Genomic DNA, 142,490 nt, shown 5'->3' on the forward strand with positions numbered 1-142,490 from the left:
ATGCTCAGCGGTGTGGCTGGAGGGAAGGGTTGAATCATAACAGTGCTGACTCGACCAGTGGCTGAGTCACAATTTGATGGAAGTTTTGGGAAGCAATAGAAACTGGGAGGTGGAGTCCAGTTGGCCAGTAAAGTAACCTAGACAACTGGTACCCTATCCCACACTGCAGAGACGTCATCTACAAAGTCAGTGGGAGGCGAATAATCCATGCTCGAGAGTGTAACTTGCTCTTTTGTTTATGTGTATGTGCAAGTGTCTGTGCGTGCACTTGTGCACACATGTATGCCAGAAGAGGATGTCAGGTTCCTTGGAGCTGAAGTTACAGGCATCTGTAAGCCTTTCAGTGTGAGTGACTGGAGAGCTGGCTGAGTGACTAAGAGCAAGAAGTGCTCTTACAGAGGACCTGAGTTCAGTTCCCAGCACCAGTGTCAGGCAGTTCACAACCACCTATACTACCATTTCAGGGGAATCTAATACCTCTGGCCTCTGAGGGCGTCTGCACTCACATGCACATATCCACACACAGATACACAGAGAGATGCGTCATTAAAGACTGATTTAAAAAAATCTTAAAAAGAGGCTGGGTGTGGTAGCACACACCTTTAATTCCAGCATTTGGGAGGCAGAGACAGGTGGATCTCTGCGAGTTCAAGGCCAGCCTGGTCTACAAAGCCAGTTCCAGGACAGCCAGGGTTGTTACACAGATGAAACCCTGTCTCGAAAAACAAAACAAAACAAGAACAACAAAATATTAAAAAGAAAGTTTGAGATGACAGACAGGTTCAACATCACAGACACCCAAACAAACAGTCCTTACACTCAAATATTGAATTGTTTATTTTCGTATGGCTTAGAACTCATCAGGTAGGCTAGGGTGGCTAGCCAGCAGAGTCCTGGGATATGCCTGTTTCTACTACCTCATGGAGTCAGGCCCTCCTGCTTGCAGGACAAGCCCTTTACCAACTGTGATAAGTAATTTAATTGTCAACTCGACACAGTCTAAAATCACCAAGACAGACAGTGTCAATGAGGGATTGCCTAGATCAGATTGACTTATGTGCATATTTATGAGGAATCTTCTTGAGTATATTAGTTGATACAAGGAAACCCAGTCCACTGTGGGTGGCACCATTCCCTAGGGAAAGTAGGGTCTCAAACTGTAAGAGTAGAGAAATGGAGCTGAGCACAAGCAAATAAGCAAGCAGGTGACATACATGTAATCATTTCTCTCTACTCTTGACTGGATGTGTTATGGCTAGCTGTTTTAAGTTCTATTACCTTGACATCCATAAAATGATGGACTGTAACTTGGAAATGTGGGCCTCAATGAACCCTTCCTACCCTTGAGTTGATTTCTGTCAGGCATTTTATCAGAGCAGCGGAAGTGAAACTAGAGCATGTGGCAATGTCTGTCGGGTGGAATTTCAGAGCTGCTGTGGACCAGTGACTGTTCTGCCCTCCCACACCTCTTCCTCCTCTTCTAACGAGCATGTTTGTTGTGATTATTCCAGCCTCACCACTGTGGGGGGGACTGTGTGGAGGGCGGAGGGAGGAGGTGGACAACTTGTCTTTTTCGTTCACAGATCTTGGAACCCAGTTGAACCACATCTAGACATTCTGTGGATCAAGAGAACCCAGACATTGAGCTTCCCAAGGCTTTTGAGTCTGAGACTTTCAAGAGTCCTGGGATTGGGGGATACGCTTCACAGGGGTATGAGAAAAGTGATCCCTATTTCGGAATAAGAGTGCTAGGACTCAGAGGGCCAATGTGACCTTAACCAAAGCATCAGCCCAGAGAAAATGCAGACCAGCATGCTGATTTGGTGTAGAACTATTAGGTTTTTACATCCCTAATTGCATTTCTCTGCCCCCTGAATCTCTCATTAGCCGAGTTCTTCAAGAAGGTACAATCTTCCCAAGGTGAAGTGTTGACCCCTCCCCAGCTTCCCCTTTCTATTGATTCAAGATGGGAAGCCTTATCTAATGGATATTTTGGGACTCAAGATTCCCTCCTTTTCTGATATGTGGGCTCAGTCACATAGCAGACTGCCTGTGACTTTTAAACCCTAGTATAAACTGAAAGTGCCTAGACAAGCAGGCACAAGAGGCCAGCTGGAGAAGCCAGGGGCTTGGCGCCTTCTCCTTACCTGTGATGTTCTGATGCACTCTAAGTGTAGCTTGAGTTTTCCTGCCTGGCCCACAGTCAGGACAAATCCACCCGCCAGTCCCACAGCCACTCAGACCCAACCAAGTAAACACAGAGACTTATATTTGCTTATAAACTGTATGGCCGTGGCAGGCTTCTTACTAACTGTTCTTACAGCTTAAATTAATCCATTTCCATTAATCTATACCTTGCCACATGGCTCGTGGCTTACCGGCATCTTTACATGCTGTTTGTCATCGTGGCGGCTGGCAGTGTCTCTCTGACTCAGCCTTCCACTTCCCAGCTTTATTCTCCTCCTTGTCCCGCCTACACTTCCTGCCTAGCCAATGGCCAATCAGTGTTTTATTTATTGACTAATCAGCAACACATTTGACATACAGACCATCCCACAGCACTTCCCTCCCCCATTTTTTTTTTCAAAAAGGAAGGTTTTAACCTTAACAAAGTAAAATTACATATAATTTGGAAATTTGGGCGTAGCTTCTCTTACTACTTCCTGCTGGAGGGGGGCGCTGTATCTCATGGGGACACAAAGAAAATTTTAGGATCATGGAGTAGTCCGTGAGGCTGTATCGTCTGAGCCAGTTGCCTTGAAACCATTCTGGATGTTGGATCATCTGGGCCTTGGTGTCACCTTTCAGGGGGTCTTGGCTGGTCAAACCTGATGTATCTTAATCTGGAACAAATCCATAGCCTCTGGCTTTCTGTGGAAACAAAAGCAGAGCCTCCTTTCCAAAGCAACATATCCTTACATCCAAATTTTGAAGTCAAGGTACCTTTAAAATATACATTTTGGCATAACTCAACAGCTTTTGTAATCAAATGTTTTTCTTTAGTTACGAATATCAAAGAGAACATAATCCAGATTCTTTGTGTGGTAGCCATCTTTACGTGGCTTATTTTTTTATATTAGCTTGAGCCTATTGCTTTGAACTGCAGCCTTCTAAGCCTGAAATGGTGCTGGCACTGCTGGCTCCGCCCACTTCAGCTTCCCAACATGGCGGTGATACATTTTCCGCCAGCTCTGGGAGCCATCAACTCTCAGAAATAGTGGGTCTATGCTTCTATCAAAGCAGCGTGTAGCCCAGAAACCTTTTTTTTGTTTTTGTTTTGTTTTGTTTTGTTTTGTACTAGCAAAGGCTAAATCCACCACACAGCTTAATGTGCCACTTGCAGAGGCCTCATTCCCACCATACTGCAGGTCGAGCATGCCAGTAGCTCAAACCGGCAGGCTGCCGCTAACTTGAAAGAGACAACTAGGAACTGTTTTTAGCTCCGTTTTAGAATCTTTTTTCTCAGGTTTTAGGTGGAAACTCTTGCCACCACGTTGGACGCCATCTAAGTGCACCTCATACTGAAAATAGGCCTTAATGACATGCTTCGTACATGGAGGAGGAACTCACACAGATATAACATGGAAGCTTAGGGTGAACTGATTGATTGTTCTCAATATGTCCCGACACATCCTTGTGTCCATGCCTGTTGTGACAGGACTATGTCCTTTCTCCCTTTAAAAGTGGAATGTGGGCCGGGCGGTGGTGGCGCACGCCTTTAATCCCAGCACTCGGGAGGCAGAGCCAGGCGGATCTCTGTGAGTTCGAGGCCAGCCTGGGCTACCAAGTGAGTTCCAGGAGAGGCGCAAAGCTACACAGAGAAACCCTGTCTCGAAAAACCAAAAAAAAAAAAAAAAAAAAAAGTGGAATGTGAGCCAGTCGTTAGTGGTGCACACCTTTAATCTCAGCACTCAGGAGGCAGAGGCAGATGGAGCTCTGTGAGTTTGATGTCAGCTTGGACTACAGAGAGAGTTCCTGGAGAGCCAGAGCTACACAGAGAAACCCTGTCTTGAAAAAAAAACAACAACAAAAGTAGAATACGTTTCCCCACCCTTTGACTTTAGACTTATCTTGGCTTGAATTGGACACTAAAATATTAGCAAAGAAAACTCATGAGGAGAGCAGCTCCTAGACAGTCGCTGTCCCTTTAGCCTGGGTCTGCCTGAATGAGTTCATTTGGAGTGGACCTGTCTCACCTGCAGAGAGAAGCTGGGCTCAGATGGACACAGCTCAAGATGTGTGTGCATGTGTGTGTGTGTGTGTGTGTGTGTGTGTGTGTATTCATATACATATATAACTAGCTGGGTTACAACCACATATATGATATATGATAAATATATATAACCACATATATATGTGCATATATATGGTTGTAACTCAGCTAGTAGTGTGCTTGCCTGACATGCATGAGGGTTCAATCCTTAGCACTACATAGACTGGACATGATGATGCATGTCTATACATGATGATGTCTATAATCCCAGAACTCAGGGTGCAGAGGCAAGAGAATCAGAAGTTCAAGGTCATTTTCCTCTATATAGAAAGTCTGAAGCCAGCCTGGGCTACTTAAGATCTTATCCACAAGCCAGGCAGTGGTGGTGCACACCTTTAATCCCAGCACTCGGGAGGCAGAGCCAGGTGGATCTCTGTGAGTTTGAGGCCAGACTGGTCTACAGAGCGAGATCCAGGACAGGCACCAAAACTACACAGAGAAACCCTGTCTCGAAAAACCAAAAAAAAAAAAAAAGAAAGAAAGAAAGAAAGAAAGAAAAAAGGGAAAAAAGTGAAAAGAAAGAAAGAAAGAAAAAAAGACCTTGTCCACAAATCAGTGAACACATTATTATAGTCATCCACCACATTGGGGTTGCTTAATAATAGCTACCTGATAGACCTGCTTTTTGCCTCTGGATCCCTTTATGCTGAAACTACTCCAGGCTGATCCTTGCTGACCAAAGACACATTGAGGTTCTTAGCTAAACAGAATAGACTTCCTAAAGTTTAATACACTGTTGGAACACACTACAAATCGCCTTAGAAGATGGTCAAAATTTTAAATCACATTCTTTAATATTGATGTTTGGAAAGGTTTATCAGTTGGAAATACATTTGGCTACAAGCAAACATTAGACATATTGGGTGGATAGAGGGATCTGTCAACTTAAATGGCCTTTAAAAATGAAACTAACCTGCCGGGCAGTTGTGGCACACACCTTTAATCCCAGCACTTGGGAGGCAGAGGCAGGTAGAGCTTTGAGTTCCAGGCCAGCCTGGTCTACAGGGCAAGTTCCAGGACAGCCAGGGCTACACAGAGAATAAAAAAAAAAACAAAAAACAAAAAACAAATAAACACTAACTTAAGGGGATGAACACAGCTCGGTGGTTAAAAGAGTTTATTGATCTTTCAGAGGACCCAGGGTCAGTTTCCTAATGGGATTAATCCACGGAGTCTATTTGATGGTCAAAGGAATTTATTTGGGTGTTAACTCACAACCCGAATAAAGGAGTTAGTTACAGAATCCTGGAGTAGTGGGGCACGGTCCAACGCAGTTCTCAGGAGAGCTCTGCCTTGATCCGCACCAGCATCCAAGACCACGAGGTAGGAAGAGAAGAGAGCACCCCAGGTTTAAGGGTCCCTGGTGGCCACGCCCAAGGGGCAGGTACCTAACTGCTCCCTGCTGCCTCACTGGGGCGGTGCTTCAGGGCATGGCACAAACAACCACCCACTACAGTTCCCAGCACCAAATGTTGGAGGTACAGGATCAAAACTGCCTGTAACTCCAGCTCTAGGGTGATCAAATGCCCTCTTCTGGCAACCACAGGCACCTACACACAATTTTAACACTGTCAGGTATACTTTGGGAATCAATTCTTTGAAGATAACAACTTCAAAATTCACCAAAGTCCCATATATGATCATTGTGAGACAATAAAGTGAGAATCCCCCATGCTCTTGGTATGTCTTATTTTTTTTCCCAAGTGCCTCTCTGTCTCTCTCAAAGTCTGTCTTTTAAATATCTTTAATAAACTACTCTGGGGCCAGTGAAATGACTTAGGTAAAGTCACCAAACCTGATGACCTGAATTCAGTCCCTGGGACCCACATAGCAGAAGGAGAGAATCAGTTCTCATTCAGTTGTCCTCTGACCTCCACCCCCACACCATGACACATGCATTCATACACATGCAATAAATTAAGTAATGTTAAACAAAAAACACCTTTTTATTCGGGTTCAAGGATAAGTGTTCCACCGCCTCCAAGAATTCCCACAGGGAATATTAGGTCAAACAAATACTTTGTTTAGGTAGCAGGTGTGGTTTCTTGAACTTGGTGAAGGTAGACTGTCCTCTTCTGGAAGAGATGACTCAGACTTGACCCAAATCATCTTGGTCATCTTGTGATTAGCTGGTGGTACTGCATCAGGCACAGACATGTGACCAACTTCTTGCCACAAGTAAACAGAGGTAAATAGAAGTGAAAAAACACATAGCGGTTACTGCAGGAGAATGCAGGGAAAGTGTCTTTTAGTGTCTAATTGGATAGACTCCTCAAGTGATTCGCCACTTTAATTTTCTTCCCAGCTCCAAGCATACCTCAAGCTGGGAAGTTCAGGCATCATTAAACACTTACAAAATGACAAGGACCAAGGCAGGCAAAGTAAGGAGTCTGGCTTTTATATGACACCGAGTGACTGTCCCAATTCCTGACTGCTTGACTGTCAGATGTGTTGGGGTTTTATTTTGTTTTGCTTTTTGAGACAAGGTCTCACTGTGTAGTTCAGGTTGACCCAGAACTACCTACACAATCCAAGTTGGTTTTGTAAATAAGCTTATCCTGAGTCATCTCTCCAGCCCCAATTTTTTTGTATGCATGTGTATTTGTATGAGTGTTCGTGTATGTGCGGGTATACAGACGTATGGGTGGTTATGGAGGTCAAAGGAATACAGACATATGGGTGGTTAAGGAGGTCAAAGGACAACCTGAGTGTCATTCTCAGGAATGGCATCCATTTCTTTCTTCCTTTCTTTCTTTCCTTTTTTTTTTTTTTTAACCTCTTGGTTTTTCAGACAGGGTTTCTCTGTGTGCCCTGACTGTCCTGGAACTATTGCTGTAGACCAGGCTGGCCTTGAACTCAGAGATCCACCTGCCTCCCAAGGGCTGGGACTAAAGGCGTGCACCACACTGTCTGCCCACCATCCACCCCTTTTAGGTAAATTCTCTCCCTGTTCTGAAACTCACCGATCCCTTCCTCCACAGCACAGGGACTGAAATCCTGCCACCACACCTACTATTTTTACATGTTTCTGGGGACTGAACTCTGCTCCTCAGGTTTGCAACGCTTTGCAAACATTTTACCCACTCAGCCGTTCCCTCAACTCCCACATCTTTCCCCCCAGCAAGATGTTCTGCACCTGTTCGCAGTTCTGTGCTTCAGTATTTGTTTTCTTTGGTTTTGTTTCTCAGAATTTCTTTTGAAAATTGTTTTGTTTGTATTGTGTTTTGCCTGCATACATGTCTGTGTACTATTTGCCTGCCTGGTGCCAGTGGATGCCAGAAGAGGGCGACAGAAACCCTGGAACTGAAGTTACTGAGCCTGTAAGTCACCGTGTGTGCTGGGAATTGAACCCAGGTCCTCAGGAAGAGCAGCTAGTGCTCTTAAGCGCTGAGTCATCTCCCCAGCCCTCCCCAGAATTTTTTTGTATAATTCTCTTGGAAAGTCCCAGCCTCCTTTCTGAATACTCTTATCTTCCAGAGCCCAAGAAGTAGGCGCACAGCTGGGAAACTGGAAGTTCGCATCTAAAACATAGACAGTAACATCTGGTCCAACAAGAGTCTGCACCCTACACCAGCTGTGGGGACACATCCTTGCAATCTCCATACTCAGGAGGTGCAGGCAGGAGTAAATTTGAGACCAACTCGAGCTATAGTGAGTTCAAAGCCAGCCTGAATTTTTATTACTTTTTTTTTAGTAGGGGTGAGCTCTCACTTGCCATTATAGGGTAAAAGGGCTAGCCAAAGAAACACACCCTGGCCCTGAAACCAGAGCCAAAGAAACACACTCTGGCCCTGACCAACTCAGTACAAAAACCAACCGATCCCTGAGCACAAAATCCAGCCAATCTCTGGGCTTGTCCAAGCTCAGGGATTGAAATCCGACTAATTGCCACCCTGAAAATCTCCACCCTGGGAAAACCCCTCCCTTTAAGAAGCCTTATATAAACTCTGTGCCTGTTCAGTTCATGGCTGCCTTTTTCCACCATGGCAGAGGCAGCTACCCTCCCCGATTCTTCCCACCTAATCTCTTGAACAAGGTTTGGGTGACAGCGTCCTTTCGTGGGAACGGAGCGGGAGCAGAGCTGAGCAGGACTTGCTCTTGTTTGTTACACTCCGGGGGACCTGAGCCGAACTGTAAGAGCCGGCAGAGCTGTTCCACCGGGGAAACCTTTCTCTGGAGCAGGGCTGTAAGCTGCTGCGCGTACAGTGACTTGTGGTACTCGGGCTCCTGGCTGCCAGCATCCCTTTCCATCTGAGCGGTAATGCTTACAGCCAGTGTGCCTGTGGAGGTTAGCGCACCACTCGCGAGAGTCAGTTCTTCCACCGTGTGTGTTCCAAGGACAGAACCCAGGCGGCAAGCGCCTTTACCCGCTGAAGTAGCTCGCAGTTCCAGAGTTTCGAACTCGAAATTAGATAACTCTCCTAGACCTGGGACTGTGTCCCTACACGTGACCTGCGCTAGATCTTATTGCGCAGGCGCTGGCCGCCTCAGCGTGCTCTCCTGAAGACCCGCCCCAAAGGAGCTCCTAGAGCAGGCGCACACCACAGCGTCGCCGATGCGCCTCCGGAAGTACTGGCAGTTTCGGGGGCGGGACCGGGAAGCGTTTCCGGGGGGCGGGAGGCTCCGGCGGAAGCTGTCCCCGCGGTGGCGGCGGAGAATAAGGCCTTGGTGCGGGCTGCTTGGACGCTCCGGTGGGCTGGAGCTGCGAGCGCGGAGCCGTCGGCAGGTACGGCGGGGTAGGGAGGCTGGCGGCCGCGCGGGAGGTCACGGTCGGGGTCACGAGTGTCCGGGACGCCGGTGTTCACCGCGGGCTCTCCCCGGCGGCCGCGACGCGGGACTGCGCGAGCGACTCCGCCGCCCCGGGCGCCCGGCTCGGAGTCCGGAGGCCTCCAGGGCCAGCCAAGCGACTTCCTGTCCAAGGTCACCCCGCGGCAGGTGCACGGCGGGACGGAGCGCTCGGAGGATCCGCCCGCGGGGCGACCTCAGGGTCGAGCCACCCACGCGCGAGCGGACGCCGCGAGGGAGGACCTCGCCGCTCTGAGTTTCGCCTCTTTGGCACTCCGTTGTCACCTGTTTTTGTTCCCCAGCCTGGCCTCTTGTCAGCTGGAGTTTCTCTCCACTTTGTGTCTCTGGAGCTGACAGTCTCTGGACCTTGTCTTTATCTCTGTCTTCACCTTGCTTCAGTGTTTCTTGACCCTGCTTCTGCTCCTCAGGCCGTTCTCTGGTTCAGGACCCGGATGTCACACTGGCTTCTTGACCATTCGTGTGTTTTTCTGTCTCTGCCAATGTTATGTTCTTTTTTTCTCTCCCTCCCAACTGGGTTTGTTTAGGCAGGGCGGGTCCTGCTTGGACCTCTGAGCCATGGAAGGTGACTCATGACCCCGTGAAACTCGCCCGCCCGGGTGACATTTTCAGTGGCCCGACCACAGTCTGGCTTCAGTTCTGACAGGTGTCACCCAACCTAACAAAGTGTCGGGAGCTCCTGGCCCTCAGACTGAAGGCCCATCTCAGGGGTTAGGCAGCTAGTGAATCCTGAACCTCTCTTCCATGTGGTCTGCACAGCTCTGTACAGTCGTTTGCTCTTTCCAGGAACCCCAGATGGCCTCCAGGACTGTGAGAAACAGCCCCGTTTAACCAGGCCACCGTGTCTACAGGCTTAGGAAGAACCAGGTTGAGATCTGCTTTTGAGACCCATAGCACGGTGGCAGAATTTCTAAGGGGCAGCTAAGGGAAGACTGTAAAAACCTAACAGGAATTCGTTCCCTGCTTGTTTCCAGATTACTACCAGAGAGAAGTAAGCGAGACATGGGGACAAACATCGTTTAAAACTTTTGAGTGGAGTTCTGGAATAGACAGGACCAGAAACAACAATTTATCAAATGCTAGAGTCAGGTGGCGGGTTGTTGAGTGTGCACGGAGTTTCAGGAGGTAATAAGAATATTCTAGAAAGGATTGTGCACAACAGTGTGAATGATATAGTGTCAACAGTACACAAAGTAGTTACAGTGGTAAGTTTTGTGCTGTTTATACTATATACACACCGCAAAAGGTACTCTGGAGACCTCCACAATGCCGTTCAGAAACTTGGTTTGGAACATTCAGTTGAATCCCTTGTGTCGATGCAGCAGGTTCAGCTAAAGGCTTAGAAAAGGAGTCCCGGCCCTGGGTTGCTTTAAATCTGGTGGCAGCAGTTTCCCACCTACGTCCCCTCCTTTCCCCTTTGGAATCAGTGCAAAAATTTTCGCTAGAAGCAACTTGAGAAACACATTCCTTTGACATGCAGAGAACTTGTGAGGCTGGAAAAATAATTCCTTTATTAGAGAAGAAAATGGTCTGTTATTTCTTCATAAGCTATGCTTTTGGTTTTTTGCTTTGTTTTGTTTTTGTTTTGTAAATCTTGCCCACCTTTAAGTTCATTTTTCAAGTTTTTGTTTTTGGGGCTTTTGTTGTTGTTTTGGTTTTTTGTTGGTTTTTGTTTTGTTGGTTTTTTGAGACAGGGTTTCCTGGCTGTCCTGGAACTCAGAGATCTACCTGCCTCTGTCTCCCAAGTGCTGTGATCAAGCCACCGCCTGGCTTGACTTAAGAGTTTGGATTTTTTTTAATTGTTTATTTTTGTTTTGTGTGCATTGGTGTTTCACCTGCATGTGTGTCTGTGTGAAGGTGTCAGATCCCAGAGGAGAGAGATGGCCCAGCAGTTCAGAGCACTGACTGATGTTCCAGAGGAACCTGGTTCATCTGGAGTCTGATTATGCCAGGATAAAAAAATAAATAAGATGTCAGGTCCCGCCGGGCGGTGGTGGTGCACGCCTTTAATCCCAGCACTTGGGAGGCAGAGGCAGGCGGATCTTTGTGAGTTCGAGGCCAGCCTGGTCTAGAGAGCGAGATCCAGGAAAGGCGCAAAGCTGCACAGAGAAACCCTGTCTCGAAAAACCTAAAAAAAAAAAAAAAAAAAGATGTCAGGTCCCCTGGAACTGGAGTTACAGACAGTTGTGAGCTACCATGTGGGTGCTGGAAATTGAACCTGGGTCCCCTAGAAGAACAGCTAGTGCTCTTAACCACTGAGCCATCTCTCCAGCCCCAACTTAAGAGTTTTAAAGAATAAAATCAATACACACTCTTTTTTTTTTTTTGGTTTTTCGAGACAGGGTTTCTCTGTGTAGCTTTGCGCCTGTCCTGGAACTCACTCTGTAGACCAAGCTGGCCTCGAACTCACAGAGATCCACCTGCCTCTGCCTCCCGAGTGCTGGGATTAAAGACGTGCGCTACCATCGCCCGGCGCACACTCTTATACAAGGAAAAACATAAGCAAATATATATATCAGTTAAAGTACCCAGTTGTTACAACAATGGGTGGTAGTAGCACACACCTTTAATCCCAGCAGAGACAGGTGGATCTCTGTGAGTTTGAGGTCAGCCTGGTCTACAGAGTGAGTTCCACCACAGCCAGGGCTACACAGAGAAACCCTGTCTTGAAAAACCAAAACAACAACAACTTGTTAACAACATTCGGAGTCCCACTCATCTAAGTACTGTCTACCTTAGAATTGCATCCATGGTTCTTCCATATGGAATCATTCTTTGTGTCACCAGAAACATTAATCTTCTCAGGAGTGCCTTAGCCATTACCTCAGTAGCCACTGCTGTTAAAACTTCAATATATGAGCTAGGTGGTGGCCCATGCCTTTAATCCATCACTTGGGAGGCGCAGAGGCTTATGGATCTCTCTGAGTTTGAGGACAGCAAGGCCTATATAGAGTACATAAAGAAACTCTGTCTCAAAAAAAAAAAAAAGCAACATATATACTGTCTATTGTAGCCTGAAACTCCCAGTGAGATGACCTTGAACTCCTGATCCTCCTACTTCCACCGCCCAGGAGTTAGATTTCCTGTGTGGGCTGCCACACCCAGCTGAAGTTCCAAACTTTAAAGAAATGGGTGCTTCTGTTGGGCTGCTTATCTGACCCAATTAGCTCGCTAAAACCCTCCAAATGGGTCTCAAGATCTTGCAGACTTAGACAGCATGCTGCCTCAGTTTTCTTTCCTAGCAGAACTTCCTTCCAGAGTTGTGACACTCACAGTAAAATGAGGAAAGCAAGTGTCCGTAACTCACCGGCTGCTTTAAAGGCAATAGAGCCTGACCCAAGCCCAGGGACCACTCTGACCCGGTATTGGGGTTTTCTGGGAAAAGGGCAACACATGGATGTAGCTCCCAGAAAACCAGAAAAATCCCTCAGTGGAAAGGAGTGGAGGCCAGAGTTAGATGGAGAGAAAGCAGTAACAAGGGTAGAGGGGTCCCAGAGAGCAACCATTTCACTGGAGCCTTCTCTAGGGTTTCCACACCATTATAAAAGGTTTGAAGATCAAGGGGTACACTGAGGCAGATTATTCTTTGGGGTAAGAGATGTTCTAGAAGAGAGATTTAATACCATAGCTAAGTCATCAGCATGGCAGGGGCTGATGAGAGCTTGGGCCCATGTAGCAGAATGGGGGTTCCTTATGTGTTTTAGAGGAAAGGAGAAGGGAAGTAGATTGAGACAGTTCTCTCTGGCTCTGCAGCTGGTGATTGCTGCTGGTATCGGATGAGTAGTCAGTTAACTAAGACTGTTAGGTGACCAGTAAGCATCTCTCCTGCAGGCCATTCCTGGACAGGAAGGCAAGAATCGATAGAAACACATGGCTTTAGTTCAGGAGACAAAATTAAAGTTGTTAGAGGAGTTAGAGGAGTTGTCACAGTTCAGCCAAGGTGGAGGAGCTGTACAAAATGGTCTGACCCTGCCTAACATTGCCAAGTTTGACAACCTGGATTTGATCCCAGCACCCATGTGGTAGAAGGAGAAGCCTGACTCCAGCAAATTGTCTTCTGACCTCCGTGTGCTGTGTGCTTTTGCACGACACAGGAAAACAACTTAAAATGTAATAAAATTTTATTTTAAAATAGCATAGAAGCAGCCAAGCCAAGAGCTTCTAGAATGAAAGTTCATAATTAAACTGGTTTTGATGGAGTCTTGCTGTGTAGCTCAGGCTGACCCTTAACTCACTATGAAGCCTCCTGTTGGAGCCCTTCAATTCTGGGATTACAGGTGGGCACTACATCGACTGGACAGCAGCAGTCTTAATGAGCTTTTTGCCTGCTCCTCAGTGTTCATCAGGGAAACACATGTGTAAGACTGGCACAGGCATCCTAAAGTCTTTCTTTTTTATAATATTTATTTTTATTTGCATGTGTGTGCGCCAGTGCCATGTGTATCAGGTACCTGTAGAGGCCAGAAGAAAGAACTGGGTCCCTTGAAGCTGGAGTCATAGGCAGTTGTGAGTCACCTGACATGAGTGCCTCTGCAAGAGCAGCAGGAACTCTTAACCACTGAACAGTCTTAAACCCAGCATCTTAAATTTTCAATGTACCTTTTCCTTTTAGAAATCAGTGATTTAGCCGGGTGGTGGCGGTGCACGCCCTTAATCCCAGCACTCGGGAGGCAGAGGCAGGCAGATCTTTGTGAGTTCGAGGCCAGCCTGGTCTACAGAGACAGATCAGGAAAGGCACAAAGGTACACAGAGAAACCCTGTCTCGAAAAACCAAAAAAAAAAAGAAAAAGAAAAAGAAAAAAGAAATCAGTGATTTAATTTAAAGCAAAATTGAGAAATGCATTCTGTTTTTCTATTCATTCAGACTGCTCTTTGATGGCCATGGCATAAGGAACATCACCAGGAATACAGCTTTGCACTGAGTAAGCTACAAATGTACTAATAATGTAATTTTTAAGACTTTATTGTAATAATTTCCTATCAACAAAAACAATGTAGTTTGTCAAGTTTTGTTTTTTTTTTTTTTTTTTTTTCGGTTTTTCGAGACAGGGTTTCTCTGTGTAGCTTTGTGCCTTTCCTGGAACTCACTTGGTAGCCCAGGCTGGCCTCGAACTCACAGAGATCCGCCTGGCTCTGCCTCCCGAGTGCTGGGATTAAAGGCGTGCGCCACCACCGCCCGGCTTAAGTTTTGTTTTTTAATTTAAAAATTTATTTAGGGGCTGGAGAGGTGGCTCAGAGGTTAAGAGCACTGCTTGCTCTTCCAAAGGTCCTGAGTTCAATTCCCAGCAACCACATGGTGGCTTACGACCATCTGTAATGAGATCTGGTGCCCTCTTCTGGCCTGCAGAGATACGTGCAGACAGAGCACTGTATACATAATAAATAAATAAATCTTTAAAAAAAAATTATTTATATATGTGGGTGGATGTTTTGTTTTCATGTGTGTCTAGTGCTCACAGAGGTCAGAAGAGGGCATCAAATTCCCTGTGGACTGGAGATGGCTTTGAATTGCCATACAGGTGCTGGGAATCAAACCTGGGTCCTCTGAAGAGCGGCCAGTGCTCTCTCTAACATCTTGTCACGGTTATTAATGGGCTAGATCAGATTCCTCTGAAGAAGAAATACTGCACATTTTAGGGCTAGTCACCATGGTACTTTCTGTTAATAAGGCCCTCAATTTTAGAGAGAAATTTCTGCCAAATGATCACTTTTTACTTAGAAATGTATTAGAGTTGGAGTTACACTTCTGATGCCCACCACCTGCTGAACTGTGTGGCCAGAGGAGGTCTTGTCATGTGAGCCAGTGAGCCTGTGAGCCTGTGAGCTTCCCTTTACTCTCAGAACTGAGTAAGCTGTGAAGGACTCTGCAGGGCTCATGATTTATAGACTGTGTTTTGTGGATGCAAAGCATTTGACTAAGAGAATTTGGTAGGCAAGGGGTGTTGGTATTTTTCTACATTTGTGCCAGACTTTAAATTTCCTAAAGCAACATTTACTGTGCTTAAATGTGCCTTCTACAGTGAGCATGCAAATTAACATATGCTCTGATTAAGACATCCCTGGAGGGCTTCAGTATAGGCGATGGTAGGTCTGCCTCCCTGTCTCCTCGCTGTCTCTGTGCTTTTAGGGTGTTTAGTCCCTGTTAAAATGGTGTCTAAGATTTGATATACAATTTTCTCAGCTGAAGAATAAACCGTGGCTACTGCTCAGCTTATCAGCATGGGAGGGAAGTTAGAGGCAGTCTATTTCAGGGAGTCTTCAATGGAAGGCCCTTTGCCTTCTGCTTTATTTTGATTTTATTTTTAATTTTTATTACTTTTTTATTTACTTTGTATGTGTGTGGGGGCCTATACCTGCAACATGTGGAGGTCAGAGAACAACTTGGGAAAGCCAGTTCTCTCCGTCCACCATGTGGATACTAGGAATTGAACTCAGGTCTTAGGCTTGGCAGCAGGCCCCATTACCCACTGAGCCCTATCACCAGCCCTTTTCTTCTGCTTTAAAAAACCATTAAACAGGTGAGTGATGGTGGCACATGCCTTTAAAATCAGCAACCCAGAGGCAGGAGGATCTCTTGAGTTCCAGGCCAGCCTGGTCTACAGAATGAGTTCCAGGACAGCTAAGGCTATACAGAGAAACCCTGTCTCAAAAAAACAAAACAAAAAGCTATACATGTAGCTTCCATGAATGATGAAGGGAATGAGCTGGGATTGGTGTAATTATTTTAGAAAAACCATTGCTATTGGAGTTTTACAATTATGTGCAAGATGACATATAAAATTGCTGGTTTAAGTCTTAAGTTGGCAAATGCTCTGGAGTTTATTAATGAATTGCTCATAATCTAAATTATGGATTACTTAGAGCTAGTGTGGTAGTGCACGCCTTTAATCCCAGCACTTGGGAGGCAGAGCCAGGCGGATCTGTGTTGAGTTCGAGGCCAGCCTGGTCTACAGAGCACGATCCAGGACAGGCACCAAAACAACACAGAGAAACCCTGTCTCGAAAAAAAACAAACAAACAAAGAAAGAGGCTGAAGCAGGAGGATTGCCCCAAGTTTGAAGCTAGTCTGAGCAATATAATGAAGCCTTGTTTCAAAACAAGGATTATTTAGGTTATTTGTGAAACTTGCTCGTGTTTACCTCCCTTCCTAACCTACTGCACCCCACCCCTCAGACGCTGATTGGCCTGAATATGTGCTTTGGGCTTAAATCTCACCACTCCCCAGTAGACAACCTTGGGCAACTAGGTTGTCCTCTGGGTCTTGTCACAATAACTACCAAGTGTTGTAAGCAGGACCAAATGAGGTAGAGAATGTGAAGTGCTGTGTGCAGAGTCTCTGTGTCTCTGGAGTCTGCATCCAAGGAGTCAACCCTTCACAGATGGGAAATATTTAGGAAGGGCTGGATAGATGGCTCAGTCATTAAGACAAATACTTCTCTTGCAGAGAAGAGTTCAGTCCCCAGCACCCACATTGGGTAGCTCCCAGCTGCCTGTTACTCCAGCTCCTGGGGTCAAGTATCAGTTTCTGGCCTCCAAGAGCACCTGTACTCACATGCACAAACTCACACACATAGACCCATGTAGCTAGAGTTTTCCTGCCTGGCCCACAGTCAGGACAAATCTCTCTCACCCGCCAGTCCCAAGCCGCTCAAACCCGATCAAGTAAACACAGACACTTATATTGGTTTCAAACTGTATGGCCGTGGCAGGCTTCTTGCTAACTGTTCTTACAGCTTAAATTAATCCATTTCTATTAATCTATACCTTGCCACGTGGCTCGTGGCTTACCGGCATCTTCACATGCGGCTTGTCATCATGGCAGCTGGCAGTGTCTCCCTGACTCAGCTTCCTGTTCTCTCTATTTTCCTCTCTGTTAGTCCCGCCTATACTTCCTGCCTGGCCACTGCCAATCAGTGATTTATTCATTGACCAATCAGCAACACATTTGACATACAGACCATCCCACAGCAGACCCACACATACATATAGTTAAAAATATAGTAAATCGCCAGTCAGTGGTGGTACATACCTTTAATCCCAAGCACTGGGAGGCAGAGGCAAGTGGATCTCTGAGTTCAAGGCCAACCAGGGCTACATAGAGAAACCCTGTCTCGAAAAACTAAAAATAAGTAAATAAATAAATAAATAGAGTAAATCTTTTAAAAAAGAATGCAACTGTATTGCTCGTGTGTTCTTGCCCTCTCCTAAGCAGTGCAGTCTGACACTTGTCCACACACCATGTCAGGGATTAGGAGTGGTCTTAAGATCTTAAAGTACTCTTGAAGACATGAGTAGGTGGCATTGTAAATATTCAAGCATTTTCTTCAGATGATTTGAGCATCTCAGAGTTTTGATGTTTGAGGGGTAGTCCTAGGACCAACCCCCACAGATACTATGAGACAGTTGTGTTTGTGTACATCCTTATATATGTATTTGTGTATACATTAATAAGCAGCTACTGTTCTGTTAATGATGACATTTTCCTAGTTACCCTGTGTTGCATTAACTTTTCCTAGGGAGATGCGAACAAATGTTTATTCATCCCAGATAGGGCACCAAGGACAGAGCAAAGTACGATACCACCAAAGTACAACTTGGAGTTCATTGAGCTTGCTTATAGAGTGTGGGTGAGGGGCTACTTACAGGACCATGGGTGAGCTCCATCCCAGCATGGATAATGACCTCAAGGAAGCAGCATTATGGAGTCCCCTTTCAGTTGACCTCTCACCTCGTTCACTTGTGGGGCATGAGGGAGTAATAGCTAGAATCCCCAGTGATGATTTTGGACCCTCTCTCATTCATGTGCTGGGGAATATCACTGTGTGGTTTTGCTTATTGGTTATTTCTTACTCCAAAATGGCATTATGTCCTGCCTGGAGGTAAAACACCACAAACCTTCACAGTTGGCATTGGCAGTTGGACATGATGGCATACACCTGTGATGCCAGCACTCCGGATGCCGAAGTAGGAGAATGGAGACTAGAGTCTTCCTAGGCTGCATAGCTAGACCCTGTCTCAAAAAAAAAACAAACTGACATTGGTACCTTGTTTTCCCTTGTATTATAATTTATATTATACAAATTGTAATCTGTAAAATAATTTAAGAAAAACCGTTCATGGGCTGGAGATGAAGCCCTAAAGATGCTTGCCTAGCATGTGTGAAGCATATAACCTTCACAACTGAATTGCAGAATTTCTGACCTCCATAAAAAAATTCCCAATTGCTTTTTCTTTGTTTTGTTTTATGTTTAAGGTTTTTTTAAGACAGAGTTTCTCTGTGTTGCTCTGTCCTGTCCTCTGTGTTGGCTGTCCTGGAATTTGCTTTTGTACTGGTTTGGCCTCAAATTCACAGATCCACCTGCCTCTGCTGGGATTAAGGATGTGTGCCACCACGCCCAACAAAATACCCAATTGTTAATCACTCCCTGTCTTTCTCTATCTCTAGTTTCTGGCAGTCACTAATCCACTTTCTAAATTTGTTTTGAATGTGTCTTTTGTAATGGAATGATGGAAATGTGGTCCTTTGTGTCCACTCTCCTCCTGCCCTCTCCCTCTTTCTCTTTGCATATTCTGCCTCTCCCATTAATCTCTTCCTCCTCCTTTCTCTTGCTCTTTATGATGCTGAGTATAACCCCAGCAATTCCCAGCCCTGCTTCCTTTCTATCATCCTGTCTCCAGGCCGGGCCCTCCCTGGTTGACACCTTGTTCTTTCTTACTGCCTTAGTAAGATCTCTTAGATGGATGTGCTATGTTTTATGTAGTCATTGATTGATACACGCTTTTATTGTTTAATAGTGCTGCTATGGACAGTCATGCATGAGCTTTGGTATGGACATCATGTGTTCTCTTCTGTTCAGCATATGTTCAAAAGTAGAATGGTTGGGCTACATCTGTTTAGCCATTTGAGAAGCTCCCAACCCCCTTTCTGCAGCTTTTAAACCATTTCCATGCCTGCCAGCAAGTGTGTATAATGGTTCTTGTCTCCATGGGACACTACTGAACAGTTGTTAATGCCTCTTACTTTTCATGCCATCTTAGTGAGTGAGGAAAGGGTTCCTTGTAGTTTTGATTGTTTTAGGGATGGGGAAAGGTGTGGTGCTAGGCCTGAAACCAGGTACCTTGCACATGGCAGACAGGCATTCTCCCGAGCTAGCTGCATTCCAGCCCACATGGTGCTGAGCATTGTTCATCGGGGTCTTGCTCTTTGGAGAAATGCCTTTTGGAATCTTTTGTCCATTCTTTTCTATTGGGTTGTTTACTACTGGCTGTAGGCTTTGTATGCACTCGTACAAGTTATTCATAGTACTATGCAAATAGTCTCCCATTCTGTGTGTGGTCTCTTTATTTTCTTGATGGTAGCACGTAAGGCTCACAGTACTGGAGCTTCCTGCCCCCCAATTCTGTAAATCCCATCATTGTCTCCCTCTGTTTTCTAGACGACACACTATTTTTATTACTCAAGTGTAGACTACATTTAATGAAGCCTTGCAGTTAGTCCCAAATTCAGACTTCCTCCTGCATTAGTCCGAGACCTCACAACGTCTTACTCTGACACACTTGGTGCTGCCTCGGTCCTCATGTTTGATGGTGAAACTCAGTGTTGTAGCTTCATTCTGTTGCTGTGATAAAACTGTCTAAATGCAACTTGGGAGGAAAGGGTTTATTCAGCTTACACTACCAGGTCACACTCCAATCAGGAAGGGAAATCAGGGCAGGAACTCAAAGCAGGAACCATGGAAAACTGCTTACTGGTTCACTCTGGCTCAAGACTTATGCTCTTCTAGTTGCTTATACAACCCAAGGCTTCCTTCCCAGTGCCACCTACAATAGGCTGGGCCCTCCTACAGCAGTTGATAGTCAAGGCCAATCTGATTCAGGTCTTTCCTCAGTCAAGGCTTTTCGCTCAGATGGCTCTAGGCTGCGTAGACACCCAGACTCCCGGGCATTCTTGTTCTCTGGAGCTTGGTGCTATTGTCTGGACTGCCTGGAGCAGGAAGTGCAGTTGCTGGTCAGGGCAGCATCTGTCTCTTCACCCAGGTTCCATCTTCAGTAGCTCTGATTTCTTCAAGCCTGTGACTCACAACTCACACCATTCTCTAAGATCTTGGAGTTCAGCTCATTTTTCATATCACTTGTATTACTTCCATAAAAACATGTTATGTGAGAAGAATGAGAGCCTGTCTCCAAGTCTGGTGGCTCCAAACTTCATAGTGATAGGACCTTGTGACCATAATCTACCCCACCCTGGGTTCTTCTCATGGTGGTTTCAGGCTTTGCTTGAATGACATGCTGGGTATGTTTGTCCTCTGACAGATTATAAACCCCATAAGAATGGTAATGTTTCAGCTAGGTGGCAGTGGTGGTGGTGGTGGTGCACCCCTTTAAGGCAGGTAGATTTCTGTGAGTTCCAGGACAGCCAGGGCTACACAGAAACCCTGTCTCAGAAAACAAACAAACAAACAAACAAACAAGAATGGTGATGTTTAAGCTGAGCGGCGGCGGCGGCGGCGGCGGCGGTGGTGGTGGTGGTGCTGCACGCCTTTAAGGCAGGCAGATCTCTGTGAGTTCGAGGACAGCCAAAGCTACACAGAGAAACCCTATCTCAGAAAAACAAAACAAAACAAAAAAACAAGAGGTAGTAACTTGTCCTTAATGGCTCAACTAAGCCCTGACACCTCCTCCCTCCTCCCTTTCATATGGCATTTGAATCCTTAGGAAGGGGGCAGCTGTGATTCTTCCCTGTCTCAAAGTCCTCGTGTTATCAGGGCAATGGGAGATGGGAGTCCAGAGCTGATCTGGACGTGCGTCTGTCCTCAAGCAGCAATTCCCCATTCACACACAGCTGCTGTTGTAATACTCCACTCCTGATTTCTAGTCTAGCACTGTTCTCCCCTTTGCAAACCAAAATCTGTTGTGGGCAGAAATACCTAGACCCTCTCCGCCCAGATGACCTCAGCCCAGACTGCGCTCCGAATTGACATCGACACGGACACCTGTCAGCCATGCAAATACATGGTCTGCATTTCCTTTACAAACTAGAACACCTGTGGGGACGGAGTAGGGGGGGTGTGGGGTGTGGATCTCTGTGAGTTCGAGACCAGCCTGGTCTACAGAACAAGTTCCAGAACAGTCAGGGCCACACAGAGAAACACTGTACAAAAAGCACTGTCTTATCTAAAGACTATTAATGACTGATCCAGCATTCTGGTCTCATTGGAGGAGACAGGGTGACGTGAAAAGCCTATGGGAAAAAAAGCCATAGGCTTTGGAGTTAACACTGACCTGGATTCATCTCTCTATTAGAACAAGCTTTTAACTTCAGGGAAGTCGCTTAAAATAACTGAACTTAAGAACACCAAGCCCTGCGTTTGCCACACAGTGGAGGGCTGACCTGGAGCTCAGTGACAGCCCGCTCACCTAGCACAAAGCCAGCCTGGGAGAAGAGGAAGAGCCAGGTGTGGTGGTGCACACCTTTAGTCCTGGCAGTCAAGAGGTAGAGGTAGGCAGGTCTCTGAGTTTGAGGCTAGCCTGCTCTACATAGTTCCGGGTCAGCCAGGGTTACAGAGAGAGAGAGAGAGAGAGAGAGAGAGAGAGAGAGAGAGAGAGAGAGAGAGAGAGAGACCTTTGTCTCAAAACAACAACAACAAAGCAAAACTTCATGGAAAATAGTGTACCGCATTTGACACAGAGCAACTATATTTTTATTTGTTTTTGCTTTTTAGACAGGGTTTCTTTGTATAACAGTTTTAGCTGTCCTGGATCTCGTTCTGTAGACCAGGCTGGCCTCAACTCACAGAGATCTGGCTCTGCCTCCCGAGTGCTGGGATTAAAGGTGTACACCACCACCGCCCGGCTAAACAGAGTGATTCTTAAGAACACCTCAGTTTCTTCACTTGTCCTCTCCTGTCACTCAAGAATGACTTCTGAGGAATCGAAGCATGACACAAGGGTTGTTAGGAAGATTTTTAAGAACTGCTTAAGAGATGGCTCAGCAAACGCGTTCAACCCCAGCACTGGGAAGAAGATAGGTGGATTGTTGGGGTTGGGGTGGCCAGCCCGGAGTAACGTCAACCTCTGCTCTTCCGTCCACATTGGCACATAAGTCGTCATTGTGTCCTCCGCCTTATTTCTCGGACGGGGTCTCACTGAATCTGGAGCTGATTGGCTAGACTGGCTGGCCCAAGAGCTGAGGTGGGGTCATTCTCCTGTCTTCACCCTGCAGTGTTAGGAGTTACAGCCGTCAGCTGCCAGACCCTTCTTTTTACTTGGGTCCAGGGGAACCAAACACTTGTCCTCATGCTTATGGGACTGTGACCCGGTTCATTTCTGTCTGAAGAAATGCATAGGTGTTTCCATCTTCCACAATTCAGTTCTTCACTTTTTTCTTTTCTTTTGGAGTGTACATGGAGATGGAACCCAGAGACATACATGCTAAGCAGACATTCTCCCCCCACCCCCACCCCAGTTCTTTTTCTGTTGTTCCTCTTTTTTTTCTTTAGTAAATGTGAGGAGTCTGAGGATTACAATTAAGCTATTTTGATAAGAATCATGTTTGTTTTTATTAGAAATAGTTGCTTTGTTTTGCTTAGGGGATTTATATGCTCACAGATATATTCACTGTGGATTCTGCTTCCTCACCCACAGATGGGACAGAATGAAGAGCTGCTGGGGGGGAGGGTGGCTCTTCCTTTTGGCACTCTTGAACCTCCAGGCCTCTCTGGGGATTGACTCCTGTGGATGAGTGCCCAGAGGCTAGAGGACTTGATGGACTGGACTTGTCTTGGTGAGCTGGGCCATGGGGTAGACAGGGCTTCCTTGAGGCTGGAGTTCACGCTGACTCTTCTTTCTCTTGCAGCACTAAACAAGATTGGTGATGAAATGGAGCCTGGAACGAACTCTTTTCGAGTAGAGTTTCCAGATTTTTCCAGCACCATTCTGCAGAAACTGAACCAGCAGCGCCAACAAGGACAGCTATGTGACGTCTCCATTGTTGTCCAAGGCCACATTTTCCGGGCACACAAAGCTGTGCTTGCTGCCAGTTCACCCTACTTCTGTGACCAAGTCCTCCTGAAAAACAGCAGGAGGATTGTCCTGCCTGATGTGATGAACCCGAGAGTGTTTGAGAACATTCTACTCTCCAGCTACACAGGACGCCTTGTGATGCCTGCTCCAGAGATCGTCAGTTACTTGACAGCAGCCAGCTTCCTCCAGATGTGGCATGTGGTAGACAAGTGCACTGAGGTTCTGGAGGGGAACCCCACCGTCCTGTGTCAGAAGCTAAATCACGGCAATGACCACCAGTCTCCCAGTAGCAGTAACTACAATGGCCTGGTAGAGAGCTTTGAGTTGGGCTCCGGGGGCCATGCTGATTTCCCCAAAGCACAGGAACTAAGGGATGGTGAGAATGAAGAGGAGAGTACCAAAGATGAGCTGTCATCTCAGCTCACTGAGCAAGAGTACTTGCCCAGTAACTCCTCCACAGAGCATGACCGACTGAGCACCGAGATGGCCAGCCAGGATGGGGAGGAAGGGGCCAGTGACAGCGCTGAGTTCCACTACACCCGGCCCCTGTACAGCAAGCCCAGCATAATGGCTCACAAACGCTGGATCCACGTGAAGCCTGAACGCCTGGAACAGGCCTGTGAGGGCATGGATGTGCACGCGGCCTATGACGAACACCAGGTCACTGAGTCCGTCAACACCATGCAGACGGAGCACTTGGTCCAGCCTTCGGGAGTAGAGGAGGACTTCCAGATTGTGGAGAAGAAAGTGGAGGCAGAATTTGATGAGCAAGCAGAGGAGAGCAACTATGACGAACAGGTGGACTTTTATGGCTCCTCCATGGAAGAGTTTTCCGGAGAAAGGTTGGATGGGAATCTAATTGGGCACAGACAGGAGGCTGCCCTCGCAGCAGGCTACAGTGAGAATATTGAAATGGTGACGGGGATAAAAGAAGAGGCGTCCCACTTAGGATTCTCAGCCACTGACAAGCTGTATCCTTGTCAGTGTGGGAAAAGTTTCACACACAAGAGTCAGCGAGATCGACACATGAGCATGCACCTCGGTCTTCGCCCTTATGGCTGTGGTGTCTGTGGTAAGAAATTCAAAATGAAGCACCATCTCGTGGGCCACATGAAAATTCATACAGGCATAAAGCCCTATGAGTGTAATATCTGTGCAAAGAGATTTATGTGGAGGGACAGTTTCCACAGGCATGTGACTTCTTGTACCAAGTCCTATGAAGCTGCAAAGGCTGAGCAGAATACAACTGAGGCTAACTAAAAATAGGGTCTGGCCCTTGAGTGGCATGCACAAAAATAAACTATGGTAATTAATGCAAATCTGGGCACAGATGATGCGTGCCACTTGCTATTATGAGAGAAGCTTAAAAAGAAAAAAAGGAAGATATTTCTGAAAGACCAGCTCTAAGTAGGCCAATTAAAAAATTTAATTCCTCAAATTTATATGTTCTGGTCCTGGCCTAGAATGGATGATGGGGATAAGTTCACCCAGTGCCCAGCTGGCAAGCAGCCTTTCCAGGCAACGTGACTGAGGCGGTGGACTTGGTGGCACACTGACCCACCAGTTCACTCAGGTGGCAGCAGTTTTCCTCACTCAGTGCCCTGAGGTCACGTTGCAGTTTATTTTCTCCTGGTGGCTACAGGGATTCTGGGGCTTTACTTAGGTAGTGCATCACTGGATGCTACTTCCCTCGAGGCTACAGCAGCCTGACTCCTGGGCTAGATGTGAACAGAGCTCTTTCAAGTCTAGTTTCTAAAGTTCTAGCTGAAACTGGCGATGTTAGATAGACCCGAGTCCAGGACAGGTGACATGGTTCATGTCATAGTGCTGCAGACTTGACAAACCACGGTTTGTGTTTAGTTCTGATTGGGTTTGAACCATTGGGTCTCCTTCTAAGTCTCTGGGTGCCAGACATAGGTGTTTCTAGTTGCCCCCCTCATTTAATGGTGGCATCTGGGCTAGATGTCCAGCCTGAAGTTGACTCTTTACATACAGCAGTGTCCTGTCCCCCCAGCCCCCCCAGATCATGGTGCTTCCCAACAAGGGTCAACCAGGGACCACAGCTCATGGGACCTAGCCAGACTGAGTGGCTAAGAGCGGGACACCCCCATACTCAGTGAGTGAGAGTCGACAGAGGCAGCAACTTAGAAAAGTCTCAAAACTACACAGGTGTGGGGTGTGCTGTTTAGAGGGTGCACTGAGCAACACCGTCAGCTCTTTCTGGGACCCGGAGTGTGAGTTCAGAGCGGGAAAGGAGTCCTCCATCAAGTAATATCATCCCCAGATCATGTTCCCTAGTCGAAGAGAAAGGTGCACACATTTACACCCACTAAGGGAAGGAAGGCCGCCCGCCCTTCAAGGCCTGTTCTGCCTGGAGTCGGGTGTTTTAGGGTGGAAAGAAGTCTGGTGTTCAGAAGGCTTTTAAGCGTGTGATAGGCCTGCAGCTCTTGCTGGGTATGTGTCTAGACTGCTTTTCGCTACTGGGAATGTGTTAACATTCTGACCAAAAGCAGCTGGGGGAGAAAGGGTTTATGTCAGCTTACACTACTGTGCCACAGTCATCCCTGAGGGAAGTCACAACAGGAACTTGAATACTGACAGTCAAGACCATCAGCTACAGAGGCGCCACAGGCCACTCTGATTTGGGTCCCGCGGTTGAGACTCCCTTCCCAGATGACGCTAGGCTGTGTCAAATTGTCCCCTAGCTAGACAGTAGGACAGGTGTTGCTCCCGTGTCGTCTTTCCATAAACTTACTGGTCTATTACTGCTAAGTAGAAACTTTTTTTTCCTTAAAATAAAAATTATTTTTCTTGGATTTGGGGTGAAATTTTGTTTTTAAAGTTTGTCTTTCTCTAACGTGACAGACATTTCTGGCAAGGGCTTCTGATCATAAGGCTTCTGACACCAGGGGTTCACCTTTGACCTTTGTTTGGAAAGGGGAAAGAAAATAGGGACTCGCCAGTAAATGCTTATGATCAAGATTGTGAAGCAGGGATCTATTTACGAACACTGTATCAATCTTGGCATATAAAAGCACTTTGTATTTAAGACTTTATTCTAAGTATAGATGTAGATTTTTTTTTTTAAACCTAGAAACTAGATATTACCTCCTAGTGGTTTGGTACATTCAGATGCTCTCCCAGTGTTGGAAGTCTGTCTGTCTGCAGAGTCCTCTCTATGTACCTTGGAAGCACATAGAGGGGATTGTATGGCCACACTCATATGCCTCCTAGTCTTCTCACGGGAGAGGCCAGAGGGTTTAGGGATGACCCTTAGATGTGTGAGGATGAAGTATTTTCAGCTTCTAGTAACTTCTACCCTGAGGCAGTTAAAGCGCTCTGTTGTCAGAAGCTGCTCTGCACCCTGCCCACCCTCGTATTCACAGAATGCCTTCTGCCTGTTGAGCTGTCGTCCATTGAAGTCTCTTCATGTGAGAGCTAGGACCCTTGTGGAGACGAATCTGAGGGGAAAGGAGTACCCTGGCAACATCCGGGTCCTTGGGTTGTGCTGAACCAGTGCCCTTGTCATGCATGGTGACAAAGCTTTTGTGAATAGGTGGGGTGTCCTCGGTCCAGGAGGCAGAGGAGTAACCATGGTCTAGGCATTAGAGCCGAGGCTTCTGACCTGCCTTTCCCAGTAGAGGGCCTTCCCGGCACCCCTTCCCTGCTGTAGTACTGGTCTCCACCACTGCCTTAGGAAAGCCTCACCCTTCCAGACAAGCTTGAATAGTTGTGGACAGCACTGTACATTTTTGTACAAAGTCCAGTGTTCAGGGACTTCATCAGTGGCCCACCAGCAGGGTGTTTGTTCTCTACTTTGAGCCTTGACTGGTTTTTCTCCAGTCCTTATAGGAAAGGGTTCCAGGCCCCGCTGGTTGCATTTCATAGTCTGCATGCACCATGCCTTCAATCTTGGATGCACACTTCAGTGAGCTGCATGGTCTGGCTCCTTGTGTGCCCTTGTTCTGAGCCCTGACCCATGGCCCTTGGATTTCTATAGCTCACCTTCTCTGGCCAGGTCCGTAGAGCCTGCCCTAAAGCGTTCCCTCCATTGCAGGGGGTATTTACTGAACTAGCTGACCCTGGACAGGCTTGTAGCTGTCGGGAAAGCTGCATGCTGCAGAGGATGGCACACCCTGACTGGTGTGGAAGGGAGGGTGAGAAACAGGCACCTGTGCTGCAGCAGGGTCCCCAAGGCCGGGGTGAAGCTTATGAGGTGGTTGCTCGCTGACCTCTGATCCTTTGGGAATGCTGGGCACCAAGGGCTGCCCTCGGCCTCCTGTGATTTAGGTTGCTTTGACTGGTGACTAACTTTATCCAATGAATCCAGGGTTGCTTTGGTTTTTCTTCTGTTGTTGTTTTTTTTCTTCTGCTATTTACATATTTAAAGGTACTAGTTTCTAATTGCCAATCTCTACTGATAGTACCCTGTGGGAACATGCTGGAACACCTCTGCAAATGTGATTTTTTTTTCTTTTTAAATGTTGCTTGGAGCCTGTGTCCTGTCAGTTGCTGCTGCCTTTCTTTTTATGAGGTTCCTAATGTTTCTTCCAGAAAACTTATTTATGCAAGTCAGGTGACTCTTAGGCCACAGAACCATGGGAGGATAAACAGATTGTCATTAGGTGCATATCATGGCTACTTTGTGGACCGCCTGTGTTGCAGAAGTTAAATAGTTCTTTCTGAAATGGCTGTCTTCGGTGTACAGCGTGGTTTTAACTGAATGTTACTGTTTAATATTTTCTTCTTATAGAAGAGACCATGCCCTTTTGTATGACACGTTTTAATAAATGTTACCTGTCCATTTTGTACAAAGTTGTGTTCCGTTTTTCACTCGTGTTTTGGTTCTGGCTTTTGTAGCCTGGGATTAAGGCTGTGCCACATAGGCTGGTCACAAGAGCAGTGAGCGGCCCGTCTCAGTAACAAACCCACCTGCAAGGAGGGTCAGGTATTCTGAGTGCTCCCTGGTTCCCTCCTCCCCCTGGGAAGAGGCTGACTGGCCTCTGGGTTCTGCCTTGGCTTCTGGTCAGGAGCCATTGGAGATGCTGGGCTGGGAGGGCTGCTGGGGAGGTTGAGGGACTCACACCTGGCTGCCTCCTCTAGGTGCAGGCTGGCAATGGCCAAGCTCCTCTTGCTCCAGACCACTGAAGCTTGGCGCCACACCCTCTCCTTGTCCCCAAACTCAGAAGTGGTCCTATCCCCCTGCCTTTTTCCGGCCTTCAGGAGCTTCACCACCCTGTGTTTCTCACCAGGACCCTTGCTGAATCCTCGGATGCCCTCATTTCACAGGACAGCTGTTGAACAGCACAGTTGAGTGATGCCAAGATTCCAGAGCAGGCCAGTGTGGCCGCCACACGCACTGCCAGGCTTCTCTGCTCTGTGCCGTCCCCACGTGCCTCAGTCAGGTCCTCGCTTCACCTTGCTTTGCCCTCCTGCATCCCTTCTCCCCAAAAAGCCCAGCCCTGGAGAGGCCGCAGCCTTCTTCAGAGGCCCCACGTGCTTCCTAACCACAGCTCATTACCACAGACACTGCTTGTTTTAGACCAAACTCAACCATCTTCCCACACAAACCTTCTGTTACCACTGTTTGTTGTGAGATGCCCCCACACCCCCGGTTACTGATTTTGAAGCCAGCTCCAGATTGCCTAGACTCGCTTAGCGTTCTCTAGGTGGGGAGAACCCTCCAGAAGACCTTGCCTAGCCTCTTTTTTGAGGTGAGCCCTGTCCATTCTGATCATGAGTGACCAGCACTGTGTCTGTAGCATGGTGAGCCCCTCAGATCCCCCTGCCACCCCTTCCTTGAGATCCTGGTAGACAGTGCAGCAGGAGCCACGTAAGAAGCAGTCACATAGCACATAACCTCCCCAGGGTGGAGGCCACGGGGCTAGAGACAGCAGCACGTGAGCACAAGGAGATGGGGGGAGGGGGACAAATGGGAACAGAAGGAGGTGGGATGTGACGGGTGCTACCCAGATGGAGCTTACAGCACCTGTGCGGGTTTATTTAGCTTCCTTCCTAGTCGGCTTAGGGACTGCTTCCCACCAAGCCACGAAGAAGCATTCCTCGAGACAGTCCTGGTGGCTGGAAGGTCCGCACAGCCCCGTGGACCCAGGGGCCAGTCAGCAGCCAGAAATGGGGTAAGTCAAACCTGCTGTACCCAGAGTGATCATGTGGTAAATGGCTTTAAATACGTTCTTTCTCAGTGTAGCTAAAGGAAGGAAAAAGCCGCTCACGTGTTCTTTTTTTTTTTTTTTTTGGTTTTTTGAGACAGGGTTTCTCTGTGTAGCTTTGCTCCTTTCCTGGAACTCTGTAGCCCAGGCTGGCCTCGAACTCACAGAGATCCACCTGGCTCTGCCTTCCAAGTGCTGGGATTAAAGGCATGCGCCACCACCGCCCGGCACATGTTCTTTTTTTTTTTTTTTTTTTTTTTTTTTTTTTTTGGTTTTTTGAGACAGGGTTTCTCTGTGTAGCTTTACGCCTTTTCCTGGATCTCGCTCTGTAGACCAGGCTGGCCTCGAACTCACAAAGATCCACCTGCCTCTGCCTCCCGAGTGCTGGGATTAAAGGCGTGCACCACCACCGCCCAGCTGGGCACATGTTCTTAACTGCTGGGCATGTTCTCAATGGTGGAGCGCTTGCTTAGCATGACAGGTCTGGGTTCCATGCTCAGCACTGCAGAACTAAACAAAAGCCTGTTTGAAGTTGAGTGAATGAAAGTGGGCATGTTGACCCTTTCCTGAGAAACCACAGAGGTCAGTACAGGGTAGGAGAAGTCTCTGGGCTTTCTTTGAACTAGTAGGTCTAGTTTGAGTCAAAAGGGAATAATTTGATTGGTGTAGTTTGAGTTAAAGTAGAAGAATTTGAGTTTCAACTCTTGAACCACCTTTAATTTCTTCCAAGCAGATGATGGGCCAGCTGAGCCTTGCACATAGCAGCAGAGGTAAGGTTGTCCTGTACGTTCACAAGCAATACCGTAGGTAAATGTACAGTTTTAAAATAGTCACTTTTCACTTAGGCTCAAGTGATTATGAGTTCTATTTTTTTCTTCCTTAATACTCCAAAATAAGAAGCCAGTACCAAAGCTATTAAATGTATTTATAACCTAATAAGATAGTAGTTAGTCCCCAGAGGATCCTGGCCTGCCAAATATTGCAGCTAACCTTGATGTATGGAAGCTAAAAGCTCCCTCCAGAACTGCCCATCCTGTTAATTTGGGGTCAGCAATGCTGTGATAAAATTTCACTTATTAGGGTTCACAAAAAAGACCCTCAACCGCTGGTACTCCAGCCATGATGGATGGATGCTGGGTCTTTAAACAGGCTGGTGGTCCCTCAGGATTGAGGCTGGCTTTGAATTCTCAAAGCCACTTGCTCCCAAGTGCTGACTTTACAGATATGTGCCACCATGCCTGGCTCTTGGGGGTTTTTGTTTTGTTTTTTTATGGCTACTGAACACTATCGCTACTTTGGCCCAAGAGCATTGAGGTTGCTGAATACAGTCAGCTCCAAGCCCTTACTATAGCATTTGGATTATGAGGTAGAAATGCCTTCCAGGCCAGCACAGGGAGCAGCAGAGGATAACTGAGACGCTGTTGGGGAGGGGCTGTCTCCCTCACGGAAGCAGCTTTCCATTAAGCCTTTTTCTTGCACGTAGGGACGATTCAGTGGTAGATCACTTGCCTAGCCAGCACCAAAATGAAGCATAAAAAAGGTCAGATTTGTAAAGGTGATTCATGCTTAGCAGAGTACAGAAGCCAGGCCCAGCACGGCAGTGTGGCCTACGCTGAATTATCCCCTGGTGCTGAGGTAGTGAGTGGCAATGGGTCCTCCTTAAATTGCTGAACTCTGCCATCCAAGAAGTAAGACTTCAGACATCAGCAGCTCATTCCTTTCAGCTTCCTTTCCAGGACTCAGTCACCACTAGCTCACTCCTTTTGCCAGGACCAACAATGACCCACTCTGTCCTAAAGACCCTGCATGGACTGGGTCTCCACCCTTGTGCCAGCCTCGCAAGGCAGGACACTAACTTGGAGAAAATAAGAAAACAGCTTAGTACCCTGGCCCTGGGCTGGGAAGGCATCCAAGTCAGTGAAGTGCTTTCTTCGCAAACATGAGGCGGGTTTGACCCAGAACCTAAGGGAAAAGGCTGGGCGTGGTGGCGAGTCTGTAATCAAGCACTGAAATGCAGAGGCAGGAACTCGGGGCTTGCTGACCAGCCAGCCTAGAAGTCTATGCAAAGTCCAGTGACAGGGCCTGCCTCAAGGAGATGGTAGAGCCAGAGGGACATGGCTCAGTTGATAAAGGCACTTGCCACCAAATCTCAGGACTTGAGTTCAAGCCTCATGGTGGAAGGAGAGACCTAACCAATTCCTACAAGTTGTCAATTGTCCTCTGACCTGTATGCAGTGACACCACACACACACACACACACACACACACACACACACAAATGTAAAGAAAGAAAACAAGGGGCTGGAGAGATCTCTCAGTGGTTAAGAGCACTGGCTGCTCTTCCAAGGGACCCAGGTTCAATTCCCAGCACCCACATGGCAGCTCATAACTGTCTGTAACTCCAGCTCCTGGGATCTGATGTCCTCATACAGACATACAGGCAGGCAAAACACCAATGCAAATGAAATAAAAATAAATATTAAAAAAAAAAAAGGGCAGGCATGGTGGCGCATGCCTTTAGGCAGATCTCTGAGTTCGAGGCCAGCCTGGTCTACAAAGCAAGTTCCAGGACAGCCAGGGCTGTTACACAAAGAAACCTTGTCTTGAAAAACTTAAAAAAAAAAAAAAGAAAGAAAGAAAAGAAGGTGTACAGCTCCTGAAGAACAACATTGACCGCTGGCTTCTGCAGGTGCACGAATGTATGCACACACAAGCCCAATTGCAACCCAAGGCAGGCAGCCGGTGGCATGTGTCCATCCCACTGGCCTGTATGAGACACCTACCATCCAGTGACTTCCTGCCAAGGGCTCAGAGTGTCCATAGTAAACCCACTGCCTGCTGGTGTAAAGAGGGGTTCAAAGGTGGCGGTAGTTCTTGACTCTTTTGAGGGACCCGCCACCCAGCTCCCAAATAAACCACACATGGAGGAAGCTTATTCTTAATTACAAATGCTCATACTTAGCTTGGCTTGTTTCTAGCCAGCTTTCCTTAACTTTAAATTAACCCAGGTGTCTTTTGCCTCTGGGTTTTTCCTGTTCTCTTACTTCTGTAAATCTTGCTCTTCTTCTGTGGCTTGCTGGGTGGCTGGGTGGCTGGGTGGCTGGGTGGCTGGGTGGCTGGCCCCTGAAGTCCTCCTCCTTCTCTGGCTACTTCTCTCTCTCTTTCCTCCCAGATTTCTCCTTCTATTTATCCTCTCTGCCTGCCAGCCCCACCTACCCTTTCTCCTGCCTCGCTATTGGCCATTCAGTTCTTGGGGTTTTTTTTTTTTGTTTTGTTTTGTTTTCAGAGCTGAGGACCGAACCCAGGGCCTTGCACTTGCTAGGCAAGCGCTCTACCACTGAGCTAAATCCCCAACCCTCTCCATTCAGCTCTTTATTAGACCATCAGGTGTTTTACACAGGCACAGTAACACAGCTTCACAGAGTTAAACAAATGCAGCATAAACAAAAGTAACACAGCTTAAAATAATATTCTACAACACAAAGGTCACAGGCTTATCTAGCAGTGTGGACCACTGCAGAGTGTCTTCCTAGCTGTGCTGATCCTGTCCCTTCCCCAGCTGACACCCTAGCTCCTGCTGACTCCAGTCAGGCCACTTGACTGACCTTTGTTGGTCCCTTCGGCTTTTCTTGTCCTTGTGAGGGTGGTTTGCCCTGCTCCTCCTCTTTCCCATCACCCTGCCTAGGCTTTGTCCTTCCAGAAGGTTCTTTACTATCATCTGAGGCTCTGTAAAAATAACTGACACTCCAGAGCCTCCAAAATCCACACCACTTTTAGCGATCCCATTCCACTATGATGTCCCTCTGTGGTGGCGCTTGCCACTGTGCTGCGATTTTGTGGACGCCATCCTCCGTGGCCCTCACACACAGGGGCCAACCTTGTTTGTTTGTTGTTTGGCTCTGGGGCTCAAAACCAGGGCCCTCATGCTAGAAAAGCACTCTGCCAAAGAGCGTCCCCAGACCTTTTACATTTTGAAACAGGATCTCACCACGTTGCCCAGACTGGCCTTGAACTTCTTCAATCCTGCCTCAGTGTCCCAAGTAGCTCGGGTGTGCCATCTCACCTGAGGAGCCACACTGTAGTCGCCTCTGAGTGACTGTCCCTGGCACAGTCCTGATTCACAGCCAATAAATGCTGCTTGATTTCTTTTTATTTATCTTTTCTAAATGCAGATGAGCTATTTAGTATTTATCCACCAGTTACTACCATAAACTGTTTCTTTTGTTTTTCGAAATACAGTTTCTCTGTGTGGCCCTGGCTCTCCTGTATACCAAGCTGGCTTTGAACTCAGAGATCCTCCTGCCTCTGCCTCCTGAGTGCTGGGATTAAAGAAGAGCAAAGCATCATCACACCTGGCTACCATAAACTTTTTTAAATTAAAAGAAAATTTGACATACTACTAGGGAAGTACACATGCCACAGTGTGTGCATGTGGAAGTCACAAGACAACTTGTAAGAGTCAGTTCTTTCACTGTGTGAGTTCTGGGAATCAAAATAGAATTGACAGCAAGCACCATTATTCACTGGACCATCTTACCATCCCCCACCAAAACCCACCTCCACCTCCCCCTGCCTCCTCCTGCCTCCCCCTGCCATAGACTCTGTTTCAAAAAACCTTGCATGAGGAAGGGTTGAGGCTGTGATTTCGTGGCAGAACACCTGAGTTCCCAGTACTACAGCAAAACACCTTTCTTAGAAAATTCAGCATCCAATAAATTTAGGAAGTCTTCGAATTCCTGCTGGCTGAGAATTCCGAGGTAAATGTGAGTTCCCTTCTAAACACAAATGAAAGATTTCGTATCAGAACAGGTGACTTCCTGCAGGCCCGGGGAGATGCCCAGTCAGTAAAATGCTGCTGTACAAGCGTGAGGACCTGAGTTTGATCCCCGGAACATGGGGGGAAAGCCAGGCATGGGTGAAAAAATGCCCAGCACTGGGGAAGTAGAGACAGGTGGGTCCCCAGAGTTCCCTGGAAAGCTGGCCTAGCCCAGTTGGCAAGTTCTAGGCCAGTGAGAGACCTTGTCTTGAAAGCAAGGTTGATGGCTCCTGAGGATCTGGTTTAAGAACAATCAGGCAGAAGAGCACAGTGGGGGCATCAAGAAAAGGTTTGCAGCCCGGCGGTGGTGGTGGCGCACATCTCCAGTCCCAGCGCTCGGGAGGCAGAGGCAGGCAGATCTCGTGAGTTCAAGACCATCCTGGTCTACAAAGTGAGTTCCAGGACAGCCAGGGCTACCCAGAGAAACTGTCTCAGAAAAAAAAGAAAGAAAGAGAGAGAGAGAGGGAGGGAGGGAGGGAGGAAAGGAAGGAAGGAAGAAAGAAAGAAAGAAAGAAAGAAAGAAAGAAAGAAAGAAAGAAAGAAAGAAAGAAAGAAAGAAAGAAAGAAGGAAAGGAAGAAAAGGGTTTCCATGGAGTCGGGTGTGGTGGTGCAGGCCTATAGTCCAGAGAGAGGAAGAGAGAGGGGTGTTTCTGGTTGGGAAAAGCACTAGCTTGGTTGGTAGGTCAAACTCCATGTTCCCCACACCCCCACACTCCTTATTCTTATACCACCCTATGGTTTAAAAAAAAAAGTCACTAACTGTTCATTTCTGCTGGAAATTTGACCAGAAAGGCATACTCCAGTGAAGCTGGCGCTCTCTGAAGCAGGTGTTTACCTATTATTTGGTTCTTCACCTAGCCCTAAAACTTGTGGCAATTGATCAAGAACCAAGAGTTAGTTTGGGATCCCTTTGGATTTGTGATTTTTTTTTTTTTAAATCAATCTGGGCTTGAGCAATGAAAGAATGTTTATACTGGAAAGTACAGAATCTGGGCCAGATGATGGGGTGAGGGATGACATATGTAATAAAAACTGCATTACTTGTGAATTGGCTCTGGAGGGGGCACGGCACGGGCTTTTTCTGACTGCCTGGAATTAGAAAGGGCAACTGTGAAGAGTTTGACTCACTCTGGAGCCCTGCCAAGGAAGCATTGTGCAGTTCCTCTGGGGGTGGCTGGGGAAATGTCGGGACAATTGTTCCAATCTTCCCATGCAGAGGTACCAATCCAGATGTTAGGACATTTCACGAAGTCTCCTCTCCCACCACACTGTGATAGACTGAGTCAAAAAATTTACTATCAGGGCTGGGGAGGATAGATTATCCAGTCAGTTAAAATGCTTGCCATACAAGTTTGGTCCTGAGTCCATGAAAAAGAAAAGAAAAAGAAAAAGCCAGCCCTGGGGGGTAGAGACAGGCACTCACTACCTGCCGGACAGCCTTGCCTGATTGGCAAGCTCTAGGCCCTGCCAAAAAAACTAGGCAGCTGGAAGGTGCTGGTGCACACCTTTAATCCCAGCACTCAGGACACAGAGGCAGGCAGATCTGTGAGTTTGAGGCCAGCCTGGTCTACACAGTGAGTTCCAGGACAGCCAGGGCTGCACAGAGAAACCCTGTCTCAGACAGGAAAAAAAAAAAAGTCTCCTTTCTGGGCAAAAGCAGGCAGTCAATTTGATAAGTTATTTGATAAGCTAGGGATGCCTATAATCCCATCTACTTGGTAGGCTGAGGCAGGAGGGCCACTTTAACACAGAAAGTTATGGTTGGCCAGGCAACTTCCAGAAGTCTTGGGTTCAATTCCCAGCACCTACATGGTGACTCACAACAATCTATAGTGAGATCTGGTGCCCTCTTCTGGCATGTAGGCATACATGCAGGCAGAACACTGTATACATAATAAAGAAATATTTAAAAAGGAAAAAAAAATATCTAGGTGAATAGTACCTAAGGAATGACATCCAAGATTGACCTCTGGCCTCACCCACATATGTATGTGCACCTGCACACACACACAATTTAAAATGTCAAAACATTGCTATGAATTCAGCAATGATAAAATACATTTTAAAAGCATACCATTGACTAGTAGCATCACAGAGGAAACTTCAAAGCCTCTGTGATATGTATCACCATATCCAGTGTCCATTCTGAGGTTTAATCATTCACTCATTTATCATTTTACTTACTGCTGATTTTGTTCTTTAAGACAGGGTCTCTTGCAGCCCAGTCTTCCCTCAAACTTACTGTGTAGCAGGTGACTGGGAACTCCTGATCCTTTTGCCTTTACCTACATAGCGCTTTCAATTACAGATGTGCACTACAGCGCCTGGTTTATTTGCTGCTAGGAATCAAACCCAAGGCCTGTGTGACTGCCAGAGAAGCACTCTACCGATTGGACCACATCCCTTTTGAGACAAGTTCTCACTATGTTGCCTGGCCAACCATCACTTTCTGTGTTAAAGTGGCCCTCCTGCCTCAGCCTCCCAAGTAGATGGGATTATAGGCATCCCTAGCTTATCAAGTATTTATTGACTGCCTGCTTTTGCCCAGGCATGGGCCAATAGATGATATCTTCAGGGGTTATAAAAATCATTCCAAACCATCGGTGGTGCGCATGCCTTTAATCCCAGCACTTTTAACCCAGGCAGAGGCAGGCAGATCTCTGTGAGTCTGAGGCCAGCCTGGTCTACAGAGCGAGTTCCAGGACAGCCAGGGTGTCACAGTGGAACCCTATCTCCAAAAACAAAAAAATCATTTCAGTAGACCAAGAAATGGACATTTCCTGGTCGGCCCTTTGCTCTGTGTATGTTCCTCAGTTGGCTAAACTTTTCAAATCCAGACCTACAAGTAGCTTTAACCATCAACTGGAGAGAAGGATTCTCAAGCCAAGCTGACTGTAGATGACAGCTGGCCTCCCTTTAGCTGTGGATGTGCCTCAACCACTGAGCTTCACTGTCCTGAAAAGACCCCAGTTACAGCACTTCCTGTAGTAGCTACCCTCAAGCTTGTCTGCTTAAAAAACAATTCTTCTATTTTATTTTTAGTTAGCCCATCATTTACTGTCATAGGAAGGATGAAACTTTCACATGGCAATTCCTGTTTCTGCCTCTCAGAATTTTCCCTCCCCTCCCCCTTAATTTATTTTATGTGTATGTGTGTCTGCCTGAGTGTGTGAATGTACACCAAGTACATGCAGATGTCCTCAGAGGCCGTCAGGTCATCCCCTGGAGCTAGATTTATCTTAGTTATGAGTGACCCAATGATGTGGGTGCTAGGACCCACACCCCGGTCTCCTGCAAGGGCATCGGGCGCTCTTAACGGCTGAGCCATTGCTCCAGCCCCTACCCCCACCACCTTTTCTTTTCTTAAAAACAATGTATTTATTTTTATTTTCATTGGTGTTTGGTCTGCATGTATGTCTGTGTAAGAATGCTGGATTCCCCTGGAACTGAAGTTACAGACAGTTGTGAGCTGCCATGTGGGTGCTGGGAATTGAAGCCTTGTCTCTGGAAGAGCAGTCAGTGCTCTTAAGCCCTGAGCCATCTCTTCAGCCTCTCCTCACCCGCTTTTTTCAAATGAGGCAAAGACTCGTGTAGCCCAGGACGTCCATGAGCTTTTGTGAAGCTAAGGCTGGCCTTTTCTGTTCTTCACCTAAAATACCTCAGGAGACCTTTACTCCAGCTCAGCTTGAAAGCAAGGGGAAACTGAGGCTCTTAAGTAACCTGAGTTCAAGATACTCCCACCCTGAAGTTGTGCAAGGCCATGACCTGCAGCAGATCGCAGGCTGAAGGTGGAGGAGTGGATTTAGTGAGTGATGATTGAGCTGTCAGGAGGGTGAACCTGGCGGAATGTTGTGACCTTGGACACGGTGTTTATACCACATTCCTTACATGGGTCAAGTGACTAATCACAGATCTGTTAATGTAGTCTCTGGGTGCGGGACAGGTGTCTGTGAGGAGAGGCTCCAGGAGCCCAGGTGTCCTGTGGCCTGCTGGGGCGGCTGTCCTTAACCTCCAGCCATTGGAGAGCAGGACTACAGAAGCACTGCTAAACTTGCCTTTCCTTCAGGAGATTTGTTTACTGTTGTTTGGTTGGTTTTTGTGGGGTTTGTGGTTTGGTTTTTATTTTGTTTTTGAGACTGGATATGACCCTTAGCCCAGGCTGCCTTGGAGCTCATGGCAAACTTGGTGCCTCCACCTCCCAAGTGTCAGGAATACAGGCGTGAGGCACCATACCCAGTTTTCTCGATGATCTTGAGGGGAAGGGCGCTAACAGAGAATGTCGTGAACCCCACCCCTCCCACACACTTCATCAAGTCTGACTCTTCATCTTGGAAGGCAGCTGCCGCCACCCTGTCCTCACTCTCTGTCACCTAGCTTGTTGCGCACCAGCCCGGCCTCCTCCATTTCACCCTATACTCTCCCCCGGGCCTCCCTGTTCCCTCCCACCATCAGGCCACTCAGCTCAGAAACCTTCGTGGGGCCCCCAGTTTCTATACGCCACACCCCAAACTCTCCAGTCTGTGATCTTAGACTTCCTGGTTGGTTTCTCCCCGCCTCTCCGCCAGCCTCCTAGTCCTCTCCTTGGTCTTTGCCTCAGCTTCCCTATACGCATGAGCACTGCTGAGACAGGCCCCTGTGTCGGGGTACACTTTGTCCTTCCCTCCCGCCACAAAGGTCAAGGCCACTACTAAGACCACCCTCTCTGAGAGAGACACCTTCCAGCCCTGCAGCTCCGGTCCCTCCGTAACTCCCTGGGGAGCTTGGACTGGGTCGTCCCCAGGCGTCATTTGCATACGTGAAGGCGCAAAGATCCACTGGATCCCCTGTTCTCTGCAGTTCAGGCAGAGCACCCTGTGCATGCTTGTTCACTTGAAGTTAAGAGTATCTGTCTCCTCTGGTCTTGAGGCAAGCGTGGGTGTGGCACCCACAAGGTGAGAGACAGGAGCCTAAAATACTCCCCAAAGATAGAGAGACATCAAATTCTTCTGGAGAAAGCTAAAAATGTGCAAACTGTACCGTTACGCTTGTGTTCCCTCTTGAGAGTCCAGGCATCCAGCAGATTCATAGCCACCTCCAAGGCTTCAGCAATGACTGAGTGATGAAGTGATGAGGTTGGCTTTGCCACATTGCAGTTTCTTCCCTGAAACATCCTATCCCATTGAGTGCCCTTGCTGCCTCCCACCTCATGAGACCAGCTATCACAGCCCAGCGACTCGGATTGGCACCCTCATGCCCATGACTGAGCTCTTTTTGCTGCATCAGGTCCCTTCACCCTCAGGCTCTGTTTTGTTTTTGAATTTAGAAAACTGACTGGCTGGGCTCTGTTTTCAAGGACATACTTGTCCTTGTCCTTTGAGTAGTCTTTCATGGTCCCCCAACTCAGTAGCCTCACTGAGTCACAGATTACTTTCAGAAGTCTAGACCCCAAAGAGTCCCCCCCAGCCCCACCCCTGGCCTAGGTCAGGGTGAAAGTCAACTTGTTACTCCACAGAAAGCCTGGAAGGCAGGGTGTCCTGTGATCAGAGTGGCACTTGGTGGGTTTCTGGGGGGTTGCAAGGGCAACCTCGAAATCTGAGGCTGGGAGCCCCCCTCCCTACGTGTGACCCTGAGCTGCTCCAGGCAAGATGCTTACATGCTTTTAAAGACCCGGGCAGCAGCTGCACGGTTGCAGGGATTGACCTCTTGACCTCCCTTGAGGCTGATAACATAGGACTTGTTCAGACAGTAACCTGAGGAATAGGCCCTGAGGGACAGTCTCTCCCCTAGTTCACAGAAGAGGACCACTGTCTCCTGGGAGTGTTTATAGCCCTGTGGACACAGGAGAGCGGGCTGAGCACTCCCTGCGGCTCTGCCACTCAAACATAAGCAACACATGCCCACGCTGGCTTCATCTTTGCCAGTCCCTCCAGGACCTCAGGGTCTCCTGCCAGCCACAGAAGAGCCCCTGGATCTTCCTAAAGGTCCCCCCGGAAAGAGGAATGAGGGGAAGTTTGATCTCCGTGACTTCAGTCTGGGGGATTCCGTTCCTTCCAGCTTTGCTGATCTTCATAGATACCAGATCACAGACCAGACATGACATTCTGGCTGCTTTCGTGCTGTGCCGCGTTCCTCAGCTCTGGCCAGGCTACACATTATAGTTCCTCCTTCTTGTCTTTAATGCATTGCTCTTTAAATTGGGTGGTCCCATCATGGCATCTCTACCTCCATTAGAGTACCTTAATCAATGGCTGACAGTTTCAGATCTGGGATCATCAGACCTGATCCTCACCCCCTACAAACAGCCTTGTACCTACATCTGATGCCCACCTGTAACTACAGGTATTTGGAGAGATTCGTACTCCAAACAAAAGACAGGGCTGTGCTCAAACTTGTGCCTACTTTTTCCACTCTGAGTTCCTGGGTCTCTAGAGAGAGAGATGTGAATCTAGGCCCTTAGAGTTCAAAAAGGCTTCCTGCCTTTCTGTTTAACCCATGGAGGAATGCAGAGGGAGCGTGTCAGTACAACATGGAATGTGCCATGCATTTCATCAGGAGTTCCCCAACCCCCGCATGGGTTCTCTGGAACGTATTGTTGGCTCAAAATTGTTGGACTAGAGTGATTGCTCTGTGGGTAGGAGTGTTGGCTGTGTAACCATGAGAACATGAGTTCAAATTCCCAAAACCCAGGTTAAAGAAGAGCTGGGCCTGGCCACTGGCATCTGTAACCCCAGCTAGCTATCACTGGGGAGATACGGGAGGCAGAGACAGGAGGATCTCTGGCGCTTGCTGAACACCAGTCCAGCTCCAGGTTCTTAGAGAGACTCTACTCTGTCTTAGAGGAATTAGGTGGAGAGTGACAGAGCAGGACACCTGCATCCTTTTCTGACCTCTGCACATACACACATGTGTACATACATCACACACACACACACACACACACACACACACACACTCGGAAACACACCTACATTTGTCAATGGAGGCCATTGCAGGTACTGTTGACTTTGCCACTGTGAGAGAGAGCAAGGTCAGTTACAGAAAGCCCTTAGCTCCTGGGTCTCTGCTGTTGACCAGGTCTTAAAATTAAACCACCAGCAGGGCTAGAGAGACACTCAGTGGTTAGGAGCACTGGCTGTTCTTCCAGAGGACCCAAGTTCAATTCCCAGCACCCACATGGGGACTCACAACTATTTGTAACTCCAGTTCCAAGAGATTCAATGCCCTCTTCTGGCCTTAGGCACCAGGAGGGCACCTAGTGCACAGACAGACATGCAGACAAAGCACTCATACACATAAAGTAATAAACTGAAAAAAAAATAAACCACCAGTTTTCAGCTCTATGGAAAGGCAGGATGGCCAGAAGCTCTGAGTAGACAAGAGGATGAAAATGGTACGGAGCAGGTTTAGGGGGATGTTGGCCTATTGGAACGTTGCTTTCCCAGGAGGGCCCTCTGAATCCACGCCCTCCAGATGTGAGCCATCTCATCTTAGTGGGAGCCTACCAACTTCTGACTTTCCCATGGTCCTTGTTTGAAAACTTGCTTACTAGCTTGCCTTGTGCCCAGCTCGGCACTGGATGTGATACAGGACATGGTGAGACACAGGACCCAGGCCCTGGCAACAATGCCTTCTTGGATCTTTTAAGAACTGTGGGAGAGCAAGACAGACCCCAAGTGCTTATGACTGAAAGATGAACCAGCACATATCCTGATGGTGCAGTGGGATGGGTCCCAGGTAGCTTGGATATAAGGTGGACACGATGAGCTTGATTGAGCACAACCCAAAGTGGAAACAAGATTCATTGCTCACTGCACAGTGATCAAACCCCTGGCACTTTGCAAAGCACCTGACAGTCACCAAGTCATTATACTATTCCTGAAGACGTTTTGGCATTAAAAAAAAAAAGTTTCCTTTGACGTGTGAAAAATCAAAGCAGTGAGTTTTGGGGTCCATAACTTACTGCTTTATCAGAAGTTGAGCAGCCCTAATGAGACTTTAGATCTGAAATTTCTGTGGGAGAGTACAGTGACCCACATGTCTGAATGTCCAGGAAGCACAGGAGGCAGGTATTAGGGCAAGGCTTTCCCTGTCGTGTGTCATCCGTCATTTCCCAGACTTCCATGCTGGGAAAAAAAGTGGGGCTCTGGTTCCAGCAGAAGCAGGACTGATCACAGAGGGGCTGACACATTCTGTTCAGAGGAGTCCCCTGGATGAACTGACCTCCCAACTTCTCTGACACCAAGTGCTAAGGCTTGTGGGAGTTCCAAAAGGCTGCTTGTTCTCTGAGAGCACAAAACAGTGTCTTTGAAAGCCAGGCATTACCGAACTCAGCCTTCTCTAGTCTTGACTGACAAGTGAGGCATCCTTCTCTTTGAACAGGCTGCTTTTTAGGGGGTGAAGTTGATGAGACTAGGAACAGGAGAGAGAGAGGACAGATCAGTCAGAGAATTTTCTCATTAAGTGGCCAGAGGCAAAGATTCCAAGGAGTTAAGCTCTATGATGAAAGGGAGCAGAGAGGGACAGCTTGTCAGGGTTGGGGGTAGGGGCTGACAAAGAGCATGGAAGAGACAACAGAGTGCACCCCCCAGGGGGATGCTACCCTCACTGCTGCCCTCAGCTCAGGCCCTCACAAGCCCACTGTGCCTACTGACTCTGCGCCCACAAGGCTCTGCTAGCCACTTCTGTTACACCATAGCCATTTGAGGCAGGCACATTGCCAGACCCATTTTATAGATCAGAAAACTGAGGATTGAAGGGTCTGATTCACTTTCACAGGGTTAAGTAGTTCCCATTACAGGTGCCCAGCCTCAGAGATACCATGAAGGAAGTTCGAGTGTCTAGTACTGGTGGAGGCACTGAATTAGAGAAAGTGCTGGGCCAGCACTGAGTGGCAGGGCTACATGACTGAGACCAGGGCACACGGGACACAGAGGCTGGTGAGGAACTGACTCTGCAAGAAGCCCAGGAGAAGAAAGCAGAGCAGAGCACAGCTGGTTCCCAGGGCTCAGGGAGGACTCTGTAATGCACGGGAGGCAGGCCATCAGTTAGACAGTTCATTGCTTCTCAGCCTTTTGGCTAAGGTCAAACGTAGGAATACAGGGCCTGCCAAGAGTGCTGCCCCCGGGCATCCGTGGGCTTCCTGTTTGCACAGAGGGACAAGATTAAAAGGAAGAGTAGAACTCCGGCCAGTGTTCAACCACTCTTCTCCCTTTCCGGTTTATCTTTCCCATGGCTCTTCTCACCCTCTGTGACATGGGTCCATATTTATGTCTCTTTCCCATGAAAGCATGGCAGTGTGTAAGCATCTTCGTGGCTTGGATTTTTCCTACTACTCTATCCACTTCCGGATCCCAGCATCTTCCCCCATTCGTGGTACTTAGTGACTGTTCAATAAACATTTGTTGAATGAATGAACATGTGACATGATCTTCACCATAAGGGCTCCAGGCGCTGTAGGGCTCCACACCAGTTGATTCTACCTGCATCATGGCAGCCTTGCCTTTCCTACTAGGACTCCGCAGTTACTTGTCCTGCAGCCTGAGCAAACTGTGTGAGCATGTGTGAGGACCCCAGGAGGCAGGCTCAAAGTCAGAAGCCAAGCACTCTGCTTACATATGAAGAACAAGCGAAAGAAGCAGAAATCCCAACAGTGACCAGTGTGGACATTGGTCAACCTCTTCCTTTATTAAAGCTGATTAAAAGAAAATGCAGACAAAAGGCAGAGGGGCACTCCTCCCCCTCCTACAGTGCCTGTGAGTCCCACAGGGCCTGGGGACTCTATTCTGACTCTAAGGAGGGGGATTACAGCTCCCCCCACGCTCCTGTCTGAAACTTAGTGAGCCCTCCAAGCAATCACATGTCATGACTTTTATTCTTAAGGAGCTTTCAACTCTGAAGAGAGTGCTCACATCAAGTCTAAGGTTAGCTATTTGCTCTGGGGAGATCTGCCCGGAGCAAAGAGAAGTTCCCCTCTTCCAGGGTGTCTTTAAAGTGCCTTGGTCATCAAAGCTGTCTGGCAAAGCCCTGTGACTTCTGAAGGCCAGCAGCACTTCTGGGCTGATATTTGATGGACAGGAGGTTGGCTTTACATTAAACACGTGACTTCAGGAATGCTTATGCGCAGCTTGCCCTCACTGTTTTCTAGTCCAAGGTGTGCCCAGCGGGTTTCTGCCTGCTCATAACACTGGGACCCACAGGGTCACCTTCTTAAACCAGGCTAGCTCCTTGCAGATGTCTCCTCTTTCCTGACTGCCTGTGACAAAGTATATGAGTCACAATAGTCCACTTTAAGAAGTCCTGGTCAACAATGTCATTAATCCCTGCATTCATGACTGCATTTGGCCAAAAAAACAAAAAAAAAAAAAAAAACAACAAAAAACAAACAACAAAAACAAAACAGATGAAACACAGGATATCTTTAAATTTTAGTAAGGAATTTTTAAATTTTAGTAAAGAATAGATTCTTAGCCAGGCGGTGGTGGCACAAGCCTTTAATCCCAGCACTCGGGAGGCAGAGGCAGGCGGATCTCTGTGAGTTCCAGGCCAGCCTGGTCTCCTAAGCGAGTTCCAGGAAAGGCACAAAACTACACAGAGAAACCCTGTCTCAAAAAAAGAATAAATTCTTTAATAAAAGAAAATTGAGCTAGGTAAACGACTCAGTGGGTGAACAGTGGCTGTGCAAACTTGAGGACCTGAGTTCAAATCCCCAGAAGGTACAGAAAACCAGAAGTAGGTGTATGCTTCTGTAGTCTCACATTCCTGTGGTGAGATGGCGGATGGAGATAGGAAACTCACTGGAGGCTCTTGGCCCAGCTAACCTGGCTACACAGCTGTGAACAACAAAACACCCTGTCACAGATGAGATAGAAGGTGAGCACAGATGGCCAAGGTTGTCCTCTGCCCTCCATACATGCACTGTGACATGTGAGTATTCATCCTCACATACACGACCATGTGTGCATTTGCACACACATACCTCAGATAGAAATTCAGTGAAAGGTCCCATTTTCAGATGAGCAAGAAAAAATTAAAAAGGTCCCGGATTTACCAGGCCCAGCAGTGCAGGCCTATAATCCCAGCCACTCGGAGGCTGGAGATCAGAAGTTCAAGGCACGCTTGAGTACCTTAGCAAGACACTGTCTCAAATGTGAATGGCATCTGGCTTCTCTCACCTACCTCCTTATGGGGCTAGTTGCCAGAAAGGCTGGTCAGGACTGAGAGATCAGCTTCAGACATGATGCAAAGGGGAAAAGAGATGGGTGATCTGTCTGTCCATTCATTCATTCATTCATTCATTCATTCAGCAACTGGTTCATTCATTTGTTCGCTCATTCACTCATCCTGCAAATGACAAGTACTGTTCATTCAGTGCTACATTCTCTGCAGGCCATGAAGAAAACAGATCAGAGCCTGAGGCTCGGGAGACAGATCAACTGGTAAAGCATTTGCTGGGCAAGCATTCGGAACCGAGCTTAGAACTCGTAAAAAGCCAGGTATAGTGCATGCACTTGTTAGCTCAGCACTGGGAAGGCAGGGGCAGGCAGATTCTGAAGCGCACTCATCAACCAACTGATCTAGCCTATTTGGTGAATTCCCCAGCCAATGAGAGATGGTAGATGGTTCCTGAGGACACCAGCTGAGGTTGATTTCTGGCTTTCACACATGAACATGCACACACACCTCTGCACATTTGCCTCCCCACCCCCACACAGAAACAGTCCCTGCCCTCTGGAACATACTCTTAGAAGTTCCTACTATTTCAACACATATTTATTAAGTACTAAGTGTGGAAGAAATAGGAAAGAAATGAGTTCTCATCCTTATGTAGTTTACAAGACAGAGGTGGGTAATGCAGATAATTAGCACACAATTGCACAGGGTGTTAATTAATCACACTGTGATTACTACAAAGAACTACAGAGGACCAAGAGAGTCGATTACAAAGGACAATGTTGGAGAGTCAATTACCAGGAACAGGGTTTGTGACTCAATGGGAAAACTAGAGAGCAGACTCAGAAGAAAATTCAGTGTGGGAAAATATCAGAGGCAGCACCGGGGCCAATGGATGTCACAGGGCTCAGGTCCAGGAGAGGCAAGACCCACTTGGAAGTTGCACCTCCCTGCAAGCTGGACAGGATGAGATAGGAGCAAAGGAGAGAGTAAGCCATCTCCCCAGGAAGTGAAAAATGGCTATGTGGGAATAATTGGAGGTCCTGAAGCCATCCTTACCAGCTTGCTTCTTGCTGATCAAGAATATTTACAGTACCAAGTGTGGTGGCACACACCTTTAATCCCAGCACTCAGGAGGCAGAGGCAGGTGGGTCTATGAATTTGAGGCCAGCCTGGTCTATATGATGAGTTCCAGGCTAGCTAGTGAGACTTTGTCCCAGGGCAGAGGCGGGGGTGGAGGAGTGAGTATATTTAGATACGGTGGTACATCCTGTAATCCCAGCACTTGAAGTGGAGTACCGTGATTTCCTGGTATTATTGCTGCGTCTACACAGAGGAATAGGCCAGTACCTAGTGCCTCGCCTCAAAATCAGAAGCTCCAGTGTAGCTGAGTGCTTTGGTCCTGGACCTGCCTCTTTCTTTAACTATAGCATTCTCTACTGCCAATCTTTTGTGGGATTTGGGGTGGGGGGACTCTACAAATCACACACCTCAGCCTCATTACCATTTAACAGAAAAGAAGCTGTCTCTATCATGCAGACAGTGGGAGTGGGTGCCAGAGGCAGGTCTCCAAAGCAGAGAGTGCTATGGCTCTGTGTGTGTGTGTGTGTGTGTGTGTGTGTGTGTGTGTGTGTGTGTGTGTGTGTGTGTGTGTTGTGTGTTCATTCAAGTCATCTGCAGAGACAGTTAGTGAAGGAACTCTCAGTACTGGGAGGTTCTAGAAGTGGACATCTTGGGACATCTGTTAAAAGAGACAGGCTCCCCCTGCTGGTCCAGCACTACTTAGGTAAGAGGCAGGTGGAACACAAAAGGTGTCCATCCTGGGGAGTTGACCAAGTGAGAGGGCTCAAGGGAGACTCCTGAGTGAGTCATGTGTGCCCTCTAAGGATTCCAACAGTTGCCCACACAGATTCCTGTTTAGCCAATGACACCGCAGAGTGGGCTGGGGTCGAGTAGTAAGAGTAAATTGGAGACACTTGGCAGGAAGGTCAAACACTTAAGTTTACTGTCTCCCTTGTCCTCAACGACAGGCAGACACTGTGTCACAGTCAAGGCAATCCATAAGTTTAGTGAGAATCAGTTAAGATGATGAGGCCCAAGGCTGGGTTTTCAGGGAAACAGAGTCTCACTGCTGCGAACAGTGAACCAGCACAGCCGTCCTGAGGTAAGCTGGCCTGACAAGAAGCTTTCCTATGCTCTGGGTCTGCTGATCTCACTCTTGGGAACTTTCTAAAAATTTTTAAAAGTTATTCATTTTTATTGTATGTGTATGGGCGTTTCGCTGCCATGTATGTTTGTGTACCTCGTGCCCTGGTGTCCGAGGAGGCCAGAAAAGGGCAGACAGGTGTGAGCTGCCACGTGGGTGCTGGGAATCAAACCGAGCAGTCAGCGCTCTTAACTGCTGAGCCATTTCTGCAGCCCTGTGGACTCTTGTTTTAAAGCCAGGTAGTGGGGTTTTTGTTGTTGTTTTGTTTTTGTTTGTTTGTTTTTGTTTGCAGAAGAGAAAAACCTGCCCAGGAAGCTGAGCATGGAGGCTCATTCTTGTAATCCTAACCCTAGGGAATCTCTGTGAGTTCAAGGTCAGCCTTATCTACATAGGGGAATTCTGTTTCTGATACCTTGTCTCAAAACAAAACCCAAAATTAATAAAAGAACTAAAAAGTGAGAGGAAGGCGGTCGCAGGTGTGGGCCTTCCACAGGTCCGAGTCCCGCTCCGGCCAGCAGGGGGCGCCGAGGAGAAGGCGGGCGGAAGGCCACGGGCTGCAGAGTCGGGACTCCGGGCGGGTTCCACAGCCGGGTTGCCGCTCAGCCGCCCCACCGTCCCCTGGTCCGCTCGCAGCTCCGGCCGGGAACCAGGGTTCCGACCAGACTCTAGCCCCCCGCCAGAGACTCTGCCGCAGCGACAACCGCCCGGTCCGCGCCTGCCCGGAAGCGCGGGCGCCCAGGGGGCGGGGCCTGGAAGCGCTTCCGGGGGCGGGGGGCGCGGGCAGGGGCGGCAGCGGGAGCGGCGGGGAAGGGCCTGGCGCCGGCGGCGGCGGCGGCGGCGGCGGAGGGGGCGCCGCGGGCGGGCGATGTGAGCGCGGCGCGCGGCCCAGGTGAGGCTGGCGGGTCGCGGGCGGAGGCGGCAGGGTCGGGACGGCCGGTGGGGCGGCTGTCCGGCTCCTCGTGGGTGAGGCGGGGCGGGCGAGATGCTGCCTGGTCAGTGCGGGGGCCGGCCGGGCGCGGTCCTAAGGCCCGGGCACCTGCCGGAGGCCGGGCGCTTGGCCCCGAGGGGTGAACCAGGGCAGCTGCTCTGCACCCCTCCAGCCGCCTCTCCTGGGCGCCTCGCTCTCCTTTCTGGACCGAGGGGGTCTGAGTGACCGTGGCCCCCCGGAGAGCCAGGCCCGGCCTGGGGGCGTCAGCGGCAGACTGACCTGGAACTGCTGCCTCGGGCCACCGCCTTGCGCCAGGTAAACAGGCGGCGCGTGTCAAGCTTGGCCGGGGAGGTCTCCGTGGTCACTCGGGCACAGCTGAGGACGGACTGGGGAGGGGGCGTGTAAAACACTGCCTGCCTAGGCCAAGTGACTGCTTTGGGCTACTCAGATCTGGGACGCTCCACCTTGAGGGTTTCAGCACGTCTCTTCCATGCTGGGCCTCAGTTTCTCCACGTGAGAATTGAGAGTTTAGATGAACTCCCTACAGACCCTCATGCTGTGAATATCTGACATTGCAAGGTCTGTCTGTGCCCGGTTCAACATGCGGGGCAGTTTTACTGAAGACATTTTTTTTCCCCTTCCAGATGTAGACTTTTTAACCACTTCGTGCACTTTGTCTCAGGGAGGTTTAAAATGATTCCCAGAAGCGTTTCCTTGGAAATAGCTTTACTGACCCTTCGTCGTCCCTTGCTGTCGTCCACAGTTTTCCTGTGCAGCGTTTTGCATGCAAGCATTTTGCCGTTTGTATTTGCTCATTTTCTCTTTGTTCCTTAGTCGAGGCTGTTTTTGCTTCACATCTGGATTATTGCAACAGCTTCTTAGCTGGTCTCTTGACTCCAGAGGTTTCACCCTCCCCCATCCTTCCTTTATGCTAACGCCAAACTTAGTATAGGAAGTAAAAAAATAGTTGACTGCTTGCTTGCTTAGTAAATGTCAAAATGCTGTGAGTGGTGGACGAAAGGAGTTGAAAGCAGCCTAATCCCCAACCAAGGCTTTACACTGGATGTTCAGACATTGCCGGTGGAAAGGTAATGTCCATGAGACAAGATTGTGTGCTATAGAGAGGTATAGGTCACTAGGGGCGGTGGTGGGGCTTAGTGAGGAGGTGGTACTTGAACCGGGTGGCAAAGGATTCATATTGGGGGCAAAAAAAGATCCTATGGAATTAGTGACTAGACCAGCCCTCTGGCCGAGGACTAAGATGGGAGAGGAGTAAGAGGAAAGATTGATTAGGCTGGGTTCCTGAAAGATCTTGAACACTAGGCCAAAGTTAAAACTATTCTAGAAGCAGGCATATTCCAGCAACGTGTGTGTGTGTGTGTGTGTGTGTGTGTGTGTGTGTGTGTGTGTGTGTTTTGCAGGAGGTGGAAGAAAGAGGCTAGAGGCTATGAGGTGAGCTAGGGTGCCCTGGCAGTTAGACCACTGTTCAAAGCTGAATAGTGTATCCTGCCTGTTTGTGGTGTCCAGCCTTTGCTGCTCCCTCCATCCCCGTTTAAGGGTCTTTCAGGTTTGGCTTTACCCTCACCTAAACCTGACTTTTCCCTGGCCTCTGCTTCTCCAAGTTTGCCCAGGTTATGACTCCCTCTAGGGCTGTTGGTCCAGCCCTCTGAGCACATTCTCCATTTTACTTCCTTCAAGCCCCTGCTGAAGATATACTTCCTCCAAAGGGTGTTCCCTCACCGCCCTACCCCCATGCCTTTGTGGCACTGGGACTCTGCAGCAAGCTTCCTTGGTTGTTGAGCTTGTCCTGGCCCGGCTGGAGCAGGAGTTTTGTTTGAAGACCCAGCCTGTTAATGCTTCTTTCAGACTCTTCTGCTACCTGATGCTGGAACTGGAATTTTGATAATAGGTCCTCAAATAGTTCTTGATTTTTGTTGGTAAACAACTTTTTTTTTTTTTCTTAAAGGAGAAGCTGTTTAGTTATTAGCTTCCTCTGTCCTCTGTAACTACTGGCATTTAATGCTGCAATTCCAGGTGAATGTTTTCAATTTTATTCTCACATGCAAAAAGCACAGAAAAAATTCTGTGAAACGTTAGTATTTATTCCTGATCCCGGGGAAAGAAAAAAAAAGTGTAATTCTTAAGTCTAAGGCTGTGGGGGGAGAAAGTCAGGTCTGGGATCAGGTCTGGATTTGAGTCTCAGCACAGACACTCAATAGCTGTGTGAAGCTGAGTGGTTTATCACGTTCTCTGAGCCTGCCTTTTCTTCTTTTCTTTGTTGGTGCTGAAGAGTTAGCCCAGGGCCTGGCACATGCTAGGCAAATGCTCTACCCGAGTTACATCCCCAGCTCGAGGCTGCCTTTTCTTGCTTGTAATGTGTAATAAAGTCTGCGTTGTAGCGTTGTTACAGGTGTGTGTTCATTCTTGTATATCTGTATGTGTGTGTGCACTAGCGCCGGGATCCTTTTCCACCGCTCGCTCCCATCTCCACTTTATTCTTTTGAGACAGGGTCTCTCATTGTATCTGGAGCTCACTATTCAGCCAGACTGGTTGGCTCGCAAGCCCTAGAGAGCCTCCTGTCCTCACTGTCCAGTGCTGGGGTTACAGAGCATGAGCCTGTGCGTGGCATTTACACAGGTGCTGAGAATTCAGACTCGGGCCCTCATGCTTGCATGGTAAGCACTGTACAAATGAAGCCCTCTCCACAGCCTCTGTGGATTTTAATGAAGATGGCACACAAAGGAGGCGGCAGAGCTTCGGAACTGCTGAAGACATTTTATATGACTAGGTGTGGTGTTTCAGAGTGGAGGGAAGATGGGCTGCCAAGCTCTGTCTGCCCAATACACATGTCTCTGTTCTGTCTTCCAGATGAAGCAAGAATGTCAAGTATTGTGACCCCAGAGTCCCATCATATATATTTCCACTAATTTTCATGTTTCTTTAGTTGAAATTCTGTTTCATGCTTTCAGACTTCTTAATTGTGTCCATTTAATGTTTTGTAGCTGACAAACTGCTGCATTTAGCTTAGTGAAGGTCACCAACTGAGCGCAGTTAAGCTTCTAATGGTTGTTTTCTGTTGATGTTGCTGGCATGGAAAGCACCTTGGAAGAATGCAGTTCAAGGTGAGCCTTTCTAATTCATTTGTTCTAAGAGGTGGAACGTGTGTAGTTTCTAGATCTCCTGAAAAGCCAGCCATGAGTAAATAAGCTGCTGCGCCTTAATTCATATCGAGGTCTTGCCTTAAGAACGCTTACTCCTTCTGCCTGAAACAGATCCTTTCAGCTTACAGTTCAAATGTGAGACATCTAGCCAGGAACAGTGGTGCAAAACTCTGGTACCTTAATGGGGAGGCTGAGACAGGAGGATCGCTCAACCCAGGAGTTTGAATGCAAAACATAGCAAGACTCTTATCTTTAGAAAAAAAGCAAAGATTTTGAAACACTTTGGGGGCCTACTTTACTGACAGAATGAAAGCACCAAGCATTTCACAGTCGAATTTGAAAACCGTTTGAAGTGTTGGAGCAGTTTGACAAATGGCCCTCACCTCCATGTCAGACCAGCTGACTCTGTGTGTGCAGGACATCTTGAATGGAATTTGTCTTGCCACTTGAAGTTGGTCATGAGGATTAGCACCAAGAAAAGCTATACATCTCACCAGGATGCCTGAGTTAAAGTCTTCTTCCTTCTGAGAGGTCTATACTTTTGCTCTGGAGACTGACAAATTGTGGGTTCAGTTCCTGGCTGGGTCAGTCATTAGCTGAGTGACCCAGAAAAGTCTCTTGGAGGGTGTCTCCTCATCTGTACAGTGGGGATAGTTGCAACATCTGTGTGTGTTGCCAGGAAGAGCTTCCTCTGCACAGTGTGCACAGCAGGAGCCAAGAGCAGCCAGTTCTCACTGTTGCTGGTGAGGTTGAAGCGGCCATTCCTTTCCTACTTGGAAAGCTCAGAAGCAGCTCCATCCAGTGTTTTGCATTGACTAAGACAAATCACACCCTCCCCAAATTAGTGTATCTGGGCAGACCTGGAGAGTGTTAGCGCCTCGCTCAGAAATGTAACAGTTCGGATAAAAATGTTCTCTCACATGAATTAATGCAGTAAGAACTCTAAACTTGTTTTCCTTTAAATTAGGAAGCGCCCTTCATGAATATCCATCACAGAATGCCATTTCCTCCCTGTTTTTTTTCCTTGCATTGAGTTTCATCAGCATCACAATGCTTCCTGCAGCCCTGCTGCTCATCGGGCTGCTGCAAGACTGGGTTTGGAATCACAGGCATCTTGACTGAGAATAATGGTCCTTTCTAGTACCTCAGGCACTTCCAAATTTGTCACTTTCCTGTCTTTTCTTGGAAGTGTAACTGGGCATTTTTAAAGGAAGTGTAGCATATCGTGAAGCTGCAGTGTTTCCAGGTGAGATGAGAGTCAGCCACCTTGCAGATTTTGCCTCCTGCCTGTCTGTCCTGCACCTCCAGGGTCTTCAGTAGGACATTTTAAGTGCTGAGGGTACAGCTGTGCTGGCAGTCCAGAGGTCTTGAGTTACTTGCTTGGTTTAGGGTGCATCAACTAACCCACACTGAGAGCCTCTTGTGAGGTCCTACCTAAGAGCTCATCAGGGTGTGAGACAGCTCCCATTGCGTGTCTGTGCTTTGCTCTGGTTGTCATGGGGAGATCATTCTGAGGCTTTACCCATGATCACTGGGGAGGGGACTTTAGGTCCATGTGTGTTGTTTTGTCCAGGTGACGTTTAGGAATCCCTTGTTTGTAGGCTCTCTGTGGCACAGGTTGTAGTGTACAAGGATGTTACCAGTTTTTGTGTTCTTTTCCTCACATGTAGTGTTAGGTAGGTGTGCTGATTTTACTTTCCATCCTAGTCAGTGGAAGTGATGTTTAGGAGAGCATCAGATTTGTTGAAGCTGACCTGCTGCTGCTATGTTAGAGGGTCTCTTTCCTCAGGAGCAGGTGCATTCTTTGGTTCTCAACTCTTCTATATTTATTTATCTATTTACTTGCTTGCTTGCTTACTTATTTATTTATGGCTCTGTAGTGCTGTGTCCTCTCTAGTTTTTAAAGTGTTGGTCAATCACTAGTCTCTCCACTCCCACACCATACTGCCACTGGACAGCCTGAGCTCCGCTTGCCCTTTCTAGACTCTCTTGTGTCCCAGAGTGGATGCCAGCTCACACCCCGAGTCCTTGTGAATCCTCTGGACTCAGATTCACTGTGGCTGACCCGGAATCCCATTTCCTCCTCTAGCCCCGTGTTCGAGTCTCTGCACATGATATTCCTGCTGTGTTCCTTGTATCGGGACTGTGGCCACTCATACTTTGCATTTGCTAGTCAAGTAGCTGAGTTAAATCCCTAAACCCTTAATGGGTCCACTTAATATGTGTGTGTGTGTGTGTGTGTGTTTTTTAAATATTGGCCACAATTTGAAAAAAAAAAAGCCCCAGAAACCATGAAAGCCTAGAAAGATGGAAAACAATAAGGAAAAGGTGTGTCTCAAATGCATAAGCATGTGTACACTATTCTGTCATTTGTTACCACAAAGCTACAGTAAGAAGTTAGTTTATCAACGTGTATGTATGCATAAATGTAAACTAAGTGCTAGGAAAATGTAAACAAACAAAGATGCAGTATTATCTCGAGTCAGAGACAGGAGGATTGCTACAAATGGTGAGTTCCAGGTGAGCAGTCTCAAGTCTTAGATCGAAGCTGCCTCCCACTGCTCTGATGCTCACCAGCTCCAGTGACTGGGATGTGTCGTCAGTTAAAAGTGCCCTCCTGGGGTGGTTGTGTGGTTCTCATGTATAATACCTGTAACATCGGACTGTGTGTCAGTTGACTGTTACCAATGAGACTTTTAGTCAATAGCAGGTTATTAGTGGTTAAGTTTTTGGAGAATCAAAAGTTACTTGTGGATATCGTTAGCACCTTAACCCCTATGTATGTTGTTGAAGAGAAAGCTGGGCATGATAGTGTGCACCTGTAATCCCAGTATTTGGGAGGCAGAGGTAGGAGGGTTGCCTTGAGTTTGAGGCCAGCCTGGGCTGTAGAGTAAGACCCTGTTTCAAAACATGCAAACAAACAAAGAACAAAATGAGTCAACTGTAGATTCTTTTGAGATATGAGCATGGGAAAAAATCATGTGTGTAGATTGTTCTAGACTTGGCTAGTTTTAAGTTCATCATAGAGCTCCTTCCATAGTGAAGCATATCTGTCTGTTCGTTTTAATAACTGCATTGTATTTCATTATAGATTTGGAATTTTTTGTTTGTTTTGGACAGAGCTTCTCATTGTTGCCTAGGCTTCCTTCAAACTCCAGGGCCCAAGTGGCTGTTCTGCCTCAACCTCCCAAGTAGCTTGGACTTCATGTGCATACCACTGCACCCTGCTTTTTCTTAACCAATCTTCTTTTGTGGTTGTTTCTCTTTTCTGGTTGCAGCAGGAGGTTAAAAAAAAAAGGCACAGTAGAAGCCTTGTTACATGCATATATATATATATATATATATATATACACACATATATGTGTACATACACATTTCTACAAGATACATGTACACACGCTTCTGCAAGCACTGTATCTGTATTCTAAATTTTCTTTAAAGATTTATTTATTTATTAATGTATACAGTGTTCTGCCTGAATATATGCTTGCACACCAGAACAGGGCATCAGATCTCATTACAGGTAGCTGTGAGCCACAATGTGGTTGCTGGGAATTGAACTCAGGACCTCTGGAAGAGCAGCCAATGCCCTTAACCTCTGAGCCATCTCTCCAGCCACTAAATTCTTTTTTAAAATAATTTTTCTTGCACTCATTTATGTGCAGGTACACATGCATGTCACTGCACATGTGGGGACAGCATGTCTAATAACAACTTGCAGGAGTCAGTCCTTCCTTCTGCGGGTCATCAGGTTTGGTGGCAGGGACTTTACCTGCTGAGTATCTCTCTGGCCCCTAGACCCAGTTTTTAGCAATTGCTTTAGACCAAAAGCCTTTTATGTGTGGATAAATAACACCAAGTTATCCCTCAGGATTACATTGGTCAGCACTTAAAAGCTTACTTACATCTAATGGCTTGGATTGTGGTGTGCCTCAGTGGTAGAGCAATTGCCTATTGCATGCAAGGTCCTGGGTTCAATCCCCAGTACTGTCCCCTACCAAAAGTATCATTTTGTTCTTTTTGTAATTCAAATGTCTTTATAATCATGAATAAAGTTAAAACATGTTTTTGTCTTTTCTAGATCTTTTTCTTTTTAGCTGTCAGTATCCTTTGCCAATTCTTTGGGAAACATTTTTGTGTCAGTCCAATTTGATTAACAAAGAATTTAGAACTAGCCCAATATCAAATCTGTGTGCATTTTCTTTCAATCTGCCATTTACCTGTGACCTTTTAGAGAGAGAAGTGTGTTTTTCATCATATATTTTTATGTAGTTCTGTACATTTGTCTATCTGTGCCTTTGTGGCTTCTGGAATTGATGTCATGCCTAGGAGAGCTGTTAAGCCAATGTGTATGAATTCACCCAGCTCTTTTTTAGTTATTTTTTGGTAATACACAAGTCTTTAAAATACTATTGTAAGAATATTGATGGTATTCAGGGGAAAGCCAAACTGAACATTGCTTACTCGTTTTTAGGACACTAGCAAGTAGGCAGCCACTTTGAAGGCTGCAGGAGCTGGGTTCTTTATTGGCTAGGCCTTTCATTTCGTCCTGCCCTACAGTGACATCCCCTAAAGAGTGCCATTGCCTTTTGTGCCTTCTTTGTTCACACCCAAGGGAAGGAATGGGCTGGTCACTGATGTCCCTTCTTAGCTCAGTGTTTCTGTTAGTTTCTACCCAGTCTCTTCTTCTAGAGCTCCCTCAGGTTAAAAAACATCACTGTGCGGGGGAGCCTTGGAACTGAGTTTAGGGGATCAGGTCATCTTGCATTTCACAGCAGCTCCTTGTGCGGCACCCACAGTGCAGTGGTGTGTCTGGGCTTTTTCTGGTGGGACTGTGTAGAGCTTTCAGGTAGCTTTACTTACTAACCCCATTGCCATTCGGTCTTGTATTCGGCCTTCTCTTCCCTTCCTCTTTGGTCTGTGGGGTGAATGGTAGTTGATGGACTAGCTCCTAGGCCTGTGGCCATGCCACAGTGCTAGGTTGTGTGAATGGCCTCCCTCAGTGTGCCCAAACTATACCCTGAACTCACCTTGTTGAGAAGCTACCCTGAACTCACCTTGTCAGTTAGAGCTCCCCAGTGTCCTCGTGGCTCACTGAGTCCTGTGCATGGCTCAGCATTTACTCTTGTTCTTCGAGCTCCAGGCTCAGTGCTGCTTTGTCTTCTATTGAACTTGGCCTGAACCTATGTTGTCTTGGTGGCATCTGGTCTCTGAAATGTCCACCTTGAATCACCAGAGGGCTGTCACTCGAGCCCTAGCTTTGTGGTTTCTAATTAATTAATGCTTTTGTATATATAGAGGGCTTTTTGCTTAAACGAGGTATAATGAGCCAAAAAAAGGGGGCCTGGGGGATCCAAGGGCATTAAAATTGATCTTGGAAGAGGGCATGTACTTTATTAGGGGCGTCATCTACCCCCCCCCCCCCCCCAATGTGTTCCTGATCATAGCTCTTACCTGCACAGGTTTGGTTTTGCTTTCAGAAAGGATCTGTTTGTAGCCTAGGCCGGTCTCCTGTCTTCCTGTGACTCTGCTGGGAGGGGGCATGAACAGGTGGTTTTGATCTGGAAAGAGGACGCTTTGAGCATTCTGTTACTGGAATGCCTTCACTGTCTCAGCAATAGGAAGGTGCTTGCCACTGGTCCCTGTCACCTCCCTCCTCTTCTGCCTGTGCTGCTTCACTTCCTCTCCTGGGCCCGCGGAAACGGGGCTGGCAAAGTCAGCCTCTGGGAGTCTTGGTTTCCTTGTCTCTAAAAAGTTGGGATGCACAGGGGATCCTTGAAGTGAGGTGTGCAAGCCTTGACATTCTGCCTAGCATGAACCCAGCTTTCAGTAAGTGATGATCATGCCCGGGAAGGCGGAGGGTGTGCCTGCAGGTGACATTAAAAGAGCAGGAAGATTGTCTCTGGCTGAAGAAGCAGAGAGGTGAAGGCGTTAGGGAGCAGTAGCAGTTCAGCTAGTTCCTGTGCTGGGAAGCAGTGTTTCCTGTTCTTACCCACAGCATAGCCTTCACAGACCAAAGCAAAATAGCTGTTAATGGCACCATGGGAAAAAAGGCAGCTGATAGGTGCTTGTTGTTCAAAGTTAAAATATTACAGGGTAAATGACTAGGGTTTTTTTCCCCCTATTATAATGTGCTAGGAAGACATGATTAATCTGCTAAATTAAAGAACACTGATCCTAATGTTTTTAGTGAGTGGAATAATCAAATTCATTATTGTTTTCTGAAGCAGCTGCAAACTTAATCTAAATGAAAAATGAATATAAATCACATCTCTGCATTATCAAAAATGAATTCGATTCCCATCTCTCCCTGGGCTGGGAGAAAGCTGCATTAAGCCCATGTCAAACTGCAAGACGGGGACTTTTGTGAGTCTTTGCATTCCCTGTGGTTTGCTGTGTGTAGGAGTTGATGTTGAGTGAGTGTTTCCTCTAAGTGTAGAGAAATAATTTAAGTCCCTGGTTAGTATGCCATTTACTGATTGCAATTAAATCTTAGTGCAGCACAAATGACAGAGGCTAATTTCCTTAATTTACAGAGAGTTCTGACAATCCAGTAAAATGGCAACTGCAGGCAGAGGGTGAAAAGAGACAGTTCATGGGGGCTGGACAGGTGGCTTAGAGGTGAAGAGCACTGGCTGCTCTTCCAGAGGTCCTGAGTTCAATTCCCAGCACCCACATGGTGGCTCATAGCCACCTATAATGAGTTCTAGTACCCTCTTCTGGCATGCAGACAGAACACTGTATACATAATAAATAAATTTTAAAAAAAGCAGTTCAGAGACTGTCTGCCTTCAGCCTGCCATTGACAGATTGCCATTCAGTCAGAGAAACATGGCAGCCTCACTGATAGAAAAACACATGCATATATATCAGAAGAAGGAGGTGCTGTGTTCCTCCCTCCAGTTAAGCAAGGTGAAATAGTTTAACGCTTGATGCTGGTAGTTGTGGGGAGCAGCTCTTCCCTGTGGTTTGGGGCAAATAGGCACTTGCCATTGGTCTTTTAGGAGGTGCTTTGACATTATAGGTTGAAATGCAAGTTTCTCAGCTCTGCAAAGGGTTACAAAAGAACTGAGCTGCCTGTCATGTGTCGCCATGCTGTGTGTGACGGCTGATTCGTTTGCTTCCTGGTTTAGCATTAGTTGACTTTGGTTAAACCCATTATACCGCAGCTGTCCATGGGGCTGTGAAAGGGAAAATGAGATTGATGAGTAAGTGCCTCTGTAGGAAGAACTTAAGGTATATTAAACATGCTTCTTTCTTTAAAGAATGTATGTATGTATGCCTGTCCGTTTGTCTGTGCATCGTATGCATGCAGGCACCAAGGATACCCGAAGGGGGCATCAGATCCTCTTGAACTGGCGTTACAGATAGCAGCTGTGAACTGCCGTGTTGGTGCTGGGAACCAAACTTGGATCCTGTGCTAGAGCACCCAGTGCTCTTAACTGCTGAGCCAGCTTTCCAGCCCTCGTTACATTTCTTAGGACCTGAGCACAGCTAGTTAGTACATGTTCAGCATTCTGTGAGGAACTCCCAGCAGTGCTTTTCCTTTAGAAGAAGGCACTGGATTGCGAAGAGTTTTGTTATTTCTGTACTATGCTCTGAAGTGCCATGTGATATGCATATATTTTTACTTGAAAGACAAACTTATTTAAAAACTTATTTAGAAACCTAATATAGCCAAACGGTGGTGGCACATGCCTTTAATCCCAGCACTCAGGAGTCAGAGGCAGGCAGATCTCTGTGAGTTCCAGGCCAGCCTGGACTACAGAGTGAGTTCCAGGACAGCCAGGACTACACAGAGAAACCCTGTCTTGGGAAAATACAAACAAAAAACCTAATATAAAGTAGGCCTGTTAAAATTCCATGAAGGGAGAATTAGGAAGCTGCTGTTGTTAATGAACAGAAGATCATGGGTGAAGTTGATGTCCGGACAAAGTCTCTTGAGCTCTGTCCTGGGGCCACTGGGATAAACCTGGCCATGGGGTATAAGGACTTGAAATTACACCTTTTGTTCTTAGTCTGGGAATGTGTCCAGAACTGAAATTACCTGTGAACTCACCTTGCCGATCTTCCAGCAGCTTCTTACTGAGTGTTGCTGCAGAAGGAAGTGTCACTGTGCAGCACAGGAGAGCACCCCCTTTCTCCTTTTGCAGAAAGATGGGATCCTCTGGTGTCAGCCTCCGTGTGCTGTTTTCCTGTATCCCTGCTTACGCCGGCCACCTGGGAGAGGAGGCCTCTCCGAAGCCCCCTTGAGCTTTATGCTTCATCGTAAAATGCTTTGCCACTCTCCTGGCTTTCTTGGGTTTTATGAGGACTCCACACCTTCCTTTCACCCTTTGATTTGCTGTTTAGACATCTTGTGCGGAAACAATGCTGTGAGACACAGTGACATCTGACCTTTTCTTAGGTGAGGGCTGCACTTTTGAAAGTCTTGCCAAATGGAGAGAGATTGCATCTCTTGTTAAATTTTGTTTGTTTACTGGTGAAATGATTATTTTTCTCTGTCTAAAAGGCTATTTTTATTCCTTGTTTTTAAAAAGCATCTGCTCATATTTATGGAGTTTTCATTTGTGATATTTAGCTTTTGTTGATCTGTGAATCTCATACTTCTTTGCCATGCATTTTATCAGTTCTTTTCATAATGTTTTCTGCCCCTTTTTTCTAAGATTTGTTTGTTTGTTTGTTTGTTTGTTTGTTTTTCCAGATAGAGTTTCTCTGTGTAACAGCTCTGGCTATCCTGGAACTCAGGCTGGCCTGGAACTCACAATAGATTCTCCTGTCTCTGCCTCCTGAGCGCTGGGATTAAAGGTGTGTGCCACCACTACCACCGCCCAGCTTTTGTAAGCATTTCCAAGATAAAAAAGTTTTACTTCTGTAGTTAGACCTCCACATTTGTACTTGGACATGTCTTCTCTCCAGGAAGGATTTAGCCATGAAGTTTATCACATTCCCCAAGCCACCTCTATTTAGTAATTGACCTTCCTTGAAATGGCCCCTGAAATGGCTGATCTCTACTGAGCTTCTGTGGCCCCGCTCTGCCCCTTGCGTTGTCTCTGCTGAAGCAGGAGCTTGCAGCACGTCCTTCCTTCCTCATCTCTGGCTGCATCTCTTGACGCATGTGATTCCTTCTGTGGGGACTGCTTCCCTGCAGGACTCCCACACCTCACAGATCTTGATAATCTTCATGCATCTTTTTGGTCTTATTTAAAGCAGCATTTGCTCACGTGGCCCTCTGTGAGCACGCCCTCTCTATAGATGAGCTAGTCCGAACCAGCATTCATGGTGGAAGGAGTCTAACTCCCCGGTTGCTTGTGCCGACACAGCAGACTCCCAGTTCACACTCACCAGTGAGTTAGAACCCAGTGTAGCCAAGAGTCAGTGTGGAACGTTGAGAAATTTAAAATGCCGTGTGATGATGTTTACTCTATTGGGCTAAATTAAATTTAATGGGCTAAATAGTTTTTGTTTTTTACTTCACAAGCAGAACTGCTAGGTGGGCTAGGGTACTATATAGCAGTGGAGACTTAGCAGGGCTCTGGGTTCTGTTTACACTGTGCTGGGGTTGGGGAGGCTTGTTTGGAGGATTGGTAACTACTAGAAAACACTGAACAATGTGGCTTGTATTATTGGACATCAATGTTCTGGAATAGATGCATTTAAATTTTTTTTTTTTTTTTTCCGAGAAAGGATTTCTCTGTGTAGCCATGGCTGTTCCGGAATTTGTTCTATAGACCAGGCTGGCCTCACATTTACAGAGATCCACCTGCCTCTGCCTCCCAAGTGCTGGGATTAAAGATGTGCTACCACCTACCAGCTTTAAATCGTTTTTTAAAGAAACTTATCAAAAATTCCGCCGGCCTGCAGTGTATTTATGAATTCATTTTAGAAGACAGCATTCATCTCTATAGCATTGTCTCACAGCCGAGATACATTTCATTTGCCCTTATAAAAACTCCTTATCAAGATAGTGGGCCATTGAGATGGCTCAGTGGGTAGGGGCGCTTGTTACCGAGCGTGGTGACCCGAGTTCAAAACCTGGAATCCACATGGTAAAAGGAGAGGTAGACTGCCACAATCGTCCTTTGACTACCGCATGTGTTCTCTCTCTCTCTCTCTCTCTCTCTCTCTCACACACACACACACACACACACACACACACACACACACACACACTCATGCACACTATAAAAAAGAGGATACTCTTCCTTTTGCCCCATCTTATTGGCCCCAGATTCCTTAGAACGCCTTGCTGATGTATTACCGGTTGTCGTACCTCATTCTGACATAACAGCAAGGGATCGCTTGTGGGTTTTGTTTAAGTAGTATCTGTATGTAACCCTAATTTCATTTTTTCTTTGTTCTTTTATCTCTCTGTCTTGTTTTTTTCAAGATGTGATTCCTCTGTGTACTCCTGTCTGTCCTTACTCTGTAGACCAGGCTGGCGTTGAACTCAGAGATCTGCCTATCTGCCTCCTGAGTGCTGGGGTTAAAGGTGTGAGCCACCACTGCCTGGCTTCCATCTTTTCTTAAATGACTGTGTGCTCTCAGTTTCTCTTGTTGCTTTGGCTCAGGGTTCCAAACACAACAATGTTAAGAATGGTTATGGTAAAGCCAGGTGTGGTGGTGCACACCTTTAATCCCAGTATTCAAGAGGCAGAGACAAATGGATGTCTATGGGTTTGAGGCTGGTCTAGTCTACATAGTGGGTTCCAGGACAGCCAGGGTTATGTAGAGAAACCTTGTCTCAAAAAATAAATAAATAAAATAAAAAATAAAAAAAAGGAAAGGGGGAAAAAAGAATGGTGGTGGTAGAAAGCCTTGTCTGTCTTAGAAGCCCTGATGGGATGCCTTAACTAGAGTGTTTACCAGAATGTGCTCCAGGGAGCACTGATTCTTTGGAATAGTAATGTCATACCTTGAGAGGAGAGTTCCATTGTTAAGTGAGTTTGCAAACTGCTGAGTTAAACAGAATGCTGTCTGCAGAACCCTTTCAGATGGGTTATTGTGCTAATGTCTTTTTAATCCCTAGGAGGGAAGGATGTTGGGGCTAGCACATGCTCTGTTGAATACATTTTGGGAAGAGACAGTGATTCTTTCTGAGGATGATGTCACTGCTTTGCAGTAGATACTGTTTTTTATGTTTTCAAGAGTAGTGCTCTAGTTCTTGGTTAACCATCAGGCTGCTGTTTTCTTACTGTGAAAAGGGGTGTTTACTTTTGAGATGAATTTTTGGCGTGATGATGACGTGGCCAAGCGAGTTTTCCCTTTGACTTTCTGATGCCACGGGTAATCTTAGCAGTGCCCAAACCTTAGCCAGCTGTTCCTCATTCTTGGCGTTTACAGAGGGCCTTACCATGCATGCCTTAGAAGAAGCAGACTTCTTTTAGCTGCCTGTCGGCCTCTGGTGTCAGCTTTGTGCCAGATGCACTGAAATGCCTTCCATGTCTCCACACGCGTCTAGAACAGTGTGAACGGCCTGGAGATGGTTTGTGCCTTGGCACTTCTGTGTCTTTTTCATTTAGTTCTGCCAATTTATGTTATCCTAAAAATATGTCCATTTCATGCAGATTTCAAATTGACTTCAGTCAGAAGTCTAGGATAAATAGAAGCATAACATTCCTCTTTGACTAAAATGTTTTAACTCAAATTCTGACAAGATTGAAAATTCTGATGTGATCCAGTCAAACTAACTGATTGATCCTTTCCTGCAAGAGTCTTAGATTTAGACTTGTTTTACAGTCTGATTGTTTTCTTGGGGGCTATATGCTAGTGAATTACTTTGCTTGCTTTTGTCTTTGTTTTTCTAGGCTCCTGAGTTCAGTCACTTATTTTCACTATTTATTGCTTAAGATAAAATTAAGGCACTGACTTCCCTTGTACTTTATTGTTGTAGATTGGTGATGCTTTCTCAGTCGCAACATTTTATTAGGAAAAACTTGAAAGCTGCAGAACAATGGACAGGTTTTCACAGTGGCTGCTTGACTGCTGTGTGCCGCTGTTAATAGTTTACTGTGTTTGCTTTGTCATTTGTCCATCTGGTTTGGGAGATGGGCAGACTTACTCTCCGGCCCGCCTGGCTCTTGATTCAGTACTTAGTACAGAGCCTTTCACTTTCTGCTGGTTGGCCAGGTGTGACGGTGCACTCCTGTAAGCTACACATTTAGGAAGAGCCTGAGTATGAGGCCAGACTGGTCTTTGGGGTGAGGCCCTGTTTCAAAAAGCAAAATCTGTTGGTTGGATTTTAAAACCAAATTAGAATTCTTAGGTCTAGTCTTGTGTTTACCTTAGCAGCTGTGTGTGTGTGTGTGTGTGTGTGTGTGTGTGTGTGTGTGTGTGTGTGTGTGTTCCATACACAGTACACTTGAGGTCAGGACTACTTTGGGGAATGGATTCTCCTTCCATTGTATGAGTCCTGAGAAACTGGACTCAGGCCGTCTTCTCTTACCCATTGAGCCGTCTCACCAGCCTCCTGAGTGGTTCTGAGTGAGTGGTTCAGTGCTACAGACTCCGGGTCGGGGTGGTGGGGGCAGCCTGGCCCAAGCCTGCTAGTGCTCTTAGTAGCACTGGAGGCCCTACACTTGCAGTGTGCCCATCACTCTTCTTGTTTTTGCCTGAAATAACTCTTTCCTGCAAGGGATTGGATATCTCTTGTCCTACAAAAGTATGTGGGGAAAACCCAAGTCATGATTACACTGGAAAGAAGTTTGTTCCATTCATTGTGATTGGGGTGTTGGACGCTTGAAAGATACCAATTAGAAGTATGTGAATGGAGGCTGGGGAGATGATTCGTTCAATAAAGTGTTTGTGCACAAGCATGAGGATCTGAATTCCTATCCCTAGTACCTGTGTAACAAGAGCAAGGGGGCAGTGAGATAACTCAGCATCTGCCTTGAAGCCTGACGAGCTGGCTACGATCTCCTAGACCTTGTGAGGGAAAGAATCAACTCCCAAAAGTTGTTCTCTGGCCTCTACATGTGTACTGTGGCACCCCAGACATAAATAAAATGAAAGGAAAAAAACAAAAAAAGCTTGGGACTGTGGTTAAGAGCACTGGCTGTTCTTCTTAAGGACTCAGGTTTGATCCCTAGCACTCACAGGGTGGTTACAGCCATCTGTAACTGCAGTCCCAGTGGGTCTAACACTTCATTCTGGCCTTTGAGGACATTGCATGTACGTGGTACGTAGGCATGTAGTCAGGCAAAACACCTGTACGCACAAATAATAATAAAAAATTTCAAACTGGGCTTGGGGACATGTGCCTGTTACCCTAGTGCTCTGGGCTGAAGACAGATGGATTCTGGGCTTGTTGACCAGTTGGTGAGCTTCTAGCTCAACGAGAGACTCCTCTCTATATAAGATAGAGAAGGAAGATAACAGTGTTGACCTCTGGCCCCTGTGAACATGCTCACGCATGTGTTCTTGCCCACATGATGTGTACACGTACACAGACAAAAACCACACACAGAGAATTGCACAAGACAGGATATGAATCGGAACATTTTTGAAGAGTCCTTCAGAGACCCTTCTCACTAGGTGAATGGTGATTTTTCTTGAATGGTACCACTTTCCCTCAGCTGAGCCAGCCCTCCTATGCATGAATGTTTCACTTTGATCAAATTGAGTGTTGAACAAGAATGACACTGGACTAATTTCACTTATTTGGCTTTAGGTGAATTAATGGAGAAATGGAAGATAAAGACTAAGCAAGAGGAAGAATGTTCAGGCAGACCTTAGGAGTGCTAGCTGCGGAGTTGATGTGAGCTCGTATATACGCTGCTTGATCTTGCTGAGGAGCTCTGGCGAATGACGGATGCTCTTTGTCTCTGCAGATTGCGTCTCGTGTCAGTAGAAATGGACAGCAGCAGTTTCATTCAGTTCGATGTGCCTGAGCACAGCAGCACCGTTCTGAGCCAACTAAATGAGCTCCGCCTGCAAGGGAAGCTATGTGACATCATCGTCCACATTCAGGGTCAGCCATTCCGAGCCCACAAAGCCGTCCTTGCTGCCAGCTCCCCGTATTTCCGAGACCATTCAGCATTGAGCACTATGAGTGGCTTGTCGATATCTGTGATTAAGAACCCCAGCGTGTTTGAGCAGTTGCTCTCCTTCTGTTACACTGGGAGAATGTCCTTGCAGCTGAAGGACGTTGTCAGCTTTCTGACCGCGGCCAGCTTTCTTCAGATGCAGTGTGTCATTGACAAGTGCACGCAGATCCTGGAGAGCATCCACTCAAAGATCAGTGTGGGAGATGTTGACTCTGTCACCATTGGTGCTGAAGAGAATCCCGAGAGCCGGAATGGGGTGAAAGATGGCAGCTTCTTCGCTAATCCTGTTGAGATCTCCCCTCCATATTGCCCTCAGGTACGGCAGCCTCCAGTCAGCAGCGATCTCCGGATGGAGACGACCCCCAACAAAGCCCTTCGGAGCCGCTTACAGGAAGAGGGGCACTCAGATCGGGGGAGCAGTGGCAGTGTGTCTGAGTACGAGATTCAGATCGAAGGGGACCACGAGCAAGGGGACTTGTTGGTGAGGGAGAGCCAGATCACTGAGGTGAAAGTGAAGATGGAGAAGTCTGACCGGCCCAGTTGTTCCGACAGCTCCTCCCTAGGGGATGATGGCTACCACACAGAGATGGTTGATGGGGAACAAGTTGTGGCTGTGAACGTGGGTGCCTATGGCTCTGTGCTCCAGCATGCATATCCCTACTCCCAGGCAGCCTCACAGCCTTCCAACATGCCAGAAGCTTTTGGAGGTCAGAGTAATTCCAGCCCGTCCAGGTCCATGCTGAGCTGCTTCCGAGGCCGTGGTGCCCGCCAAAAGCGGGCTCTGTCTGGTCACCTGCACAGTGACCTGCAGTGTGTGGTGCAGGGATCTGACAGTGAAGCCATGATGAACAATCCCAGTTATGAGAGCAGTCCCCGGGAGAGGAGTGCAAGGGGTTACTGGTACCCATACAACGAGAGGTTGATCTGTATTTACTGTGGGAAATCCTTTAACCAGAAGGGAAGCCTCGACAGGCACATGCGACTGCATATGGGAATCACCCCCTTTGTGTGCAAGTTCTGTGGGAAGAAGTACACACGCAAGGACCAGCTGGAGTACCATATCCGGGGCCACACCGATGACAAACCATTCCGCTGTGAGGTCTGTGGGAAGTGCTTTCCATTCCAGGGCACCCTCAACCAGCACCTGCGGAAAAACCACCCGGGTGTCACCGAGGTCAGGAGTCGCATGGAGTCCCCCGAAAGAACAGATGTGTACGTGGAACAGAAACTCGAAAGTGATGTGTCAGCCTCAGAAATGGCTCTAGATTCCCGAATGGAAATCCACACGGTATCTGATGCGCCTGACTAAGGTGATGGAAAAGGTGCCCTGAACAAAGCACATCAGTCCGTGCGTGCTTGTGATTTGCTTTCTTGTAATCTTTGGTTTTCCCACCATCTGGAAATCTCTTGGTTTCTTGGTAGTTTCTCTGAAGGTTCCGGGTGTGGCACTTGTTGTGTTTACCCTCCTCCTCCTCCCCTCCCCAAAGGAGCTCAAAGCATGAAGGGCAGCGTATCCAGGGAAAACACAGGCTGACAGTGGGCCTCTGCTGAAGGCTTCTCCCCACTCTGCCAGTGACTCAGCTCTGCAAACAGAACGCAGGCACCCTCACTGTGGGTGCTAGCCCCGGTGCATTTCCACGGAGAGAGGTGAGGGTGCCGTCCACTGATACAAATGGGTAACCTTTTCTAATTTAAAATTACTTTTGGGGGTAGTTAGACAATTTATATATATATATATAATAAAGTGGTTATTATATATATAGTATATATACATTCTCAAATTTGGGTTTATTCTGGTTGAGGTGAATGTAAGAGGAATATATAATTTAATACAATGTGAACAGAGCTCTGATTCTGTTTCAGCCCCGCCTACTATGTTAGTTCCCACCCTTTGATCCCCTTACAGAAGAATGTCAGTAGATTTTCACATAGAGTAATCATTGCGTCCAAATGCAAGCAAAGCAAATCACAGTGTTCGTAGCTCTGCTTCATAACAAACACATAAACCAAATGCCATAAAACTCCTTCGCCTGTAGTGGGAACCATTTGGAACTTTTGTTCGTTGTCCGGGTGCGCTGGACAGCGTGCGGTGCTGACCTTCCTACACAGTAGTGTTACACTAGCCAGCCCCAAAGGAGCAGCGGTTTTCAAGGTCTGTACTACAAATCTACCTTCATTCCGTACTGTAGAAGCATACCGAGCAGGTAACTACATCAGATCGCTCCACCGTGAGTTAGACTCTCACTAAAGGACAGGAATTGGTAGCACTTGCCTACACAATTCTCCAAGTAGTGTTGTGGTTTGTTGTTTTGTTTTCTTTTGGGTTTTTCTCTCTCTCCTCAAACAGCCAGTTCAGGTGCACAACAACTTTTTCTATGCGGTTCCCAGGGAAACTGCAGAACTTGGAATTTGTACTTTTTGTAAAGCTATACTCTACGGGAATTGCAAGCAATATATCTATCTTAGTATTGTGTGTGCTAATGAGAGCCTCGGTGGCTCCTCCATTCTCTCAGTGTTTCCTGCTTAAAAAAAAGAAGTCAAAACCCTCTGAGATCCTCAGTGTGTCACCAAATCTGTGTGTATGTCTCACATTTTTGGTCACGTGGTGCTATTTTTATGTTAAGTATCTTTTAGGTCAGTATCGTCTAGAAAATGTGAAACCTACCAGTAGTAATGACTTAGTTACTTTCCTCTCAAGTTCACAGCTTGAAAAGAAACCTCAAAAGCGTGTGCTGGCAAACGGGTTACTGTCTGAGTTGTGTCTGGTCAGTGCTTTGGAAAATGTCTGTTTGCTGTTAGGTTCATATACACCAACAGGCTTCACAGATGGCTCTGGTGCTGTGTGGACTCAGGCAGAGAGGGCAATTTGGTAGGCCGTTTATGGGTCAGGTTTGCAGCTGGCTGTGGAGACAGCAGCGCTCTAGTCTCTGGCTGAGTACCTGGGCTCCGAGACCCAGACTCAAACAAACAGAACCCAGAAACTGAGGACCAACCTCAGAGGCTAGGAGCTAAGGAATACAGAAATAGATGTTTGCTGGTTGCAATGCTTTTTTGGCTCTTAAAATGATAGGTTTCGGGGGAGGTGGTTTTTGTTTTGTTTTGTTGGTGGCTCTTTTTGTGGGGGGAGATGGGGGGGTTTCGAGACAGGGTTTCTCTGTATAGCCCTGGCTGTCCTGGACTAGCTCTGTAGACCAGGCTGGCCTTGAACTCAGAGATTCTCCTGCCTCTGCCTTCCTAGTGCTGGGATAAAGGCATGTGCTACCACCACCCACCTTTTTTTGGGGGGGGGGTTGGTTTTTATTTGAGAAATAGTAGTTTGACTCCAGCCCTTTCTTCATGTGTAGCAGCCCCGGGGCACACAGTGGCACCTTGTTAGCACACAGGATCTGCTCATATGTGAACTGCTCGCCTGCCTCGCCTCAGTGTTAACTCCTGTAGATGACTAATCCCGCTGCTCCCGGGAGGAGCAGCTTTTGCTAATCGGGTATACAGTATGCCTTTTCCTCGTCAAACTGCCTAAGTCGGGGTTGGTTCTCTCCCTGGAGCATGTGTTCAGCCAAGAAAGCTGACTGCCTCAAGGGGAGGATGGACCCCAAGTGTTTACCTACTTAAGTGTGTTCTGAGGTTTCAGGTAAATGTTTGTGATTTCTCATTTTCCTTACACAAATGCATTTTGTTTTGATTTTTCTTTTTGAGAATTAAATGCAAAAACTTTGTGTGTGTGTGTGTGTGTGTGTGTGCGTGTGTCGTGATACCAGTTAAGTTTGTGACAAGAAAGCCCCAAATCTAAGGACGTGAGACGTCGAGCTCAGGGAAGGAGCCTCCTTTTCACTAGGCCTGGGCCTTCTGAGATGCTCCAGGGCTTCCTGTGGTGAGGGGTGCACTTGGGCAGCACGCCCATGTCCTGGCTCTGGTCACTGTCTGTCTGAATTACGTACATTAGTTCTTGTGCTGTTTGTCAACTTGTTTAGCTGGTTTGAGTTTACCAAAGAGTGACTTATCCAAAATTGTCTTTGACAAAAATCTACATTGCTTTGATTGTACAGTTCAGGTTCAAACATTGTAATGGGACTGTTAGGGGCAGAAAACCAATTTGAGTTTTTAATGATCATGATTCCACACTTCGCAAGTTGCGCTTGCTCCCATTCGTGTTGCTAACACTTTACCCTCTCCACTGCTAGCAGTGTTAAGAATGAATCCTCAAGCCATAACACAGTACTGTAAAGTTCACGGGGCTTGGAGGGAGGCAGCGCCCAGGCCAGCACAGCACTGCATAGCCTGGCTGCGCATTTGCACTAGGCGCCTGCCGGTGGGCATGGCTGCCGAGGGCTTTCCGTGCGGACAGGGCAGCAGCGGTCAGTTGTGCCTAGCGTGTGCCAGGAGAGCCAGCTTGGCCACTCGGGCAGGCCTCTCGCCCTGAAGCTCCCTGTGTAACTCCTTAGAGCGACTCCTTGTGGACAGCAAACCTGTCCCTGTACAGTTGTAGGTTAGGCCTCTCACTATAGCAGATGCAGAAGTCCACTAAGATAAACAATATGTGAAGTATGTCCTGCTTTCATACAGGCCTATGCGTAATTGAGTCTCTTCTCAGCTACCTTTCCATGTTAGACAATGTGAAGACAGCCACAGCACCCTTCCCCACGACCTTTACCCCATTGCACAAACTGTGAAGACGTTTTATACTTTTGCTAACACATGTGGTTTTCAGTCCTTACGTTTCTTCTCATCAGTCCTCTGCCCTCTTGTTTCTACTAAAGCTGTAAATACATTTAGAAACCGTTTGTAAATACAATTACAAAGATGAGTTCATTTCCCGTTCAGTGGAAAAGCCTTGGCAGTTTTTCATTAATTGGTTTTTTTGTCTTGTTTGCTTTTTTCGAGACAGGGTTTCTCTGTGTAGCTTTGGAGCCTGTCCTGGAACTTGTTCTGTAGACCAGGCTGGCCTTGAACTCAACAGAGATCCGCCTGCCTCTGCCTCTGCCTCTGCCTCCCGAGTGCTGGGGTTAAAGGCATGCGCCACCACCACCTGGCTGTTGGTGGGGTTTTCTTCTTCCCTCCCTCCCTCCTTCCCCCCTCCCTCCCTCTCTCTGTTTTGAACAGCAGATAGGATACTGTCAGTTCACTGTTAAGCAAAATATACTGTAGGACTAAATTGGTAATTTTAAAGTCTTCCCAGAGCTTATGTTTATGTCTCTTGTAAAGACAGCAAGTATAACCACCTCTTTTGTTTTACCCTTAGCCCAGACACAGGCCTGCATATTTTTTGTGTGTGATTTTAATTTTTAACAACCTAGATTCTGGGGAGAATTTGCAGGAACACAGAACAAGGGCTAGGGGAAATGGTCCATGTGAATGAGCTCTACCTTAGGTTGATGTGTTTTAGTTTAAGCTTTCCACTTGTTACTGTGATGTTTTTGTTATCACTGTTGTTGTTAAATTCTGTAATGGTTTCCTGTGAAGCCTCCACTGAAAGGGACTCAAATATGCAACATCTAAACTATTTTCCAAGGGCTCATGCCCCTTGAATGGTGCTTCTAGCCTGGTCAGGGTTATTTATTAAATTTTATATATGAAAGTATTGGGGAATTATGTAAACTCTTTATACAAGACTATCTAGTTCTTACATCCTAGATTTCATATACTCAGTGCAGCTGAACTGAAAGTTCAGAGAAGTCATTCACTTTGTTCCAGATTTGTAATGGTTGTCACTCACATACGTCGTCTTCAGTAAGTGCCAGAGTTCCCACTGTTTCTGCCAGGGCTTGCCAACTCCAGGTGCCCCCTGGGTCTGGCACAGACAGGGCTATCGCTGCTCCTGATTAGCTACTGGAGTAAGCCTCGCTCGCTGCTCAGTGGCAGATTGAGCACACAGACCTCTCACTGCCCTTCAGTGACAAGTATGCTGTGAACTTGGCCTGGAGACTTGGAGACCAAGTCCCAGGCTGCTGCCCTGACTAGAGCAAGAGGTAAACTCGCCTGCCTCCCCTGAGAACGACTGTTTCCCTAATGTGAAACCATCTCTTACCACTTTAGCAGTAGGGCTACCATAGTCTTCCATTACAAATGGCTGAGCAATTTGAATGACTTCACACGGTGTCATTATCTTGCAATATAAACTGGTAACCTCACAACGCCACACTTCATCACCACGTGAAGTAAATGAAGCTAGCTAAGCGGATGCTGTATCAACTAGTAACTTGCCATTAAGGGTTATTTTATAGCATGAATTGAAGACTATTTATTCAAATGATATTTTACTCTTGTATTCATTTCGCTTTAGGTTTGTGACATGAATATTTCAGTGCTGCTTAATTTTGTTCTGAATTCTTGTTTCTTGCTTGTAAATGGCTTTTTTATGGTATAAAGTCAATGGAAATTGCTGTTTGTAAATAAAGATGCTGCTAGAGCAACCTTGCTTGTGGTCTCTGTTCTCCACCCCCACCCATGGCCTATGGGAGCAACCCTGCTTCTGACGAGCATCTCCTCTGTTCTCTAGCCACTGGTTTTCTGAAAGGCTGTAGACCAGGCTGGCCAGGTGTATCCTGGGAAGACTGAAGCAGCTGTGGTATTCTGATCCTTTCTTGTGTGGCCAAGACAAGATGTCCTCAACACTAATGATGAATGCTTTCCCTGCCCAACTCTAGAAGCACCCTGTGGCAACCCTGGGTGCCTTGCCCGGTGCAGCGTGCAGTGGGGTAGGCCGTTCTTCTAAGGTATGCTTAGTCAGTTGACAGGGACCGTGACTGCTCCTTTCCTTTTCTTCTAGTCCTCGTCCCCTGCAGAAGCCTTTCCTCCCAGTAGCAGCCAGCCCTTCAAGGTTCGGCCCTTCACAATGGGCTTGTGGCATGCTTTCCATCTGTACAGGACAGTCGCTGGCGGGCCTGTCACAGTTCCCACCCCTCAGCCCGGCAGCTCCTTATCGCACAGATCCCCAACTCCTGCCCGCCCTTGTGTTCTTAGCTCAGGCCCTGCACCACAGTAGGTGACTGGCAGGTGTTAGTAAGCCCCTATCTTCTGGAGGGCTGAGCAAGGCGGAGCGGGGGAGAGGGAGGGCTGGAATACAAGCGTGGATCAACTTGGCTTCCATGATTCTACCAGTTGACTATTACTTGTGAGTCAGGCTGCTGGAAAGTTCTCTCCCATCTGAGCAGGGCTCCTTTGCAGTTGGTATATGCTATGGAAGGCATGTTGGGGGATCAGTTACCTTGCATCAGCTTGTGGGACTAGAGGTCTGACTTTGAGTCTTGCCTTTGTTTGACCATAATCTTAAGTCACTTAACTTCTTTGTGCACCCCCTCTCCATTTTAGGGTTTTACTTTTTGAAACAATGTCACACATAGTCCAGGATAGACTCAAACTCATTACATAGCCAAGGATGACCTAAAACTTGTGATACTCTTGCTTCTAGCTCTGGATTGCTGAAATTAGGAGCACACCACCCCATCTGGTTTATGTTGTGTTGGAGGTCCAACCTGGGGCTTTCTACATGCTGGGTAAGTAAGTACTTGACAGCTGAACCACATCTCTAGCCCCATTTCAGGCTTAACCAGGGGACCCACTTTTGACAAGTCTTGGTAGAATTAAGGTGGTGGAACCCAGAACCTGGACAGTTGTGCTGTGGCAATCCAGTTACTTCTGTATGACTGTCATTTTAACTAGTCACATTCAGACAAACCAGCTATCACACATCTGGGTTCCTGGAGCTGGCTTCAGAGAATTTTCTAAATGACTTTTTTCTTTTTCTTACCTCAACTCTTTCACTTTCTTCCCTCAGGTTTCTAAGTATTCCTGTGAACATCAAAGGTTGCCTTGACTTTGAGACATCTGGGGTCTGAGGCTAGACCCCATCACTGAAGTTCTTAAGGCCTCACTAAATCTCAGAGCATCCTTGCTTTGATGGATGGTACTCTGGCTTCTCTTCCCCAGGGAGCCAGGCCTCTGTCACTGTTCAGACGGTGAAAGGAATTCCTCTCTTGCCTGTGCATATGGGAGATATGCTGAGCAGCCAGTTGTGGGTCTCATCTTTCTTTCTTTTTTTAAAAGATTTATTCATTTTATGTATATGAGTGCTCTATCTGCATGTACAACTTTATGTCAGAAAAGAGCATCTGATCCCACTGTAGATGGTTGTGAGCTACCATGTAGGTGCTGGGAATTGAACTCAGGACCTCTGGAAGAGCAGCCAGTGATTTTTAACTGCTGAGCCATCTCTCCAGCCCCTCATCTACTTTCTCTTTGCTCTTTAATCACAACTTTTTTTTTGTTTTTGTTTTTTGTTTTTTTTTTGTTTTGGATTTTTCGAGGCAGGGTTTCTCTGTGTAGCTTTGCACCTTTCCTGGAACTCGCTTTGGAGACCAGGCTGGCCTCGAACTCACAGAGATCCGCCTGGCTCTGCCTCCCGAGTGCTGGGATTAAAGGCGTGCGCCACCACCGCCCGGCTAATCACAACTTTTTGATGCTTTGGTCTTCTCTGCTTCCTTACACATTGTAGGCAAGCACTAAGCTACCCGACTCAGCCCTTCCTGCCAGCTCTGATGTGGCTAGGCTGGCGGTGGAATGGGGGACCACCAGGTTACAGCACCAACCCCCAGTTGTCTTCCCTCTTCATTGCTACCCCACCCCCACCCCCGCCCCCAGCCTCCGGAATGGGCCTCTGCCACCAGGCTCTGTTGAAAGGCTCCACTTCCTGTTGTGGCAATATGCTCATAAACATCTGCAGGCATGTGCACATGTGCATGGACATGCAGTGTTTTAGAAACTAATGTATAAAAGATGTACAGGTGGGCACACATGTCGCAGCACATGTAAAGTGAGAAGACAACTTTTGGTCTGTTCTCTGTACCGTCACTGGGGTTCCAGTAATCAAACACAGGTCATGGGACTTATGCAGCAAGTATTCTACACTCTTTTTTCAGAGACACGGTTTCTCTGTGGAGCCCTGGCTGTCCTGGAACTCACTCACAGAGATTCTCCTGCCTCCCAAGTGCTGGGATCAAAGGCGTGGGCCATCACGCCGGACTCACCTGACATTTGTTTCGTGGTCCTGTCCCTTTGTCACCACACTGAGCCTCCTCTTTCAGACTAGATGTTACCTGGTTCCTGTTCCCTCTGGCAAGATTTAGGTCCTCAAGGATCCTCAAAGCTGGCCCCAATTTTAAAAAATAAAAAATGGCCGGGCGGTGGTGGCGCACGCCTTTAATCCCAGCACTCGGGAGGCAGAGGCAGGAGGATCTCTGTGAGTTCGAGGCCAGCCTGGTCTACAAAGTGAGTTCCAGGAAAGGCGCAAAACTACACAGAGAAACCCTGTCTCGAAAAACCAAAAAAAAAAAAAAGAAAAAGAAAAAAGAGTGTAAGAGGCAACCAGGCAGTGGTGGCGCACGCCTTTATTCCCCGCAGAGAACAGACCAAAAGCTGTCTTCTGACTTTAACACGTGCCCATGTGTGCATGTGTGTGTGCCCACCCGTGCATCACACAACTTTATACATTAAAGAAAAAGTTTCTATAACATTTTGTGTCTAGGTGGTGATGGTACACGCCTTTAGTCCCAGCACTCAGGAGGCAGAGGCAGGCAGATCTCCAAGTTCGAGGCCAGCCTGGTCTAGAGAGTGAGTTCCAGGACAGCCAGAGCTACATAGTGAGACTCTTGTCTATAAGCACAAAAACAAAAAAACCCAGAACAAATCAATGCAATCGACATTACATAATAATACACATGCTGATTTGCCACCTATATATACCTATTTTTATTGAATACTTAATATTTAATGAGATAATAAACTGTAAATATAGGTAGTTAAAAATAAGGATGGGTTTGGGGCCATTTGTTAGGTTTATTTATATTTCTTTTCTTTTTTCTTTCCTTTTGGTTTTTCAAGACAGGATTTCTCTGTGTAGCCCTGGCTGTCCTGGACTCTCTGTAGACCAGGCTGGCCTCCAACTCACAGAGATCCTCCTGTCTCCACCTCTTAAGTGCTGGGATTAAAGACGTGCGCTACCACTGCCCGGCTTCTCTTGCATTTCTAACACTTGTAATCCACCCAGAGAACAACGGTCAAATGAGAAAATGGCTCGCAATAGCTACAGCTCATGTGGTAGGTTTATTATATTTGGTTTCAAGCTAAGAAATGTTCTACCCTGTGGCCACGGGGAGGCAGTAGAACTCAGTCCACCCAATACTTAGACAGCTTCTGCTACAGAATTGGACATTTAGAAGGCTCACAGAATACTGCTTAGAGCTGATAAAGGCAGGGTCAGTCCACTGGCTCCCCAGGTCAATTGCCTTGGATAGTTGCCAACATCTTGGCCTTGGAACCTGCCAGTGGTGCACAGGGAAAGGTACTTGGAATCTGCTCCCTGGTAAGGGCCCTGAGCTTTACGCTGTCCTTACAACAGACTAATAGCATCAGAATGCGACTTTGAAATTTAAAGGAGACCTTCGTGAAATGCTGAAATGCATTCCAAGTAGTCCTAACAATGATAGCCGCCACTTAGGCAACAGTTAACAGGTGCCAGACAATGTCCTAAGTCACACTCCTGCTTTATTTCTTGAATCCTCAGAGCGACTGCCAGGTGGTGTGTGCTTCAGACATTAAGTTCAAAGCTTGGTGCCCAGGGTGGTGGTGGACTTATTGGTGAGGTTACTAGGTAGGTATGTGGTCTCACAGGGGTTATGAGGCCCTCCCTACCTGTCCTCTTTCCCCTCTGCAGTGCTTTGAGATGCTCCTGTCACGATGTGTCCCCATCACCAGAGGACAAGCCAATGGGCCACCTCATTTTGTACATGGGACCTCCCAAACTTAGATAGATAAACTCACTCTTATTCATCCTCACCCCCCATTCTGAAACAGGCTCTCTTGAAACCCAGTAACCTGGGCTGACCTTGAACTATGGATCCTCCTCCTCCACCCCCAAGTCCTGGGATCAAAGTTGTGCACCACCAAGTCTGGTTTAAACCTTTTTTCTCTATGAAGTTAATTGCCTCACTTACTTGGTTGTGGTAACACAGAGCTGATTGCTAAGGTAAGTACTACTGTTATCTCCAGTTTACCAAAAAAGAAACAGATTCCTGGGATTAGAGATTATATAAATTCATCAAAGACATGCATCTTGACATGGTGTGAGGCTGAGTGATGACAAGTGTTATTAATATGCCAAATATGCATTAGCCATTGGGGCCCCAGCAATCAACAGGCACAATCCAGGGAAGAACTGAGGCACGCGATCCCATGGGAGTGGGGTGGCAGGGAAAATGACATTTGAGAGAGGCCTGGTGGTGAATCACAGTTAGCTAGCTAAGAGGAGAGAAAAGAAGGAGCAGCATCTCAGCAGAAGGAACAGCATGTACAAGGCCTTGAGGGTCGGAGGCACAGCTCCCGGCATATACAAAGAGTGGAAAAACTCCAACGCTGCTGAAGCATGGGGGAGTGGCCTGAGATGAGGGTTAGTCCCACCAAAGGAGCAGAAAGACCACAGACCCAAATTCTTTTTAGTTGAATTAAGTAAGCTTTATGTGGACAATATAGCCAGTCCACCGACTGCCTGTCTCAAAGTGCAGGGATTTGGAAGAAAGCCTCGAACATAAGAGAAGAGGGTTCTTATAGACCCAAACTACAAGGTTAGGGGGTTTCCAAGGGAATTTTGGTTATGGAGGAACTTGGCAGAATATCTTATGAGGGTGGAGGTCTTTGTATAGGGTGTGGAACATGCCAAATTCCAGAAATGGGTCAAGGCAAGGTCAAACCCAAGTTTTACAGTAGTAAACAGAAATGAACTTACTGATCTTGTAACAAGATGGCTACTGATCTTAAGATAAAGTCAAGCCGGGCAATTTTGGTGCACCCCTTTATTCCCAGCACTCAGGAGGCAGAGGCAGGTGGATCTCTGAGTTTGAGGCCAGCCTGGTCTACGGAGTGAGTTCCAGGACAGCCAGGGCTACACAGAGAAACCCTGTCTTGAAAAACAAAAACCAAAATTAAAAAAAAAAAAAAGGAATCAAGCTGGTTCATTAGTGAGATGCAAGGAGGCATGGTCCTGGGCTTGGGCTCTGCATCCCCGTGAGAGCCTTGCTTCAGACCTCCTCACCGCTGTACCAGAAGTGACTTGGCTGAAGGATTTATTACGGCTCACCTCCAGAGGCATTGTCAGAGAGTGGGACTGGTTACACTCATGCTGGTGGGAGGGATGGGAAGATGGGAGCTCTTGTCATTTTACTGTTTCTGGAAACATTCTCACAGGCACACCCAGAGGTGCGCTTTACCCCTCCTGTAGGCTGTTTCAGCCCAGCCAAGTTGACAATCAAGATTAACGACCACAGTGACCAGGCAGGCCGCCTTCTGATACTTCCACCTCCTTACACTGGTTAACTTTGTCCAAGGGACAGCCAGGTTTTCTTGGGCCGAGAAGAGTCAGCCTGTTTATGGAAGGTGTCTTTGCACTCTTGATTCTGTTTTCCATCACCTGGGTTTAAAGCTGAATTTTCAGCTTCTGAGCTGTCCCTTGGAGCTGTGTTTCTAGAAGGCACTCACTCCAGCCTCATTGGTTGTACAGGTCAGTGCTGTGCTGGGCACTGGGTCACAGAGGTGAAATCTTCCTGGCCCCTTCCTCACTCACAGGCTTGTATGGAATCTAGTAATCACTTAAAACACCTTATGGGGTAGATCTTCATCTTTGTCAGAACTCAGCAGACTATTAAAATAGGTATGTGTGTTATTTTTTTATAGAGTATATCCTAATAGAGTTGATTGATTGATTGATTAATGTTTAGCAGAGCAAGCATAAGGGTTATTAAAAGAAAGTGAGAAAGAACTCCTGAGAGAGGGAGAGACTTCAGGGGAGGAGTACCTTAGAGCTGATGTCAAAGGTGTGTCAGTAATATTAACAGAAATACAATCCCTTCTCCTCCAAACTCTCCCCTTCCTGAGCCAGCCCAAGGCGAGTAGCTGCTTTTTACGTTATCGCCCTCCGTGGTTCTTCACTTTTACTTCTCAGACCTCTGATGCACGCTTAACCCATTGCCTATGTTCAGTTCTCACTGCTGAAATAACTAGTGTGATCTGTCCTTTCACTGGACCCTCACTGGTCTCTGAAAGCCATGATTGTGGAAGGATGTTGATCATGTTCTAGTTTGAATACACTGCTGACCGACCTCTGCAGGAAGTGGCTGGCTGGGAACCCACATGCCTCAGCATCATGAGTGGGCAAGTGTTCCTTCACCATCATTTTTGATGAATGTCTACTACAGCCCTGTCTAGGGAGACCACGTGGGTGGTTGTGGCCACCTCAAGGACTTGGTGCAAGAAACACTTACAGAATGAAAATGTGAGAAGGGGTGGAGAGATGCCTCAGTCCACAAAAAGCTTGCTGTGCAAGCATGGGGACCTGAGTTTGAACCCTGATCCCAGTGCTGGGGAGACACAGAAGGAGCCCTGCCTGGCCAGCTGGTCTAGCAGAATCAGCGAGCTTAGGGTTCAGTGAGAAACTTTGTCTCAAAAATTAAGCTGGAGAGTGACTGAGGAGGACACTTGATCTTGATTTCTGGCCTCCAGATGCAGGGGTGAGCCTCACCTGCCTCACACTCAGACAGGAGGGCATTTTCTTAATGATTGATGGGGAGGGCCCAGCCCCTTTTGGGTGGTGCCATCCCTGGACTGGTGGTCTTGGGTTCTGTAAGAAAGCAGGCTGAGCAAGCCATCAGGAGCAAGCCAGTAAGCAGCACTCCTTCAGGGCCTCTGCATCAGCTCCTGACTCCAGATTCCTGCTGTGTTTGAGTTCCTGTTCTGACTTTCTTCTGTGATGAACAGCCAATGTGAAAGTGTAAGCCAAATAAACCCTTTCCTCCCCAACTTGCTTTTGATCATGGTGTTTCATTGTAGCAATAGTAACCCTACCTAAGACAGCTACCAAAAGCAATTTGCTTTAACTTAATGTGGTCAGTCATACACAATATTTTTGGTCCTATCTTTCTCATCTCTCTTGTCTCTCACAGTCTCATCCACAGAGATCTTTTTTCTGTCCAGGCTGCCCTTGAACTTACTGTGTAGCCCAGTATGGCCTTAAATTGCTGACTGCCGATCTTCGGTCTCTGCCTCCTGGGGGCTAGGATTACATGCTGCACCACACCCAATTTATGGGATTTATTCAGCGCTGGGGACTGAAACCCAGGACCTTGTGTATACTAGATAAGCATTCTGTCAACTGAACTATATCCCCAGCCCATCACTCAAAAAGATCCTGATTGTCTTGAAACCTCACACTGGCCCATGATGTTGGTACCAGTTCAGATTCAGTTTATTACTTTAGCAAAAAGAAGAGCAGCCAAAGATACTGGTAACAACACCATGGCCGCTATCTCAGATATCAAAAAGAGCCACACCCAAGTGGAAGAGGTGATTGGCCACTGTGGAGACACCTTCTCCCCCATTGCTAAGGAGCTGAATCTAGACCATAGTTATGCTGTTGTGTTTGAGTTCCTGTTCTGACTTCCTTCAATGATGAACAGCAATGTGGAAGTGTAAGCCAAATAAACCCTTTCCTCCTCAACTTGCTTTTGATCATGGTGTTTCATTTGTAGCAATAGTAACCCTATCTAAGACAGCTACCAAAAGCAGTTTTGTTCTGAGAAGCTGCCCTAGGAAGACTCATACCATCTCAGAACCTGGGAGGTGATAAAGAAACTGCCTCATGAAGCTCCCAGGAGAGGGGAGAGTGAGTGCCAGATGGTTTCTTTCAAGGCAAGGCCACAAACTCCCATATTCCTGCGCTCCAGAAGGATTATAGGGCATTCTTCCAAGTCTCAGATATGCTGTCACTCAAACATGTACTGCACAGTCTGTGTGAATATATGCAAGCTGCCAGGGCGACATGGAGGAGCCATTCTTCAGCAGTCCTAGTGTTCAACAGGAAGTAGCAAGTGCTGTAGATGCTGCATGAACTTTTCCTGGGGAGATGTAATTGCCTCTTAACCCTAGACAGGCAACCACAGACAGGCAAGAGTACAAGTCTACATAAGTCTAGCTTGGTGAATCAGTGAGTTTCTTGGCCTGAGTTCCAGAGCCTGAGCACTTATAGGACTATGGGTAACCCCAGAACAGACACACATCCAAAGAGTTTCACCCCAGCATAGATGGCTTCCCCAAAGCTGCATAGAGTCTCCCCTTTACGTACCACCCAGTGCTCTATACACACAAGACCCCATGCAGTGGGACTGAATGACATTCAGCTGAGAGGGAGTGTAGGAAAGGGTGGCTGGAATCTCAGGTGGGTGTCTAATGACTCCCCAAGCCAGCCCTTCCATGAGAGAGGGTCTCTTGAGGGTAGTCACATTGCTCTGACTAAAATGGTGATGGCTGTTGTGCTCATAAAATACATTCTATGTCTTCCTAAGACACCTTAGAAAGACATGTGAGCTGGAGAGTGACATATAGCCCCCATAAAGATTCAGGATTCTTCCACATTAATGGAGTGACCCAGAATCCAGGAATCTAATAGAATGTTGGGATGCCACTACCAATATGAAATAAACATGTCACCTTACACTGCTTCTCAATAAAAAGAACATCATGCTCAGCAAGCCTTTGGGGATTAAAAATATGTATGTGGGCTGGAGAGATGGCTCAGAGGTTAGGAGCATGGGCTGTTCTTCCAGAGGTCCTGAGTTCAGTTCCTAGCACCCACATGGTGGCTCACAACCATCTATAATGAGATCTGGTGCCCTCTTCTGGCCTGCAGGGATACATGCAGGCAGAACACTATATGTGTGTATATGTGTATGTTTGTGTACCATGTGTGTTCAGGACCTATGAAGGGCATCAGACCCCCTGCAACTAGGGTGACAGATGGTTATAAACCATCACATGGTTGCTAGGACTCAAACCCAGGTCCTCTGGAAGAGCAGCAGCTAGTGCTGCCAATCACTAGGCTATTTCTCCTGCCTCATTTTTGGGATTTTGGAGGCAAATATGTTCTGTCTGAGTGAGTTGCCCTAAAGCACTTACTAGGTATCCTGTTGGGCTGCTCATTTTGAGAGATCCAGGGCAAAAAAGAGGTCTAGAAGGATCTAGACTGGTGTGCAAGGCACTTGGCCCCGTGGCTCTTTGGACCCAGCAGACTTTAGGAGTGGCTGTTAGGGGTACTCTGTGCAGACTGTGCCAAGCCCAACAGGAGACTCGATTGCAGATAGCACTGCAAAGGCAAGTCCTCTTCAGTTCCTCCTGAGAGGAGCTGCAGTGCCTAGTGGTCAAAAGCACCGGCTGCTCTTGCAGAGGACCTGGGTTCAGTGTCTAGCACCCACATGGCAGCTCACACCTGTCTGTATCTCCATTCCCCATGCCCTCTTCAGGTCTATTCAGGCGTGCACATGGTGCACAGACACATGCAGGCAAAACACTCATACATGTAAAACAATGTTTAAAATCTTTTAAAAGTTTCTTCCAGGGGCTGGAGAGATGGAGCAGTGGTTAATAGCACTGACTGTTCTTCCAGAGGAGCCAAGTTTGGTTCCCAGCACCTTCATGGTGGCCGACAATCTTCTCTAACTCCTCTTCTGTCCTCTGAGGGGAGTGCATGCACATGGTGCACCAAAATATATGCAGGCAAAGAGACCCATGCATGCAAAAATAATTTAAAAACTTACAAGTGTTAAAAATGCTTCCAGGTGCCGGGCGGTGGTGGCGCAAGCCTTTAATCCCAGCACTCGGGAGGCAGAGCCAGGCGAATCTCTGTAAGTTTGAGGCCAGCCTGGTCTTCAAAGTGAGTTCCAGGAAGGGCACAAAGCTTCACAGAGAAACCCTGTCTCGAAAAAACCAAAAAAAAAAAAAAAAAAAAAAAAAAAAAAAGCTTTTCCCCTGATGGATAACTTCTCATTTTCTACTGAGGCCTTGTTGACAGTGGGGTTCTAACGATGGATTATGCAATCACCACGTGACTGAATGAAGCATAACCTGATTGGTTGGTGTGGACAGCAGCAGTAGGTGGAAATGCACAGAGGAAGAGCGCTCCCGAGACTGTCTAGAAAGTGTCAGTGGCATCCATAGCTGACCTGAATACCCACAACCATCTCCTCTACCACAGTCTAAAATTTCAACTCAATTTTCACCTATTTGGAATCTGCTGGAAATGGCCTCCTAAAACATGACCAACCACTACACCTGCTCAAGGGTGTCTCTCAGAAATTGTGTCAAGAGAAATCTTCCCAGTGGGCCACGTATTTGTGTGGACTGAGAGATGGCCAGAAGGACAGGTGTGCAGGTTCATGAGTGATGGCTAGTGGCTTGACTGGATGTCAGGAATTTAGAAAGAAAAGGACTAGAAGATGACCACAGTAGCGCTCTGGGAAGAGATGTGTGCATAGACTTCTCACAATGTTTCCAGAATGGGAAGATATTGTATCGATTATCTTTTTTTTTTTTTGTTCTTTTGAGACAGGGTTTCTCTGTGTAGCTTTGTGCCTTTCCTGGAACTCACTTTGTAGACCAGACTGGCCTCGAACTCACAGAGATCCACCTGCCTCTGCCTCCCAGAGTGCTGGGATTAAAGGTGTGCGCCACCACCGCCCAACTGTATTGATTATCTATTGGTATGTAACAACCAGCCCCCAAGTTATTGGTTTAGAACAGTAACTATTTTGTTTTCTCTATGGTTCAGTGGCTGAGAAATTTGGATTGGGCTCAGCTGGCCAGTTCTTCTGATGGAGTCCTTCTTGAAGCTGCTTAAGAAGGGCTGGCTGATGTATGATGGCCTCCAATGCAGGTGAAGTTAGCTACTGACCTCAGGATAGAAGAGTTCAGATAGGGCAAGCTTGGAGGCTGCAAACCTCATGAGGTCTGGATTGGGACTTCTCACAATGTTTTCATTGTACTCACTAAGGATCATCAGAGTTAGACTGCAAAGTATCACCCGTACAAGATGAGAGAGTGATGGTGAGCATTTGGAAAATAATTGACAATGCTAATGTCCTGTTTAAAGTTGACACTGCAATGAGGGACTGATAGACAAATGACATGTTAATCAGTCTTCTTCCCCAGTTATCTTTTCTGATAGAACCACACTCAGACAGCCACAGGGGCAGGGATGGAGTCTGTGTGAGCTCTACCATATGGACTTAACCTGACAAGCTAAACTGGCTAGGGAGATTGACAAGGGCCTAACCTCTCAATATGGTCCTAGTCTTCGAAGAGAATTTCTTGCTACCTCCTGTTTCACTGATAGCATTAAATTCTTTCCATCAACAAGAAACAGCAGCTTGGGCTGGGGGTGTGACTCAGTTAGTAGAGTTCTGGCTTAGCAAGCATGAAACCCGGGGTTCAATTCCCAGCACTACATAAAACTGGAAGTGGTGATGTATGCTTGTAATTCCAGCACTCTGGAGGGGATCAGAAGTTCAAAGTCATCCTCATGCCACATTTGGAGTTTGAGGCTAGCCTGGGCTACATGAATGAGACCTTGTTTCAAAAGAAGAAGATGAGGGAGGCGAGGAGGAGGAGGAGGAAGAAGAAAAACTTTGCTTCCCTGCAATGCTTGTCAGAAACACTGTCCATGTCCTTCGAGCCACTTCCTCTCAAGCATTTTAACAGACAATATTGCTTCTGCCCTTATGAATTAATTTCACAGACACCACCACCAAAGAAGAGTCCCCAGTGAAAAACTCAGCTGGGCGTTAGACCCGTGCAGATGGCACTTAATATTTTCACTGACTATTCTGATGCCAGAAGCAGCTGTCTAGATGGAATGGCCAACTGAAGACTCAGTTGTTTTTTCCTTATGTCATGTTTAATTTCCAAATAAAAAACAATAGCCAGGCCATAGTTATGCCTAAAGATAACATAACTATCCCACATAAAATTGCAGACCCATTATATATTTAGAATAGTGGCAATGTCCCTTAAGAGACATCTTTCTAGTACCTCAAACTTACATCTGATACCAAATGATATTCTCTTAATTGGTGTTGCAACATATTATAAGGAAACTGAAAGAACATACAAATATCTGTACAAATGCATTAACAAAATGCAACGAAGCACCATGTCGATTGTAATCCTCATTTCTGCAACTGGTCACATGGCCTTAGATTGTATTTAGAATTACATTTCTCTACTATACATTCTGTATTTCTTTTACCCTCTAAAAGCACATGAGATGGTCATGGTTCTTTTCCTGGAAAAGTGACCCATACCTTCATTGCTGATTGGTCTGTGCCCTTTGTCATCCTTCTTGGATTAGATTGATGTAGTTTCCCAATGATTTTAATCACAGGGCACAGTAGCACCAAGAGATGCCCTAAAGGATCTCTTACATTTCAGACATAATCCTTCTTACTTCCATAGTGGAGAGACAGTCCAATTTCTCCATGGTAATCTGGATGTATCACCCCTCCTGATGATGTTATTCCTTTCTTAGTCTGTTGTTTTAAGGGCATTTGAAGCCCAAAATGACCAGGAGTCAGTCTGAGTTTCCAGTTCATTGGAAAGTTTGTTGTGCCTCCTGACAGGAGCACAATGGCCTCTGAACAAAAACTTCTAGGCCAGCAAAACTTAGTGTTGCAGAAACAGGAAGCACAAACTTTTCTAGTTGGTCACTAGCAGTGATGGTGAGTAGAAGTATTCACTTTCCCATACCCTGCTTCCTGGATCCATGGATTCTGGCAATAGGAGAAACGTGTCATATATTGGATGCTGATTCAGAGCATATACTGCTTTCTGGAGAACCTTTCTCCAGTCCTCCAGATGTTGCCACCTAATTGATACTATAACCTTGTATTCACAAGACCAAAGTTAATTCCATCTTCTATCAGGCCATATCTGGGGCTCAGTGTAGGACTGTTATTTTTAACAATAAGGATTGATGCATCTTCACATTGCATCATGTTCGTGCGTGCGTGTGTGTGTGTGTGTGTGTGTGTGTGTGTGTGTGTGTGTGTGTGTGTAGATGGTGCTGGAGACAAACCCCATCACACATGCTAAGCCAGTACTCTCTTACTTTATTGATTAGAGAGTGTTCTTGCCAGACCGTGACTCTGTATTAAGGTTATTATTATAGCTCAGGTGCATTTGCCATCTTTCTTCCTTCCTTCCTTCCTTCCTTCCTTCCTTCCTTCCTTCCTTCCTTTCTTTCTTTTTTTCTCTCTCTCTCTCTTTCTTTTCTTTTTTCTTTTTCCTTTTCTTTCTTTCTTTTCTTTTTTTGAGACAGGTTCTTACTGTGTAGCTCTGACTATCCTAGAACACACTATGTAGACTAGGCTGGCCTGGAGCTCAGACATCTGACTGCTTCTGCTGGGATCAAAGGCATGCACTACCATGCCCAGCTTTCTTTTACATTTTGCAGACAGAATAAAAGGATATCTGACACAGTGACATCTAAAAATCGATGGAACTAGAAAATACATTTTCTGAGCTAACCCAGGCTCAGAGAGACAAACGTAGCATGTTTTCTCATGTGTAGATCTTAGCTTCTAATTTTTATGTATGTGTATCTATGTGGGAGTGAGTGTGTGTAGATGCCAGGAAACTAGAAAAGTGCTCCTTACAGAGGGAAAAATAGGGTAATAAAATATAATTAATATGGGGCTGGAGAGATGGCTCAGCAGTTAAGAGCATTGGCTGCTCTTCCAGAGGACCGAGGTTCAACTCCCAGTACCCACATGGCAGCTCACAACTGTAACTCCAGTTCCAGAGGATCAGGCACCCTCACACAGACATACATGCAGGCAAAATACCAATGCACATAAAAAATAAATTTTAAGAAAAAAATGTAAGTACTATGAAAGCAAAAGGGGGATATTGGGAATAGAAGGTTGTAAATGGGTGTGAGGCCAGGGAGATGGGGGAGGGGAGATGGAGGAAGTTTCTTCCAAAAACCAAGTATGTGTGAAAATACCATAAGGAGGGCTGGAGAGATGGCTCAGCAGTTAAGAGCACTGGCTGCTCTTCCAGAGGTCCTGGGTTCAATTCCCAGCAACCACATCGTGGCTCACAGCCATCTCTAGTGGGATCCTATGCCCTCTTCCAGCATAAAGTTGTACATGCAGATAGAGCGCTCATATACATAAGAAAAAGGAAAATACCATAAGGAAATCTACTGCTTAAAATTTTTATTTATTATTAATTTGTATGTGTATGTTTGTATGAGAATATATACTATTAGCCGGGCAGTGGTAGTGCATGCCTTTAATCCCAGAACTCAGGAGGCAGAGGCAGGTGGATCTCTGTGAGTTTGAGACCAGCCTGGTCTACAGAAGGAGTTCCAGGACAGCCAGGGCTACACAGAGAAATACTGTCTGTCTTGAAAAAGCAAAGAGAGATCGAGAGAGCAAGGGGGCGGGGATGGATGAGAGTATATACTATGTGTATGTAGTGTCTGTGAGAAGGCCAGAAGGGGGCGTCAGATCTGGTGGAACTGGAGTTTCATCTGGTTTCTGGGAACTGAACGCCTGTCTTCTGTCTCTTTAGTGTGGAAATCTACTGCCTCAAAAAGAAAAGAAAAAGAGGCTGGAGAGATGGTCCAGTGTTAAGAGCACTTGCTGCTTCATCGTGAGGATTGGAGTTCAGATCCCAGCATCCATATCAGGGGTTCATAAATGTCTGTAACTCCAGCACCAAAGCTCTGCTGACGCCTGTTCTGGTGTCCAAGGGCACCTGAGCCCACATGTGCACCTTCTCTCATTGTTTTGTAAAAATAAATCCCAATAAATAAAAAATGATGTAAAAATTTCAGTTATCATACAGATACTCGTAAATGGTCCAAGCGCTGAGTATGGCCACCCAGCCATGGGTAAGAATCACCCCTCCACCACTCGAGAACATTGACGATTTAGAGCTGGGGGAGGTAGATCGCTGCCTTTGCAATGTGACATCATCATGTTTACACTCTGTGATTATTTGCACAAGATCTATAAAGATTGGGCTTCTCCAGTCCTGTCTTGTTGGGGTAGTAGGTATGAGTCCCTCCCACCACCACCTAGAGGCAGATAATGGTAAGTAGGGGGAGGGACTCATGAGGGTCCCACCCCTCACTGCCACCTACAGGCAGTTAATGGTCGCAAGGGGAAGGAGAGACATTTTCTTTAAGTGTGTAGCCACTGGTAGGGAGTCTCTGCCCCTGGAAATAATTCCTCACCCAGGTTCTTGTAAGCAATCCTAATGAAACCCAACTGGGTCATCAAAATCAAGACAGGAGAACAGACGTGAGACTGGGTGGGAGGAAGAAGAAGATTAGTGGGAGAGGGAGGGGAATGGGAGGGCAACTGTGGTGGGGTGGGGATGGGATAAAAATACATTGTATACGTGGATGAACATGCCGTAATGAAACCCAGTATTGTGTATAATTAACATGTGCTAATAAACAAGAGAGTATTGACAACATGATAATGGCATTCTCTAATCGAATTATAAAATTAAGAAATACAACAAATTTTGTTATTTTTCCCATGGTGACTAAAAATTCAGTTCAGTTACCATGGGAGAGACCATTGCTTAGTGTTCAATATTATTTTTCTGGGGAAAGAATATCTAGGTCAAGCCATTATGTCTCCTGGTAAAGTTGCTCTTCATGATGGTTAATCAGATAAACCATCTGATTTTATTTTTAACGACTGATTTAAATTTAATAAAATAACAAATCTAAAAATAAAAACATTTGTTTCCTGTTCAAAATGAAATGCACAAACTGGGTCTGATAATATGTAAGTGAGGTGAACAGAGACCTGGGGTTTGCTGGTTCTGCCAAGGAGAGCTAAGATGACTGAGGTAATGACTCTGGTAGCTTCAGGATGAGGGCCGTGGGCACAGTCCCAAAGGCACGGGGTAAAATCCAGCAGTGTCAGGAGGGAGATGGACATGAAAGAGAAACAGCTTCATGGAGGGGTCTCCAAAGAATGATGCCTGGTGACTGGTGGGGATCCCCAGTATTTGAAGAGGGGAGTTTTCTCATCTGGAACAGAAGCATATTACAACCATTGGCTGCCCATAGAACAGTCTGTCTCCTAGCCTAGACTAACAGTGATGTTTCCTCAAGTCTTGTTGTAAGGGTTGGATTATAATTAAAGTAGTACCTTCAGAAACAAATCATTCCCTTTTCTGTCATTATTACTATTATTATTATTTTGGTATATATATATATATATTTGGTGTTTATATACAAATGTTACACAAAGGCACCTACAATATTCACTATTGCTTTGTGTCTCTTTCATACGCTCGTGTGTGTGTGTGTGTGTGTGTGTGTGTGTGTGTGTGTGTGTGTGTGTGTGTTCTGGGTGAAAATGTGTTGTCATGGGTATGGCCATATCAAGGACCCCACAGCCCTATGAGAGGCAAAGCTTTCTCTCTCCTGGTGAGGTTCAGAGGGATGGCAAAGCCACGTGTAAATGCTGCAGAACCCCACTGCCCCAGGCTTACAGCCTGAAGACGGCTCCCCTGGAGAGACTGCTCCTACCAGGATTAGCTAAACCCAACTCTTCTTCAGCTGTACACCAGAAACCCTGCCTCTCTGTCCAACTGTATATAATAAACATCTGACTTCCAGGCTGCTGAGGCTTCTCTATCAGAGAGCCCAGCCCACCTGGTCCCGGCTGTTCTGTGTCACATATTTGTCCTTTCTTCATTCCCTCAATGGACCAGTTAGGTTGGTCCCTGGAACTGTTCAAGGATGTAATGTGTGTGTGTGTGAAAGAGAGTGAGAGTCTCAAACGCACCACATTCATTTACCTGCTCACTATACATAAAGGGAAATTTTTGTCTCTATAGTTTTTTGCCTGAGAAAGTAGGTCAAATAAAGGTGTATTCTGTAAAGTTGCACAGCTGAAGTAGTTCTTGTTCTTTGAGTTCATTTCCATAAAAGCATTTTCCTTATAAATGAAGCATACTCCCATGCTTATAGCAACTAAGGATCTGTCTATTGAATAGTCTTGCTCCATCAGTGGGGTGGTGGATGATGCTTGTATCATAGACTGCCCATCTACTACCTAGTCATTGCTGCTTAAATACTTGTTTGCAATGGAGGGCAACTTTGTCTTGCTGCTAGCCTAGACTAACAGTGATGTTTCCTCAAGTCTTGTTGTAAGGGTTGGATTATAATTAAAGTAGTACCTTCAGAAACAAATCATTCCCTTTTCTGTCATTATTACTATTATTATTATTTTGGTATTTTCAAGACAGGGTTTCTCTGTGTAGCCCTGGCTGTCCTGGAACTCACTCTGTAGACCAGGCTATCTCAAACTCAGACATCCACCTGCGTCTGCCTCGCAAGTGCTGGGATTAAAGGTGTCTGCCACCACTGCCCACCATCCTTTTCTATCTTTAAATGTTTTAAAGTTATGTATTTATTTATTGTGTGTGTATGTATCACCTGAGTATCCAGCCGCTCATTCCAATTAGTGGTATGTAACCCTGCCTTAGTTGCTTAGGGAAGGGCCAGAGTGTATAGGTGGGAAGAACCAGGGGAGCTACGGTGTTCTCGAGCTTGAGTCCTGGATCCCTCAAGCTGGCAGTGAGCGAATGAAGGAAAGACAAACAGACACATATGCATATAAGGTGGGGTCAGGTGGCGTGTGCTCACTCTGATGAAGTGGCATCTACTACCCTTGGCAACCTGGATCTTTAGTGTGGTTATTAGGTACAGCACTGGGGTGTGACGGGGTAACGCGTTTTGGTAGGAGGTCTCTAGGCCGAAGTCTCAGGCTGTAAACATCTGGGAGGAGAAGCTGCTGCATTTGCAAGACTTTGCAAACACTGGTCACTCATTTGCACTCAGGCCCCTGAAGAAAGCTTTGCCATCCCTCTTGAGCCTGGCCTCGAGGCCTTGGTGTCTTTGACATGCCCATGTCCATGTCAACAATGCACATTCACTTACTTCACTTACTCCCTACAGAAAGGGGTTTCCATCTAGACAGCCATGGGGGAAGTCATCATTCACGTTGGGTACAGACCTTTCAGCGGGGTTACTTTTGAGGTCGCCCCTGCTTCTGCCCATGACCCCTCACTCTTTGCTCTGTAAGCTAGCGTAATAAACTCATTGGTCCCCAGGGAGAACTTCGGTGGAATCACACCTCGATTTGTCACGGGGACCTTAGGATGAAAGGGTTTATGTTGCTTCATCTTCCCCAGGGGAGGAAGTGCAGCGACAGAGAACAGCTTTTAGGAGTCAGTTCTCCCTATAGGCTCGAACTCGCACCATCAGGCATGGTGGCAAGCGCCTTTACTCTCTGAGCCATTTTGCTGGCCTTTTCTGATTTTTTTTCTTTTTTAATAATTCAGTTTTATTTCATGTGCATTTGTATGAGGGTGTCAGATACCCTAGAACTGGAGTTACAGACAGTTGTGAGCCATCATGTGGGTGCTGGGAATTGAACCTGGGACCTCTGGAAGAGCAGCCAGCGCTATCAACCTCTGAGCCATCTCTCCAGCCCCATCTGTTGTTCTTAAAGGATTAAAATACACTGTTAAAAGCCAGGCGGTGGTGGTGCATGACTTAAATCCCAGCATTCAGGAGGCAGAGGCAGGCGGATCTCTTGAGTTTGAGGCCAGCCTGGGCTACAGAGTGAGTTCCCAGACAGCCAGGGCTACACAGAGAAACCCTGTCTCCAAAAACCAAAACCAAAACCACAAAGAGCAATAAAACAAAACAAAACAACGAAGCAATGTTAATCAGGAAAAAGATCAGAAGCAGTGACATGTTTGTGATGATGCTGAGGACTGAATTCGGGCCTTGTGCGTGCTGAGACAAGACCTCTACCGCTGGCTGTGAGAGACTTTTCTCCGTTTTCTGCTTTTCTCCCAGCATGACTAGTGCACAGACTGACGTTTGGCAGCACCAATGGTTTCTGGTTCCCCCAGAACCAGATTCCTCCCCCTCCACTAGTACCGACACCAGCTAGACAGTGTGCCCTTCTCAAAGGTCTGGGGTTTCTGTTCCGAACCTCTAGGTTCCCATGGTTCAGACTCTTTGTGCCTTCAGCACTAAAATCTAGAGTTTCGTCTTCAGTTATTACATGTTTCCTCTGGCAAAAAGGTGCACCAGGCTTTTTCTTTTGGGCCACCAACCAGCTCCCAAACCATGGCATGGAGACTTCTTAGTAGTTGTGAATGCTTGGCCTTGGCTTAGGCACACTTCTGGCTAGCTCTTTTAATTTAAATTAACCTGTTTCTCTTTGTCTACCTTTTGCCTCGGGTCTTACTGCCTTTCTTCCTTCTGTATATCTCGCTTTTCTGCCTCCTCCAGTGTCTGTCTACCTGGTGGCTGCCTGACTGGCCCTGGGCCTGTCCCTCTCCTTCTCCTTGTTCTCTCCTTCCTTCTCTCATTCTCCTCCAAAGCCTAGGTTTCTCCTATTCATTCCCTCTGCCAGCCAGCCTCACCTGTCCCTCTCCTGCCTGGCTATTGGCCGTTCAGCTTTTTATTAGACCAATCAGGTGCCTTAGGCAGGCAAGGTGAAACAAATACAATACACCTTTACCTAATTAAACACACAGCCTTACATTGTTAAACAAATGCAGCATAAACAAAACACACCTTTACACAATTAAAGTAATATTACTCAGCATAAACAAGTGTAACACATCTTTGCCCAGTTAAAATAATATTCCACAAAATATGAAATAGTTTTTTTTTTTTTTTCTGAGACAGAGTTTCTCTATATAACAGCTCTAGATGTCCTGGAACTCGCTCTGTAGACCAGACTGCCTCGAACTCATAGAGATCCACCTGCCTCTGCCTCCTGAGTACTGGGATTAAGTGCATGCAGCACCACTGCCTAGCACGAAATAGATAATTTTACTTGGAGTTAGACTAAATATAGGTCCAAACAGCTCCCTCGGGGGAGGAGGTGAGAAAGTTCAGGAGTCAGGTGGAGGCAAACAGCAGACTCACTTATTCAATAACAGGGAAGGTCTTATAGACCCTCCTCTCAGCACCCAGGCTGTGTCCCAATCTGGTGACATTGCGTGGTTGCCCCTCATTAGCTAGGCACAATCAGGAACTCTGACAGCACCTGTTGCTAGGCCTTCAGGCAGATTCCAGGTTGGCTCATAAGAAAGTACATTATGTGCATGCCTTGGCAACTGGTTTGAGCCAATTTCCTTGACCCTATGGGCCTATCCTAATACACAAATACATATATTATAGGGGGTTGAGGTATAATTCAATAGTAGATCAGGGTGCTTAGCATCCATGAAGACCAGGGTTCAATTCCCAACACACATTCACACAAAACTATACTGTAAGGGTTCAGGAGACAGCTTACTTACTGTACAAGTATAAGGATCGGAGTTCAGATCCCCTACATAAAATGCCAGGCATGATGGTACACTTGTAATCCCAACATTGGGAAAGCAGAGATAGGTGGATCCCTGATGTTACAGGGAGTCCATCAGAGAAGACCACTCAGACAATCTGAAGCCAATTGAACGTCTTTATTTCAGACAGCTGAGACTATACTCATGTAAGATGAATTGCTAAACGGTCTTATTAATAAAAAACCCGGAGCCAGATATTGGCGTGAAAACTGAAAGATCAGAGAAGTAGAAAGAAGCCAGCCACACTCTTACTGCCAGGAAATATTCAGCCCAAGAGAGCTACTCCTGTACTCTCATGTCTATATAACTTTCTGTCCCTACCATCTTACTTCCTTTCTCTGCCCAGCTACATCACTTCCTCTTTCTGGCCAGTTCTGTCACTTCCTGTCTATCTGTACAGACCTCTAGACCTCTATGGTTAACTAGCACTGGGATTAAAGGTATGTGCCACCATGCCTGGCTCTGTTCCCAGTGTGGCCTTGAACTCACAGAGATCCAGATGAATCTCTGCCTCCTGAATGCTAGGATTAAAAGTGTGTGCTACCACTGCCTGGCCTCTATGTTAATATAGTGGCTGACTTTTTCCTCTGATCTCCATTTAAGCTGTATTTATTAGAGCACAAATAAAATATCACATTTCCCCTTTTTTTGTCTAAAGTAAAAATTATAACTAATATAAGAAAAACTATATACAATAAGTACAATAACAATATATACAGGCAATAAATACATCAACAGTGTCTAGTCCTTGTGCATTTGACAAATTCAGAGAAAATATTCATTATCTACCCTATCTTGTGAATCCAAAGGATTGTATCTAATTTACCTTCTATCCTAATTTGCATTACCAAAATTATCTTTTGATGTCTTTCATACTTATACACTTTATACCTCTTTAGTGAGATCCTCTTCTGAAATTGTTAACAAGGAAAACTATAACTATAACTATCTAATTTTCAACTCCCTCAGAGACCTGAGAAGAAAATAATATTACCTAGTTAAACAGGAAGTGCAAATAAGCTACTTCCAAAAAATGTGAGTTATGACAGAAACATCTAGCTGCCTGGACAGTCACCCAAGGTTTCTCTGCAATGTTGGAACATCCATGTTCAGCTTACAGGCCTAGCATATCTGACTCATCTGTGAAGCAGGATTTTCTAAAGAGCCTTCCTACCTTGTCTTGGCAAGGATCGGCAGTCCTTTGTTTTGTGTCCTGCTTGTCCATTTTGGATAGCATACTGTCAGCAGTCGATGCAAGGGCACTTTCTTGCCCAGTGGCTAACTTTTTTTTTTTTTTTTTTTTTTTTTTTTTTGAGACAGGGTTTTTCTGTATAGTTTTGGTGCCTGTCCTGGATCTCACTCTGTAGACGAGACTGGCCTCGAACTCAGAGAGATCCACCTATCTCTGCCTCCCGAGTGCTGGGATTAAAGGTGTGCAACACCACCACCCAGCGCAGTGGCTAACTTTTGCCACAATGAAAGTAAACTCCATGTGGAGTTTCTTCAATGCCCATCATCTTCTCTGAAGTAGATTGGTACTGCCAGGAGCAGACATGTCTCATAATCATAAAAAAAGAAAAAAATCTGTTATTAAAACATCTTAAATGGCAATATTCTGCAGATCTCTGAAGCGTTTGAAGATGAACTGTCTAAAATATATTTCTGCTTGACCTTGAAAGTATACCTAATATGACTACAAGTTCGATTGTAATGACTAGCTACTAACCTGAATTTCTTTATATCCTAATTAGTTGGTAGAAATAACTTTCAAGGATTAGCAAATTCCATTACATTGTTAAATGAACTGTATAGTTACAATACCTTGAACAAGATTAGAAATATATGTACAATATTTTCTAACAAAATCAATCTCATATTTGTATCAATATATATAATTTGTATTCGATATATAAAAATCCAATCCAATGTAAAATATTTAAAACTAGTAGTTGCCTTTTAAAAGGAGATTCAATAATCTACCTTTTTATCTTATTATATCCATATTCACTCTTTTTTCTTTTCATAGTAGATTCAATAATTTACCCTTTATTCTATCATTTTTATCTTTTTTTCAGAGTAGATTCAATAATCTACCTCTCATCTATATACTCTTTTTTTTCCAAACAAGAACCCTGAATCTAATTTCCTTTGTTTAACTTTTTTCCTGACCATTAACAATTAACAACTTGTAACCAACCATCCTAAACAATGATAATTATACAAAACCCATTGAAAGACCAAAAACCACCCACCCCACCTCTTAGGAATGTGGGCATCATTTTCTTAAAATTTTTTCCTGCTGTCTGGGGGTGACAGCATCTTTAGGGGATCCTGAAAAGAGAAATTTTGAATTAATTGTCAAATCCTGGGAGAGGTAGCTGTATCATTTGTTATCCAGTCTCTGCATAATGGAAAAATGCAGGGCTTGTCTCAAGTCCTTGCTCGAGTAGTCTGTGAGGCTGGATATTCTCAGCTAGCCACCTCGAAATTGTCTTGAACAGTTTGTAGTCCAAAGCCAATCTTTGGGTGGTGTTTGTCAGCTTAGTGGTATTATTATAGTCCTGATGGAATAATCATTGTGGGGCCATGTCATCTTTTTTTGAGACTTCAGATTTGCTGTTAGGCATGGTCATGATTCCCTGCAGAAAGCTGATAGAGACTCAAACACGAAAACATGTACATGCAGCTAGATGAAGCCTTTTTTTCTAGAATTAGTTAGTACTCTATATGACCATTAATATCATGACAAAAGTTTAAAAAATATATATTAATCTTATAAATTTTGATATGAAATTCATACCTTAAGAAAAGTTTTAAAGAATCAAAATAGAACCAAAGAGTTATGAGATTAGTGGCAATAGAATAGTCTCTTAACTTTGGTTTTCTTCTGTCCCATATCAGGTGGCTCTTCTGACATGAGACAGAGATTTTGCATTTTCTTTTAACAAGCATGCTTGGGTTTAGAGAAGGAGAGAGCCATGTTCCAACTCCAAAGCCAGCTTTAATTTTTAAGTGAACTGGGACTACCTAAAGACCATTTGCATTATGTGTCTATAGAGAACAGCAGTAACAAACATTTAGGAAGACTTATGAAATTTTATATGTGATATACCAATAGGCCAATTTACTTTTTCTTGGGACATTTTTTCTGCATGATTTATCCTTTTTCTTCAGATGTCTCATTTGTCCAGTGTTCTTCAGATTCCTTAGCCTTCATTCTCCTGAAAGACAAAAACAAAAACCTTTCCCCAACCCTAACTTTTTGGAGGTTCCCTTTTGGCAAGTTATATCTGATCAAATTAAAAGCATTTGTTTTTTGTATAAGTTAATTTAAATTGAATGGTCATGCTGGTTGATGAACTATCACCTCTTCTAATCAAGAGTTCTCTCTTGTTCAACTCGAACCTTTATCAATTTTGATGGTATCCATAGCTTTTCTTCTCCTGTAGAAACAAAAGCAAAACCTCATCCCCAATGTAATACATAACCTGGTTTCCATTCTGAGGTCAGCATATCTTTAAAGTATATAGGCTGATTTAATTTTGTAGTTTTTCTTTGTCCACAACTGTTGTTCCTTTCTCATCAGCATTGAGAAAATTCAAAGTTAATAAAGCATTATGTAATCTATTGCTGGGGGTATTTGTTACCCCTTTCTGTTTATAAATAAACTCTAAAGCATACCTTTAGAGTTCGATTTGATCTTTCTATGACTGTTTGGTCTATAGGATTGTGTGGAATACCTGTAATATGCTTTATACTGTAATAAGCAAAAAATAGTTTCATTTTACCAGAGACATATGCTGATGCATTGTCAGTTTTAATTTGTGTAAGTATACCCCTGATGGCCATAACTTCTAATAAATGTCTGATTACAGAATCAGCCTTTTTGGAACTCAGAGCCCATTGAAATCCTGAATTTCAATTTTCCAAATTCTACAAAATGAAACACATCCATCTGCCAGATTTAATTCCTCTGAGTAGTCTTTAGGTTACATCCTGCTGGTAGTGGAGTTTGAGTGTAAAAAGAACAAGTAGGACATTTCTTTATAATTTCCTTGGCTTTTTGCCAGGTTATGGAAAAATCCTTTTTTAAACCCTTACTATTGACATGATGGTTTATTTTAATGAAATTCTGAGGCCTCCAGCACATTTCCTATCAATAGTTTATCAATCTCATCATTACCTTGTGCTAGAGGTCCTGGCAGACGCGTATGGGATTGGATGTGAATTATATATGAGGGATGATTCCTATTCCTGATTATATCTTGTAACTGAACAAATAACAAAGTTAATTCTGACTCATCAGGGATAAATTCTGCTGTTTCAGTATGTAAGACCACTCTTTTAACATACTGAGAGTCAGTAACTATGTTGAGAGGTTCTAAAAAATCCATTAATGCCACCAGAATAGCATATAATTCTGATTTTTGGACAGAATTATTAGGACTTTAAACCACTTTACTTAAATGTTCTGATTTGTAACTTGCCTTTCCTTGTTTGTTTGTATCTGCATAAAATGTAGGGGTTCCAGATATTGGTGTTTCCCGTACACTATGAGGCAGGATCCAATTAGCTCTCTTTATAAGTTGAATCCTATCACATTTGGGATATTTGTTGTTAATCTCTCCAAAAAAATTACTGCAAGTTCTTTGCCAAGGTTCACTTTCTGCCCATAATTTGTCAATTTCATCATTAGTTAAAGGTACTACAATTTCTGCTGGGTCTATTCCTGCTAATTGACAAAGTCTCAATTTTCCTTTTAAAATCCACTCAGTTCTTTTCCACATAAGTTTTTAATTTTTTACTCTGTTTATTTGATAGAAATATCCATTCCAATACAATATCTTCCTTCTGCATTAAAATTCCTGTAGGAGAATGCTTAGAGGGTAAAATAACCAAAATGCAATCCAGCTTTGGATCTACACAATCCACATGTGCATCCTGTATTTTCTTTTCCACCAAAGCCAATTCTCTCTCAGCTTCAGTTGATAATTCTCTTGGACTATTTAAGTCCTTGTCACCCTCTAAGGTTTTGAACAAATTACTCAGTTCATAATTTTTTACCCTGACAGCAGTCTGTAGATAGGAAATGTCTTGTAATAATCTTTGAAAGTCATTAAGAGTCCATATTCGGTTTCTCCTAATTTGCACATTTTGGGGTCTAATTTTTTTGTAGACCTGTTTTATATCCTAAATAATTAATAGAATCTCCTCTTTGTATCTTTTCAGGAGCAATTTGTAATCCCCAACAAGGCAAAAATTTCTTTACTTCTTCAAATATTCTTTCTAAAGTATCTGCATTTGAATCAGCTAGGAAAATGTCATTCATGTAATGGTAAACTATAGATTGAGGAAATTGTTTATGTATTACTTCCAGTGGCTGTCATACAAAATATTGGCACAGGGTTGGGCTATTTCACATTCCTTGTGGGAGAACTCTCCTTTGGTATCTTTAACTGACTGAGAACTATTATAAGTAGGCACTGTGAAGGCAAATCTTTCTTTGTCTTTTTCTTATAAGGGAAGAAAAAGTCTTTTAAATTGATAACTATAAGAGGCCATCATTTAGGTAACAGAGTAGGCAAAGGAATTCCAGATTGTAGAGAGCCCATTGGCTGAATTACCTTTTTAATTACTCTTAGATCTGTTACCATTCTCCACTTACTAGATTTCTTTTGTATTTTCCCTGGAGCTGAGGACCAAACCCAGGGCCTTGTGGTTGCTAGGCAGGCACTCTACCACTGAGCTAAATCCCCAATCCATAGATTTCCTTTTAATAACAAATACAGGAGAATTTCAAGGGCTGGTTGATTCATCAATGTGCTGAGCATTTAACTGCTCTTGTACCAGCTCTTCCAAGGCCTGCAGTTTCTCTGTTGTTAAGGCCATTGCTGAACCCATACAGGCCTGTCTGTTAACCATTTTAAAGGTACAGCTGTTGGTGTCTTTGAAAGATCAGCAGCTGTTGTACCCTGTTCTTGTACAATCTGGATGGTGGTGACTTTTCTTTATAATACCTTCTAATGTTTTTCTCAGAAATATGTTAGTTTACAGTTTGTTTCTGAGGTTGGAGGAATGTTAATCTGGGTGTTCCACTGTTGTAATAGATCACAGCCCTATAAATTCATAGCTTTATTAGCCACATATGGCTTCAGTTTTCCTATCTGTCCTTCTGGCACTATACATTCTACCCATCTTGTGTTCTGTTTCACTTGAGATAATGCTCCAATCCCTAACAGCTGAACATTTATCTCCTGAAGAGGCCAATTTGGATGCCAAGATTCTAGTGCAATTATTGTAACATCCACACCTGTGTTTACAAGACCCTCCATGAGAATGTCATTTATTTGTAGTTTTAATTTTGGTCTTAGTTCATTTATAGAAGTTTTCCAAAAAATTTACTTTATGGTCTCTACTGAATTTTTGTTCTCTCTGGTATAGCTGTTCTATTACCCCGAGCAGTATAGTTTTTTTTACAATAGGCATTTGGTTATTAATTGCTCTGGGAAGGGGTTTCTTCTATGATTACAGGAAAGGACTGAACTGAATTTGCAATGGAGGCCTGCAAGAGGCCCCTCAGGGAGTTTCCTGATGGCAAAGGCAAAGGATTACCTTGTCTGTCCCTTGTTGATCTACATTCTTTGTCCAGTATTTGCCTTTACCACACCTTCTGCATAATCCAGAAGGGAGGGGTGTTTTGTTGCCATTGTTCCTTGAAGAAACATTGTTTCTAGGAATGCCCTGTTTACAGTCCCTTTTTAGGTGACCTTGTTTACTACAATTAAAGCATCTGATTTTACTATTTTTCTACTGATCTGATTTTACTACTTTACTATTTTCTTCAAACCTTTGAAAAGCACCTCTCCTATCCAAACATCATCATGATCATGAGAGTCAATATTAATTGTATCTCAGATCCATTTCTCCAAGGGTGCTGATCTTGCCTTTAACGGCCTAATTTTACCCTTTTGCATGCATTTTCAAAAGCCAGAGATTCAATTATTATCTGTCTAGTTTCTGAATTTGGTGTCATTCTATTTATTGCTGAAGTCAGCCTTTGTAAGAAATCCGTGAAGGTTTCTTTTGGGCCCTATATAACTTTTGTAAATGACTTAATTTTCTTTCCTACTTCTTTAATTCTGTCCCAAGCATTCAAGGCTGCTATTCTGTATAATGTTAGGGTGTGGTCATCATATAAAGATTGTCTTTGTATATCGCCTTCTCCAAGAAGTTGGTCCTGGGAAATTTCTACACCTCTAGCCCTACATTGTTGTTCTAGAGTCTCAGCCTCCTCTGTCCACCAGGTTCTCCACTGTAACTGTGGACCATCCTCTAGGACAGCTGTAACCAAATCTTTCCAGTCTTGAAGGATAATTCTATTACAAGTTGTCCACGAGTTTAACATCTGCTTTACAAATGGAGAATGCATACCATATGATACTATAGCTTCTATAAATCTCCTCAAATCTAACATTTCCACAGGAGTCCAGTTAGCTTGTACACAGCCTTGAGCATTTGGCAGTTCCTGTAAGGTTACCAGATGGAATAATTTTAGCTGTTTGAAAACCTTAGGCTGTTTCTCTGTAACTATATAATTCAATGCTGAGATAGGTTCACCTTTAAATTCTTCTGCCTGGGTCTGAATTTCTCTATGATTTGTTTTAACAAGTTTTTGAAAACTTTTATCTTGGCACTCAAATTAACCAACCTTTTTAATGCTAAAAGAAATATGACCAAACAAATAATATTCATAATTGAAGTTTTATAAATCCCATCAATATTAATTACCCTCTCATTTAATTGTTCCATTTTCAGATTGCCTAATGTATTATCAAACAGAGACCAGACTCCCTCCACTGTAAAAATTTCCCATTTTTTTTAATGTGGGAAAAAAATTTCTCTTTTAACTAATTTCTCCCTTTAAGATATCTTAATTTATTTACCAAGTCTGCTGACAGCATAGAACAGTAGAATCCTGAGGGAGTTTCAAGGCAGCTAGCTAGTGTGGTAGCAGTTGGGGATGGGGGTCCAGAGAGAGCCCACCACCCACCAGGAGAGAAGAAGTGGAAGAGATTCCAGCCTACATGGGGTGGAGACTCCAGCCGCATGCAGCTCAGGCCTGAGCCAGAGGCCTTCAAGGCCACAAGTGACTTTTTAGTGAATTTGTGCCACAAATGTTGGGTACCAGATGTAAGATGAATTGCTAAATGATCTTATTAATAAAAAAAACCATATCCAGATATTGGAGTGAAAATTGAGAGATCAGAGAAGAAGAAAGAAGCCAGCCACACTCTTACTGCCAGGAAATCCTCAGCCCAAGAGAGAGCTACTTCCTTTATACCCATGCCTATATACCTTTCTGTGCCCTGCCATCTTACTTCCTTTCTCTGCCCAGCTACATCACTTCCTCTTTCTGGCCAGCTCTATCACTTCCTGTCTGTCTGTACAGACCTCTAGACCTCTATGGTTAACTAGCACTGGAATTAAAGGCATGTGCCACCATGCCTGGCTCTGTTCCCAGTGTGGCCTTGAACTCACAGAGATCCAGATGAATCTCTGCCTCCCGAATGCTAGGATTAAAGGTGTGTGCTACCACTGCCTGGCCTCTATGTTAATATAGTGGCTGACTTTTTCCTCTGATCTCCATTTAAGCTGAATTTATTAGAGCACAAATAAAATATCATCACACACTCAGGTATTTGGGATCCAAGTGTAGCACCAAGCGTTTAGAGCAAGGGGCTTTTAAAGGTAAACCTTACATCCTGTTATCTTGTTCAGCATCTCTAGGAGCAGGTTTTGTGCAAGTAAGCAGTTTAACAGAAGCTAAGTGGTTAGCTGTGGCATGGAGGGGGCCATCACACAACCAGGCAGTGTAACAGAAGCTTAAGGTAAGTCAGCTGAGCACCTTGATCTTGGGTTCCTAGAATAGAGTTGGGTAATTTTCCACAGGGTTTCCCATCAAGGAGCTCAAATGATAATTAAACCTAAAATGACTTCAGCAAGAATACAAGATGGAGGAAACTTCGCATTCTCTTGCTCTGTCACTCTGGAGTTTGTTGGTCAATCAGTCTAGCCAAACTGGTAAGTTCCTGGTTGGATGAGAGACCCTGTCTCAGAAGGTAAGGTAGAGAGTGATTGAGGAAGATGCTTGATATTGACCTCGGGCCTCTACACACATGTGCATGCACAGCACATACACACAAGTAGACTTTAGGACAACCAGTTTTTTTCTAAAGCTCAAATGGTACCACCTATTGTGGTGAATTGTCTGACAGATCAGGAACATGTTCCTTCTTTTTACTCTCCTATGTAATACAGGATTTAAAAGACAGTTTGAGAGCTGGGCAGTGGTGATGCACACCTTTAATCCCAGCACTCAGGAGGCAGATTGAGGCTGGCAGATCTCTGTGAGTTCAAGGCCAGCCTGGCCTACAGAGCAAGTTCCAGAACAGCTAGAGCTGTCACACAGAGAAACCCCGTCTGGAAAAACAAAACAAAACAAAAGTCAGTCTGAGAACTAAATTTCCCTGCATTCCTTGTTGGAAAGGTTACTAGTTGATAATCTGCCCATGAGAAATGTAGTTCTTCCTCATTATTTGTAGTAGTTATGTCCTATTGTTGTGAATGTTAAAAAAATCTGAACTCTTGTTCAAGAGAGGAAATAGGATTGGGTTCCTGTGAATCTTTGGTCATAAAACTCTTGTCAGCCAATCAGCATCTTAGATAATGTAGGTTTTTTTTGTGTTCTTTTTTGGTAAAAGACCCTTTTATAGATAGGTCAATATCTAGCTATATATCATATCTATCTACCTATTGTCTATCTGTCATATCTATCATCTAGCAATCATATCGATCACACATTCTAGCTACCATCTATTTATTATTTATTTACCTATCAGTCACATCTATTATCTATCATTTACATCTATTAATCATCTATCAATCACATCTATTAATCATTTATCAATCATATTTATTAATATATTATTAATCATCTATCTATCTATATATCTATCTATCTCAATCAATAGAACTATGTATGCTTTTTATAACACAGTTACTTTCTCAGTAAGGTACCTAACAGCCTGCAATGCTTGGAAACTCTAAATAGAATTTCAGCATTATGCCTAGGGACCACTTGACACAATGAAGTCATCAGAAAAGCACAAAGATGCAAAAGATAGCAACAAATGAAGAAAGGCACTTAGTGCTGAGAGCTGAACAGAAGGCAGGCCACCATTAAAATAGGCTTTTAATGTGTATGTTTTGTCTGCACGTATGTATGTGCACCATGTGTGTGGTTGGTGCTCAGGCAGCCAGAAGAGAGGGTCAGATCCCCTGGAACTGGAGTTACAGTTGATTGTGAGTCACTTTGTGGGGGCTGGGAACCAAAGCCAGGTCTGTTTTGTGAGCAGCCAGTGCTCTTACTGACCAGGCTGTCTCTTCAGCCTTGCATACCATCATGAACTTTTCTTAAGATATGAATTTTACATCAAAATTTATAAGATTTATATATATATATATATATATATTAAACTTTTGTCATGATATTAATGGTCATATAGAGTACTAACTAATCCTAGAAAAAAAGGCTTCATCTAGCTTCCTGTACAGATTTCAGGTTTGAGTCTCTCAGTTTTCTGCAGGGAACCATGACTACACCTAACAGTGACTTAGAAGTTTCCAAAAAGATGATGGGGCCCCACAGCAACAATTCCATCAGGACTATAATAATACCACTAAGCTGACAAACACCACCCAAAGATTGGCTTTGGACTACAAACTGCTCAGGACAATTTCATGATGGCTAGCTGAGATGATCCAGCCTCACAGACTACTCAAGCAAGGACTTGAGACAAGCCCTGCATTTTTCCATTATGCAGAGACTGGATAACAAATGATACAGCTACCTCTCCCAGGATTTAACAATTAATCCAAAGTTTTCTTTTTAGGATCCCCTAAAGATGTCTTTACCCCTAATCAGCAGGAAGTAAGTAATTTTAAGAACACAATGCCCATATTCTCAAGAGGTGGGGTGGGTGCTTTTTTGATCATTCAGTGGGTTATGGATAATTGCCATTGTTTAGGATGTTTGATTACAAAGGAGATTAGATTCAGGGTTCTTATTTTGAAAAAAAAAAGAAAAGAAAAGATATAGATAAGAGGTAGACTATTGAATCTACTCTGAAACAAAAAAGATACAGTAGAAGTAAGACCATGGTTGGCTTGTTCTGTTTCTCTAGTCTTTCAGCTTTCACCCCAATATCTGGCTCTGGGTTTTTTTTTTTATTAATAAGACCTTTTAAGATTTGTGTTACACTTTGGTTGACTTAGTTTTCATTATTCTGCACGTCTACAACTGTCCATTTTTGGGTTAAGAGATATTTTTACTGAGCATGCCAGTTCACAGATACAGAACTGAAATCTAAGGAAGGACTGCCTGAATGTTCATAGCTGCATACCTACATCTACCATCTACCAGGGCATAGGAAAGATGGCAGAAACTGCATCTTCACTGAGAATTGACTACCATGTTCCCCATCCCTTTGAGAACCACCAGAGGTGCTGGGATCCTTATTAGAGTGTTAAATCCCATTCCCTGAGAAATACCCTCAAATCTACTCACCCAGTCCTACATGCATTTTTGATGAAGCACCCTGAAAATCTAGTTCCAGGGGTAACCCTCTGGCAACTGCCAGCACAGACTGGCTATTTCCAGGAATCTTGGCATATATTCCCTCCACCTCTTTGGCTACGTGTAATATCAGTCAGTTAGTGTGAAATTTAACTCTAGTTACTATCAAAGGAAGCAGGAGTTGGCACTGAGGGGGATGCCTTTGTGGAGGGGATCCTGCAGTACCCCATCGCCCAGAGACATCTCCAGTTCGGTTATCAAAATGAAAGCTGCTGTATTAGCTACCTACTTTGCTGCGACAAAACAGTTTAGGAAAGGAAAGGTCTATTTGGCCCAAAGTTTAAAGGTTCAGTCCATCGTGGTGGGGAAGGCATGGTGGCACAAACAGGGGGCAGCTGGTCACATTGCATCCACAGTCAAGGAGAAAGCATTGAATGCTGCTGTCAGTCTGAGCCCAATCTAGTGAGTGGTGTTGCCCACATTTAGGATGGGCCATCAGTTAACCCGGTGTAGGAAGCCGTTCACAGACATGCCTAGAAGTTTCTCTCCATGATTCTCGATCTGTCAAGTTGACATCGAGATTAACTTCCAGATGCCATTAAACAAGTGTATATTGTAAAAACTCTGCCTAACGCCTGTGCGTGCTGGAAGTCACACAGGTGCACATGATAGTAGCTAAGGCTTATTGAGCTCCTGTGAGGTTCTAGGCCTTCTTCCACATATTCCTTTTCACCCTTCTAACAGCCTGTCTGAAGAGGCTGCTATTTTAAAGATATTAATTCTTGCCCCACTCCAGTTTTTCAAGGCAGGGTTTTTCTGTATAGACCTGATGTCCTGGAACTTGCTCTGTAGACTAGGCTGGCCTTGAACTTAGAGATCCTCCTGCCTCTGCCTCTAAGTGCTAGGATTAAAGGCATGCACCACCACCACCTGGCAAGATTTTTGTTGTTGTTTTTTGAGACAGGGTTTCTCTGTGTCACTGTCCTGGCTGTCCTGGAACTCACTTTGTAGACCAGTCTGGCTTTGAGCTCACAGAGATCCACTTGCCTCTGACTCCCAAGTGCTGGGATCAAAGGTGTGTGCCACCACTGCCCTGCAAAATATTCTTTAAAATTATTTTAATAATACCTTTAAAAATTGTGTGTGGGGGTATGTGCATACAAGTGCAGGTTCCTGTGGAGGTAGAGGCCAGAGATGACAGATCAACCTGGAGCTGGAGGTACAGGTAGTTGTGACACACCTCACATGGGTTCTAGGAACCGAACCTCTGCTGAGCCAGCTCTCCAGCCTCCTTACATTCATCTGCAGTAAAGAAACTGAGGCATGCAAAAATGACTTGCATGTGTGCACACATCTAGAATAATCAAGGCTTGGACTCAGGCAGCAGGTCCCTCTAAGCGTTATAATAATTTATAAATATTTATAAAAATAATTACAACAGTTGTTTTTGTGTTGTGTGTGTCTTGTTTATGTGTGCAGGTGATGCACATTCATGAACTTGCAGAGGCCAGAGGAGGATGTCGAATGTCCTGCTCTGGACTCCATCTTATTCCTTTGAGACAGGGTCTCTCACTGATCCTGGCAGCCAGCAAGGCACAGCAAGTCTCCTGCTTCCATGGCCCAACCCTAAGCGTTGGGGTTACAGGTACCTGTACAACCATGTCTGTCTTCTCATGTGTGTTCTGAGCACTTGAACTTAGGTCTTCATGCTTGACCACCACACACTCTCACCTTCAGAGCCATATCCCCAGCCTCCCTCAAGGTTTTGCACTCAGCTCTCACCCTGCACATCTCTGGATTCAGAATCTTCTAAAAGAACCATTATACCATGCATCTCTTGTTTTATTTAAGGGAAACAGTTAAGACTATTCTTTGATCATTACTGTGTTCTTAATGCAAAACTGCAGACGTCTGCCTCAGAGATCCCCTATTCCACCACCCCACACTTAGAAGTGGTTTAATTTCTGCTGACTCCATTGTTTTCTCCTCCCTCTTCTTTTGGATAGTACAGTATCTAAACCTTTCCATATGCTAATGCTGCAGCACCACGAATTACCAAGTTATCAAAGCGATGATTTTGTCTACATGTCTGAGAAGCATCCTACCTCCTTTCTCTGGTAGGCATAACAGAATTTTGCTGTGGTTCCCGACCTTCAGGCCTTCACAGCCGCCCCCTGGCTTCCACAGTCTATGTAACTTACCATCTGTGCCTTTTAGCCAATGATTCAACCTCGATTCCCTGCATATGCCTGGCCCAGCTTAAAAGGGTCTGGGTGCCGAGAGACAGCTTCCAGGCCCACCTTCCCCAGCTTTGAATTCGGCATGGTCTTGGGCAAGACCCTCCTCAGGCCTAATTTTACCAGGTGTGAAATACATGGATCAGCCCCAAGAACCTTTAAGTGTGTGACTGAACTGTGATTATCTCTGAGTCATAAAGAATGGGTGCTAAGGTGATGATGTCTTGCTCACAAAGCCATTTTTTGTTGAAAATGAGAAACTCTAGGTAGGAATTTAAGTGGGACACTGGGTAAGGCCTGGAAGGATGTGTGCAGAATAAACGCACGGTTATTTCTAGGCAGGGGGTGGGCGTGGCGGGTGGTTGAGCCCGAAGAGGGCAGCTGAACATCCCTGCAAACCTGAGCGTCTGCAGGCTGAAGCCCAGGCCGAGGCCGGTGGGGGACCGCTGCTGCAGCGGCTGCGCACTGGCTTTACCAGCCGCTTCATTTACGTGTCTCCGCCCCTGCGACAAGATGATTGGAGGAGCCCGGTATGGTGCTGCACTCTGATTGGCTAAGCCACCCGCCGTTCAGGCCCGGGAGCGGACGGTTCCTACTGCGGCTGGGCACCGGCTGGGCTCCCGCGTCGGCCCCGCGTTTCAAGCTTGCGCCCGGCCTAGCCTCAACCCGGCTTGGCCCGGCCCCGGCCTCGGAACGAAGGCGCCGCTGCCGCTGGGCCTCTCGCAGGGCCATGAGGAAGCGGCGGCAGCCCCTGTGGCCCGCGTCAAGGTGACCAGCCGGGACTGCGGCGGTGAGAGAGGCGGTGAGAGGAGCGGCTGGCGGGGCGGGGCGGGGCGGGGCGGGGTGGGGTGAGGCGGGTCCCCGGGCTCGGGCAGCTGCAGGTGCGGGGGGCGGGACCCCAGGCCTGAGGGGCCGGGGCGGGGCCTCGGCTCGAGGGTGGGACCTCGGCTCGAGGGGCGGGACCATGGCCGGGTCCCAGGGGCGCGAATGACAGCGTGTGGGGGGTGGCAACGGGGAAAGGGCGCAGGTGCGGGCGGCGGGGGCCGGGGGCGGCGGCCTTGGCTTGTTGCGTGGGGCTTGGGCGGTCTCGGGTCCCAGGGCCGGGAACTAGAACCTGTGTGCGGGGTAGCGGCGGGGAAAGGGCTCAGGGGTGGGGGGCGGGGCCTGGGGCAGCAGTGGGCGGGGGCTGTGCGGAGAGTCTGGGGAGAAGCACAGGTGCAGTGGGCGGGGCGGGGTAAACCCTGTAGGGGCGGGGGGCGGGGCTGAGGCGCGTTGTCTGGTCCGGAAGCCGGGCAGCAGGTGAGAAGCAGTGGGAGGGTGAGTGGGACCCACCCGGGAGAAGGGAAGGCTGCCCTCGCCGTCGTCCCTGGCTTTGGCTTCTCTGAGGACTCTGGAGGCATCCACGGTTGCCTCTTGGAGGGGCGGGTCAGGCCTGTCTGTCTTTGCTGAGTCGCGCTAGGATCGCAAGTGCCCCGGTTAATAGGCCACGCCAAGCCCTAAGTGGGGCGCACTAATTTGTTTGTAACTCCCCTGTTGCTGTTGAAGGGGCATGGCTGGATTGCGGGGTGGTTGGCTTTCATTGGCTGATCGGCTGTTGGAAAATGTGTGCTCTTCAAGAGTAGTCGTTGGTGCGATACTCGAAAGGGTTCCGGATTGTTGACTCCTGGGAGCAGATGCTCGTGCAGATCTTCACAGTGCTGGTCTCAAAAAGATGGAAACGGTATCGTGCTGAGTGTGATGGGGGAACCGGAGCAAGAGCTCAGCTTTTTGGCTCTGTGAAACCTGGGAGTTATTTTTGCCTTTTTGAGTGTTTTGTTGTTTGCAGCATGAGCATCCTGATGCCGAATTGTGACCTTCCAGGGGCCAGAGGGGAATTGCTTGTCAAGAGGTGACATGAGGTCTCTTCCCTGAGAGTTTGGAATGAAGTTTGTGGTGAGGAACCCCTCCTCTAAACTAGTGGTGTTTTAGATCATGGTAGTCCCTGTGAGGCCTTGGATCAGGCTACTGCAGCCTGAGGAGCCTTGATCAATGGAAAGTGAAGTGTGTTTAGTTGTGGGCTGACCTTTAGACCCCAGTCCCAGTGAGGCCTCTAAGCTGATGGATTGGGCTTATAACGGAGCCTTATGGAATGCTATCACTCCCTCCAACTTGGTTCTGCTATATTCCAGACTTAAGAATGAAGAGCACCATGGACCTTCATTAGGTGTTTACCGAGACAGAGAAGGGAGAGAGATGATGGGGGCCCCTGCGATCCAGAAGTGTCCTTTATCTGCGTGTGACCTTTGGGTACCCGGTGCTGCCTCACGAGCAGTTGGTCACTCTGACCCACACTCCTGTGTGGACAGGAGCTTCTTGCTGGCTTGCATTTGTCTTCATTTTAGAAGCTTGGGACTTTTGGGGACCAGGCACCACGGTGCTGGCCTCCCTTGCTACAACTGGTATGGTGATCCAGTGGCAATATGGAGATGTCCCAGGGATAGGCTCTTGTTGGGGGAGCACTTGTGTGGCAGGGGCTAGGACTAGAAGCAGCTTGTGTGAATTGTTCCACCCTGTCTTGGCAGAAGCCATGGAAATGTCTCTTCGGGACTGCTCTTCTATGGCCTGTGTGTTAAAATGAAGCCCCAAGCCTGGTGGCTGATGATAAGAGCATGTACCAGAAAGTGAGATGATTCGTTTTTCTTTCTTTCCTTCTTAAAAAAATATTTTTATTACATTTATTTTGTGTTTGTGCATGTAACAGTGTGCATGGGGAGGTCAGAGGATAACGTGTGGGAGTCTGTTCTCTGCTTCTACCATATGGGTCCCAGGCATCAAACTCGGGTGTTCAGGTTTGGTAGTAGGCACCTTTAACCTCTGAGCCATTTCACAGGCCCCATGATTGGCTTTTCAATTTGTTACTGGGATGATAGCATTCAGAGCTGAGAGAAAACTGCATAATAGAAAACGGTTATGTCCAAACCCCATTGCGATCTGTCCCTAATGTGTTCCTTCTAGCTCTGACTTGGTAGCCAGGCAGACTGGCTTGAAGCCCCCACTAGTCTCCTGCTGTGTGACCTTGCACCAGCTTTTTACCCTCTCAGAGCTTTGCTGTCCTTATTTGTAAAAATTAAGAACAAGCCTGAATACCTTGTAAATTGGTTGTGAAGAATCAATAAGCTATTTGAAGGTGCTTCAATTACTTGGCACCCAGTCTTGGGACCTTTCTCTCCCTGCCCTGTCCCCTGCCTGCCTGGCTTCCAACACTGATTACTCAGAACAGCATGTGGCATGCAAGGAGTTGAGGACCAGGGATTCTGAGGCCTCTGCTTCTTATATAACCTTGAGCAAGTCTCCTTCCCTTTCCAGAGCTACGCTTTCTTAGCTGAGTGGGAGAATGCTGGACTGTGTGATCTTGGGAGTGTTAACTCTGGCTGCTGATTGGCAAGCTGAAAATCTTCACACCTTTCAGAAAAGCAGGAAAGTGGAAGCCAGTGACCCGTGGTTTAGTTCTTTTAAAAATACCTGTCTAGGGGCTGAAGAGGTGCCTCAGTATTTAGGACACTTGGTCATCTTCCAGAGGACCTGAGTTCAGTTCGCAGCACTCACAACAGCCTGTTTCAGAAAATAAAACAGAGTATTATAGCCCGTTTGGCAGCTGGTAGGGAGTTACCAAATCATGGTGAAGGAGCAGATGAAGGATGTTCTCTAGGAAGCCGGTCTGGTGCTCTTATCGTCAGCCACCAGGCTTAGGGCTTCATTTTAACACACAGGCCATAGAAGAGCAGTCCCAAAGAGACACTTATGAGCTTCTGCCAAGACCGCTTGGCAGGCTGTTGTGCCTTCAGCATGTGTTTTGTCTGTGCACAAGTGTGTCATCACAGCCAGGTGTGGTGTTGCACACCTTTAATCCCAGCATTCATGAGGCAGAGGCAGATAGATCTCTGTGCTTTCAAGGCCTCTCTGGTCTACATAGTGAGTTCCAGGCCCCTCAGGACTACATAGTGAGACCTGGTCTCAAACAAAGAAAATAATATTTCAGTGTTATAGTGGAATTTGTGAGCTTCAACATAAAAGACAAAAGCTATGAAACAGGAAGAATTAAATTGGGGTGAGGGATGGGAGGGCAGGGCGAGGGAATACAGGTGGGGATAAATAAAGTCTTAAGGGAACCTACTGTAGAAACTTCCGTGCGCACACGTGCGTGCGTGTGCATGTGTGTGTACATGTCTATACACATACACACACATATATACATATGTACACATATATAAAAAGTTAAAATAGAGTTACCCTATAACAGTGTACCAATGTCCCACTTGACACCGCAGACTAACAAATAAAAGTTCAGTGCCAGGAATTATTTACCTCTTTTAGAGCTATTGACCAGTGACATTCATTAGATCCTCAAAAACTATAGGCTGTTACCAGTGCTATTGGTTACTCTTCAGAACTTGATGCTAAGACCCTTTTGCTGAAGATGCCACATACTTGGATGATAGAACATGGAGAAACCAATTTAGTACTCACCTGGAAGCTTCTTTTCTACTGGCCAGCTTCTATAGTGCTCGTATACCCTTCCAGCTATGTGTGCCACCAGAGGAGAAAAGTAATCTTTAGTCTCACCCAACTCAGAACCTGTGAACTACAGTGCTTGGCCTGGGAAGGCATGACCACTAGCGCACTAGTGGTGTGGATGCCATGGTAGTAACCAGTCATTTTCTGATTGGATTTACGGCTGACTTCACAAGATGAAACCAACCAATACCTGGAACTATTATGGGACCAAGAACCTGTGGCTAGGCTGAAGTTTTCCTGGTCCTGCCTGGCCCACGGTCAGGACAAATCTCTCTCACCCGCCAGTCCTGCAGCTGCTCAGACCCAAGTAAACACACAGAGACATATTACTTATAAACTGTATGGCCGTGGCAGGCTTCTTGCTAACTGTTCTTATATCTTAAATTAACCCATTTCTTTTAATCTATAAGTTGCCATGTGGCCTCGTGGCTTACCGGTATCTTAACATCTGCTTCTCATCATGGTGGCTGGTAGCATCTCTCTGACCCAACCTCCTTCCACCCAGCATTCTCCTCTCTCCTTGTCCTGCCTACACATCCTTCCTGCCTGGCTACTGGCCAATCAACGTTTTATTTATCAATCAATCATGGCAACATATATTCACAGCAACATATATTCACAGCATACAGGACATCCCACAGCACTAGACAGGTCATATGCCTTAGGTAAGAACCTACTACAATTATTTTGCTAAATAGGCAGTATTAAACCAACTGCTAATAATATTGTTATACCTGTAGAGTAGAACATCCCTCAGCCCTCATCAGGGAAGTTTCTTCTTACAGTAGATGGCAGTTGGCATAGGGATTCACAACTGGTTAAGGTGCAGAAAAGAAGAGACGGCGGAATATTCAGTGCTAGATGGGACATCCGTACCACATCCCTCCTCCTAAGGCTCAGGGATCATTAAAGAGGAAGAGAGGATGGAAAGACTGTATAGCCACAGGTGATGGATGACTGTGAGGGAACCGTGTTCTCTAGACACAGCAGGCAATGCACACATGGACTCATGGCAGCTGTGACAGCATGCACAAGAACTATACACGCTTAAGCTGGGCCAAACTGCAGCATGGACAGGGGAGGTGGGTGTGAAGTTCCACGCCTAGGTGAGGAGCTTGGCGATTGCTAGCTGCTGGAAGAGGTGAGAGTCAACTTTCTTTAAATGCAGTCCTTGGTGTGTTGGCCATGCTCCAGTAGACTGCCCCACGTCCAAGCGTGTGTGGGCAGCAGCAGGACTGGACTCGATGGACTTAAAGCTCAGACAGAGGACACAGAGTTGGATGGGAGGGAAGGGTGGTTCTGAGAGGAGCTGGGGCGATCAAAACACGTTCTGTGACATTCTCAGAGAATTAGTGAAAACTGAGAGAAAACAAATGCTCTGCTCCCCTGCCTCATTGACGCTCAGCTCATGCAGGGTTTGCTCACATCGTCTTTCCTGTTCATGGTCATTCCTTTTAATAGTGTTGTAACATTCTTGTCTCTCAAGAAGTTGAAACAAAAATTACAAGGATTATTTTAAGCAAGTAAGCTCAGGTGTGAGGTGTCTGTCTTCCTCAAATTGCCAGTTCCTAGTCCTCTCTCTGGAGGCAGCTGCTGTGACCAGTTTTTATTTTTATTTTTTTTAATTCTATATTTTTTCCCTTGTAGCCATCTATACAGACCCTCTCCCTGCTGTGTATTCACTTTCTCATTTGGAAATGGTCCCAACAGTGGGGAATGTTCCAGCTGGTACACAGAATTCCTCTGATACTGTAAGCACTGGCTTTTTATCTCCCTCCCCATGATGTTTACTCAGCCCTGGCTAGCAGGCATTGTTTAGAAGACTAACAAGAGCTGTCCCTTTTTCTTCTCTGGGAATGAAATGGCTTTGGTCCCAGTGAACATAGGTTAAAGGGCAGTCTGTGTATCTAGATGGGAAGCAGGACTGAAAGAGGAAGGGAAGGGAATTTGCTCGCTGACAATTAGGAAGCGATTTTCCATTTAGTCTGTGATTGGAAGTCTAACCTGGCACTTACTGGCTGGATAAATGGACAACTTACTTACTGGTCCTGTAACTTGGTTTCCTTGTCTGTAAGATGGGTGATGATGGTCAGATCTGTCTTGGGTTTGTGCAGAGGAGAGAACACCATGTTAGCAGAGCCTGAACAGCATAGATGCAGGCCATGTACATGCTTGGAACAGGTGAGCTTCTGTGGCTCACAGCCCGAAGCAGACTCTATTCCTTGCAGTAGATGCTCACTGGTCAGTTAAGGGTAAGTGTGGAGACATAGTGTATAGGTGTGGTGGTTTGAAAGAAAATGGCCCCCAAAGGGAGTGGCACTATTAGGAGGTATGGCCTTGTTGAAGGAAGTGTGTCACTGTGGGGACAGGCTTTGAGGTCTCCTTTGCTTAAGCTTTGCTCAGTGTGACACTCAGTCGACTTCCTGTTACCTTCTGCTCAAGATGTAGCCAGCACCACATCTGCCTGCACGCTGCCATTGCTCCCTGCCATAATGATAATGGACTGAACCTCTGAAACTGTAAGCGAGCCACCCCAATGAAATGTTTTCTTTATAAGAGTTGCCATGGTCATGGTGTCTGTTCACAACAATAGAAACCCTAGCTAAGATAGTGGGCACACAGACATGGCTTTTGAGATGTTCACGGGCTGTGTGGAGAAAGACACTCCAGTCACTGCTTACAGAGCATAGTGGTGGGCCCAGCAGTAGGTGTGAGCAGGGGTGAGCAGTGTGGAGTTCGCAGAAGCAGTGAACAATGGCTTCTCCTGGGTGGCTTGGGGAGGGGTCTCCCCAGCTTCCATTTTTCCTTTTTTTTTTTTTTTCTCCAGACAGGGTTTCTCTGTGTAGCCCTGGCTGACCTGGAACTCGCTCTGTAGCCCAGGCTGGCCTCTAATTCAGAGATCCGCCCGCCTCTGTCTCCTGATGCTGGGGTTAAGGGTGTGCACCACTGCAGCCTGGCTCCATTTTTCTCCTTTGTGAAAGGCTCCTCAATCCTTCTGGACCCCTCCCTCTGCTCCTTTCACGGCCGTCACGTGCGCGCGCTGACCCAACCATGCATGGTTAGTGTATGTGTTGCTTTCTGCACATTTCTTCCTGCTCAGAGAAAGGCTGCTTGCTGCTGAGTTCCCAGGGCTCTGCCCAGAGTAGGCTTCTTGGGCAATGGCATGACAGACCTCTGTCCAGATGAGTCATAAGTCCAAATGTGGTCACCTGTGGTTTCTCTGTAAGTCAGCCTAGTCTCCGGACCCTTCCTAAATCTCCAAATCCCTGAGTACTTATCCGAAGACAGGTACGTGCTGTGCCCTCAGCGAGCTATGGGCTTTGGGTGTGTCTGCACCACTTGTCCTCTGGAGTCTTTAGAGTGGGCAGAGTTGGGGGAAGAATAGGCCAAACATGGGCTGGTCATATTGCTGACGTGTACCTCTGTCCTCAACCTGCCAGTGGCTGGGCTGGAGGATAGAGGCTGAGGGACATGACTAGGTAGCCAATTTTTCAAGACAGGGTCTCTCTGTGTAGCCCTGGCTGACCTGGAACTCACTCTGTAGACCAGACTGGCCTTGAACACAGAGATCTACCTGCCTCTGCCTCTCGAGTTCTGGGATTAAAGGTGTGTGCCACCACACCCAGCGTCTACAGGTTTTTACAAGATTTATTTATATATTTTACTTATGTGTGTTTATGTGTGTGCCTGCATGAATTTTTATGCACTGTGTATGTGCAGGAGCCCATGGAGTATAGAAGAGGGTGTCAGATCCCTGCATCTGGAGTTACAGGTTGTTGTGCTTCTTTATGGGGGTGCTGGAAATTGAACTCTGGTTCTCTGCAAGGGCAGCAAGTGCTCTTAACTGCTGAACCATCTCTCCAGCCCAGCCTGTAGACTTTGACATGGGCAAGAGAGAGTTGGTTGGATCAGAATATGTTTCCTTAGCTGTCATTGTGGGAACTCCTTGATCTTGGAGAGGATGTATCACTTTCTCCAGGTGAGCATTCACTTTTCACTCTGCTGACTTCTGGGCTACATCTTGTACCAGACACTAGGCACATGGGGATGATGCAGTCCTGTTCTGCCCTTTAGTGCAAGTGGAGGATGACTGAAGGAGATTCATCATCATAGAGGCCATGGAATGAAGTGGCCAAGCAGATTCAGGCTCTGGAGTAGGCTGACCTGGGCTGACATTCTAGCTGTGTCACAGACAATACCGCAGCAAATGTCTTCCCTGCCTTGTAAGATGAGTATTCTGTAACTTGGGACTTTGAAGTGAGGGTCCAGCAGGGTGCTTAGCACGGTGCCTGGAAGGAAGCTGTCTGGGGAGCACCAAGCAGGCCTCTCTGCCTGTTCCTTTTTCTTAACATGCTAATGGTGCCAGTCAGATGGCCAAGAGAAGCCAACTGAAGTCACAGAGCCCCAAAGCCATCCCGAGGATGTTCCTCCCAGGCTTGTGAGCTGGTCCACAGGTGTTTGCTCTCCTCTCTTGCCCCAGCTCTTCTTAAAGAAGGTGGTAAGAGCCGAGTCATGGCGAGCACCCTGCTTGCCTGAGTACTGATGATTCCCTGAGCTTTCCCCAGGCAGGCACTGGGTGGGGATGAGTGTCTCCTCTGCACTCCCTGAGGAGAGCAGAGACGTAGGGACGCAGGACCTGCATCCTTCTGCTATGCTTCTTCTGAGCTCTGAGTGTCAGAGAGGCTGGTGCCTCCCTGCTTGAGGCACAGTCTGCACTGCTCACGAGCACCCACCAAGCCTCCAGGAAGTGCCTCCACTTCTGTTTTCTCATTTGTGCAGAGATGTGATAGTCCCTCCCTCTGCATGGCCCCACAGGGTTTCCAAGAGATGGCCCCCGAACAGCACTTGGCAGAGGGCTTGCTCAAGAGCAACTGTGCATGTGTGCTAGGACGAGGCTCTCTTTTCATCATGGTTGCTGGTTTCTGGGATGCCTTTTGGGGGGAATCACATGTGAAAGCTATGCGATTCATTGTTCAAAGAATCTCAGATGAGCTGTCAGTGGGGCTGGCAGGAGCATCCAGAAAGGTGGGCAGATCTTTTTCTGCATTAGCAAGGCAGATGCAGGTCTTGATCTCAGGAGGACAAAGGGTACTAGAGAGAGACACAATTACCTGTGGGCTAGGCCTGTCTAGGAGCTCCCTGGGCCTGGCCCTTCTTATTTCATTGTTGTGTGGTTCTATACTGTGTCCTTTGTATGTAACATACCTTCTCCCCTGTGAGTGTGTGTGTGTGTGTGTGTGTGTGTGTGTGTGTGTGTGTGTGCATCTTCCATGTGCAAGCCAGAAGAGGGCATCAAATCCCCCGGAAATGGAGTTACAGGCAGTTGTGAGCCACCATGTAGGTGCTGGGAACTGAACTTAGGTCCTCTGGAAGAATAGCCAAAGCTCTTACCCGCTGAGCCATCTTTCCAGCCCCAGATTTAGATATTTTAATTATAAGGTTTAAGTTTAAGGTTAAGACAATTACTTAGCAGTCAGAAGGAAATTTAAATGGTTGGCCTTGACAGTCACAAGTTTCTTGAAAATTAACTCATGTGGAAAGAAGGAGCAATAAGGAGCATGTTTAAGTCCACGATTATTGGGTCTAATTATTCTCACCCACTCTTGTGAAGTCTGGTAAGTAGGGCAAGGGAGATCTGTTAGTACAGTTTTGAATTAAATATTTATGGAAAACAATAAACCCAGAAGAACTTGTTTCACTCCTTTATGGTAATAAAATTTGTTGTGTGGAATTAGTGACTTCTGTTTTAAGACATTTCCTTCATTCTGTCTTCTCTGTAACTTCTCTCCTTCCTCTTTCCCCCTCCCTTTCTTTTCTCTCTCTGTCTATCTCTCTCTCTCTTTCTGGTATTTAATTGTCCCAGGGTGGCTTTGAATTCATTTTATGGCCAAGGGTGCCTTTGAACATCTGACACTCCCACCCCCACCTCCCAAGTGCTGGGATTACAGGTGTGATCATGCCTGGCGTATGCCTTTCTTTCCAGGCACCGTACCTCTGACTCTTTAAGTCCAGTGGCATTTGTAGATTGCCCCCTCCTGGGTTTCCACAATGCAGTGTGGCATGAAATGACACTGTGTGGCCACTGACAGCTTGTGAATCTCCACTCCAGGAGGTAGAGTGCTAGGCTGGGGTAGCCAGAAAGATCTGCGAATGCCATTCCCATTGCCTAAACCCTTCTGTTGTCTAAGTCCTTAAAGAAAGGAGACCAAGTCGTTAGCCAGGACTGCAGACAAGCTCTTTAGAGAAGTGGCCGCTGTGTGTGTCTGGGTCCCTGGTGTAGGATCTATGGTGCCAAGGACTGTGGCTGCTTTGCTCCCCAATGAGTGTCTAGTGGTTAGTTAAATGTGTGAGGAATGAACTGACGAAGAAAATGGACTGATTGAAATCCACAAAACAAGAAGGTTGTCGGCTCAGAGGTCCCTTCCATCCTGTAATATTGGAACACTTTACAGTGCTCAAAATATCTCAATGACAGTTGTCTCCACCTCATGTTGATTGGGCAGGGCAGGCAGGGTAGGCGTGGTCACCTAAGACAATGGAAGCTCAGAGGGGTTCATTGCCCAAGATGGCTATGAGAGAGTTGGGGTTCTTTTGCCTCTGTAGGGGCCTCTTTTCACACGCAGACACCTTCAAGTATGATCTGGTGCTCACCTTGTGGCGTCACAGGTGAGGTGAGGAAATGGAGCAGCATTAGATAAAATCACCTATCATAGTTTTGCTTGATTTTTATGTATTTTAAAGTTCCTGTTGGATTTGGGGAGTTAAGTTCAACTCCAAGTGTTAGGACTTGCTCGTAAATAGCAAGATAGTGATTATTGGTGTGTGTGCTTGGTGCCTGATGACCAGAGTTAAGATTTGGGTTCTGGGGGGAAGGTTTTCAATTAGAAGTTGTTTGCTGATTGGTGTGTGGCCTCCTGGCTGACTTCAGCTAGTTTTCTTATGTCACTTATCTTGGGCACCTTTGCACCTAGCACCCCCACGGCCTTTGTGCTCATCAGGTGGAGTGTCAGTCTGGAGGTTCATGCTGCTGCCCTTCCCAGATGAGGGCAGAGACTTGGCCGCTTTGTTCTGATTTCTCAGCCGTGTGAACACATCAGTTGAATGTAGCAATCTTGCAACAGCAGCTAGCAGGTCATACATGACTGCTAATAAACCATGTCAGTAGTTAAGGGTTTATCTCAGATGACAGCCTCTGAAGCAGGGGTTTGTTGAGTAGTCCTTGTGATTGCAAGGGAGCGGGACTAAGCCTTGACTGGGTATGAGGCTCTGTTGTCTACCTGGTGACAGTGGCTGGCTAAGAAGAAACAGTGTCTCTGCTCTCCGCACGCACTTCCATCATGGTTCTGGGCTAGGGGTTGCGGGGGGAGCGTCTTAGGCTTGGGAGGGTCTTGGAACCCAGTTTTATCAGCATACCCAGTGGTGCTCCTGGAATAGATAGGAGCAGCCTGTATTTTGGAAAAATCACCAGTGTGGAGCCAGAATTTGCCGTGAGGAGTTCCCTGGTGAATGTGCGTCCTTCCTAAGTAGGAAAGCCAGGATCGGTGACTGAGAGGGAAGGAGCTGGAGGTGTGGGGCCACACCTGCAGACGAAGGTAGAGGGCAGCATTGCTCCTCCTCCTCCATGTCCTGCCTGTCCCTCTGTCTCCTTGTCCAGTCCTCATTGGGGCTAGTGAGTGCCAGCACTGTGCTGCTGTGAGGCCAGGAACCAGCCCTAGCCTTTCTGTCTTGTATAATACTGACTGAGCACAAAGCAGTAGTAAATCAGCGTGTAAAATATTAACTGCAGCCCAGTGTGGTGACAGATGTCTGTCATCCAGCACTTAAGAGTTGGAGGCATAGCCGGACCATGGTGGTGCACCCCTTTAATCGAAGCACTCAGGAGGCAGATGCAGGCAGATCTTTGTGAGTTTGAGTCCAGTCTGGTCTACAGAGTGAATTTTAGGACAGCCAGGGCTGTTACACAAAGAAACCCTGTCTTGAAAAAACCAAACCAAACCAAACCAAACAAAAAAATAATTGGAGGCAGGAGGATGCCAGTGTGGCCAGTGTTGAGAACAAGGGAAAGATGAATGCTGGTCCCAGGAAATGACATTGCTTGAACTGGGCTAGAAATCTCTGCCACGCTGTGTCCTAGCTGTTGACTTTGACCTCAGGCCAAAGGTCTTTGACCTGCCAGCTGTCAGTTAAGCTGTTCTTTCTGAGCTCTTGACTGGCTGCTTCCTCACTTCCTGAGGGAATGGGAGGATGCCTTGACTCATTAGCGTTTTTTAATCATGCTGTGCACATCTATGGAACATGTAACTGCCCTGGGGACCCTGTGGTCTTAGTGGGCAGGAGACAGTTAATGAGGCCAGGGCTGTGTTGGGAGAGGCACACTTGGAAGTGGGAGCTCATGGGACCACACCGACTTCAGGTCCTAGAGAAAGGCTTCAGCTTTTGGAGTGCAGTGGGTGGGAGGTGCATTTGGGCAGCCACACAGAAGTCAGGCGAGCTGGTGTGGTGGTGAGGCCACTGTGTTAAGGGTGTGGTTGACTGAGAGACTGGAGGAAGTGCTGGTGGAGGGGTTCCAGAGAGGGCCCAGCGGAGAGTGAGCGTGCATTTGGACCATGTCCTGGCGTCGAGGGAGGGTGGTTCAAGGCCCTGTCACTGCTGACCTTGGTGTACTGTGGAGGATGGCAAGAAAGAGATGGACATCAGGAGATGATGAATGCTATTTCCAGAATCCAGATGCCGGGTAGTGGGGCCTGACCCTGGCCGTGGATGGCGGTTTTTATGAAGCTGGAGTGGTAGACCCTTGCATGATGATGGTAGTAGGGAGGAGGGTAATGTCAGTCGTTTGTTTTGTTGACAGGAGATGGTGGGTGAGTCCGGTCACTGAGAAATGGAATTTGAAGGGAATATTAGGTGGGGAGGAAGAAGGTAGTGAACTGGAGTTTGGCCATTTTGAGTCTGGCCAGCCTTGATGCAACTTGGTTGGACTGTCCATTGGTGACTGATCACTCACCTGTCACTAGAAGAGACTTCTTGCTAGGCATGTCATTGGGAACATCAGCATCTGACGCCACCAGGGAGAAGGAAGCTGGCACTTTTCACAGGGGCTTCTAATGTCTCCTGGATGGGCCATCCTTAAGTATATGGCCCCTGGGGTCTATTGTCAGGGATGATGGGATTGCTCAGGAGGGCTGTGTGGGAAGCAAAGGATGCTGGATGCACTGCTGGGAGTGTCAGTACAGGGACACTGGGGCACGATGGAAGGGTCAGGGGAGGGGCAAGAGGTCAGCTAAGATGGAAGACCATGGTACAGGTACCTGCCTCTGCCTCCTTCCGTCAGGGTCTTCCTCCTGCCCCCGAGCTGGACCCTCTTGTGTTTGGCAACATCAGAGTCATGTTCTCTTATGCTGTGGTGTCAGTCAGTTAGGTCCTGACTCCAAAGAATTTAGTTTTGTTTTCGCTGAGTAAAGACTCAGAGAAGGTCTTTGCTGCAGCCCATTTCTCAGAAACCTCAAGAAAGTATTGACACCTCCTGTTGCTGGCCCTGTGGAAAGAAATCTCTGGCCCCTGAGCAGGAAGAGTGTCATCCCCACCCCGAATCTGCCCGACATTCTGGGGTCCAGGAAGGCTCTGCAGTTGTAGTGGAAAGGTGTGTGTCTGGATCTAGTATAGGCTGCGATTCCACTGGACTAAAGTGGCCTGCAGTGTCACAGAGGGCATAAGGTCTACAGGTGGCTGTGGGCTGGAGAGACTGTTGAACTGGTCCATTAGAAGTTTCAATAAGCCCGAGAACCCGACCGAATCAGTTTACAGAACCAGCTGATGGGCCAGTGGGCAGTGACCAGGAACCCTGAGAGCACTGAGTGTCGCTGAGGCGCCGACCCTTGTACTTAAAGCCACAGCGTAGTGACAGGGCTGGGCACACTGGAGGGACACAGCTGGGCTAGGCACACTGGAGGGACACAGCTGGGCTGGGCACACTGGAGGGACACAGCTGACTAAATGCTGGGGCTGGGAAGGAAAGTGGCTGCGTTGATTGAGCTGAGAAGAAACTGGGCTGGAATGTGAGGGAGGGTCAGGAGCATGCGTACCAGGCAGCCCTTGGGAGACAATCCTACCTTTGCCCAAATACTCAATCCCAGAGAGAGTCCTCCAGCTGGTGGACGGTTCTAGGTAAGATACATAACCTTCCCAGGCCTGTTGGCTCAGTTGATTTTGACCTTTTAATCAAAAATTTTATTTTCTTATTATTGTGTGTGCAAGTGTACATTGTGTGTGTGTGTGTATGTGTACCATGGTGCATGTGTACGTGTATGTGCGCACGTGTACCATTGTGCACGGGTGGAGGAGGGCAGCTTTGGGGGTCTGGTTTCTTCTTCCACGTGGGATCTGGAGCTCAAGCTCAGAGTTGGGCAGCAAGCATGCACTTCTACCTGCCCTGCCATCTCGCCAATCCTTATTTCACATTTATCAGTGGTCTCAATATGTAGCCCAAGCCGGCCCTGAACTTGTGATTGATCCTTCTGCCTCTGCAGCCCAGGTGCTTGGTTAAGCACCAGCTGTTCCTCTTCAATGGCTGTGATAGCAGCACCCACCTGAGACGGTCATTGTAAGGATTCAGTGGTATGTTATATGGGCAAGATGCCTAGTGAGGTGTCTGTTACTGGGTAATTCTTCAGTGTGGTGATGGTGTTCCCGTCATCTGAACACCTTTACAGATCACTCCACTGGGTTAAATTGACCAGTCGGACACAGGCATGAAGCTGTGTGAACATGAACACATGTGAAGGAAAGCCAGACTCATGGGCACAGAGTGTTGAGTGTAGTAGGGGAACATGACGGTTAATATTAACTAATACAGGAAGTTACAGAAAACACGGCGTGATGGGAAATGACAGCACAAGACCCCAAACCTTGGTGGCGGGTCTCAGCTGGCTGTGAAGGAGAGGGGAAGACATTCCCATCCACACCTGGGTGATGAGGACAAAATGTTTTCAGGACCCCCACCACCTCCCTGGGTGTCTGAGTTGGCACACATGGTAGGTGGCGTTAGGATTACTTCCTTTTTTTTTTTTTTTTTATCCTGGTGTGATCAGACACCAGACGGCCTGGGAATTGAACCTGGGTCCTCTGGAACATCAGTCAGTGCTCTTAACTGCTGAGCCATCTCTCTCCTCTTAGGATTACTTCCTAATGTTTGTTCTTTAACCCAGAGCTTCATTTTTATAACTACACTTGTTACAGAGTAGCCTTTACCAACAGGTAGTGAATGAATAGATTAAAATCAATTAATTGGTCTCTGACTCTTCCCAGAGCATTTAAATGTGATAACAGTGGTGACTGACAACATATATTCTAAATGTTGGTAAAGATGTAGGTGATTATAAGGTAATTTATAAAACATGATAAAATGGTGATGTTCATTTGGGAAAAATGAGTTGGTTAAAATGTGATTTTTTTTTTCCCCGTTTGGTACTGGGGACTGAACCCAGAACCTTGTGCTTGCTAGGCAAGCATACCACTGGCCAAAATTCCCATCCCCCACATGTTAATTTTTGTAAAACAGTGAAATCACCCTCATTTATACAGATTCCTTTTCCTTTCAGTGTGTTTGGTTGATATGTGTAAACACTGTGGAGACTTTGTTGATGGAGAATAGAGATGACTTGTGTAGGTTACCTTTTCTCATCGCTATAACAAAATGTCTGAGGCAAAAAACCATAAGGAAGGAGGGGCTCGATTTGGCTCACAGTTTAAGGGATACAGTCCACTGTGGCAGGAAGTCATGATGATGGGAATGTGAGGCCATGACATTGTCTGCCATCAGGAAGCAGAGAGGTGAATTCTGGTTCATGTTTATTCAGCCCCAAACTGCAGGACATGGATGGATGGTGCTGCCCACATTCAGGGTCTCTCCTTGTTACTTAAACCTCTCTGCAAAGTCTCAGAGACTTCCCAGTGGGATTCTAAATCCAGTTAAGTAGATAACGAAGGCTGAGCAGCATATGGCTATAGCTATTGCAAGCCATTTTCTCATTTGACCGTTGTTCTCTGGGTGGGTTACAAGTGTTAGAAATGCAAGAGAAGCCAGGTGGTGGTAGCGCACATGTTTAATCCCAGCACTCAGGAGACAGAGGCATTTGGATCTCTAGTTTGAGGCCAGCCTGGTCAACAGAGAGAGTTCCAGGACAGCCAGGGCTACAAAGAGAGACCCTGTCTCAAAAAACAAAACAAAACAAACAAATAAACAAACAAACAAAAGAAATGCCAGAGAACAAGGACATAATAAGATACAAGTTTCTTCTTCATGTGTGAGAAGTTAGAAGGTTATTGGCTCAGAGTAGGTAAGGAGCATGCTGGATCAGGGACCTAAATTTTTTCTAAGGCTGAGGCTATCTCATGACCCAAGATGGTTGCTGGAGCTCTAGTCTTTCCATCTGCATTCCAACCTTAGACATTTGAGGCCAACCTGGGCTACAGTGTGAGTCCCTATCTCAAAACAAGCAATCCAGAAAACAAAGAATGGTCAGATAGAAAAGGCAGAAAAACTTAACACTAGAGAGAAGCACCAAGAATATTCAGCCCGAAAGGAAGTTGGCTCATTAAACTGGGGCAGGTGTCCTGTTGTCTGTGTTGCTCTCTTGGGAAAGTCAGAGGTGCTCTGAAAGATGAGACAGCAGGCTGGGAAGAGAAGGGACTTGCTGACCGAAAGGCGTTAGAAAGTACATCACACATGTCAGCATCAGAAGTGAGAAGTGGTACCCATGATTGCTGAGCATCCTGGGCCAGGAGGAAGGAAACCGAGGAGAGGCTTGGACGAGATGGGCCAGTGTGTGTCCTTCAGAGTGCCTAAGCTGGAGGTCAGGCGGGGGCTAGACAGAGTCCTCAATTAAACCAGAAAAAGACCCAAGCCTGCAGATTGTAAGGGCTGCCTGTGAACCAGACAAAATAGCAAAAATGAACCCCTAACATCGAGGTGGAATGCCAGTTTCAAAGGCAGATCTAATTTGCACCCTTGTCAAAGAAAGAACACCATGCTGACGGAGTTCATCCACAGTGGGACTGCCTGGGGCCACTGGAACAGTGCCGTCCGGTTGGGAAGGGACAGTGGCTGGAGAGCGTTTGCTACCCAGCCAGGTTTCAGTTCTCATCTGATTGTAACAGGAACCCATTTCAGGTATTCCAGCACCCACCCTTCACATGGAGCTTTGCTACACCCATGCTGACACCGTTCCTGGGAGAAAATCTACACACTCAGCAATTGGGAGGTGAATCAGACCCAAAGTCACATGCACAGGCAGGACGATGGGAAAGGACCAGCAGAGTGGAGCCATTCCAGGACTCGGCCACTTCTAAATAATTTTGACTGTGATTGTAAAATAGAACATGAAATAATTATTGAAAGAAGATAAAGCATACAGTCATGAAGTTAAGGCAGGAGCAGGGTCCAGCTCAAAGCAGAGCCCCTGCATGTGAACGTGCTCCCGAGGGCTGTGCTGCCATGAGGCTGACGTTTGGCAGCTCTCTCCAGCCCTCCAGTGTGTCTGGGTGTGCACCTCTGCCTCACGTGGTGCCGAGCAGGCACACCACCTCCCCGAGCTGCTTCCAGGGCAGTTGCTGGGGTATGTCTCTTCACACTCAGTGGAGCAGTTTGCTGGGCACCTTTGTTCCAGTTCACAGTCTTTGGAAAGCACAGTGATGTTCAAACAGTTGAATATTGAGTGACCATGTGACCTAGCCATTCCACTCTGAGGCATATACCCAAGAGACCCAAAACACCTCAAGTTCCTGTCAGCTGATGAATGGGTAGAAGGACGTCCAGGGCGTGGGCCCCTTGAGCTGCACACAGCAGATCGTTAGATTAGTACAGCTTTGTGCTGTAGTGTGGGTGAACGAGGAACAGTTACAGTAAAAAGAAGGCCCGTTATTGCATGATTCCATTTGTGCGATGCATCCGGAAGAGGCAGAGCCTTACCCACCCACAGAAGGTGGCCAGTGACTGGAGGGCTGGCGAGGGGCCAGTGGGCGCTAACTAGTGTGTGGGCAGAGGGTTTTGTCGGCTGGTGATGAGAGTGTTAACACTAAGCAGTGATGACCAAGCCGCTTATGGACTGTGATGAGAACCGCTGAATTCCAGAGTTTTTATTAAAGAATGAAGTTGGGTCCCATAAATTATATCTGTTTTAAAATCTTTATTTATTAAATATTAGTTCTGGAAAAAGTAAGAAAACAACAGGGTCATCACCATCCTGTTCTCAGCTCTGGGGTGTGTTTGTCCCCACTTTGTTCTGTGTATCTGTCTTGTATTTGGGTTGACCTGTGTGTCCTTTCCCACAGTGCGTTAGTGTCCTCTCCTCAGGGTTTTATGAAGAAATCATACTTAGGCAACCATATCACCCTTGGCTCGTACTCAGCTCAGGTCTCTAAGTTTGAGAGGCCCTAACTGTCACTGTTCCCTTCTCTAAAGGGACTGTCATGTTTATCCTGTCCACACCTCTTCACCAGAATAGCTAATAGGAAGGGGAAATGATGGCAAGACCATGGGGCAGACAAATTTCTATCCACGCTGGTGGGAGTGTAAGCTGACTTAGCCACCACAAAAATCAGCATTGTCTGCTAAAGCCAGCTAACCTCCACCCCCACTGGGTACCAAACCAGCTTTGAGATTGACACAGAGAGTGGAAGGCTGGGGCGGGTGTGTCCCACAGACCTTGCTCCGCAATGTCGGCAGCATGGCTGTCGCCGATTGCCCAAATGGGAAGCAAGGCCAGAGCTTGTCAGTAATAGGATGGACAGATCCTGTTAGGATCCTAGTAAAAGGGTGATTCCTTGGTGGAATCCCAGAGTCAGAAGGGGCCAATGAACACAATTCAGCTGGAAAATCTGGGAACTACAACATTCATCCTCACACAGACACTGGTACATATGCTGCATAGATATACATGTATGTATATAGATTACCAATATACAAGGGCAGTCAGTACTAACAAAACCCATAGTAGTGGCTGCCCTTAGAGGTGGGTCGTGATCTGCACACAGCTGCAGCTTGTAAGTGAGAATTCCTGGAGGTCTACCCTCAGTGTCGTGGACACTCTGCATCGAACTTCTGTGAACAAGTTTATACAAACATTGGGAAAATTGCGTTCATGCCAGTCGGTGGTGTCACACGCCTTTAATCCCAGCACTCAGGAGGCAGAGGCAGGTGGATCTCTGGGAGTTCGAGGCCAGCCTGGTCTACAGAGCAAGTTCCAGTTCAGCCAGGGCTACACAGAGAAACCCTGTCATGGAAAACCACAAAAAAAAAAAAAAAAAAAAAAAAAGAAAGAAAATTGCTTTTTTTGCTTGGGTATTTCAGAAATGAATAAAGTACAATTATTTTTAACATGCTCATATCTTTATCTTTATAATCTTATATTTGTATTCATTTTACAATGTATGTAGATGTTGTAAAATGTACCTTAGAGCGTATCTTTAATTTACAAATATATTTACATATGTTAGAAGTACTTAAAAAAATATAAACTGGCCATAGTGGATGATGAGAAAGTTAGGTGAACTGAGGTTACAGTCATAACAGAAGGGGGCACCCTGCCTGTAGAGAAGCGTGGGTGTGGGGAGCGGCCACTGGACAAGTGGGTGTTTGAAGGATTCTATGGTGTTCCATCAGAGTGGGTGTCCTTAGTATGCTAGCATATGTGACTATGGGATAGGAGAGGGTGGTGAGAAGCAGGAGAGAGGTTGGCAGCTGGACTGACTCCTGGTTTTCACAGAGCAGTCAGTGAACTGAGGCCACAGAGGCCATAGAGACCAAGGGGCTGGGAGAGAAGGGGAATGCCAAGGCTAGAGAAAGTGGTTTGGACCTGGGGCTGTGAGCCCTGTCAGAGCTGACCTGAGGTGGAACGGAACAGCTTTACGCCACTAGCCTTAGTCACGAGGAGATTCTGCGGTTATGGGGCCCAGTGCTACATCGGTGGTCGGGTGGGAGTTGCTGGGAGAGTGGGGAATGAGGAGGGCCATGGTCGCTGGTAGAGAAGCAGGCCAGTGCTCAAGGGTTGTGCTGCTCTGCAGTTGTAGACAGGAGAGAGGCAGGCGTCGCCAGGAGGGCAAAGCGTGAGAGTGGACTGTGTGGCACAGGCGCTGGTTGCCTGAGCTCGGAGTGGGCCCTAGGCCTTGGGTGGGTCCCGGGCTTCAGACAGAGGTTCTACTCTGAGTTGGGAGGGGACAGCTGGGTTGAGAGAGAGCTGAGGGAGACAAGTGAGCCACCCCCTGGAGTGAGCAGGGGTGGAGTGAGGTGTAGGGTGTGGGGAGGGGCGTTTTGGAGCAGTCCTGGGGGAGGGTGGGCCAAGCCTGCAGGCACTGTTCCTAGTGTCGGCCTGCACTCCCAGCCCTGCTCCTGCTCCCTGCAGGCAGCCTCACACGATGGGGCTAGAGCTTTCTTCTGCCCCGTGTACTCTGAAGTTCCTTCCTTCTCAGGCGAGCCTTTGGACTTTTTGACTCACCTAATGCATTTTCCAGTGTTTTTCTTGAGGCCAATTCCCCATGCCAACCCTGCGTCCTAGGTGAGGTGGGAACAAAAGCAGTGGCCGTCGAGGGTCAACGCCTGTGAGTTTAGGACAGCATTGCTCTCTGGTATGCTAATGGTAACATCAGATATTGATCCATGGGTAATGCATGTGACATTCAAAGAACAGCTTGAAGCCAGACCTCATAGCATTGATTTTTGTCTGAGTGGGATGGGCTTGGAAAAGCAATTCACAACCTCGTGGAACATCAGCTTTTCACAGCAGTACTCTGCAAGGAGATTGGATGGAGTGGCATGGCCCGCTGGGGTCACAGAGCCCCACTGGTGTTCCTTCCCTCCCCTTGAGCAGGTGAGCCGGCAGGGCTGTAGTTAGGGAGACCACCTCCCAATCGGACCTGGTAGGCTGAGGGAGAATCAGGCATCCTTGGTAAGCGTGTGCACAGTGGGGCTAGATGTTCACTATCCATGAGGGTCCTACAAATGTCACTGTTAAAAGGCTCGGTCCCCAAGATGATACTGTTGGAAGGTGGTAGTGGGACCATTAGAGATAGGGGCGTAGCAGGAGGTCCTTGGGTCAGTGTGAGACTGCCCTAGATGGAGATTATGGGCCCTTAGGTTTTCCTTCTCTCTGGCTCTGCTTCCTGGCTCAAGAGGAGAGCAGTTTGCTCTAATTTAATGGTCCCTCGGTGACATTCTGTCTTCACTTGATCTGGACTGGAACCTGCAGAACTACGAGCCAAATATTTTCTCTTTGTAAATGTGTTACCTTAGGTGCTTGTTGTCTTAGGGTGACAGAGTACTGATTGGCCCAGATCAAGCTGTGGGGTCTCCTCTGGTTCTCATGTTGGGGGTGTTCCCACCTGTCTCTGATCCCTCCTGGTGCCCACTTGTGGCCACTCTGACATTGTCACTCTTTGGTCCCGTTGCTGTCCACTCAGATATCTTTCTTCTCTCCAGTCAGGTGTGTGTATTCACCACGGACAGTTCTCACTGTCTAGGTCAGCTCCTTTCTTCACCTGAGTTGTCTCTGCCGTGGGCCCTTGGCCAAAGAGGGCCAGCTCAGGTCACTGTATGAGTTCCAGGTGGCTCTAGTGATGGGTTCGATGGAGTTGAGGATGAGTAGATGTGACTGTTGTCTTCTAGGGACTGTAGTGTGCTGGTCGTCCTCTCCCACCCCTCCCACTGTCGGTCACACGTATGCCCGAGGTTCTGTCCACCCTGGTTCATGGACACTCTTTCTTTTGAGTTGTCATGGTGCTTGTTGGACCTCCTCTCATAGCCCTGGCTGCACTTGGCATTGTGCCCTGCTGTGTATTTTTATATTTTAGTCTACTCTGCCTTACCTCCTTGCCTAGACCCTAGTTCCTTGAAGGCGGGCCTGTGTCTTGCTCAATGTCTCTCACACAGTAGCAGCTTAATAAATGTCACTGCACTGACAGCAGTGTGGACCCCCAGCTTCCACCCCTCAGTGGCCATGGCCTTGCAGGAAGGAAGGAGTGTGGGGAGAACAGATGTTTTCCTGAGGAAGTGTCAAGATTCCCCTAGCTAGGAACAGCCGCCAAAGTGTTAAAGGCCATGCTGGGACAGCATTTTCCGGGTTCTTCTAGCAGCTTCATCCAGTCAGCCTTGCTCCCCAGGAGCAGAAGGTGAAGTGTGTGGCCAGCTGTGCTGTGGAGAGTTGATGCAGCACTGTGTGGGGTTGGGTCCCCAAGGAGGTGGCTGCAAAGATCTGTTAGTTTACCATGTGGGGCAGAAAGGGAAGTGGACTTCAGCTGAGGATTTCTTAGAAGCCACACAGCAAGAAAGTGGCATAGTGGGTTAGCCCAGGTCAGCGGGGCTCTGAACATGGCTTCCTCTATGCTGCCTGCTGCTGAGTCTCATTAGCATTTTGAGAGCTATTGTAGCCGCCCACTTGCATGCATGCTGCGAGGGGCTGCCCAGCCTTGCCAACCCCAGGGCATTTGGGTTCGTCTAGGTCCCTAGTAAGGTCACAGGTTGCTAACTTACCCACATGGGCCCACCTGAACAGGTGCTGAGGATAGCCTGTTGTGAGCCTGACCCAGCAATGAGCAGAGCTGGCACATGGCGGGGCCTTGGCAGCGAGGGCTGGCTCTTTCCCTCATCGCCACTCTCATCTCTTCCTGCTATGGTGTCTTATTTGAAATGCCACTTCTTCCTTTGGGTCCCTCCTGCGATGTCTCTGCTGTGTGTCCTTCTCCAGGCAGACACTGCATCCAGACGTCCTTAGCACTCATCAAATGTGTCGTCTTCCTCACCACACTGGGTCACAGCCTGACCACATCCCGGCCACCCCTCCAAGATACCGGAAGAGGGTCGCTCAGGCACCACCCAAAGCCCTATCCTAACAGCTTTGGTTGCGTGCAGCTGAGAAAACTCACTGCATGTTCCCACATCCGACTGAGGCAGGCCCACAGGGCGGCAGAGTGGAGCTTGGCTCAGACGGGAGCAATGAGATGCCTAGAAATGGGAGGGCCATACAGAGACAGTAAGCTCCATCCTTACCTCACGTCCTCTATTTAAACATGTTGATAAACAGTCTCAAAAGACACAAATGACAGAAATGGTGTATTACCTACTCAGAGTGTTCCTTGATTTTAAATTTTTTAAATAAAAAAATGGATTTCCTGTTTTAATTGAGAAAACACACAGCCAAACCCAATAAACAGATAAGCAAAGGCCATGTGTAGATTAGACAGCAAAAGGGAAGTGCTGTGGGGGATGGTCTTTCTGTATGCTTGAATATAGTTAATAAAGAAGCTACTTTGGCCTATGGTAAGACAGGTTATAGCCAGGTGGGAAATCCAAGAGATACAGGGAGAAGAGGGCAGAGCCAACACAGACGCTGAGCACTGCCAGGGGAAGCAAGATGTAATGGAACACAGGTAAAGCCACGAGACACTTGTGGTACATAGAGTAATAGAAGTGGGTTAATTTAAGATGACTGAGCTAGTTAGTAATAAGCCTGAGCCATCAGCCAAACAATTATAATTAATATTAAGCCTCTGAGTCAATAATTTGGGAAGCAGCTGCTGGGTGTTTGGGAGTTGGTGGTGGAACAGAAACTTCCGCCTACAGCCATGACTTCAAGGCTCCCTCCCCACAGGGTCTGAAGCGTGCTAATCACACTCTCCCTTTCAGCCATGGCCAACCCCATCTCTTTACTTCTCTGTGTGATACCATTAACTCATAGTTTCAACCACTGTCACAAAGGGGATTCCTATGCCATGTGCCAAACCCAGGCTCAAATTATGTTATATACTTCAGCTTCCATCCCCAGCAAACACAGCTGAGCCTGAGCCCTCTTTCTGTAACACAGAGATAACTTTGCCTCTGTGTTTCCCTTGCCTGTGTTGAGGGTCCTGGAGATGGAGCAACCACTTCCTCATTCCTCATCCCTCCTTTCACATCCTTACTTTTGCAGGGGTGTGTTACAGCCTTTCTCTTCAGCCTGTTATTATCTCCTACACGGTAGGTCTCCGGCCTTTTAAGAACTTGTAACAATTTAACAAACAACTTCCAGCTCGGAGCTGCACTCGGCACTATTGCAGCCCGACAACAGGCGTCCAGCGCTCTTCTCTTCTGTCTCAGCCGTGCTCGGCCGCACCATTGGCTTCAGGTACCAAACTCCTCACCCATGATAAAATGGCTTTATCTTCCGGAAGGACAGCTGGGCAAGTGTTGGCTGTGTATGGCAGGTGTGGCCCCTTCCTTACAGTCTGCAGATACAGAGCCCAGGAAAGCAAAACCTCTTCCTTTTCCCCACCAAGCCGAGGCGCTCCTCTTCTTGGGATTTCGGGATCTAAGTGCAGGCCTTAGTGTGTGCACAGTCAACTCCACCGCTCTGAAGAACCGAGCTGTGCTAGTGTGTAACATGGCCAGTTTTTCACCTGGTGATCTTTTGTCGTTTCCCTTCTGGAAGCCCCACCAGCCGGTGCCACTCCTGGATGAAGCATCCAGGCGGCTCACGTGATAATCCACATTTCCATCTTTCTATTACAGCCCTGGGTTTTGAGAAATGTCTTCCTATGATTTTCCACTCTTTTCAGTTCTTCCATTTCTTGTATAACATTAAAAGGACCAGCCTTAATATTATACTTCCGCGGGCTCAGAAAAGAAACTACGAACAGCCAGAACTATTTTCGGGAAATAGAATCTCAGCACACCGAGCTCTTTAGTTCATTTTCTTTAATTCTATCCTTCAGTCTCTAGCTTTACAGTTACATACCCAAACAATCACAATCCTCCCCTCCAGCCAGGTCCCCAGGCTTGAATTCCTGCAAGGTCATAAAGGCAGGTAAGAGTTTCCTCAGACAGTGAGTGTCCGGCTTTCTTTTATGACCTGAAAATGGAGTGGTTAAGGGAAGGGGTCAGCTGAGAGCTAATACCACTTAGTATATCAAAAAGGGAATTTATGTGCTGAATCTACATTCCTAGGAGTGGTTAGGTAAGAAGTTAGGAGTCTATAAAGGCTGTAAGAAAAGGAGAGTCTGAGCTAAATTGTGCAAAGCTATTGCTTAAGGTCTACCTGACCTAGGCGGTGTCTCCATGTGGAATTTACCTTAAATCAGGAGACTAGCATGTGATGGTCTGGACTGTTATTTCTGTTAGTCCTTGAATGTGGCTAAGGGAGATACCTGATTCCAGCACTAAAAGGAGAAGAAACGGATGGGCCTGAGGGAAGGAAGTCTTTCCTGAGGTTGTTCTCCAAATACCTGGAACGTATATGTCCAAATAGTGATCAGTCCACACTGTTAGCAATTCTTAGGAAAAAATCAATTGGGAAAGCTATGAAGGCACACATGATTTTCAAAACAGAAAACAGCTGGTATATAACAAGCCAAATAACACCAAAAGCTCCTTGGAATTTGGCTTCCTCTGAAGGAATTCCTTGATCTCTTCAGGTAGTGGCTTTGCCACAACCAGCTGAGTTCTTACAATATATTCCTGTGGCTCGTAGCATCCACTGACTTAATATTTTAACCCTCAAAGCCATGCTGTTTGGTTGCAGAAAACTTCTAGCACCTTCTGTAAAGTTCCTGTGTGTTCTGTCCATTCATCCTACAAGCAAGCCACTGCTCCGAGGGAGGCTTTCTTAAGGAGAAGCTGTCTTGGGTAGCCTGGTGGCCTCCACAATCTGTGTACTTTTTGGAGCTCTGCATAAACGATGGAGCCACTGCCAAGGGGTAGGCCCAGGAGAGGTGGCTGGGGAGGCAGTTCTAGCACAGGACATGTCCTACAGGGTCTTGATTCTCGGTGGTTTGGTGGCTCAGCCCGCTCCCTTCTTGGACGCAGTAATCTTAGTGACCATGGCTGTTGAAGCTCCCTTAGGAGACTCCTTCCTTCTCGGGCAGCACCTTCTTGCTGGCTCTCGCTAGTGAGCAGGATGCAAGGATGGCATGGTCTTCAGCTGGACCATTGCTGTAGAACAGCTGCCAGAATTCCCCGGCTGGGTGTGTCTGTCTGCTGGAAGTCTGGGGAGGGGGGCACTGGCTAGAGGGCCCAGGCTCCTAGGTTTCAGCCTCCATCTGGCCCCACTGAGCTCACTGTGAGCAGTGCAGCTACCGTCCTTTTCTGTTCCCAACATCACCTCCAAGCTGAGCTGAGCACTGGTGGCTCTCTGAGCACCTGGTTCCTCCCTCAAAGCTGGAGAACTGTGGTCTGGGGTATGATGGGGCCAGCCTTAGTCCCACTCTGACAGTGCCCCTTCTGTCTGTTGCAGACTGAGGGGTAGTTCATCCACCGTCCTGAGCACACAGCACCTGGGCTGGGGCCGAGGCTGAAATAATCCTGGTCGGGCCATGACCTATGCTTCCCACAGAGGTGGTTTGGTGAAAACTTGATGCACAGGAGGTCCCTAGACAAGGGCCTGGCACCCTGTCCTCCTGGTGGCCGGCCATCCCTATTATTTGATTCCCACCATGGCAGCATGAAAGTGCAGTCTGAGCCTACCTTAACGAGGGGAAATTGGAACTTACAGGTAGCAGAATGCTTAGCAGCAGACCCAGAATTCCAACTGCTGGGCCTCTGAACCTTGTCACCCTGATGATGCTGGGATAGGGTAACTTGTGGGACAGAGCTCATGGCTGACTCGGAAGGGAGGGGCAGCTCTCAGCAGAGTGGTGGGTGCTACAAGGATGGAGGCACACACAGAGGGGGTATTCCAGGGAGTGAGTCAGTGTGATCAGTCTATTCCTGTCACCCCAGGATGTGCCGCAGTAGCTGCTGGGCTGCTCAGGAGGCACTGTTTCAGTCAGAACAGTTTGAAGTTCATGAGCCACAGGATGGGGAAGTAGGTGACTGTCCATGGGTACAGCCAAGTTCTTGGGTTTCACTCCAGGCATTCCCACTGACACCAGCCCCACATTCTGAGAGACCTGTGTCCTGAAGCCTGGCACTCCCGTATAGTCCACAAGACTTACTGCTAATGGCCTGAGTTCTGGATCTGTCCTACCCAGCCCTCCTCTCACTCCACCTCTGTCCTGTGAGAACCGTTAAACATTGTCAGTTGCAATGAATTAATTCGCAACAAGAAGTGAATCATTATACACCTATTATTTAAAACTCAAGTCATCTAAATAAATTCCACACTGACTCTGACACCCTAGTCCCTTGCAGTTGCCACTCAGAGGGCAACAAACATGATTGAAGAGCAGTGTTCATTTAGTCATCTGGCCACCAGGTGGCGCCAGATTGCCATGCACAGCCCCAGTCTCCCCACCCGGAGTCTGTCTTGAATCCTGTGAGCCTCCCTTCGGTGTTGTGTTGCTCCAAGTGTTATCCATACCTGTTTAAAACAGAACCATTGAGGTGTACAAAAAGACAGAAAATCCAAGGCTGCCGAGGGTCTTTGCGAGGCAGTGATGCTAGTTAGCAGGTTTTTCTGTATGTCTTCGTCACAGATGTACATGTGTCGTCCACAGCCTCCAGCATGTGTACATGGCACTTTCAAAGTGAGATCTGCCCATTGGAAGCTGGTCCCTCCCCAGTTTTCTTCTTTATCATGTATCACTTGCTGAAAAGCAGTGTATTTACTGAATGTTTTATTTATTGTTTACTGAGGGGTTTCTGCCTTCTCCTTGCTTCTGTGTCCCTGGAATCTAGGATAGTGCCCAATACAAACAAGACTGTGGGCAAATACGAGTTAGCCGGATGAGTGTGTGGATGGGAGCAGGCCCCTGAGCTGAGCTGTGGGCATCTTTCCCTGTCTGTAAATACTGATGCTCTGGACCGTCTGTCTCATCTGCTGCTCAGAACCTGCCATGGGAGGTGCATTCAAACCATGCAGAGGAGCACATCTGTGGGCTGAAGTCAGTGACCTCCTGCTGCAGGCCTGGTGACTGTCCTGAAGGCCCCTGCCATGCTGAGTACTGCCGGCGCCTCATGCCATTGTGCTTTTAACCCCTGTAGGTCTTCATGTTTCCAGGGCCGAAGGTGCCATGTCCCCAGGAATCCCAGCCAGGGCTCCCACGAGACCTTCCACATCAAAGATGCTAAGTCATCACCTGCCACGTGATGCCACATACCTTTTCATGGCTTACTGGCTGTCTTTCATCTTTCCTTGCCTTTTTTCTAAACTGAAGTTAGACTTGTTAACGTATTTGAATCTGCCAATGGGGCCACAGGTGGCACGGGCAGAGCATTTGCCTAGCAGGACCAGGACCCCAGTGCCGTCCCCAGCACCACAGGAAGCCAGATGGAACACACACACACACACACACACACACACACACACACACACACACACACACAAGGCTGGCCACTAGTTTCTTGACTTTCTGGCTTTTATATGACCCTCAGGAAAGGTTTCTTCCCTCTAAGACTAAAAACAAACATCTGGTTTTCCTCTAATGTTTTAATGTTTCTTTTGTCTGTTTAAATATTTAATCTGTCAAACATTTTTCTTTTGTTTTTGTGTGTATGTTTTTTTGTTTTTGTTTTTGAGACAGTTTCACTGTGTAACCCTGGCTGTCCTGGAACTCACTCTGTAGACCAGGCTGGCCTTGAACTTGCAGAGATCTGCCTGCCTCTGCCTCCCAAGTGCTGAGACTAAAGGCGTACGCCACTGTGCCTGGCAAATATTTATTCTCATATATATATTAGATCAAGTTTTTAACAAGTTCCTGCCCTCCTCAAGTGAATAATAAATTGTTTCATCAACATTTTAAAACGCTGCATTTTCCTCTTATTGGAACTGCCCTTGGTTGTTTGGTAATCCTTCCCTACCCTCCAGCTGGTTCACCGACTTCCTGCTGATTCCGGTGGGGCCTTTTCTCAGCTGTGGCTTCCTGACAGGTCAATGCCCTTCTTATTATACTTCTCTCCCCGCCCCCCTGCCCCCAAGAACTTCTAAGCTACTTTTAATTATTATTCCAGATAAAAGTTTTGGATCAGTTTATTGAGTTCTAAAAGGAATCCTCTTTGGATTTAGAGCAAAGTTACATTTGTCTTATTAATAGATTAATTGGGGAGAATTGATGGCTTTCTGGTATTGTCTCCAGGGGAGTGAAAAGTCTTTAAATCTTTTTTAAAAAAATATTTATTTATTTTTATTTTATGTGTATGGGTGTTTTGCCTTCATGAATGTGTATACTGTGTGCATGCACTGCTCTCGGAGGCCAGAAGAGGGCGTCAGATCCGGTGGCACTGGAGTTATAGATGGTTGTAGGCCACCACTGGGTGCTGAGAGTGGAACCTGGGTCTTCTGCAAGAGCAGCGAGTGCCACTGAGCCATCTCCAGCCCTAGAGCTCTTTTGAAAAAGTTGTATTTATTTTGTGTATGTGAGAGTGTGTCTGTATGTGTCAGATCAAAGGACAGTTTACAGAGGTCTCCTTACACCCTGTGTCCCAGAGACCACACTCAGGTCGTCAGGCTTGGTGGCAGGAGCCTTTGCCCCTGAGCCATCTTAGGCCCTTAAAAAAACCTTTTAATATGAGTTTATAATTTTCTTCAAATGATTCTGTACATTTCTTTAAACATTCCCATCTAGGTCTTCTCTGTTTTAGGCTGTTGTGTTTCCAAGCTGGTTGTCGTTGGTGGAGAGGAAATGAATGACCTTGAGACCAGATACCCAGCACTACAGTTCCCCTCGATATAGCCTTGTGTGCTTCACAAGAGGCATTGCTCCATTCATGTCTTCCTTCCCTGTATTGTGGAGCTGAAACTGATTTTCATTCACATTTGAAGTCTCTTTGTTTCTTTCAGCAATGTTTGGAGAGGAGAAAAAAAATGCAGGGATGCACTTCATGCACTGGAAAACAAAGCCAGTTTATGGAGTGTGTTGTGAAAATGTCACCTGTCCTCACCACTTGTGGACATCCACATACCTCTCACCCCTGCAGTGCCCCGGGGAGTGTGGGCTGGACCTGTTACAGGTGTCTCTCAGACACCTGTGGAGCCTCTACTCGGGTAGTCTCCTGCCTGGGCCAGTTGACCTGCCTGCCTTGTCTTGTGTGGACAGTTTCCATCCTCCTCCGGGTACTTGGTAAGAAGCTGAGGGCCTAGGACAGTGCTTATGTTTGTCAAGGAGACCTTGGAATGTGGGCTTCCAGATCCACCATCCTACCCTGGCCTTGTGGTTTCTAGAAGAGGAAGTTGGTCACAGGAGGAGAGGTGGCCGACGAGGACAAGAGCCTCATTATGAACCAGGCCAGCACCAGGCACCCCAGTTCAGGGCTCTGGTTAAAGAGACTCCCACTTAGGCTTCGTGTGTAGAAAAATGCACCCCTTTACTGTATGCCTTGTAGGTTCAGGATCTACATTGGCAAGGGTCACTGTGTGGAGGCAGGAATGCAGTGAAGGACTGCTCAGGGGGCTTTGGCTGGTTTGGGTGTTGGGAAGACCTTACCTGGCTACATAGATGCTTAGCGGCATCACTGCACTTGGTGGGCAGGGACTGTGATCCTTCTCCTTCAGGTGACATTGCTGGCCTAGTCCCAAGGCAGATGTTCTTTGGATCACTAAGATCAAGTACATGATTGAATGAGGGCCCTATAAAGTTGGAGAGAGACCAGAACATTGGATTCCAGACACCATGTCCTTAATGCAGAAGGGAACCTTCTTCCCAGGCTTCTGGAAGGAGAGGCACCTCACAAGGATGTTCCCAGGACTTTGTGGGTGTCTGGGTACCTCAGCCTGACTTCACCCATCACACTCTCACTCCTATTTCCCAAAGCTCTTTTAAAAACCTCTGAGCATCCTGAGGCCTCCTCCAGCAGGTCTGACTCACAGTGGCCCTGGTTCAAGAGGGCCCATGCTTGGGACTTTTTTTTTTTTTTTTGAGACAGGGTTTCTGTGTGTAGCCCTGGCTGTCCTGGAACTTGCTCTGTAGACCAGGCTGCTGTAGATCTCTGTAGACTCAGAGATTCACCTGCCTCTGCCTCTCAGTGCTAGGATTAAAGGGGTGTGCCACCACCGTCCAGCTGCTTGTTTCTCTTAGGATGGACAGTACTGGTGGAGGGGGTATAAACAGAGCAGGCTCAGGCTCTTCCCCGCCCGCCCGCCCGCCCGCCCGCCCGTCCTCCACACAGCTTCTGTGTGTGAGCCAGCAAAGAGTCTGTTTGCAGGGCAGCGGCTGAGAGCACATCCCAGTCACCCCTGCATGCAGCTCTTCCTCCCACCCTCTTTGGGTTCCATTTTTGTACTTATTTGCAGCATTTGGAAGAAATCATCTCTTGTGGTTGGGCATGTCTGGGTGTGTGCGTTTTCTTTGAACCTGCCTCCACTGACTTAGAAAAAGCAATTACTCTGCTTTCCTCATGGGGTCTGCATGTCGGTCTTTTCGTCTCAGGCCATCCGGTGTTTCCTGAGCTGCAAGTGTTGAGGAGCACTCTTAATGCCTGGAAGGGGCCCAGGGCTACATCTGGGCTCTTCCTTTCCCTCTCCAGGAGCCCCCACACAAGGCCAGACTCTTGTCATGAGTGGAGAAAGATGTGGGGTTGGTCTGTGGTTCTGATAACAGCTGCCACGGCGCTCTTAAGGAATTACGTCATGAGAACTGGCTTTGCTCTTGCACTGTTTGGGTTTCTAGGGAGGGTTAGCAGCAAGACCATGTTTATGTGTGCAGGAGGAAGAAGAGGTGAGGGGGGAGTTGAGATGTAGAGGGAGGGTGGGAAGAATGGGGTTTGTGTACAGGCTGATTTGCTCAAATCTAAAAAGCTGGTGCTACCTTCCCAGTGGGATACAGAGTGCAGACATGAATTAAATTTATCTACACATAACAGTCGAATCCATCTCCCCGGGTCACTGTTTTTATATTTGTAAAATGGTGTCTTAGGGTTTCTATTGCTGTGAAGAGACACCATGACCACGGCAACTCTTATCAAGGAAAACATTAACAGTTCAGAGGTTTAGTCCATTGTCGTCGTGGCAGGAAGCATGGCGGCACACAGGCAGACATGGTGCTGGAGAAGGAGCTGAGAGTTCTACATCCTGATCTGCAGGCAGCAGGAACAGAGAGTGACACTGGGCCTGGCTGGAGCATCTGAAACCTCAGAGTCCACCCCCAATGTCACATTTTCCTCCAACAAGGCCGCACCTCCTAAAAGTACCACTCCCTCTGAGCCTATGGGGGCCATCTTCACTCAAATCACTATAAATGGGTTTTACAGAAGGTACATGAATCCTGTCTCCAGAGTCTGGGACAAAGCCCGTGTGTAACAGGTTGTGACAGAGGCACTGAAGGCCAGGCTGTAGCTGAGCTTCTTGAGGTCTAGGGCTGGCTGGAATCCTCTGCACAAGACAAGTTGATGCACACTTCACCTCTGACCAGATGAGGGAATCAGAGGCAGACACTCTGGCTGTGGCCCGCAGGCTCCTCCCTGTCTTGCTCACTGGGTGTCCCTAGTGCCTGTGAGAATCAGAGGACACACACAGAGCTGAGAAGGGCCCTCTGCTGCCTTTGCTACAGACACCTGGCACCCCAGGTTTCCTGACACACTTTCAGGTGCTCGAGGCCCCCATCTTCCATCTCCTGACTTGGGAGACTCCAACTCATGCTTCCTATCAGCACTGTGGCTCTTCTCAGCGGACCCATCTTGATTCTTTTAGTACCCTGCTTACCTCAGTCTTCATGCTGCAGGAGAAGTAGACCTTCCCTCCTCCTTCAGAATCCATGCATGCCAAGGCTGGGGACAAGGCTAGGATTAGCGGTACTTGCTGCTCTGCAGAAGGACCCAGTCATGGCTGTTGGGTTACGGCTACCTGTTTAACTCTAGCTCTAGGGGATTCAGACCTCTTTTCCAGCCTCTAAGGGAGCGCGCGCGCGCACACACACACACACACACACACACACACACACACACACACACACACACACACACCCCCTGTGCTACTTCCCGAACTCCTCCTATAGCCTATAAGGTCCTTCTGTTGTACCTTAGCCTGTCTGTCTACTGTTTGCTGCCAGGTCCCAGCCATGGCCTTTTGACATAGGAGCTGTACTCAGCAGCCTCAGGACCCACCCTGGATGAATGGGGCTTGCTTACAGCCTGATAGGATGCTCTGTCTTGCTTAGTCCTACCATTTTCCACACATAGGCACACCTCTTGTCCATCAGTGAGGCTGTTTCTGTCATGGCGAGACATAGAGGATACAGATAAGAAACCTTTCTTTCCAGCTCTGCCTTCCAGGAAAACACGATGGGTCACACAGTGACGGGTAGGTAGACTGGGCCAGTGCAAGAGGACAGGCCCGCCTCCTAGATGGGATAGCCCCGCGCTTTGACCACTGGTCCTATTCCTGACCCTCCTTCCCAGCAGTGGGAGCCTATGGTCTCACAGATCACAGCGCCGCTCTTTGTGAATGTTTCCAGGTACCTGCTTTGGGAAAGAGAACAGGAGCATGCAAATAGAAGCTTGTGGGGAGGGAAAGTTAATGCTACGGTAAGAGCACTGACTGTGGGCTGATCTGGCCAGGCAGGTGTTTCACATGACTCCTAGGCGCTGGTGGGAGACAGCATCAGGGATGGGTATGAGCCCAGGCCTGTTTAGGATTTGAATTCATGGGGCCTCAGTTTCCCAGGAACCCAAGTAGTTCCTACCTTCCACTGTAAGTGGTCTGTACCTCCTGGGGCTCTTGTGGTAAGGACATGAGTGTCATATGTAACATTTACTAGTGCCTCCCCTGGGATGTATGCTGCCACTGGTGTGTGCTGCAGATGGGGCTGAAGAAGAGGGTGGGGCTGGCAGCACGTCCCCCCCAGTTGTAGGTGTGCGTGTGTGCCGTGTCGTGCACGTAGCAGTTAGAGGACAACTGGAGGGGACCACTTCTCCCTTTCTACAGCGTGGGACTGAACGCAGGACCTCAGACTTGTCAGCACATGCCTTTACCCACTGAGACAGCTCCCTGGACATGGCAGCACCCCGTGGAAGAAGCAGGGGGCCACCGGGACAACGCTCTTCAGAGAGCCTCTGGTTTGGGCTGTACTCAGAGGGTTGGGGTCCGGGCCTGGCTCCCCAGGGAGACCCACAGAGCGCCAGGCACGTGCAGATAGGAGCAGAGCCTGCCTCAGCCTCTGACTTGGAGTGGGCTGGTTGGGCTGGTTTGAGGCAGCCTAAGAGGCCTGACCCCAAATTGTTATGGCTGAGCTCATGAGCTGGGTTTATTTTTCATCTCTTTTGGGACCCTATTCTGGAGCTCCTGTGCCCTTCACAGGGGTTGTGTTGAAGGGCCCTGTCCACCCTCTACCTAGGAGGGTTTTTCCTCAGCTCTGGGTCCCATCTCTTCTGTAGTAGTTAACATTTCCCTTCTCAGCTGTCATGCTGTTTATCCGTCTCTTCAAAGGGAATGGCAGGCAGGCTGGGTGAGATCCTGTCATGGAGCTCAAGGTGCTTCATGTGTATGCTGCAGCTTAACAGTCCCAGGGCCTTGTTTCTGGGCTGTACTTGTCATCCAGATTTGAACACTCATCGCCTCAAAAGTCCTCTGTGTCTAGTGTAGTCTCCTCCTGCCAGGGGCACTTTATTCCTATACATGTGCCATTTCTGGGAATTTCCTAAAATGGAATCACACTGTACATTCTTTTGCATCTGACCTCTTCCATTAGCACAATGTTTTTGAGGTTTAATCATTCTTTTCATAGCTGAGTAGTAGCGTGCTGTGTGGCTAGGTCACACTGCCTTGGCATTCCCTGGGTGACAGACTCTGACTTAGTTCCAGCTTGTGCGCTGGGAGAGCTGCTGTGATAGGCGTCCTCTGTGTGTCTGTGTGGATACGCTCAGCCTTTGCAGCAGATGCCGGGATCACATCACTGTGTTGTCTTAACCTGGCGAGAAGCTGCCAAGTTATGTTTTGAAGCAGTTGTACCATTTGCCTTCTCACCAGCAACGCACCAAGGTTTCACCCCAGCTCCCAGTCCCTTGCTATAATCTGGTTTGGTTTGGTTTTTGTTCTAATTCTGGTCATTCTGTTGGCTATGAAGTGGTGTCTTTGTGGTTCTGGTTTATGTTTCCCTAGGGGCTTTTCCCTTATGAGCTATGTGTGTGCCCATGGAGGCCCATGGTATCGGCTCCCTGGAGCTAGAATTATGGGCAATTGTGAGCACCTGAGTGAGTGCTAGTCCTCTGACGGAGCAGTACCTACTCTTAACCTCCGAGCATCTTTCCAGCCCCTCCAGGATGGATTTTTTTCTCATCTGCCACAGATTGATCAGGTCCTGAGTCACGTGTGTTCCTCCCCC

The 142,490-nt window shown here is 46.8% G+C and overlaps 3 protein-coding genes across 10 annotated transcripts in view; all 3 read left to right on the top strand.

Moving 5' to 3' along the window:
* The first annotated feature begins 8,866 nt into the window (after positions 1-8,866).
* Zbtb43 (zinc finger and BTB domain containing 43) lies at positions 8,867-27,913 on the top strand. Of its 3 annotated transcripts, XM_052724307.1 has the most exons (3): positions 8,869-8,999; positions 13,941-13,998; positions 22,932-27,913. In XM_052724307.1, exon 3 carries the CDS (start codon positions 22,955-22,957, stop codon positions 24,356-24,358), a length of 1,404 nt encoding a protein of 467 aa, XP_052580267.1. In that variant the 5' UTR covers positions 8,869-8,999; positions 13,941-13,998; positions 22,932-22,954; the 3' UTR covers positions 24,359-27,913. The 3 variants fall into 3 exon arrangements, with proteins under 3 accessions (XP_052580268.1, XP_052580267.1, XP_052580269.1); XM_052724308.1 differs by lacking the exon at positions 13,941-13,998 and having other exon boundaries at positions 8,867-8,999; XM_052724309.1 differs by lacking the exons at positions 8,869-8,999; positions 13,941-13,998 and adding an exon at positions 14,498-17,684.
* A 1,298-nt stretch (positions 27,914-29,211) lies between these two features.
* Positions 29,212-71,983, top strand: Zbtb34 (zinc finger and BTB domain containing 34). 5 transcript variants are annotated; one of them, XM_052724371.1, is made up of 2 exons: positions 29,212-29,235; positions 65,358-71,983. In XM_052724371.1, exons 1-2 carry the CDS (start codon positions 29,231-29,233, stop codon positions 66,880-66,882), a joined length of 1,530 nt encoding a protein of 509 aa, XP_052580331.1. In that variant the 5' UTR covers positions 29,212-29,230; the 3' UTR covers positions 66,883-71,983. The 5 variants fall into 5 exon arrangements, with proteins under 5 accessions (XP_052580331.1, XP_052580330.1, XP_052580332.1 ...); XM_052724370.1 differs by lacking the exon at positions 29,212-29,235 and adding an exon at positions 48,258-48,327 and having other exon boundaries at positions 65,198-71,983; XM_052724372.1 differs by lacking the exon at positions 29,212-29,235 and adding an exon at positions 48,263-48,327.
* Positions 71,984-107,295: 35,312 nt separating this feature from the next.
* Positions 107,296-142,490, top strand: part of Ralgps1 (Ral GEF with PH domain and SH3 binding motif 1) — a 243,215-nt gene continuing 208,020 nt past the window's right edge. Inside the window, exon 1 of one of the 2 annotated variants that reach the window (XM_052723160.1) lies at positions 107,296-107,517. The gene's annotated coding sequence lies outside the window, so the exon portion shown is untranslated. Of the gene's footprint in view, positions 107,530-142,490 lie in introns of both variants that reach the window. The other variant, XM_052723159.1, reaches the window with a different exon arrangement.

This window comes from Peromyscus californicus, unplaced genomic scaffold (assembly GCF_007827085.1).
Source record: "Peromyscus californicus insignis strain IS unplaced genomic scaffold, ASM782708v3 Scaffold_7__1_contigs__length_154581171, whole genome shotgun sequence".
Lineage (NCBI taxonomy): Eukaryota > Metazoa > Chordata > Mammalia > Rodentia > Cricetidae > Peromyscus > Peromyscus californicus.

What these genes read in the sequence shown, in the direction of transcription:
- Zbtb43 (XM_052724309.1), top strand. Translation starts at nt 17,597, where the DNA reads ATGCGAACAAATGTTTATTCATCCCAGATAGGGCACCAAGGACAGAGC. An exon ending in TACAACTTGGAGTTCATTGA is followed by an intron (nt 17,685 to 22,931) that starts GCTTGCTTATAG and finishes TTTCTCTTGCAG; the next exon opens with CACTAAACAAGATTGGTGAT.
- Zbtb34 (XM_052724369.1), top strand. Translation starts at nt 51,458, where the DNA reads ATGGAAAGCACCTTGGAAGAATGCAGTTCAAG. An exon ending in TTGGAAGAATGCAGTTCAAG is followed by an intron (nt 51,490 to 65,357) that starts GTGAGCCTTTCT and finishes TTGTCTCTGCAG; the next exon opens with ATTGCGTCTCGTGTCAGTAG.